We start from the raw sequence: 144,179 nt of genomic DNA, 5'->3' as shown, positions 1-144,179 counted from the left end.
TAAAGGAAAGTTATAATTCATCATGTTGCATTTACCAAGCAAGGTTGGTTAAAGACTTTACCAAGCTAGGTCGAGAGTATCAAAGATTTTGTTTCATCACTGAGTTGCAAAGCTTTACTAAGTAGAGTGACAACAGACTGGAAAGCACTATGTCATCTCATCTACCTTCGTACTGAGCATTAATGATAGTATTTCCATCAAAAGGGAAAAATTCAATTTCATTTTTTTACTGCAACTTAAGAATACTCAGAGCTAAAAGATTTTCAGTGAATCCTGAGCAAATTCCAAGTGATTTGAAGTGAATTTCCTGGGAAGAATTTTTTCAAGATTTTCTTATATTTACCGAGCGGCGATGGCATCTGCAAGCACTAGCAGCAGCAAGACAAAAAGAGGTTCAGAGATGTTAATAAAGGGTATAGAATGGAAAGCGCTCAATTTCAAGATTGTTCTGACCGTTGCTAAATCACTCGACCCAATTGGAGCTCAATCACAAATACCCCCCAAGGTACTTCTTATCAATGATATTTGTACTCATTTCAAATGTTCTATTCAAGAAATTAGAAACCTAGAAATGGATAATTCCCTAGGTGAAATTAGTGTAGATGGCTCTCTAAAATGTGAGTTCAAGCATCTTGAAACCAAAGGCTTGACACATATCTTGCATATGCCTAGAAACTTCCAAAACAAATGGATTAGGTATATCCTAAGTCAAGTTCATAATGGACAATTTTGGTTAGAGGAGCCAGTGCTAATCACTAAGAAAATGATTCAAAAAATCACGGGTCTCCCTATGCTCAGCAAAGCCAAAACCACCAAAACCCTAAGTCGGGAGGAGTTACAAAGGCAAACCCTAGCCAAATGGGATGGTAGAGGTTTAAAGGTAAACATTGTATCTGATGTCAAACTAAGATTCGGCATTCATGTAATTGCATATAAATCATACAATTCTAGTAGACTGATAGTGTACCTTGTAAAGCTATGGATTTGGCCCTCAAGGTTGTGAAGAAAAACCTTTAACTTGATCTATTTGAAGTATTGCTGAAAAAATTGAATAAAAATATGGGTAGTATAAGGACTTCCAAGAATAACCCTTGTAAATTCGGTTCTCTATTGATTTGTTTATTTTTCTATATTCAAAAATTCTTTTCGTCAAAAGGAACTGTCGTATGGAGAAAAGACATTCCAATTTTGTATCAAATAAATGAGTTTGTAGCAGAGATGAGTGAGAATTTTGATAGCATCATGGACAAATATTTTGAAGATTTCAAGGAAAGAATGAATAATAGGTTTCGGATTCCTCCTAAGCTTGTTCAGGATTATAAGGATAATGTATGCTTCATGGTTGACTATGATAAGGTGTACATCTAGGTAGTCAGACCCCGAGTTGCATGGGTAAAACCTCTTCCCTATGAGGTAAATATTGATGAAGCTAGGGACATCATAGAAGCACTGGTAAATGAGCCAGTAGACCCAAGGCAAAAAAATTTTGGAACCTATGATGAAGCAAAGGCCAGAATTGATCTTGAAATCAAGCTACCACGAGCCATAAGCAAAGGTAAGAGGAAGATAGAAAAATTGAAAACTGCATCCAGACCTCTTATGCTAATAGAAGGAAAAGGTGAGGACGAAGGAGATGATGAAGAAGGAGGAGAAGAAGAAAAAGAAGAAGAAACTGAAGAAGAACCTCTGAAGAAGAAAGGTAGGGTAATAATTACCAAACCTAAAAAGAAACCTACTACAGTATTTACTAGAAGGACCAGAAAAGGTAAGCAAGAACCTATATTGGTTAGGCCTACACCTAAATTTGAGAAAAGGCTCAAACAACTAGAAGAAGGAGTTGGCATCACAAATTTCAAAGCACTAAAATTTGAATCTAAAGCAGATACTGAGAAGATGCAGATAGAGGAGCTGGTACTAAGCAAGATGAGTAAATGGAAATACTCTCCAGACCAGCTTTCCTCCCAAATCTCAAAGGAACTATTGGAGAGATTGCAACTGAGATGGGAATTAGCAACCCAAACGGTAAAAGATATCTATGAGCAATCCTTGAAGAATCTTCAACCAAGTCTCACTGGAGCAGAAGTAAAAATAGCAATGAAAAACCATGAAGGTAAAATGATGATCAGATTCCACACATGTTTAATTTTGATCAAAGACATTGAGCATGTTGTAAATGATGCTACAAACATGTGGAAAAACATCTATCATCTACATAAGCCCAATGAAGACCCAGTGGAAATCAAAGATGATGACAACAGTGACAGTGATGATATTGATGGTACTCCATCCATCATAGTTTCACCGAGTGAGCTTCATGCATTAATGAGAGAAGAAAAGGAGGAAGAAGCTAAAGAGGAAGATAAGGAGGAAGATGATCCAGTAAAAATTACAGCAACAGTCATTGCATCCCTTCCTCACTCTCCACCTAAAATTGTCACATCATCAAGGTTGGAGTCAGATTCAACAGGTTTAATAGCATCCACATCAGATTTATCATCTGCACCTACCACATCACAGCTCCAGGTATCATCAATGGAAGTGTCTACCAGTTCATCTATCAAGTTACAGCCCTCTCCTTCATCTACCGAGCCAGCCTCCTTAGCTCCATCAACTTCAGTCGGTATAGCAGTAAGTTCCACAATTTTGTCAACTACATTAGCACCAATTTTTGCACAAGTTAGTCTTCCCATTATAAATATTCCAGCTTGTTCTACAATTTTTTCTGCATTATCTGCATCTACTTCAAATCTAGTTAGATCTGATACTGCATTACCGAGTGTATCACCATTTTTGGGAAGTACTCCAATTTTTTATCCGGTAAATACTCCTATTGGCACTCAACCCTTAAGTATACCAGTCTTCACTACTAGTCCTTCCATCTCCACTATTGTGTCTACTCCCAAGGTCAAATCAGTCATCACAAAAGCCAAACTAAAGCAACCATTAAGACTTCTACTCACTGGAAAAGAAATTCTTGAGGATATTGACCTAGACGCAGAAATAGTGATTCTAAAAATTGACTACAAAAATGCTACCATTGAAGAAATGAGGTATGCTAGTCAACTAATAGAGATGAAGGCAACGCAAAAGTAGTTAAGGTCTGAAAGGGATAAGGAGTATAGAATAATTGAGAATTCCATAAATATAATTACAGAAGCTATAGGTGTTGAAGTAGATTCTACTCAACACATTTTGATTCAATTAGAAGAGGTTGTAGATCAATTCAATGAGGACACCTCCAGTGAAGAAAAATTGATTGAAAAGGCTAAAAGAAAATTTGATAATAAGGTGCTTGAGCACATTGCTCAACAGATTGCAATAAAACAAATAGAATTGTCCACAATTCTGGTCAATCTTAAAAATTATTTTAATAATGTAACTTTACTTTTTGCCAAACTTTGTGATGTTACCAAATATACCAAGGAGATTAAAGAAAAATTAAATAAAATTGATGAGGATATGAAGGTCAGTGCCCAAAAGCTGCAACTTGACCCCAATTCAAGTTCATCCCATCATTTCAAAATCAGATTTTTATCAAAAAAGCAGGTAGAACTATTGAGAGAGGAAGCTAGGATCAAATCTACACTAATTGACATCCAAAATATGATTATACCTGTCATGGACACAATGAAAAAACATATTACCTACTCCAAAACATTGATCCATGACAACAATTTCTCAGTTGCAGATCATGTGATTGAACTTTTAGTTGAAGTTCAGATAGCACTCTCCACCTGAAAAATTTTGCAATAAAATTGGGATAAGACTTTGGCTCTTATTCTCAAGGTACATTCTGAGTTTATCTCCCATTTTGGTGTTTCTGTGTAAATATATATTGTTTAATTTGGCATTATTGTCAAAAAGGGGGAGATAGAGTACCAAAGAAGAGATAGAGACATATGTAAATAATGAAGCCATGTGTATAGATAAGAGATATTGTAAATACTATGTGCATATTGTATGGGGGAGATATATGTAAATCAGGATGTCAAATTTTGCACATAAGTTTTGGGTCATAAGTGTTTTTGTCACTAATGCCAAAGGGGAAGATTGTTGGAATTATGATATATTTGACATTAGTACAAACACTTATTCGATTCTGAATGCTTACTGAGCTCATCAATTAGTCTACAGTATATACCAAACATTCAGTGGCTACCTTATAAGTTCAGCAGGTAAACAATTCTTACCAAGTATTCCAAAGGATACCGAGTAAATGAAGAACTCAGTGTTCACCGAGTAAAGGAAAGTAAATGAAGAACTCAGTGTTCACCGAGCAAAGGAAGGTAAATGAAGAACTCAATGTTCACTGAGCAAAGCAAGGTAAATGAAGAACTTAGTGTTCACCGAGCATAGGAAGGTAAATGAAGAACTCAGTGTTCACTGAGCACAGGAAGGTAAATGAAGAACTCAGTGTTCACCGAGCACAGGAAGGTAAATGAAGAACTTAGTGTTCACCGAGCACAGCAAGGTAAACAAAGAAGTTAGCTTTTACCAAGTGACACTATATCCACCGAATCACCAATGGTTAGCGAGTTCCAAGCAGTATTGTGTGGCTAGTATGAACCGAGCCTCTACTTCTATCGACTGCATGACGATGCTGAGTAATCTAGTGGATGCCAAGTATCAGAAGGTCACTGAGTCAGCTTGAGGAACCCAAGTTTTCTACTATTTGGTTGACTCAGTAATGTTATGTTCATTTGTGTTTTGGCCGACCTTGTAGTTGTAAATATTGAAATGGTATATATGTAATGTATGATATCATTTGTAAAATGGAATGGTAAAAAAATAAAAATAAAAAATAAGGGGTAATTTTTGCATATGAAGAAGGTATTTTGAGAAATGTAAAAGCAAATCAGCAACAGAATAAAAGGGAACACAGCAAGGTCAACATAGGAGCAAAAAAGTTATACCTATCACATCAGGTGATCAATGCAACAAGGATCTTATTAGAAAACAGTTGTAAGCAGATCCACTGCTTCATCCTAACAAGTGAATCAGTTTATAAATCCTTTAACCGGCTGGACCTAACAGTCTTTTTGTAAATCTCCTAACAGAGTGCATACTTCATTGTATGTTTCTGAATCCTCAAACAAGGTGGATCTAGTAGTCCTACTTGCTCCTAACAGGGTAGATTACCAAAAGTGATGATTGTAAGCCTTAACAGGCCAACTTTATATTGTAGTATTGAAGTTTTGTGGGTATCATCCCCACCCTAGTTTTACTTTCTATTTGGAAGGTTTTTGGGTCACCAAATCTCTATGTACATGTGCAATAAATGTTCGTTCCTTCAGTTATGCAGTAGGTTAGATGAATGAATGATGAATGAGAAAAATGTTGAATTGTTTAAAAGTTTTATAAGTTACTGATTCACCCCTCCCCTCTCAGTAACCTACCTTTTCCTGAATATTTCCAACAATATTTGGAATTGGCTATTAGGAAACTTAAGAAACGAAAGGAGCAACTATCTCAATCCCTAAAAAGAAGAAAAGATTTTGCAATACAGATGAATGACAAACTCTACACTAAAGAAAGAATTGAAGATATCCATTTAGAAAGTAATTTAGATGAAGCTAATGAAGCAATTAGAGAACTATTAGAAAATAATGGTACACTTCAAGAAGAAATAAGAAAGCTAAAAAGAGAATAATAAATTCAATTAGTAAGATTGTGTGAAGTCATGGAAGAGAAAAACAAGATACAAGAAGAGATAGAAGGAAAGAAAAATAAAATTCAACATCTATCCCTTCAACAAGAAGACTTCATTAATCATCTTATTAATGCAAATGAAGAAATCATGAATCTAAGATCAGAGAATGAAAGATTGTAAAATGATCTAAACACTAAAAAGAAAACCAATGAAAGGATGATGAAATCTCAAATAGAAATGGATCAATTAAATGAGAAAATCAAATATAGATAAAACTACAAAGCAAGAATTGGATATATAGAAGAAGGTGAAACATCAAAGCAAGGAGCACAAAAGAATCAAAGACCTACTTGCAATTACTGTTGTAAGCTAGGTCATACACCAAAAAAATGTTGGAGTAATGGTAAAGCTAAATTAAATGTAAAATGCTACAATTACAATAATTATGGTCATGGAGCTAATGAATACAAAGAAAAACCCAACTTTGAAGGAAAATTTCACAAATACAAGAAGCATGGGCATAAATCTTCTAAATGTAAAACCAAGATATTGAAGATAATAGAACAGATTGTAAAAGCTATATTTGGTTGGGACTAATATACATGGTACAGATGTCATTAGTGTGGAGAATTTGGACACATTGGAATAAACTATGTGAAACATCACATGAGGACAAGAGACACCACTAAAAGATGTTCTATTTGTATAGAACTTGGACATTTTTCCAAGAACTGTATGAACACTAAAAGAATTGAAGATGAAAAGAAAGGAAAGTTTGACAACATCAGAAAGTAGATGAGATAGCAATGGATTTTGAAATCTTTTGAGAATACAAGCCCAAGCAATAAAGCACATGTCACTCAAGAATTGGGTGACTCAAGTATTTCTACTTGATCTCCCACAAGGATAACTAGAGCTGAGATTCTGAAGTAGACATCCTACACCAGTTCCAGTCAACTAGAAGGAAAGATCCATGTTAGTATTCAAGATGCAAAAGGATCACCAAATGTCTAAGGAAATTCTAGACCTCACTGAGCTAGGTCGAGTTGCAAGACCCTATCAACAAAGGTCAGGAGTAACTAGTTCATTGTGTGGACGCTGAGTCATGAATGGCTCTACTAAGAAATTAATTCAAACTAAGTGGAAGATAGTCTGTCATCAAGTAAGTGAACGTACCAAGTATTTATGGCAATTGGAAAGTGATATTTGTTAAAAAGGGTGAAATCGAATTCATTTATCACTGTGAATTTTCAAGAGCTTATACAAAGAACAATTTCTATGCATCCAAGTGATCTGTGCAATTTCTTGTTGAAGTTTTCCCTTTTTCATAAACCCTACTAAGCATGACATCCTCTAGCAGAAAAACCAAGAATGGGTCTGAGATGTTTGCTCGAGGAGTTGAGTGGAAAGCATTAGACTTCAAGTAGAGTCTGGAAATTGTGGAAATGCTTGATCCAACTAGAGCTTAGTCACAGATTCCACCAAAGGTACTACTAGTTAACAATATTTGCTCAAATTTTCACTATTCAATTCAAGACATTGGAACCCTAGAAATGGATAAAACTCTAGAAAAGTTGTGTTTGAATGGTGCATTGAAATCTGAGCATTAACACTTGGAAGCCAGGGTTTATCATGCATTCCACATATGCCCTAAGACTATCAGATAAAATTGATAAGGTTTATCCTTGGCTATGTACACAATGGGAAGCTATTGTTGGAGCATCCTATCTTGATAATAAATAAAATGCTACATCGAATCACAGGGCTCCTAATGTTGACCAAGGAAAAAACTACCAAAACGCTAAGTCGGGTAGAACTAGAAAAGAAAACTCTTACCGAATCGGATGGAAGAGGTATGAAGATTAGCTATGTAGCTGACATGGAGTTGAAGTTTGGAATTCATGTAATAGCACATAAAATATATAGCTCCAGTCATCTCAATAACATATCATATGAGATAGTAGATCTCACTTTCAAAGTGGTGAAGAACAACATGTCATGTTGATGTTGAACCAATTCAACGAAAACATGGAAGTATCAGAACTTCAAAGAATAACCCATGTAATTTTGGTTCACTTTTAACGTGTTTGTTCTTCTTTGTACAAAAGTTTTTCCCTTCAAAAGCAAAAGTTTTATATTGGAGAAAAGATGTACCTGTACTATATCAAATCAATGAGTATATAGCAGAGAAGGGTGAAAACTATGTCAGTATCATAGACAATTATTTTGATTCATTCAAAGATAAGATGAATAACATATTTAGAATTCCAAAGAAACTTGTAGAAGATTACAAGGATGATGTTCATTTTATGGTAGATTGTGACAAAGTGTACATACAAGCAATCAAACCTAGAGTGGTATGGGTTAAGCCTCTAGGCTATGAGGTTAATATTGATGACACCAAGGACATCATTGAGGCATTGTTGAATGAACCTATGGATCCCAAGGCCACATATTTTGGTACATATGATGAAGCCAAAGCCAGAATTGAACTAGAAATAAAGATTCCTCAAGTTGTCAGCAAAGGAAAGAGGAGGATAGAAAAACTGAGACAAACTAGTTCTACTGTCCTATTGACATAAGGTAAAGGAGATGATTTGATTGAAGATGATGCAGATGATGATATAGATGAAACAAAATTAGAAAGAGAAGAGCCAATCAAGAAGAAAGGTAACCTGTTATTATAACCAAACCTACCAAGTCATATACTATAGTATTCACAAGAAGAACATCTAGAAAGAAATCAAAATTGGGTGAAGAAGTAGAGGATATCGTTTTCAAATGGCCATCACCTACATTTCTAGATAAATTGAAAGAGATTGATTCTGGAGATGGCATGCAAAATTTTAAATCATTGAGGTATGAGACTAGAAATAAAGAGGAGAAGAAGCAATTTGAAGACATGATTATGACTAAGCTAGGCAAATGAAAATATTCACCTGACCAACTTGCATAGAAAATTCCCAATGAAATGATGGAAAGAATCAAGCCAAGATGGGAACATGCCAAGAAAAATTCAAAGGATATATATGAGTAGACTCTGAGGCAACTCATATCGAGATTTAATGACAAAGAAGTGAAAGAATCCATGAAGCAGAATGAAGAAAAACTCACCTTGGAATTTAACACTTACTTGATACTAATCAATGACATTGAACATGTGGTGAATAATGTCACTAATACATGCAAGAACATCTACAATCTTCATCAGAAGAGTGATTTTTTTGTTCATGTTAGTGATAAAGATGATGATGAAGATGAAAAGGAATAAAATGACAATGATGATGAAGAAGAAACAATTGATGAGAATAAAGATGATGAGGAGCAAGAATAGGAACCCACTGAGAAGAATATCCTTGAGATTCAGAGCATTGAGGAAACTGACCCTAAAAAGATTGCAGTAGTAGTTATGGCCTCATTTCCTCACTCTCCAAGTAAAGCTTTAAAGCCATCAAGCTTAAAGAAAGCTTTTGTCAAGTTAGTTGTGACAAAAATTGCAAATCCAAACACTCAACCAATCCCTGCACCTATTTAGCTTAGTACTTCATTGACTAAAGTGATCAGCACTTCATCTACCAAGCACTCAATGCTTCCTCCTTCATGAATTTTGGCTACCCAACAACAAGGTATTTATACAATCATTGGACTATCTACTTTTGTTGCTAGTCCTTCTATTTCCACTATTGCTACTATTCCAAGTATGCAAATAGTTAGTGCAAATATAGTTGAGAGCAAGCTTCAACTGAGTATTAAGGTTTCTAGAAAAGGCAAAGACAAGGAAGAAGACATCGATCTTGATGAGGATATAGTTATTCCAAATTGTGATATCTCTACTCTGAACCCTGATCAAATGCATATAGTAGGTGAGATTTTGCAAAAGAAAGCTAAGCAATAGAGGCTTAAAGATGAGAGAAACAGGTAAAATCAAGAGCTAGAAGATGCAAAGAACATTCTTGCAGATGCACTCATCACTAAGGTTGATACTTCCCAACCTATTTTGGCACAATTAGAAGAAGTAGTTCAGAAATTTAATGAAGATCTAATTGGGAAAGAAAAATTGTTGCAAAGAGCAAAGAAGAAATTTGAAAACAAAGTATTGGAGCTAGTTGCATAGAAGATTTCACTATACCAAGTAGACTTGTCTACTATTCTCAGCTCATTGGAAATCTCTACCAACAATCTCACTTCTCTATTCAAAAAACTATGTGACACATCTACCTTTACTTAGTAAATTAAAGATAAACTCTCCAAGATCGATGAAGATCTAAAGGAAAATACACACCAATTGTCACTTGACCCGAGCTATAGTTCTACTCATCACACAAAGATTAGATTTCTGACTTATATTCAAGAAGAATTGCTAAGGGAAAAGTCAAGATAAGAACCACACTTGTAGATATACAAGGCATGATTCTCCCAAACATGGATGCATTGCAAAAACACATTGCACATGTCAAAACTATCATCTATGATAACAACTTCTCCATAGTTGATCACATGATTGAGTTATCAGCAAAAGTTTAGATTACATTGCATACAAGCAAGATGTTGCAAGAAAATTGGAACAAGACAATGTCACTAATTTTAAAGGTACATCTAACTTCTTGTCACATTTTGGAATAATCGTATAGCGTACACCTTTGGCATTTATGTCAAAAAGGGGGGAAATATGTAAAAAGGGGAGAACATGTGATAAAAGGGGAGAAGATGAGAAGATGTATAACGTGTAAAGTATGTTGACTATATATGTATGGGGGAGCATCATAATATTATACATATACATGTACAGATCTTTAGATAAACATCTCTTATAAAAGCAATTTCAAAAAATATCAAAAACAAAGTATGTTACCAAGTTGAAGACACAAGATGGAGACGAAAGATTGTTTTTTAAAAAAATTAGAATTTAGTTTTGATTGATAAACTATTTTTGTTACTAATGCCAAAGGGGGAGATTATTGACATTATAGTCAATGTTTTTTATTAGTGACACACACACACTTAATCAGATGGTTAGTAGCTACCAAGCTTATCTTGCAATGTATAGTGTTAACCAAGTAATTTAGGCTCTACTAAGTTCTATAGTTGCTATTGAGTTCCAGGAACAATATTCAGTTTGCACTGAGCAATATCTACCAAGTTAGTGATTATCAATGTAAACTGAGTTTCATCATGTTTACCAAGTTTCTCAGTGTAAACTGAGTTTTCTAGTGCTTACCAAGTTCACAGCTTCAGTTATATAAATCTAATATTGACCGAGCTATGCAGTGTCAACCAAGTGATTTAGTTTATAACAAACTTGCAAAAATAGTGTTGACCAAGCTATGCATTGTCAACCAAGTGATTCAGTTTATATGTCAAGTTTCATAGTGTTCACTAAGTCACCAGTGCAAACTAAGTTCAAACAACTTGGAAGTGATTAGAATGAGCCAAGCTTTTACGTCTACCAAGTGCATGATGATGCCAAGTGTTGATAATGGTTGTCGAGTGTGAGAAGCTCACTAAATTTATCTTTAGAACCCAAGAACCTATAGTTGGCTCGACTTTGTGTATTTTGGTGAAACTTGTATTTCAGCTGATCTTGATGAATTGTAATTTGGATTGGTATATATATATATAATGTATTATATCACATCCAAAGATGAATGAATGAAAACATAGAAATAAATATATAAAAAGTAGAAGTGTGAAGTGTGAAGTAAGGAGGCTACAAGTAGTATAAGGAGCAACAAAGATTTATCTATCATAGCAAGGTGATCATTACACTCCAAAGGAATCTCATTTTTCAAATCAAAGTTGCAGATCAGAGATCAGCCACTAGTTCATCCTAACAGGTGGAACAGTTAAATCCTTTCACAAGGTAGACTTAACAATCTTTTGTAAATCTCTTTACCAAGTGCATACTTCACTGTATGTTTGTAAAATCCTTTTGCAAGGTGGACCTAATAGTCCTTATTGATCCTAACAATGTAGATCATTAGAAGTGATCATTGTAAGCCTTGACATGCCAACTTTATACTACAGTACTAAAGCTTGTGGGTATCATCCCCACCCCAGTTTTACTTTCTATTTGGATGGTTTATGGGTTACCATATTGTGTTAAAGTGTTATGAATGTTTTAATGCTTTCAATTTTTCATGCATGCAATTAGATCAGAATACATATGAAGGATTAATTGGTGAATTAAGATTAAGTATTATTGATTATTAATTCACCCCTCCCCTCTCAATAACCTAGCATATCTTGTATTTCCAACATACTCCTGGGGTGCATTGATCTCAAGTCCTCTTGATTTAAGCTCTTGCAAACTTAGGCCATGTTTCTGGATCTTGTGTTCATCCATCCATACAAACTCTTCTTTAGTACATCCCTACCATTGAACCAAACGCTTCTTGTATACATTCTTCCTAGTTTATTGATGACCTTTATATCCAAGATCTTGTCGAGCTTCTTGGTTCATGGGCTAGTATCCCTACAACATCTTCAAGCTCTTCAAGCCACACTTCTGAACATCCATTCACATCACCTTTATATGGGGGTACATCACAAATATTAAATATGGGAGAGATACCAAGATCTAAGGGTAACTCTATCTCATAAGCATTCATTTGATGCTTCTTCACTATCTAACAAGGTCCTACTTTCTTCATGAGTAGTTTGGTATGCTTTCCCTTTGGTAACCTCTCCCTTTTCAAGTATGCGCAGACTAAGTCTCCAACCTGCAACTGAACATCTCTTCTATGTTTGTCTTTTTCTTACTTATAGTTCTCTACACTCTTCTCAAGTGCCAACCTTACTGAATCATGAATCTCCTTCATACTTTTTGCAAACTCCTCTCCATGAGCACTTCACAAAACTTATTTCATCTTGAAACCCATATCTCAATCCATTTATGTACCTTACAATTTTCTCAACATCACCATCTACATATCCAAATCTAAAGTCCAATCTATAGAATTCTTTAGTATACTCCTTTACAGTCATGTCCCTTTGTCTCAAATTTTACATCTTTCTCAACAAGCTAACTTGGCAATCAATAGGAAGGAACTTGTTCTTCACCTTGTTCACCATTTTCACCCAAGTCCTAATCTTCACCTTTCCTTTCCTTTTTCTATCAATATGAAAATGATCCCACCATAATGAGGCATGGCCCTTCAATCTAGTAACTATGATTTTCACCTTCCTATTATCAGGATTGTTTTCATACTCAAAGAACTTGTCCATATCATAAATCCAATCCAACACAACATTGGTATCCAATTTCCCCTCATAAGGAACAACTTCTACAACAGGCTTTGAATTTTTCCTAGACAATACTCTCAACAATCTTGCCTCATCTTGATCTTCTTCTAGTTGAGGATTAGTGTTTAATGTTGTTGCTTCATCATCACTCGCATCATCAAGATGCACTCCTCTCCTCTTGGTTGTCTCTACAACATCTAATGTGGCTGTAGTTTTCCTCAATGTATTTAATAAGGTATTGGCATCATTTCCTCTACCTCAAACCATCTTTATAATCAGGTTCCTACAAGATCAGAAGCCTCTGCAAGTTGTAGGTCAAATCCTCAGATCTTCTACCCCACAACCAAATTAACTTAGGGTTCTACACGATTGAATCTCCACAAGGACAAACCTCAAGCTCTAATACCACTTGATGTAGGGAAAACTATGGTAACTAGGGTCAAAAGTACACCCACATACCAAAGTTACTTGCAAGAGTAAACACAGCAAAAACACAACACAACAAACAACAACCAAAGGAGATAGAAGAGAAAAACACTATATTGATTCATTAAATTATCAATATACATGCCCAATTGTAAGGCCTTCTAGGTTATGACCAACATTACAATTCAAACTTTTATCTTCAATGATGATCTTCACATTCTCACTCTTTTTCTACTCTTCCTGATCTAAAAAAATCATCCCTAAGACTCTACCCAAGACCCCTTTAAATAATTTCATAGCCACAAGTCGTCCTATTACAAATTACCAACTAAATAAACCCTTACATTAAATGCAAACCAAGCCACAAGTCAGCTCTCAACAAATATTAAATATAAATAATGAAATTAACATGCAAGGTTCACCCAAACTAGAAGCAGACACAGACAGCTCGGCCAAAGAAGGACCAAAACAAATACTAGCACTTGACAACACTCGACACATACATGAGATCAACAATACTAACACTCAGCAATGCTTGACACATACACAAACTCAGCAACTATAGAGAACTTGGCATCAACCATAAACTTAGCATCAATTGCAAACTCGACAACAACTACTAACTCAGCACATATAGAGAACTAGCAGCAATGGAGACCTTGGTAAAGACTAAGAGCTCGGTAGCAATAGAGAACTTGGCGAAGACTAAGAGCTTGGTAGCAACAAGGAGCTCATAAAAAAATAAGAAAAGAAACATGTAGGATACAAATGCAACCCAAGATGCTCTTGCATCAGACTGGCGAGTAGACAAGAGGTAACTTATTCTATCTAGACCTATTAGAAGAGACATGTATGTTTGCACAAAAAGAAGATGTTTGGTTATGGCACAAAAGATTATGTGATGTGAATTTTGACAATTTGGTGAATATCAATAAGATGAAGAAAGTAAGAGGATTTCCTAAACTAAAGAAGCCTAACAATGCTATGTGTAAATAGAATCAATTGGGAAAGATGTCCAAGTCTAGTGTTAAGAGTAAAACATATACTGCTAGTGATATTTTGGAACTGGTTCATACTGACCTATGTGGACCCATTGGTGTTTAAAGCTATAGTGGAGATTAATATTTCATTCAATTTATGGATGACTACTCTAGAATGATGTCTGTAATATTTATTAAAGTTAAATATGATGCCTTTCAGTTATTCAAGTGGTTTTTAGCCAAAGTTGAAAAAGAAATAAGGAAGAGTCTCAAGTGTTTGAGATCTAATAGAGGTGGTGAATTCATCTCACATGAGTTCAACACATTTTGCAATGACAGAGGAATCAAAAGACAGATGCCAACACCAAGGACCCCTCCTCAAAATGGGATAGTAGAAAGAACCTAAATATATCAATTATGGATTGTGTTGATGCATAAAGGTGTATCACCTAAATATTGGAGAGAAGCGGTGAGTACTGTTGTCTATACCCTAAATAGAGTTCAAGTCAAAAAAATGTACAAATGCTACATCTTATGAACTATGGTATGGTTATGCTCCCAATGTTAAATATTTTAAAATCTTTGGAAGTAAATGTTATATATTGAATGATAACAGAGATGGAAAACTTGATGCAAAAATTGATGAAGACATATTCCTAAGTTATTCCACAAAAAGAAAAGCTTATAAGTGTTTAAATTCTAACACTAACAAAGTTGTGGAAAGTGCAAATGTGAGAATTGATGAGTTTGTAAAAAAAGGTGATGCTTCATGTAATGAAGAACTTGAAGACTATAGTACATTTATCTATGTAGATGATGATGCTCCCAGCACTCAAAATGAACAGACAAATCAAGATGCAAGTTCCCATTAGACAAGAAATGATGGAGTGGAAATACAAATTTTCGAACAATAGAGAGTGGGTGCCAAGCAACAAATTCTAGATACCAAGTCACAAATAGGCAATGTTGACCATTAGACAGTGAATGTCAAGCATTTAGAACTTGAGCCAGAATTAGAACAAAGAAGAGGAAATGAACCTGAGATTATTTTTCCAAATGAACTTGAAGAAGAGCCAAGAAGAAAGCTACCTGTATTAAAAACAAATGTGAGAAGACATCATAAACCTTGTCAAATAATTATAGATGCTGAATCAAGTGTTATGAAAAGGAGAAAACTCAAAGATGACACATGCTTATTATCTAAGTTTGTGCCTAAATCAATAAAAGATTCTTTAGATAATGAAGATTGGATACATGCTATGAATGAACAAATTGACCAAATTGAGAAGAACAATATATGGACCTTAGTGCCAAGACCTAAAGACAAAAATGTCATTGGGACAAAGTGGGTTTTCAGGAACAAGGTCAATGAAAATAGTGAAGTAAAAAGAAACAAATAAATGCTAGTATGCAAGGGTTATGCACAAGAAGAAGGAATTGACTATGGAGAAACATTTTCTCTTGTGGCCAGACTTGAAAGAGTTAGAACTCGGCTTTCATACTCAACTTATAAGAACTTCAAGGTATATCATATGGACATCAAATCTGTATTTATGAATGGTATACAGGAGGAAGAAGTATACATTTAATAGCCTGAAGGATTTGTAGATCCAAACAAGAGGAACATGGTATGTAAACTAAACAAAGCTCTTTATGAAATAAAGCAAACATCAAGAGCATGGTATGAAAGGTTACATAACTATTTAGTGAAAATTGGTTTTGAGAGAACAAATGATAACAACAATCTATACTTGAAGAATGAAAAGAATAATGAAATATTGTTATTTGAAAATATTTTTTGATGATATCATATTTGGAGGAAGAGAAGTGTTATGTAAATCATTTTATGATGAAATCAAAAAGGAATTTGAAATGTCTATGTTTGATGAAATCAAATTATTTATTAGTTTACAAGTGTGCCAAATGAAGTTTGGTATTTTCATTTCACAAACCAAATACACTGAGGAGATATTGAAGACTTTTGGTATGGAAGATTTAGGACCAATTAGTATACCTATGTCTACAGGACATAAGCTATTTAAGACTGATGATTCTACTACTGTGAACCAAACCCTATACATATCCATGATAGAAGAATTGCAATATGTTGTTCACAAAAAACCAAATATTGCATTAGCAATTGGGATTGTTGCTAGATTTTCAGAAAATCCTAAAAAGAATCACATGATGGTTGTGAATTAGTCGGAAGCACATCATATGTTGTTGGAATGTGTAATATTTTGTATCAGCTTAAGCATCATTCAATTCTATGAGCAAGACTTTAATTTATAGACATAGACATCAATTTTGTAGGTATACACATGAAGACATTGCTTATTTTTAGAAAGATTTTCTCGAAATCAAGACATGCAAATTTGTACCACAAATTTTAGGAGAATCTATTTTCGTAAATAAAACTCTGATTTTGCAAACATAATGAAAATATGAACCCAAAAATAATAAACAAAAGACTTGCTCATAGAAAGACAAATATCTAACCTCTTTCTAAAATTCTTACACATTAATAAATATCAACAATATTTGTATGAAAATTAAAATGGAATATATTTATTCTCATTAATTTAAATTTAAGAAATTATTTTAATAACATCATCATCAATTGGTCTAATGATGGAAAGTGAATTCTCTCGAAAGGAGGTCACAAGTTCAAATTAAGTGTCCTGTGCAAGAAGTACAAGTAAGCTTATATTAATATAAGTCATTTATAGACCCCAAACATAGATCTCTCACTCCACTATAATAGACTATGAAAACCCCAAGAATAACATCCACTTGATATAATAAGGGAAAGGATCTCTTGGTTGAGCACATTCCAATAAAAAAAATATTATATTATATATTGATTGATCAAAAAGGAAAAGTACAAAAAGGAGGAGTGGGGAAGCGAAGTCTCAACCCACCAAGTTCACAACATAAGAACCAATTACAAAGTAGGATTGTTCATTATAGAATATAACAGTTGTTGAGAGTAAAAAACACTAAAAAGGAGCCAATAGTAATTAGTGGAAAACATCACTATAGTCTTCAACCCAGGAGGTCCACCCTTGAGCACCCTTCATCCAAACAACTTTCTTTGTTTCAAGGATATGAGCAAATAATTCTAGCTTATCAAAGTAGGGCCCTATAGTATCCTTGATTTCCTACATCATTTTTTTAAGAGCATCATCAAACACAGCCTAATCATCCATGATAGTGGCCCAATCATAAACATTCTTCATTTTGTAAATAAACATGGTAGCACAACCATCATGGAGAAATCTTTGTAGCTTCTCCTACTTAAGCCATATCACACAGCAAACTTGCAAAATAATTTTAAAATGTATGAATTTGATGCAGGAGCATCCAGAGGTATAAGGGCAATCTTGTGTCACCCAAAAAAATGTACTTAGACTTAGTTTCTGTTTCATGTCTTTACATTTTTGGATACCCATTTGGGTCAAATAAAGGTCCCAACTCTCACAGTTCAACTATCAGTGTGCTAGAAGATCTCGAAAAAATAGGAGCATGCAATTTGGCCATCATTTTGGTGACCTAGAAGGTGTGAATTGGCCAGATGAATGTAATTGTGATTTAGAGCATTCCAGAAAAAGAATCAGGTCAAAAGGCCCCACGGTTTGAAAGTTATTGCAGTTTTCCGAGTTTTGGAGACCCCCTAAGAATGCTTCGAAGTCAGGTTAGGGGCATTAAATGACCTCAAAAAGGGCCAAAAAATGAGGGATGAGCGTAGCTTGTCCATACGACTATAGAGCGCTTTGAGAGCTTTTTGAAAATGTAAATGGTTCGTCAATCGGAGCTATGGTTCAAAAGTTATGCCTCCCGGAAGTTCGGTTACCGTTTCTGGATTCTTCTAGATTTGCACTGACTTCTAACGCAGCTTCCAGAACCTTCTATTTGGTCGGTGGATGCCTACTAGCACTTTCTAGAATGTACTCCTAGTCCTTAACCCTCCGGGGTCTATTTAAGGAGATTTCTAGCATTGTAAAAGGCAATTCGGAGTGGAGTTTGAGAGGAGGTCCTAAAAGGAGAAATTATCTCCAGATTTATGCTATTGTAAGCCCTTAGGGCATGTTTTGAAGTGTATTTTCTCTGTACTATTTGTACTAGCTTATTTTCTTAGTTAATATAATTTTCCCTTTCTGTTGGTTCCATTATGTTCTTGGGTTGTGTCCCCATCAAGTGGTATCAGAGCGGGTTTTCCTGAGTGTGTAGACAGAATGCCGACTGTGAGGCAGTTTGCACCAAGACTGTGTGGTTGTGGGTTCGAGTTAGAAGATGCCTCCATGAAGAGAGCATGGTGGAAGGGCCAAAGCTATTAATCCTGAGGAGGTTAGAGCCCTCCAAAGGCAGGTGCAGGCATTGCAAGAGGAGCTTCGTAGAGGAGAAAATGTTGCTGCAGGTGACAATAGTGAGGATGACAATGAAGAAGAAGCAATGGGACCAGAAGAGGAATTTGATAGGGAAGTTCTAAATCCTGTAGAGGAAAGGCTTTTTAGGGCCATTACTAAGTTTGGGAAAAGACCTACAATTGAAGTGGGTGTATTTTCAGGAAATCTGAAACTAGATGAGTTGATCGATTGGATCAATGAACTGGAAGAATACTTTGAGTATGAGGATATCAGGGACCCAGATAGGGTTAAGTTTGCAAAGGCCAAACTGAAAGGCCATGCCAAAATCTGGTGGCAAGAGGTTCAATTGGAAAGAAATAGAAGAGGAAAGGAGAAGATCACAAGATGGGATCGCATGGTGGACGAATTGAAGAATCAGTTCATTCCTGTAGACTACGAGCTGGATCTGTTTAAGAAGATGCATGCGTTAAAGCAAGCAGGAAGATCAGTCCAAGAATATACAGAGGAGTTTTACTGACTCTTGATTAGAGCGGGGCATGCAGAAGCAAATAAGGAGAAGGTTGCTCGTTATATCAGTGGGTTGCGACCTAGCATCCAGGAGGAATTAAGTCTGGTAAGAATGACCAGCGTTGAAGAGGCATACCAGTTTGCCCTACGAGTTGAAGAGAAGATGAATAAGAGGTTTGAAGGAAGACAAAGAGGGCACGGTCAAGGAGGAAGGGGAAGTGGTAGATCATCTGGAGGCTGCAATGAAACTCAAAAGAAAAATGAAGATGAGGGTACTAGCAGGAACCAGAGGAATGAGGGTTTCAGCCGCTCCCACGATCAAGACTTTGGAAATCAGAGAGGAAGAGGTAGGGGACGTGGACAAGGAAGAGGAGGCTTCTGTGGAACCTGTTCCATTGCAATGAAGAAGGTCATCTTGCTTTTGAATGCCCTCAACGACAAGGAAGGACAGATAGGAGAGCTGAGGGCCAAGCTAGGGTTGCTCATGTGGATGAGGATGCACAATCATCACATTCAGAGGATGCAGAAAGAGGAGAGACCTTGGTAAATGAAAGAGTCCTACTAAGTGGTGAGAATGAACCAGGACAACGAAGGAGTTTGTTTCATACCAGATGCAAGTGTGAGGATAAATGTTGTGACGTGATCATTGATGGCGGTAGCACTGATAACCTGGTATCAGAAGAGATGGTCTCTAAGCTAAAGCTCAAGAGGGAGAAACATCCCCAGCCTTATCAAATTTCTTGGGTAAAAGATGATCATAAGGTCCTGGTAAGTGAACAATGTTTAGTAAAATTCAAAATTGGGAGTTACCATGATGAAGTTCTTTGTGATGTTATTTCGATGGATGTTTTCCATCTATTGTTGGGTAGACCATGGCAGTTTGATAGACATGCAATACATGATGGACATGCAAACACATACTCTTTGACAAAGGATGGAGTTCGCCACAAATTGAAGCCCATGAAAAAGGAATGTGAAAAGGTATGTATCAGTGCTAGGATTTGTCTTGTTGATGGAAGGAAGTTTTTAGATGGCATGAAACATCAGCATATGTGCTATGCTTTGATTCCTAGGAAAGATAAAGAAGGTAGTAGTGAAATACCATTTGAAGTTTCAAATTTACTAGGGGAATTTGGAGATATTATCTCTGATAATGTTCCAGATGGATTTCCACCAGTAAGGCAAATCAGTCATCAGATAGATCTGATTCCAGGAGCTAGTTTGCCTATCAAGGCTGCTCACAAGATGACTTCTACTGAAACAGAGGAGCTAAATAGATAGGTTCAGGAGCTGTTGAGGAAGGGCTTGATTCGAGAGAGCCTGAGTCCATGTGCAGTACCTGCAGTACTTGCACCAAAGAAGGATGGAGAGTGGAGGATGTGTACAGATTATCGAGCTATAAATAGGATAACCATCAAGTACCAGTTTCCTTTACCAAGGATGGATGATCTTATGGACTGCTTGAGTGGAGCTCAGTACTTCACAAAGATAGATCTGAAGAGTGGCTATCATCAGATATAGATTCGAGAAGGAGATGAGTGGAAAATAGCCTTCAAGACCAAGGAGGGTCTTTATGAGTGGTTAGTCATGCCCTTTGGATTGACGAACGCCCCAAGCACCTTCATGCGGCTCATGAATGAGGTACTTAAGAAGTTCTTGGGAAAATTTGTTATTGTCTATTTGGATGATATTTTAATTTTCAGCAAGACTTTGGAAGAACATTTATTGCATATTCATAGTGTCCTTGAAAGGCTAAGGGAAGAGAAACTATTAATTAATCTGAAGAAGTGTAACTTTGCAAAAAGGGAGTTAGTCTATTTGGGGTTTGTTATATCACCTGAAGGTCTCAAAATGGATCCGAAGAAGGTAAAAGACATCTTGGAATGGCCTACTCCAAGGTCTGCTACTGAGGTAAGATCATTTCATGGTTTGGTTAGTTTTTATAGGAAGTTTATTAAGAATTTCAGTGGCATATGTGCACCCCTAACTGATACAATAAGAGGGGATAGAAAAGAGTTCAAATGGACTGTAGCAGCTGCGAGAAGTTTTGAATTGCTGAAGAAGAAGGTGACTGAACAACCTGTATTGGCACTTCCAGATTTTAGAAAAGTGTTCCAGGTGGATTGTGATGCTAGTGGTAGCGCTATTGGGGCTGTATTAAGCCAAGAAGGTAAGCCTTTTGCATATTTTAGTGAAAAATTGAATGATGCAAAGAAGAAGTATTCTGTTTATGATCAAGAGTTCTATGCAATAGTTTAGGCCTTAAAGAAATGGAGGCATTATTTATTGCCAAAGGAATTTGTTTTGTATACTGATCATCAGGCATTACAGTACCTAAATAGCCAAGGTAAATTGAATCAGAGGCATATGATGTGGGTAGAATTCTTGCAGAGTTATACATTTGTGTTGAAGCATAGAAGTGGAAAATCTAACAGGGTTGCATATGCACTAAGTAGGAGACAGTCATTGCTTACAGTAATGCAGGTTGAAGTAGTTGAGTTTGATGAACTCAAGAATTTGTACCCTCAGGATCCTGGTTTTGCTGAAGCATGGAAAGCTTGTAAAGAACCTGTTGTTGTAGATAGAACCAAGTGGTTAGACTATTTGATTCAGGATGGCATGTTGTTCAAGGGTAGTCAATTGTGCATTCCAAGGAGTTCCATGAGGGAAATTTTGATTAAGGAGAAACACAGTGGAGGGATGGCAAGACATTTTGGTCGAGATAAGACCATTTCCATTCTTAGAGAACATTATTTTTGGCCTCAAATTTCACAGGATGTGAAGAAGTTTGTACAGAGTTGCCAGGTTTGTCAAGTTGCCAAGGGGTTTAGTCACAATACTGGCCTATATCAGCCATTGCCTATTCCATCAAGGCCATGGGATGACATAAGTATGGATTTTGTTCTTGGATTTCCAAGGACACAAAGGGGTAATGACTCAGTATTCGTGGTGGTTGATAGGTTCTCCAAAATGGCACATTTCATTCCATGCCACAAAACTCATGATGTTGTCCATATTGCAGACTTGTTTTTCAGAGAGGTGGTGAGACTACATGATCTCCCAAGGAGTATAGTTTCTGATAGAGATACTAAATTTGTGGGGTATTTCTGGAGGACATTGTGGAAGAAGTTGAGAACAGACCTAAAATTCAGTTCCATGCATCACCCACAGACTGATGGTCAAACAGAAGTGGTAAATAGAAGTTTGGGCAATTTGCTAAGATGTTTAGTTGGGGATAAGCCCAAAGGATGGGATTTGATTCTACCACAGGCAGAGTTTTCTTATAATAACTCCGTAAATAGGAGTACTGGAAAATCACCATTCCAAATTATATATGGGAGTAGCCCAAGGACTGCACCAGAGCTGAGGAAGATAGAACAAGGGGAGAGGACAAGTGCTGAAGCAGAAGAATTTGCTGAACATATCAAGCGTCTACATGAGGAGGTTCAAGCACACATTACCAAGATGAATCAAGAATATAAAGGTAGGGCTGATCAAAGGAGAAGACATAAGGAATTCCAAGTAGGGGATCTAGTCATGGTGCACTTACGAAAAGAAAGATTTCCAGATGGTACTTACAATAAACTGAAAATGAAGAAATTTGGCCCTTGCAAAATTTTGAAGAAACATGACTCAGGAAATGCATATGAAGTGGAGCTGCCAGATGGTATTCACATTTCTCCCATTTTCAACATTGCAGATTTAGCAGAGTATCATGATGATGGTGCAGATGATGAGCTGGTGTTAGAGCCATGTCCAATTCTTGCTTCTAAGAAGGAGGAGATAGAAGACATTCTAGATCATCGTGTGGGTAGGAGTACCAAAAATAGGCAGTATGAAGAGTATTTGGTCAAATGGAAAGGACGGCCGATCGAGGACTCAACTTGGATTTCAGCAGCTGAGGTTTCCCATTTGGGATTTCCTCTACCATCCATAAAGTGACAGGGTCACTTTTCAATCTACCCTGGGTGTCTGATGCAGGAGCATCCAGAGGTATAAGGGCAATCTTGTGTCACCCAAAAAAATGTACTTAGACTTAGTTTCTGTTTCATGTCTTTACATTTTTGGATACCCATTTGGATCAAATAAAGGTCCCAACTCTCACAGTTCAACTATCAGTGTGCTAGAAAATCTTGAAAAAATAGGAGCATGCAATTTGGCCATCATTTTGGTGACCTAGAAGGTGTGAATTGGCCAGATGAATGTAATTGTGATTTAGAGCATTGCAGAAACAGAATCAGGTCAAAAGGCCCCACGATTTGAAAGTTATTGCAGTTTTTCGGGTTTTGGAGACCCCCTAAGAATGCTTCGAAGTCAAGTTAGGGGCATTAAATGACCTCAAAAAGGGCCAAAAAATGGGGGACAAGCGTAGCTGGTCCATAGGGCTATAGAGCACTTCAAGAGCTTTCCGAAAATGTAAACGGTTCATCAATCGGAGCTACAGTTCAAAAGTTATGCCTCCCGGAAGTTCGGTTACTATTTCTGGATTCTTCTAGATTTGTACCGACTTCTAACGCAACTTCCAGAACCTTCTATTTGGTCGGTGGATGCCTACTAGCACTTTCTAGAATGTACTCCTAGTCCTTAACCCTCCGGGTTCTATTTAAGGAGATTTCTGGCATTGTAAAAGGCAGTTCAGAGTGGAGTTTGAGAGGAGGTCCTAAAAGGAGAAATTATCTCCAGATTTATGCTATTGTAAGCCCTTAGGGCATGTTTTGAAGTGTATTTTCTCTGTACTATTTGTACTAGCTTATTTTCTCAGTTAATATAATTTTCCCTTTCTGTTGGTTCCATTCTGTTCTTGGGTTGTGTCCCCATCAGAATTTCCTATGAAACCCAGTAAGAGATATTCCATTACCTTGAAAGATATCCTCATTTCTAGATTTCCAAATAAACCAAAGGATGTAAGAAGAGAGAATATACCAGAAAAGGTTAGCATCTTTTTCGAGACCAAGAATAGAACCAATAATGATATCAAAAGAATAAGCATGTTTTGTTAAGGAAATTCCAAATAACGACCAAATTTCTCTAGCAAAAGAATAGTCAAAGAAAATATGTCTCATACTCTCATGAATTTTACAAACAAGACATGTATCATATCCTCCTTGATGAGTCCTAATAGGTAGTCTATCCAGCATGAGTTGCGATCTGAAGCATTTAAGTTTGGGGGGGATCGGGGACTTCAAAATTTTTCCTAAGATATTTTTCCAGTCAGGGGGGTGGGGGGTAATAGTGGCAGACCATATGGAATTAAGGTGACCCAAAATTGAGGAGTCTTTAGCTTTGACCTAAGGAAGGAAAGATCCACCATCCCAACAGAAAGAGAGGAATCTATGGGAGTCCACATCGATGCTGCATAGGAGATTAAGAGGGGAACAAGAAATTTTAAGCATGTTGTAAGTTCTTTTGTGAGTATCAAGGAGATCAAAATTACTACTAAGATTTTTCCAGCTTATAAGGTTATCGTTGTCCAAGATGTCCATAAAACATTTAATCCCTTTATTATGCCAGTGTCTAGCAGAAAAACCTTGGGTTAACGCAAGGGGCTTACCACTGTGATGGAGGTTCCACCAGATAGACCATTCACCATGCAAGGAGTTGTTGTTATCAAATCTAGAGTTATAAATTTGGCCATGAATAGGTTCCCAAGCCCTTCATATAGACTTGAAAACTCAAGTACCTTAGATAATGATAGGAAAGGAACCAGCAACAAGATCTCTAAACGGGAGATTTTTCTAAGTTTTGGCCTATTTAGGAACACCAGCTTGGATATTATTTCTAGCAAGCACCTTCCAAGGCTCCTGACCATCAAGGGCCTAGAAAATCCATTTATCAGTAAGGGAGATCCCTTGCTGGTTGAGATCCTTCAACCCCAAGCCTCCAAGAGTCTTATCAATATGACACCAACTCCATTTGACAGCATGCGCTTTTCTTTTCCCTTTCGCATTAGACCATAGGAAACTCCTGACAGTCTTTTGAATTTCATAAATCTAGTAATTACTAAGCATCCATGCAGAAGAGTAATATATTTTGTATGAAGAAAAGATCTTTTGATAGACTTGGATCATTTCAGCAAGAGAAAGCACTCTGTTATCTCATGTAGTAAGCTTCTTACTAATCCTTTCCTTAATCTAAGGCCACATATCCTTAAGGGAGGGGGATATGGAGAAGGGAATACCTAAGTATCTAACAATTTTGTGGGGGCCACCCCAGGAGAAACCAATGTGGGCACCTGAACCCTTCTCAAATATAGCAAGCTTTTGGGTAAGGTTATGAATATTATGATTGGAGAGCTCAAGAAAGAGTGAGGTTTCATTAGCAAACTAGATATTAAGAAGTTCAAAATCATCAAGAAGAGTTATGCCCTAAACCTTAGGAGATAGCATGTCATCTTTGAGAAGGTAAAATAGCACCTCAGAGGCAATAACAAAGAGGGCAGGTGCAAGAGAGGTTCCCATTGAGTTTAATAAGGGTAGAGGCATCCTTGAGGAGAACCTTGATGTATCTGCAAAAAATATCGGGGAAGCCAAAAGCAATTAGCATGGTGAGGATAAAATCCTATTCAACTCTGTCGTAAGATTTTTCAAAATCAATAAGAAACATAGTAGCATGCTAGTCAAAGGAGTTGGCCCAACTCATGGCTTCCCAGCTGGTGATGAGGTTTTCCAAGATATATCACCCCTTGATGAAACCAGTTTGGGTGGAGAAGATAAACTTGGGGAGGATATTCACAAGACAGGAAACAATGATTTTAGCAAGAATTTTATAAGAGACATTAAGGAGTGTGATAGGGCACCAATTCTTAATGAGGGCCTTATCCCCATCTTTAGGGATAAGCTTAACACTACCCATATTGATGGATTTCCCAAGAGTACCTGAGTCAAAGGCTTCAGAATATAGGTCATAGAGATCTTTAGCAATCCAATCAATATTAGCCTTATAGAGTTCAGTAGGAAGGCCATCAGGGCCAGGGGCTATATTATCTTTAAACGAGGTAATGGAACTGATTATTTCTTAGAGGGAGACCCTAGAGTTGAGTAAGATGGTATTTGCATCAAAAATCCTATTAGGAATTAAACTTTTTGCATTTGTCTCTAATAACTTTAGAAGCATCATTATCCTTAGAAGTAAATAGAGTTTTATAAAAATTCTCAAAGGTAGTAGTAATATCATTAATGTTAAGAAGATTCTTATTATCAACAACAATCCTATCGATCCTTTCTCTATTTTGTTTTTGTTTCAAGATATTGAATAAGAATTTAGATCCTTTATCACCATATTGAAGCCAATGTTTACGAGCCCTAATGCAGCACCCCCTAACATGGACTTGTTGATGCTTCCTCAGACAATCTCTAGCTTGAGAAACATGTTCAGTTAGAGAAGGGCAAGAGGGAATTAGCTAGATTTCTTGTTTAGCAATTTGAAGCCAATCCTTAAGAAGGTTCTTTTGAGATCTATAATCCTTAGCCTTCTTTTGGCCTACGGTTTGAAGAACTTTTTCCCATGAGGAGACATTCATATCTCAGCAAGCAATAAGGGAGGAGAATTTCATAACCAAATTGAAGGATCTGACCATTCTGATGGCAGTAAGAGCATCCTAATCCTTCAAAAGGGAGGAGTTAAGGATAAAAAATTTATTACAAGGATTAAAAAAATCAATAGAGTTCCTAAGATTGATATTGTATATGATGGGGAGGTGATCGGAAATGATAGAGGGGGTAGCAAAGACAGGAGAATTAAAATGATTGGGGGAGAAGGAGAAATGGTTAGAGTTAACATAAAATCTATCAAGTCTAGAGTAGATTCGGTTAGGCCCTTTCTGGAAATTGCACCAGGTAAACCAGAGATTAGGATTCCCAAACTTAAGGCCTTCAAGGGGATCAAAAAGATTCAACTATTGTTTAAGACGATCCCAATGGATCTTCTCTAGGTGTTTCCATTCAAAGGGAATAACCCCACTTTTGTCATCCTAGTTTTCAACCATGTTGAAATCCCTAGCCATAATCCAAGGGATATTGGGGAGATCACATAACCAATTCCAAAGAGAACACCTTTCCTTAGAATCATTAGGGGCATATAAAGAGAAAACACCAAATGAGGAAGCTTTAAAATCAAATATAGCCTAGGCAACATGATTATAAGGAGAGATACCAGAATTATGTATATATCTTGCTCACTAGGGGCTGATAAGCAGAGCAGCTCCACCCTTCCCTTTATGATGGTTAGTGAGATTTTTAAAAGCATCTTTCCATATACAATCAAGAGAAAAATTAAGTAAGAAATCAACAACCTTTAACTCTTGCAACATGAGAAAATTAGTATTCTTATGGCACATTAAAAAAACTTTGATAGTAAACTTCCTATCAGGAGACTCAAGGCCTCAAATGTTCCAAGAAATATACTTCATGATGAAGAGTCATTAATAGAGCTAGTAGGGGGGGCAGTAACCTCTCCATTCTTCTTTTTGTTTTTAGAGCCAATATGTCTCCCCTTCTTTTTAGAGGTACTATTGCCCAAAAAAAGATCTTCATCATAGTCAATTTTATCATCTAGAATACTAGTAGATTGAGTGTTATTCCTACTAGAGTTCTAATTAACACAGGTCCCCGAAGGATCCTGACTTAAAGAACTAGGGGGGTCCATTTTGGCATAAATAACCTCTATAAAATAATTATCATCTAACTCATTGAGAACCAAAATAGGGGGGTTGGTGATGCTATCATCAAGAGGGGGGGTTGCAACAAAATTAGGGTCGGGACCTTTAGGAGTCTTTGTTTTGCTAAACTGGGTTGCAGGGAGCTCGCTCATGGTAACATCATTAGTCTGACTATTTATATCAACTTGTTGTTCCTAGTGCAAAGTCACATGGGTCAAAACATCCTCTCGCATGAGAGTGGGATTTTCTAAAGCACTAAAGCCATTAGGCTTGCAGGGTGCATCTTCAATCAGAAAAGTAGGGGAAAGCAAGGCTAAGAAGGGATTGGAATTCTAATTACCAAAATGTAACTGTTCCAAGACGAGCTGTTGAGCATTTTTCTACCTAGATTTTTTCTTATTAACAGTTTGAAACCCATCATTATTAGGGGTCTTGGCACTTTCAAATGAAACAATGGGGGCTAATGGCTTGCAGATCTTAGGGGCACTATTGTCCTTTGGAGGGATAAGAGAAAAAGTAGAGGGTTGAAGATGAGGAATTAAGGCGGAACCATTGCCACTAGTAGCATCTTCCTTACTTTTACCAAAGCAGTTAACCAAGTTTTGGTTAGGGTTAAGAGAAGAAGTGTCTGCAACTTGAGTACGAGGTTTAGTTATGGTTTCTTTAGTAATGGGTGGTTCAACATTAGGTCCTATTGGGTTTGATTTAGGTTTGTTCTTCGTTATAATAGGGAAATTCTTCCTAAGGTGCCCTTCCTTTTTGCAAAGGAAGTAGACATTTAAACCTTCAAGGATATCCACTAGGCAAGAGAAGATATCGCCATTAATATTAAAGGTTAAGACATTGAGGAATATAAATTCCAGGCTTAATCGAAACAAGTCACCTAACATCAAGATTAGAAACTAGCCTGGTGGTCTCATCAATTTGGATAATGCTTCCAAAGGGATCAAGAAGCCGAGGGAGGAAACACCATAGAAAAGGTGGGACATCCTTGATGATAGCCCATCTTGAGCTAGATAACACGAGGACCTCATCACAAACAGCTTTGAGTCCAAGCAAGCGCCCGAAATGAAGTCTTCCAATTGGGATTCATGGTTGTTTAAAAAGATAATGAATAAACCTTTCTGGATATGTTGACAGAAAGAGATTTTGAGACCTAATTTTAAATTCCAAAGATTGTGAAACCAGTCATCAAGGAAATTCCTAGGAGGGCATTTATCCAGATCCACACATGCAAAGAAGATGGCAATATCACACAGTCTAGACTTTTCTAAAGCAATCTCCTTCAACATAGATTCATTTGGAGAAATGACAACCTCATTCAAGGTAGTGGCAGAGTCCTTACCTTCTTCACCCGATCGCTCTCCTCTAACCACCAAAAGAAATCTCACATCAGAGGGGATCCCATTGTTAGAGGGGGCTATGGTTTCTGCAAAAGATTTGTTTAGGGGTGGAATAGCTATAACTAGGGGCGGTTTACCAGTTACAGAGGGCGGGTTATCAATTTTAAGCATTTGATTAACAACAACCTCAGGGATGGGGCAATTAATATCCATGCCATTGGATTCAGACTTCATTAGACAAACAAAACAAAACCCTAACAAAGAAAAATAAATGAAAATCAGGAAGAGAGAGGCAAACCGCATGGAGGAGAATAACTCCTCCACAAATCAAATGCACAGATCAGCCACGTCGTCCAGTCATAGTCACATCAATCGTCATGTTCCAATAATTGTTGTAGTGCTCGTTGGTTTAATGACTAGAATTTTTTATAATATTGTAGCAATAGTTAAGACTTTTACTTAAAAATGTTGTTGTGACTTTATAGTTGTTAGTCTTAATGACAACTACTCATGATTGAATGAAATGTATTCCCTAGATCTAAAAAGAAGCAATTATGTGATGTCACATCAATGCACCAACAAGCCATGACTTGGGGCACAAGTATGAGTCTCACTGATTTTGGGAGCCTCTTCAAACATCTTGACAAAAATCATATTGATGTGGCCTTGAAACCTTTGTTATAAAAAGAGGACTTGTCAAATAATTTACTACAGAAACAAAAGAAATGATTTGAAATTTCCACATAAAATATTCAAAAAAGCATAAAATATAACCCCTGAGTTCTCTCCTCTAATCTATAAAAGCCCAAAATCGATCACCCACTCAATATAATACAATAGACCACTGACCATATCACCTACTAGATCTAATAAAGTCTTAAAAACAATTCCATTCAATCCTCACTTATTTGAATTATTATTATTATCATCTAGTTTACTCTAGATTCATTTGTATAGGGTGTTTTGTCCCATTTGGGTAGTAAAAATTTCCAAAGTCTAGGGCGTAGTACCCATGGCCCCCAAGGAATGATTGGGGGAGGCAAAGCAAAGGGATAAGTGAGAATATGAAGGAGTGTCCCCATCGCAATTCCAAGATGCGTCCAGTGTCAACATGGTGAAATTAATAATACATTTGACTTGGATGTATTTTAGGTGAAACATGGGAGCAGAAATAGACCCAAGTGATGTGCATGACACGGAATACCCTCTACGTGGCATCATCTCATTGCTTGAGAATAAGGATAACAATACACGCACCTTTCATAGCACTATACTACTTTTCAAAGCCACCAAATATCTTAAACGAGAGGAAATAATTGAGAAGAGGAAAATTTTATAAGTATGACAATGCATTGGTGTACGACCGTTAGTACTCCCACTCCTAGATGTGCCGTGTGGATCACTCTTAACTCTTAACTCAATCAACTTTACTCCTAGTCTCATTCACACCACCTCTTATTCTTTCATCATCATCACTTTGGGGGAGAAGGTGAAACTCAAAGTGAAAGTTAACCAAGGATAAAAGAATATTAGGGAGGAGGTAAGAAAATTAATAAACTTTTATATGAGAGATATTCAATTTTTATTATTCAAGTTTATATATCAATTATTATTTATTGAATTTTATTAATTAAATGTCTATTAGATTTCCACAATTCATCTAAATTTGATATATAGTTTATGGATTTGATTAAATATTTAAATTTTTATTGGTTCTTGAAAGAAATTAATAGTTAGATAAGTCGTGCAATATTATTGGTACCAAATTCATGCACTTTTGCATAAGTACTGGATCAATTGTGCAAATGTTATGATTCTATACAATGGGGCAATATGGAATACGTTTCAAACATCACATTGGAACGACCACATTTCGACCCTTCCGTGCCTAATGGGTCCCATAGCCTTTGCCTTTCCTACTCAAGAGTCAAAACAATGGCCACCAACAATTAAGTTGTATTAAAAGACCTTAAAAAATTGTTGAAATCCAATGTATCATATTGTAACTTATAGTATAGGCTAGTAGGAACTACACACATAAATATAAGAAACCACGAATTTCAATCTTATAGACCGTATATATACCTACCCACTTCTAAGCATTCAACATCGTGGTTAGATAAATCTGTACTTTTTTGGTACCAATAGTATGCAATTATTGAGGCATCTTGGTACAAATATTTGATCAATAATACAAATGTTACTGTTGTCAAAAAGAACGGACAATAGGGCAAATATGAAATACATTTCAAATACCACTTTGAAATGACCAATTTTTTTACCATTTATGTGCCTAATGGACCCCGTGGCCCTTGTCTTTACGATTGAGGAGCCAAAACAATAACTACAAGCAACTAAGTCGCATAAAAGATCCTAAAAGATTGTTGAGATCCAATATGTCCAGTATAATAAGAACTACGCGAATAAGTAAGACTAATCTCGATCACCATAATACTACAGAACGAAATCACAAATCCCACTTCCAAGCATTCATCATCATAAAAAGACCTCAAACCTAAGAGAAAAAGAAAGGCAATCCACTCCTCTAATTCAACATGTGCTATTTAATCTACATTCAAATAAGTATAATTTTTTATATGAAGATTTAAAATCACAATGGACTATCATGATTATCCATGATAAAAATAAAGAACTAGACCCTTCCTTGGAATTCCTTGCAAGCTCTGCTAAAGATATATATTATATATAATAAAAATGGTGCTCTATACCGCATGTTTTTGTGTCACCAAGTTAGAGATGTGGATTGGTGGAGGAAGAGCAAGTGTGTCAGAGTATCGGAAGGATGTGTTGTGTCGGGGAAAGGGGCTCAAACAAAAGCCTTATAATGGACTCATCAAAAAGGAGGAGGACCAAACATTTTTTAAAAAAAATTTAATCAAAGCCAATTCAATAATAAATAAACCGTGCACCTTGTCACAGGGCTCGGAACATTAGGAAAAAATTAAAAATTTATTTTAAAAAAATCACACAAAGGGGGTTAAAAGAGAGAGAGAGAGAGAGGGGGAGTCCGCCCTTTTTCGCAATGTTTTTTAATTAATAAAGAAAAGATTAGATTAGATTAGATTATCTGGCGGTGAGATGGTCACGTCGACGGGGTGTTTTTGTCGTGGCGCGCTGCCCGCGGGCAGCGGCCGCCTAACGGGCAGGTTTGGGCACGTCACTCGAGTGAGAGCGACGTATCTTGACGCATCTGGAAATCCCGCGCACTGGTTGACCGGTACAACGGCGTGGGGCCCACCTCTGACGGGGACGACAGCGACGTGCAGCGATTTTTCCTCCTTGGGGAATTTTGCTCCTTTTCTCCAGCGGGCGGGGCCCGCCCCCACCAGAGACGAAGGGATTGCGGAATCTTTGGGGCACTCAAATCGTCCCACAGCCCGACACGTGCGCCGGACGCGCCGCGGGGACCATCATTAAATTATTGCCTTTTTATTCAAGTGGGCGGGGCCCACCTAGACCAACCCACCCGACGGGCCGGCACGTGCCCGCTACACGACACGCCCCGATTCCGCGTGGTCCCCACACATCGACAGCCGTTTGCACGTTGCCTTCTTAACCCTTTCCACACATCGGAGTTTTCAATTCTTTTTTATTTATTCGCTCGTGTTTTTACTTCTTCTTCTCCTCCTTGTAGCCGTCATGTATTTGTGTGTGCGGATATTATTATTATTATTATTATTATTATTATTCTGGGTGCATGAAGTTTCCTTTGAAGAATGTCTAGCCCCTCGATTCGTGTGAGATTGTTGTTGTTTTTTCCCCTAATATTTTATGTGGAGCTAAAGTTTTTATATTGCCCCGCGCACAAATTTCAACTCGAATCCCAACAAGACTATCTAGGTATATATATGCTGTTAAGGAATTTCTTTCGTGACAATAAATCAAATAAAATAAGAGAATCTTGAACCCACACCTTTTTCTTGTTCCATTTTCCCTAACGAGACGATGGGGGCCTCTTGGCATGGAGCTACAAGGTCTTCGTGCTACGGAACACTAGTGGGTGGACCTTGTACATTTTATCCAATCATGCCTTCTCCATTGTCTTTCCCCTTTCACTTTTATTAAAGTAGATTTATACAAAGGGAAAATCATCTTTGCTTAATCTTGAATTTTTTCACTGCTCTCTTCATATGGGTGTGTGTCTAATGCAATGATTAAGATAGTTTTATTGTAAGCATAGTGGAAATAGGACTTCTAATCTATGCATCACTGCTCTCTTCATATGGGTATAGGTGGGTCTAATTCAAGGTGTAATGATTTAGATAAGTCTCGACGCATGGATAGTTATGTTATAGTTTTTGAATCTGAACTCTATTGATAGTGGAAACAAAACTTTTTGTCTTTATGTCACTTCAGATTCCACACATTTTCTTCTTCTTCATCCTTGGACAAACTAGCATACACACATACACATTTAGTTCTAGGGTCAAGGATGTATAGCTGTACATAGATAAACACGGAAAATACATAGTTGAATCACGATAGCAATTTCACGTTTTGATTTGATGTGGAAAATCCTAGTTATCAATTCTATTGAAATTTACAGTACATGACATCTTCGTAGTATATACAAGATCTCTCTATAGTTAATAACCTTACTGAAATTTGCAATCCGTACCAAGTATTACTTTAGTCAAAACTTTTTAATATCTTTGCATTCCTAGCATTGATATGTATGTCACATGTTTACATGCTAAAATAATTTGCTTGAATAAAAAAAAAAAAAAAGCATTAATAAAATATTGCCTATCCAAATACGAATAAAATGTGTGGAATTTGCATCTAGTATAGTGGTGAGAAAAAGTGGAGATATTGATAAGACAAGGAAAAGTTATAAAATTAACCTTTTTTTCTAAGATGTGAATACATCTAAGATCTCAATTCTTGTCCTTTGATTACTAGCAAAAAATGCTTTAAAAATTTCAAATTTTGAAACAAAAGGAGTAGTTAGTAATAGGATTATAATTAATAATTCAGAAGGTTACAAATTTGAATAGATCAAGTAGCAATTTGATATGCCAACGGACTAAATTTTCAACTTCAAGATGTGCTTGTATTGTTGAAGATTATGATTGTGCATTTATTTAACATTTTAGAGTTTTGATGACTAGAATGACAATGTAAATTTATTTCTAGATTTAATTATGTATATTTTTTAGCATCAACATTTCAAACCACATTCTATAATCCATCATCAAGATGAGAGAGTGTAAGAACTAAATAGAAAATATGATATATATAAAAATGCACGATCGAATCCAAAGAAAAATTGCATTTCAAATGGATTGTGGCAGACAATGTTAACAAAATGACAAAATCAATAATCAAAAAGGTTTAAAACATCCATGCTTGAAAAAAAATACTCCTTTAGCTAGGGTGTCAAGATCAAGGCAAATAGTATGTTAACATGGACAATCTTGGAATTTCACTCGAATATATTACATAAACACCAAGAATATAACTAACACTTACATTTTGGGGTTGATTTTGTAGACCTAGAAAACATTAAGAAATAATGACAACACATGGTAGTGCTTTAAGGAAAAATCTCACAGAAAACAACATTAGACGTTGCTTATAAGAGATGACCTAGTGTATCATCACTATAACATTTGGAAATATAGATAAAAGAGAGACAAAAAATGACACTCAAATAGACACAACATATAATAATGATGCATTAGTTTTCATAGCGAATACACACAACAATATCATATTTTGATTACACAGTCCAATGCCTTCATATTTACACCCAACTAATAACAAAATACTCAAAAAATACCATTTACTTAGGTAAAAACTCCCTAGAATTGTATAATATACACATGTATAAATATTATGATTATACACAATAAATAAATGTATGCCGCATTTTTTAATTAGGCATTATTGTAAGTTGTTGAAATATCAACTTAATGACAATTTCATAACTTCTAAATGCATATGATGTGCACCCAAACAAAAATGAGTTTTCCTAAAAAAAGACCCCAACTATGAAATCAACACCCATATGCATGCCTTTAATATAATATATTCTTTTGCATACCATGATCAAGTGAAAATTGTAGAAAATTATAGAATCATGTAAGATAATGACTAGCTAGAATTACCTATAGCAATTAGTCAAAGCTCAAACCATGTACTTGCTTTAAAAATATCCAATAACCATATAGTATGATGTTAAATCTCCTCCAAGGTCAAATTGTAACCTCCTACAATAGTTCTTTGACAAAAATTCCAAATTTTTTTTTTCTCTTCTTAAACCTTCCTCTCTTTTCACCCCAAGACTTCTATCATGCCAAAAATGATATAATAATGCATTCCAAAATGGACAAACCCAAAATGATATCAGTTTTGTGTGTCTCATAACTCTCATTTCATTAGAAAAAAAAATTCGTCGTTTACATTGTGGGAGGATTTTCTCCACACAAACCTTTGTGAATTGTAGTTTCCCCATGTACTAAGGTTTTCATATAGACGTAACTTTAATTTTACCATATCTTCATTTTCTACATTTCGACTTTCTTTTAAAAAAAACTTTAAATTTCAAAGTAGCTTTTTAAATTGCTTAGATGTTAAATATTAAATTGCAATCAAATCGATATAGTCAACTTTAGGAAAATAGAAATAATATATCAATCATATGAATATTCATAAAAACATCACTAGTTATTCTTAGAAAAAAAACATATATACAGTGCATCCAATTAACAGATTAAATGCTTTAGAAGAATCTAAAATAAACTTGTATAACCAAAATGGAGTTTGAAATTCAAATAATAATTTTATTATTTCACAACCTAAAATACATCCATGTAGTATTTATCATAATCGATTACAATAAAATGGGAACTCATTCTCCAGTTACAACGAATACAAGGATAATAAACATGTAGAAATCTTCAATTAACATCTTTTGAGTTGATATACAATATAGAAGCTCTTTGATGTTTGGTGTTGTCATATACTACAAAACTCTTTTGAGTTATTCTTTATCAAAATAAAATATCTTCAAATGTAAATTGAATGCCAAAAAATATGATATGTTATGTTCACCAACATAGTGGTGTAATATTGAATTTATAAGAAAACATGTAGAAGCATGTGTATTTAATGAATCTGGTAAGATCTCTATGTTAGAACTCAATCTAGTCTTTCTTGATCATGAACCTCATTGCGATTGAGAAGCTTGTACTTCAAAGGTTGGCACAAAAATTCCAATTTTTTTCTACACATAGCTCATTAGGTCCACTTATGAAGCATGCCAAGTTACATCACATGATCTAATGATAATAAAACTAAAAAATGATGGTGTATGATGGAATATGAGAAGTCAAAGCTTTAGGAATAATATGTACTTTTGTATAGTAATATTATTTTGTTGGACTAACCACAACCGTTCCCCTTCAGAATTTGTGACATTGTTTAACCACCTCATGTGTTCTATAAGTCTAGTGGTTGTATCGGGAATTAACACATTAATCGTTTGGTACAACAACAACCCTAGCTCATAACAAGTGGCATCAAAGCTTGGTTACAAGTTTGAATCTCCTCGAGTAATGTTTTGGGGAGGGGGGGTAGGCTGCAGTGGTAGACCAGACAGATTCTGCTACAGGAACTAACAGGATTGAAGATGCTACAGGAAGTTATGTAGAAAATTAATGTCATGTTTTAAGAGTGTTTTAAATTTTAATGTTTGTAATAAAGTCTTATGGTGTAGTGGCATAAATGGAATAGTGATTCGATAAACTCTCCAAATATAGCCACTTAGGACAAAGTGTGTTTCATTTTATGTTGAGTTGGTTTTTTTTTAAGTGTGTTTTGTGTGACTTTAATAATTAAGCCAACTAAACAATCGATGGCTATAGGAAGTTGGTGACGGATTTCTGAGTTCTAATTAGTCATGATTCTAAAATGATTTTCCTTTCTTTCTTTTGGGCTGATGTTTCATATTCCCAATGGAGGAGAAGGGAAAGTATTATTAAAGAATATTTTTGTAATAAAAAATACAGAGATATAGCAAGAAGAATAGAAAGAGTTTTTTTTTTTTTTCTCCTGATTTTTGAGTTTTACATTTTGGATGTATGGTTCACTTTGTTTCCTTTGTTAAATTGACATTCAAAGTTCCAAGATTTTAAGAATTCTTTTGTTCTAGAACAACAATATATCAATTGAGTTTTGGAATCAAATTTTAATTTGGTGTTTTGAAAGTTGTTGAAGAAAACATGATTTTATGAACTATGAATGTAAACATTGTTGTTTTGAGAGTCCAATCATCTATGGGAGTTTGTTAAACTCTTTGAGATCTATTTCTGGGATCATAGAGGAGTCATGTATCATATTCTTTTTATTTCCATTTGTTTTACTATTTTATTTAACCCTCCTCATGCCCGTTCAGAAGTAGATTTTTGAATTTGGTGGATATCTTTATGTATTCGCCAATATCTTGAAGTCACATAAGTAACATGTGAGGATGGTAAAGTTTGGTTCAAAACATAGATTTACAGATTTGGAGAGTGACAAAGGATGTCATATTCGATGAGTTGTTTGTTATCAAATTTTAAATAAAGTATGAATAAAGGTGGTATGGAATTGATCACAGTTTATTGTTGCTTGATAATTTGTTTGTAGTCAGGTTGATGTTTAGTTTTCTATATTCATAGATGATCAAGTCATTGATATATTTCAATTTAAATAGGGAAGTGGTTAGTTTGTATTAAGTTGATGCAGGAAACCAAATGTGGCGATAGGAGGTCAAGACAATTCTTGTCGCATGACAGTTTATGAATTGATATGAAATAAAGTAGTTGGATAGAAATTTGAGATTGATTTAAATTCTTCCTAGAAGGTGTATGTTCCCCTTGGAGCAACTTAGTCAAGTGATTCATTTTCTCCTATGTTTTCCAAGGTTCGGTTATGCATCGGGGGGGGAGGTTATTGAACTAACCACCAGTGTTACCCTTTGGCATTCATGACATGGCTTAACCACTTCTTGTGTTATATGACTCTAGTGGTTATATCAAGAATTGATAGGTTGATCTTTTGGTACAATGTCAACCCTAGCTTGTAACATATTTCTTAGACCTTTGACGTGTTAATAAGATGATTGAAACAATAATATCATCGCTATATAAATTGAGTTTTGTGGTGGTATACCATCATGATTTTGACTTTACTAAGAAACATATAAAATAAATAAACATTAAAGGATTATTTTAGTAATGCAATATTGATCTTACACCTTGGATGATCTTGTATCAATAACACACTATTATGGGCATGTCCCCTGATGTGTCATCCAAGATCACAAACACACAAAGGTGGAGGGAGGTAGAAGGTAATGGGCCCATAGTGGTAGTGTAGGTCAAAAATTTGATGTGAAGGTAATTCTAAAAGGTAAAAATTATGCCATTAAAAAAAGTAGAGAGGGAAATATGTTACCACTTAAAAGAGTTGTGACTCCAAAAGAATGATACGTTTAGGAAAAATAGAATTATGGAAGACATGATGCCCCCAATATAAATACACAACATGCCAAGTTTAAATGGTATTGGGGAGGGCATTATGACCCTAATTTAAAGATATAACAAGGAAAGTTCAAGTGGTATGGGAAAAGGTCAAATTCCTATAATGTTATAATATTAAAAAAAATCAAATTTTACAAGGGAAGGAATGATATCTCCTACACTATTATAATAGTTCTAAAAGTATGATACAATAATCCGGATTTATTAAATAAATTAGATATAACAATGTGAGTTGAAAAGTGGCTTGTGGTAAGTACTGATTGGTGAAAGAGTAAATCCAAAGAACAATTGTATACTAAATGTCATAATATAAGCTTGATCACAAATTTGAGAACATAAATTTGTAAATGAGGTAATGTGATTAAGAACTCATGTAATTTATGGATGAACAAAACATGAATCTGTAAACCTAATAGGAAAAGGAGTATGAGGATGCATAAAGTGACATAGTAAGGTGATGATTAAGTGAAATGGAAGAATGTAAATATAGATAATTCATGTTAGACAAAGAGATGTGAATGAGCATATGAGCTAATGTGTAAAGTGAGATGAAATGGAAACCAAAATACCTCCAAGTGGAGAATGAAGAAATATTAAACATGCTTAAAGCATGAATTTGTCACATTTTCAGTCAGCGAAATAGTTTGTAACAAAATTATTTTAGTTGGAAAGGTTTTAGGTGGAAGGTGTTAGCATGAATGTTGGTGATATTCCTTTGGGGGAGTATCCTAAGAATTGCCATAGCATGTGGAGATCGGTAGCATGATTGACATGTTGCATTCATGACTGTGTTTGTCATTGATGACAACATAGTATCTTTTCTGTGAAGATTGGTAGAGTAGCAAACAGAGATCAAGGTAGTACAAACAGAGGTTTGATGTTCAAGTCAAGCACAGTTGAGAATAGATTCTACATCGTGTCCTAATGATGAGGTTAAGTGCACATGAAGTAAATCGAAGTCATACAGAAGATATTCTTGATTTACATATAGTAGTATACAAATAGAGTTCTTTAGAAGCAATTTCTGATGGTTGGATTATATATCCTAATAGAGATAGAATCTTCACGTGTGAAGTTGTATAGTGATTGTAGATGGTCTGATGGTGACATTAGTGAGTGTGCAAGGTATGGAGTTGCATGTGTGAGAAATTGTAAAGACTATGAGTTGGCAATGTTGTGTAATTATGAAATAATTAATTATATTCATGTGGTCCTATTATAATTAATTGGAAAAGCCTCAAGGCCAACTCAGGGAATTGTTTTGAGGACATGGTATAAAGGAAGGATATTTTCCTTGTTTGAAAATATAAAAAGTGTGTGAATTGTGCGAACAAGAGAAAAGTAATTGATAAATGTGTTTAAGTAATCAAAGGGATTATTGGATGCAAGGTTAGTGATTTGGTATTAAGATTAGAAGAAGAAGAATAGTCTGGTTGAAAGGACAGAGGAAGAGGAAGTACAAGTGCAGTTCATTTTTATCATTTTGCAAGGAATAATATAGAGATCATTTGGATAGTGGGTTCATTGGTCTTGCCCCTGAAGTTGTTTGGATAGTGGGTCCATCTGCCTTCTACAATTCCTAACATGGTTGGCACAACTCCTAATAGGATTGGAATCTCCTAATAGGGATTCAAAGTCTCCTAATAGGGGTTGATATGTACTGAATTTTTTTATTGATTCTTAATAGGGTCCATCCTATATCAAGGAATCTATACATTAGTACATCATCTTGTGGGCACCATCCCCATAGGAGTTTTCCCTCTGAACAAGGGTTTCCTTAGTTAACATATTTGATCTTATTGTGCATGAGTATCTTGTTGTGGTTACTGATTATATTTCACATATGGTTAAGGATTAATAAGGTTGATAATTGTTATAATAGTTGGATAACTAATTCAACCCACCCCCCCCCCCCCCCCCCCCCCCCCCCCACCCTCTCTCAGTTATATTGGTGGACTTTACATTCTAACAATTGGTATCATAGCTTCAGGTCCTTGAAGAGAAAGCTTAACATCTTTGGGAGATCAATGGAAAATCACTTTAGAAAAGAAATTCCTAAGTCAAACAGAGGTAATTTTGATATTTAGAAGATGGAGCTTCTTGGTGAGATATCATAATTGTGTACAAAATAGAGCATTGAGTTTCCAGATCCAAAATCTTTTTGTTGCATACAAAAGAATAGAAGCACAACAAAGACAAATCTAGATCTGAACAAGACAAGAAGATCAAAGAAGGTATTGATTTGTTTATGAAAAGAGAGCCAGAAGGTATGAATTTTTTTGTTTGTTGGCTATGTAAAGAGTTTGGTCATTTTTCATCCAAATTTCCTAAGAGGGTAAGGAAAACTAGAAAGAATCCACTTTTTGATGATGATGAAGAATTTTTAAACAGTATGGAAATATTCTTGAATGACTATGATGATAAAGACGTTGATCTTGAATTGATTAAGAAAGAGGAAGTAAAAGAAGAGATTGCTTCAGTAACTATTGTTGATCCAAAGGATAGCCATGAGAATATTGAGACTAATAATGATTTGCATAATGATGTACAATTTTTTGAGCAAAGAGGAGAACAAAGACCTAAACCAAGAGAGGAGATATGAGTTGAGATAAAAAAATCCTACACTGATGTAGGAGCATCATGGGTTTTCTTGGTGATTACTTTGGAGTTCTTGGAAGAGTGCTTAGTAGCTGCCTTGGAGAGTACTTGGAATTTTACTCAGCCAATGAAGAGGTTCTCGGTAGATGCTTATGGGAACTCAACATACACTAGGAGCTCAATAATTCTTGATTACAATGTTGACCAAGTAGCTTAGTCAATGAAGGGGCTCAGTTGATGGAAAACATGGCATATACTAGTTCTCGACTATGCTTGTGTTAGCTTGCTTATTGTTGGTGGATTTGTTGATACTCAAAATTGATTCTTCTGATGCTCAGTCATGACTTGGTCTTGTTTTAATTGAGTTGTCTATGATTGGTTCTAGTGTGAGCCGACCTTGGCATTTAATTTGGTTGTATGTATTTAATTTTTATTGTAAGATGACTTGTGGCTTAGATGTGCATTTAATGCAAGTGTTTATCTAATTTGTAACTTTCTAGGCTGACATGTGGCTTAGTTGGGTATAAGTAAGGGGGTCTTGTGGAATCTTAAGGGATAATCGTCTAGCTTGGAAAAGAGGATGTAGTAGAGGAGCGAACTGTGAAGAGCTAGTAGTTGAAGCTTGGGAAACAAGGAGATTTCTTGGTGGGCTTGTGAGGACAAGTTTAGATCTTCCTTGGAGGTTTCTACTAGAGTGTGGTTCTGGACTAGCTAAGAAGTATGGGGTTGGATCTTGAGGGATCTTGCAGAATTATTATTGTAATTGCTATTGTATTTGGTCATAACCCGGAAGGCCTTATATTCAAGAACTTTGTATGTAAGTAGTTATTTTATTAATAAAGTGTTGTGAATTGGTACCAAATCTTGCATTGTTGTTGTGTTTCCATTGTGTGGTTATTTGTTGGGGGCTAGAACATCTCCTCTGGGGATTATCCTACCTTTCACTATGTCAAGTGGTATCATAACACAGTTATTTCTAAGCATATAGATAGATCACCAAAGTTGAGGTAGTTTGCACCAGGACCTAGGGTGAAGATTACTTAACCGAGATTGAATCTAGTTGATCTTGTGGTGGATTGTTCTTTTTGGAGTCCTAGATATTTTTTTTGTGAGGTGGCAGATCATGGTTTTGACTTAAAATTATAAAGGACTTACAGATGGATCGGTGGATGCAAAGATGGAGGGTTGATCATGTTGGAGCATGATTGTAGAGAGTTAATGTGATGTGTATTGTAGATTCATATTCCTAGACTTGTGATTTGTTCGTAGTTGTTCGTGTTAGGTGGTAGGTTGTGATCTGACTTACAAATAATTCATGTTTGTCATAAGATGTGCAAGAAGGATTTTTTGTAGAGGGTTTGCAAAGATCTTGGAAGATGTCTCTAAGAAGATTAGACCCTAGGATGATTGTGAATCTCCATGATGTGGTGGAGAAGAAAAATTTAGAGATGTCTAATTGGTTGGAAGCTAGATTAACCGATCAAGTTAAGGAAGGGATGGTTGAGTTTTGTAGATGTTTATGGAGTTTGAGTCTACCAATCTAGAAGAGAGTTGGCTAGCCAGTTTAAGGACTTGTTTGGGAGAGAAAAGGGCATGACATGGTTGAGGTGGAAGTTGGTTTTATTAATCAATTTGAGGATTTTGATGCAAAACCTATAGAGAAACTTGTGGTTGTTATTGAGGATATTCCTAATCTTAATGATGTTGGGATGGAGATTTATTTTCACGATGAATTAGTTGTGTCTAACATAAAAATTGTGGAGCATCTTGTTATGAGCAATGAGATTGTTGGCATTAAGAGTTTGGCATGTGTTGTTGAGGAGCTACATATTGTTGTTGATGTTAAGTTTGATGTTGTTGGTGTGGATTCACTAGTTACTATCATGGTTGAAGATCTATATGTTACTAAAAATCTATATGCTCTTGATTTTGTTGACATGGATGAGGATTTACATGTGAAGCATTATCTTTAGTTTGTTCCTAGGAGTGAGCATGTTGATTGGGTTGTTGAGATTTAGGCGATTCTAGTGTTTGATAGAATGATGCAGATGTGGGTGATTTGCATATTGGTTTTCTTGTCCTTGTTGGAATGGAAGCCATTGATTAATATTAAGATTGGATTGGATCTTTCTATGGGTATCAAAGTGTGGGACACACTTTTCTATTTACCTAGGGAGTCTTCTATAGGAGCATCATGAGTTTACTCAGTAACTACTTTGGAGTTCTTGGAAGAGTGCTCAGTAGTTACCTTAGAGAGTACTTAAAGTGTTACTCAGTCAAAGAAGAGGTGCTCAGTAGATGCTTGGTTTTAGTGTTGACTGAGTAGATCGATTAATGAAGGGGCTTGGTTGATGGAAGACTCGAAACATACTGGTGCTCAACCATGCTTGTGTTAGCTTAGTTATGCTTGGTGGATTTGCTAATACTTAGAAGTGGTTCTTCCAATGCTCGATCATGTCTTGCACCTATTTTAACTGAGTTGTCTATGATTAGTTCTAGTGTGAGCCGACCTTGGCATTTAATTTGGTTGTATGTATTTAATTTATGTTGTAAGTCGACTTGTGGCATAATTGTGCATTTAATGCAAGGGTTTATTTAATTTGTAGCTTTCTAGGCTCACCTATGGCTTAGTTGGGTATAAGTAAGGGGGTCTTGTGGAGTCTTGTGGAGTCTTAAAGAGGATGTAGCATAGAAGAAAACTGTGAAGAGCTAGTAGTCGAGGCTTGGGAAATAAGGAGATTGCTTTGTGGGTTTTCCAGCAAAAGTTTAGATCTTCTTTGGAGGTTTCTACCAGAGTGTGATTCTAGACTAGCTAACGGGTTTGGGGTTGGATCTTGAGGGATCTTGTAGAATTGTTATTGTAATTGCTATTGTATTTGGTTGTAACCCGGAAAGCCTTACAGCTAAACACTTCGCATCTAAATAGTTATTTTATGAATAAAGTGTTGTAAATTGGTATCAGATCTTGCATTTTTATTGTGTTTTTGATGTGTGATTATTTTTTGGGGGCTAGTACATATCCTCTGGGGATTTTCCTACCTTGTACTATGATATACACCTAATAGGAACTTGGCAAAGAGAATCATCCCATAGAACAAATTATTGGAAGCAAAGACAAAGGAGTGATGAAAAGAAATAGAGTAAATGAGGAATTATGTTTGGTTTATCAAGTGGAACCTAAGAGTACAGATGAGCCATGCAAAGATGATCATTGGATTCAACCAATGAAGGAAGAACTTGATCAAATTGTGAAGAATGAAACATTGGAATTAGTTCCTAGACCTAAAGACAAAAATGTTGTAGGAACTAAATGGGAATTCAAAAATAAGATGAATGAACAAGGTGAAGTTGTGAGAAACAAAGCTAGACTAGTATGCAAAGGTTATTCATAGCAAGAGGGAATAGATTATTAAGAGACATGTGCCCCTATAGCCATAATGGAAGCAATGAGATTTTTTTGGCTTTTGTAGCAAGAAAGAAGTTCAAAGTGTATCAAATGGATGTCAAATCATCCTTTTTGAATGGAGAACTTGGAGAAGAAGTTTACATTGAGAAGCCTAAAGGATTTCCTATGATAGGAGAAAAAGACGTGGTATGGAGATTGAAGAAAGCACTAGTCTAAAGAGAGCACCTAGAACCTCGTATGCAAGATTGGATAAGTATTTGGCAAAACTTTGATTTGCTAAAGGTATGGCAGATGCTAACTTATATTTGAAAGAAATTGATAACGGTTTGTTGATTATTACGATATTTGTTGATGATATAATTTTTTTGAAGAGATGAAGAATGAATTTGAGATAAGCATGATTCTTGAGATGAAGTTTTTCCTAGGTTTATAGATTATACAAAACAATGATGGTATTTTCATTCACAAGCTAAGTATTTAAAAGATTTGTTTAAAATATTTGGTTTAGAAAGTTGTAAGCATTTTGGTACACTAATGGTAATTGGTCAGAAGTTATCTAGCAAAGATGAGATGCCTATAGTTGAGCAGAAGAAGTATAGATCAATGATTGGAGGTTTGCAATATCTAACTCACACAAGACCATATATATCAAATATAGTTGGAATTGTGGCTAAATTTCAAGTTGATCCTAAGGAGTATCATTATGTAGCAGTATTAAGGATATTCAAATATTTGAAGGATACACCTGATTATGGATTATGGTATGATAGATAAAGTGATTTCACTTTATGTGCTTATACTGATGCAGATTAGACAAGCAGTATGGATGATAGAAAATGCACCAATGGTGGAGCATTTTCCCTTGTAGGAAGATTGGTTTCTTAGATGAGAAAGAAACAAGATTGTATTTCACAGAGTACGATTGAAGTAGAGTACGTAGCAGCAACAAATAATTATAATCTGATCATGTGGATGAAGCAGATGCTAAAGGACATTGGGATAGAAGTTTTACTTCCTATTATCATACATTGTGATAAAAAAAGTATAGTGACTATGTCTAAGAATCATGTAGTGCATTCTAAAACTAAGTATATATCTTCATGTTTTGAGAGAGAAAGTTGCAGAGAAAGAAATCAGATTGGAGTATGTCAGTACAAAAGATCAAATTGCAGATATCTTTACAAAGCCTTTTGATGTAGTGCAAGGTAGAAGAATCCCCAAAGGAGATGTCCTAGCTCCCAAAAAATAACCACATAGCATAAACACAACAACAAAGCAAGATCAGATACCAAATCACAACTCTTTATTCATAAAATAACTAATTACATGCAATGTGTCGAATTGTTATGCCTTCTTGGTTACAACCAAATACAACATCAATTACAATAACAATCCTACAAGATCCCTCAAGACCCAATCCAAACACTAATCCCAACTACTCTAGATCCACACTCTGGTAGAAAGCTCCAAGGAAATCTTAACTTGTGCTCGCAAGCCCACCAAGCAATCTTCTAGTTTTCCAAGCCACAATTGCTAGCCTTCTCAAAACTTGCTCCTACACTTCATCCTCTTCTCTAAGCTAAATGAATCATGACCCAAAGACTCCACAAGACCCCCCTACTTATACCCAACCAAGCAACAGGTCAAACCATTTCATTACAAATTAAATTAAATCCTTACATTACATACATGGTGAGCCACAAGTCAGCCTCCAACAAGAATTAAATACCAAATACCTTAAAAGGATTACAACACAAATTAAATGCGCATAGGAGAGACAACCAAGACCCAAATAGGTCCACAAAAACTCCTTCATTGACCCACATCACAATCACACGCTACATGCATTAAATGCTTCAACTCGATCAAGAAAATCTACAAGAACTCCAGTAGGCACCAACACACTACCGAGCATCAAAAAACTCCCAAGCATTGTTGAGAACCAACACATGCCAAGCATAACAAGTGTCAAGCAGCAGAAGATGTCAAGCTCCAACAATGATTGACTCCCTTCAATGATCGAGCTCCTTGGCCAAAACTATACCCATCAGCGATCGAGCACCACTCCTTTGATGACCAAGTCCACAACTCCTAGCCAAAATCCATCCAACATGTAGGATAGCTAAAAACCCTAGGATGCTCCTACATTAGACACCCCAAGATTGAAAAGATGTTCTCAATAGCTAGAAGAACATCTTCTGGGATTCAACACATAAATCCCAAATTGGTTCTTCACATTCATATCCTCCAAGTCCTCAACTTGTACACTCTTTCCCTTTACCTTCTTCTAATTCTTCACATCCATCCTTGGTGTTCCATAGGTCTACCTTCCATGCTAATCTCTAACCCTCTCAGAATCTACCAACTCAACTTGTCTATCAATACTTAGGTTCCTTCTACCGAGCTCTTCATTCTACAAAGGAATCAGGGAATGCTTCCTGCTACCTTTTCACAATAGTAAACACATTCTTGACACAATCATGCACAACCCTACAATCATACTGCCAAGGTCTACCAAGCAATACATGACAATTGTTCATGTCCAAAATATCACACAATAATTGATCCTTATACTGCCCAATCTAAAAATTAACAAGGCATTGCTCCCTCACTTACAAAGCATGCTCACCTTGAAACCAACCAATCCTATAAGGATAAGGATGTATCATTCTCTTCAAACCAAGTTTTTAGACCATCTCCTCAACAAAAAGGTTATCAATACTACCACCATCCATAATCACCTTGCAAACTTTACCACTTGACTTACAACAAGTTCTAAACAAACTAGTCCTCTGACAAGATTCTATTATCATCTGACCAATCAGTATTCCTTGATCCAACAAACTCTCTCCTTGCTCAGGTTAACTATCTTGGACTTCAACCTCATTTACAATAATAGCTCTCCTACCATGAGGACATTCAAATGAACTATGCCCTACTTCACCACATCTATAGCAAGTAGCCCTAAACTCACTTCCATTTGTCCTTCTCTTCTAATCAACAGGTTTTAGTTCATCTTCTATACTCGATTTAGCTTTTTTTAAGCTATCCTACTTCTCCTTTCCTCTAGCATTACCTTGATTTTTCCTCTTCAACTTATCTTCTACCTTAAGGGCATACTGATAAGCATCCTCAACCAAATCAATCTTCAACATGCCAACCTCATCTTGGATATTTAATCTCAAACTATCATGTACTGAGCTACCTTTTCCTTAACAATTCCATGTGCCCAAACTGAATAGTCAACTTGTAGAACTCCTTAGTATTATTTCTCACATACATATCCTCCTACTTTAGATTCTACAACCTTTTAAATAACTCAAGTTCATAATCAACAAGAATGAACTTAGCCTTTAACTTAGTCACCATCAATCTCCAACTAGTGATCTTCATTTCACCTTTTTCTTCGAAATCTCTTTGTAGTTCTTTCCACCAAAGAGAAGCATGTCCTTTCAGCTTAGTTTGTGTCAACCTCACTCTGAGTGGATCTCTAATATCCTATAGCTCAAAGTAATCTTCCAATTTTTGAATTCAATCAATTAGGTCTTTAGGAGTTAAAGTACCTGAGAAATTAGAAATCTCCATCTTATGCTTCAACTTGAACTAAGATTCAAGTCTAGCAAACTGATCAACCCTAGTTCCAATAGGTCTCTCCACATAATCAGTTATGCCTTCACCACTCGATCCAACAATTTCAAAGTCTTTAGCAACTTCCTCATGACCATCTTCAGTACCCACATGCCTAGATACACCACCTAAAGCACTCACAATTTCAGTGATCATGTCACTCTTCATTAATGTCATCTCAAATCTAAAACTAGCTTTAACCTCCTCCATCTTAGATCTAAAATTTTCTTTAACCTGCTCTAAGATCCTCTCTTCCACAATATCACTAAGATCATCAATTTCCCTAGGGTCCAATCTTTTTGGAGGCATCTTCCAAGATTTTCACAAAACCCTCTGCAATAGATACACAAATCTAGAAGATCAATCAGCTCCACAAGATCGACCTTCTCTTCCAACCTTCACCCAAGTCCTAGTGTAAACTACCTCAACTTTAGTGATTTATCTACACACTTAGGAACACCTTCACTTTGATACCACCTGATAGAGTGCAAGGTCGAAGAATCCCCAAAGGAGATGTCTTGGCCCTTAGCAAAAATAACCACATAATGGAAACACAACAAAAAAGCAAGATCTGATACCAAATCACAAATCTTTATTTATACAATTACTGATTATATACAATGTGTTAGGTTGTAAGGCCTTCCTAGTTACAACCAAATACAACAACAATTAAAATAATAGTTCTACAAGATCCCTCAAGATCCAATCCAAACACTAATCCTAGCTAGTTTAGATCCACACCCTAGTAGACATCTCTAATGAAATATTATACCCCCTACTTATACCCAACTAATCCATAGGTCATCCTAGTTCATTAAAATTAAATTAAATCCTTACATTAAATACATGTTGAGCCACAAGGCAGACTCTAATAGGAATTAAATATCAAATGCCTTAAAAGGCTTAAAGCACAAATTAAATGCATATAGGAGAGACAACCAAGACCCAAATAGGTCCACACAAAATCTTAGATCGATCCACATCACAATCACATGCTACATGCATTAAATTCTTCATCTCGATCGAGAAAATCCACAAGAACTCTAGTTGGCACCAACACTGCCAAGTGTTAGCAAACTCCAAAGCATTGCCAAGCACCTGTTAGAAATAATAGTCCACCAAGATAATCGAGGAGGGTGAATCAATTATCCAAATAAAACATTTATCAACCTTAATTAATCTTAACCATGTAACCAAAGTAAACAACATCCATAACAAGATGCACATACATAATTACACTAGATAGGGAAACCCTTGATCAGAGGGAAAACCCTAGTGGGGATGGTACCCACAAGATTGTTGCATACAATTGATTGATTGTGTGTTCTCTTTGATGTTACACAAATGCCATATCATTATCAGTTAATATATGTTGAGCTCACTCAGGCAATGAAGACAATTTTGTGTGTCTACCAAGCATTCTTGTGTTTGCCTAGTTCAGAAGGTAGTGTCTATTGAGTTCACTCGGGCGTCAAAGGGAAATATACAAAACATGAGTGTTAACCAAGTTCACTTTGTTAATGAAGGAAAGTTGGATGGAACCAATACTAACTGAGCTCACTCAGTTGCCAAATGATTTTCATGAGTTTGCAGTGTTAACCAAGCTCCTCTTAGTTAACAAAGGAAATTGTTTCTAAGTTAGTTTCTACCAAGCTAGGTCAACTAATGAAGGATTTTCTTATTTTGGCATATTAACCTTAATTGATTTATCTATTGATTTCAGCCGACTAAAGTGATGAATATTAATTATTCTAAGTTGTATCTGATCCAACACCCAACTTGACAAAGTGGAAGATATAAATATAAGGTCAATTTGTGATTTCAAAGTGTGTGATAAAGTATAAAGATGTTATTGAAGATTTAATGATAAGAAGAGGAAAAAAATTTGAAGGATAAGAAGAATATCCTTGTGGAGCAGCAAATCTATATTCGACTAGGAAGGATCAAGTACAAGCCTGAACAGAGGTCTATAATCAGCAAATCAGTTACATTCAAATCAAGTCATCTCATTGTTACTCTCTAACCATTGTAGTAGTGATCTAAATATCTTGATAGAGTTGGCTTAACAACTATTTGCAAATCCTCTAACAAGGTGGCAGTTCTATTGAATTGTCTCAAGACCTCTAACAAGGCCACTCCTAACAGGGTGATTAAATCCTTTAATAGGGTCACACCTAACAGTGTGTTTTGTAACCTTTAACAAGGTTGGCTATTATCAGGGCTCACTTAAAAGAGTGAAAAATAGTAACAAGTTATAATTGGTGGTATTTCCCAAATTGGATTTCCACGTTAAATCCTAGTGTCAAATGTGTTCATGTTATTTTCTTTTATATGTTTGCAACATAATTAAATTAATGATAATCATAGATAACATCTAAAGTTTATATGTTAATCATTTACCAAGCTAATTTAGTCATTACTAAGTTACAACATTTTATGTGTGTTTACCAAACTTCAGTAGTATTCAGTCTATAGTTTGCATTTTTTTACTGACATCTAAGGAATATAGGATTTATTTTAGTAGTAACTGATTCACCCCTCTCCTCTCAGTTAATCCTCTTATATTTCTAACAATTGGTATCAGAGCTTTTGGTGCTTGCAGAGAAGGTTTCAAGGACCTAAGCTTAAGATCAGGATGTCCTACAAAAAAGAAATTCCCAAGTTGAATAGAGACAATTTTGCAGCATGGCAAGGACTTATGAGGTTACACCTGGCTACTATTAGTGATTCAAGTTGAAAATATCTTGACGCTGAATACAAAATTCCCACTAGAACATATCAATTGAAGATATTGCTAAAAAAAAGAATCATAATATCATGATGAATGATATTGCATCTGTTCTTAGTTATGCTGAATTTGATGAGGTAAAGGATTGCAAAACTGCTCATGCAATGTGGACCAAACTGAAAGATATCTATGGAGGAGATGACAATGTAAGAAGAGCCAAAGCAGAAAGCCTTAGAGGACAATTTGACCAAATGAGAATGAGAGAAAATGAAAACATTTCAAAATATATGGAAAGGATCAAGGCCAATGTAAGTGCAATCAAAGCATCCGGAGGAGACATTGAAGAGAAAAAAATTATAAGCAAGGTACTTAGAACTCTTCTTCCTATTTATGCAATTAGAGTATTTTCAATTCAAAAAATGAGATGTGATCCAAATAATAAAATATCTTTGAATGCTCTAGTTGGAAGATTAAAAACTTTTGAGTTAGATAACTTTAATAACTATGTTCCTAGTTCAATGGTTATTGAATTTTCTTTTAAAGCTAAACTCCCACTCAAAGAAAATGGTAAGAAATCAAACTCCAGTCAATCAGGAAGTGAAGAAGAAGGAACATCAGAATAAAGTTTAGACAATAATCTTAAAGTTTTTGAAGCCCTATTTGCAAGGAAACATTCCAAAGGAAGAGGAAAGTACAATGGTAAAGTTCCTCTGATATGCTTTTTTTGTGAAGAAGTTGGTAACATTGCTGCTAGGTGTCCAAATAAGAAAATCAAAGATGAAAAGAAGAGCAATAGGCGTAAAGGCAAGGACTCTAAGAACTACAAAAACTACAAGGACAAAGGTAAGAAATATTGTTTTATAGCTAAAGATTCTAATAACAGTGAAGATGAAATGGTATATATTGTTGTGAAAGATGAATCTAATGATGAAGGAGATAAGATGGCACTTATCTCTCATGTTAGCAAAAATGATATATGAATTATTGATAGTAGTATTTCACATCATATGACTCGAGACAAAACAAAAATTGAGCACATAGAATATTATGATGGAGGCAGTGTGAGATTTGGAAATAATGAACCTTGTAACATAAAAGGAAAAGGATGTATTCATTGACTAAAGAACTTGTATGTGACAATGCTTATTGGGTTGAAGGACTAAATTATAATCTACTGAGTGTGGCACAGTTGAATAACATTGGATTCAAGGTAGAATTCATGAATGGATAGGCCAAACTACTAGATGGAAAAGGAAATTTGGTTGGATCTGGTAAGCAAACAAAAGGTAATCAATTTTATCTTGATCTCAGTGATTGTTCATGTTTTATTGCTCAAGTAGAAGAAAGCTAGTTATGGCACAAAAGTCTATGTCATGTAAACTTTGATAATCTAGTTAAGATAAGAAAACATAGAAGAGTAAGAGGTATTCCTAGTTTAAAGAAGCCTAACATAGGTCTATGCAAGATTTCCAAATTGGTAAGATAGGAAAGACTAGCTTCAAAAGCAAAAACTATCAATTAGAAGAAGTCTAAGAAATTGTTCACACAATTTATGTGGACCTATTGGAATAGAAAGCTATAGTGGAGAAAAGTTTTTCATTCTTTTTGTTGATGACTATTCTAGAATGATGACATTAATGTATCTAAAATAAAAATCAGAAGCCTTTCAAAAATTCAAGTTGTATCTGGCAAGAGTAGAAAAGGAAACTAGAAAGAGGTTGAAATGCTTAAGATTGGATAGAGGTGGTGAATTCACCTCCAATGAATTCAATAATTTATGTATTGAGAGAGGAATCAAAAGACAAGTATCAGCCCCTGGTAAACCACAATAAAATGGTATAGCTAAAAGAAGAAATAGATCTATCATGGATTGTACAAGAACCCTGATGATTGAAAAGAAGGTTGCTCTCAAATACTAGAAGGAAGCTATCAACACTACAGTTCATACCTTGAATAGAGTATAGTTAAAGAAAGATTCAAACAAAGCACCTTATCAGCTATGGTGTGGCTACAAACCTATTGTAAGTTACTTGAAAGTATTTGGCAGCAAATGTTATATATTGAAAGAATCTAGAAAAGGACAATTTGATGCAAAAGGTGATGAAGGCATATTTCTAAGATATTCCTGTAGAAGTAAAGCATATAGATGTTTGAATTTGTCTACTTGCAAGATTATAGAAAGTGCACATGTTATAATTGATGAGTTTACAAAAAAGAGTGAAGAAGAAAGCAACAAGGAGCCAAAAGATTACATCAGATTTGTTTACTATGACCTTGATACCCTACCAAATCTATCTAAAAGAAAAGAAGCTTCATCTCCTGAGTCCCCAGAATTCTCAATAGTTACTGAGTTGCAGACAATGCAACTTGAGTTACAGTCTGATGGACCCAAGTCATAATCAAAGGCTACCAAGCTAGTTCAAACCAAGCTTGACAGACTTAAGTCACAAACAAAAGGACCTGAGCTTGAAATTGAAATTCAAGATGAAGATGGTGGAACTCATTCATAGAACAAAGAACCTGTGTTAGCAAGATATGTCAGAAGGCATCATGCACCTAATCAGATCATTAGAGACAAATCAGATGGAACAATGACAAGAGGCAAATAAAAAAGTACATGTTTACTTGCTGAATTTGAACCTAGAAATGTTAAGGATGCTCTAAAAAATCGAAGTTGGATTAAAGAAATGACTGAAGAGATAGAACAGATAGAAAAGAAAAAAACTTAGACTCTCATTCCTAGACCCAAGGATAAAAATATGGGTATTCATAAATAAGTTGAATGAAGATGGAAAAGTTTCAAGAAACAAAGCAAGATTGGTGTGCAAAGGCTATTCTCAAGAAGAAGGTATTGACTATGGTGAGACTTTTGCTCCTATGGAAAGACTAAAAGGTGTTAGAACTTTACTAGCATATGCAGCACATAGAGGATTTAAAGTATATCAAATGGATGTTAAATCTACATTATTGAATGAAATTCTTGATGAGCAAGTCTACATTGAACAACCAGAAGGTTTTGTAGATCCTGACAAAAATGACATGGTTTGCAAATTACACAAAGCATTATATGGTCTCAACCAACCTTCCAGAGCTTAGTATGAAAGACTTCATAATTACCAAGTATAGATTGGCTTCCAAAGGACAAATGATAATAGTAGTATGTATATCAAGGAAGGACTAGACAAGAAGATTGTGTTGGTAGAAATATTTATTGATGATACTCTATTTACAAGAAATGATGACTTATGCAAAGCATTTCTAGAAGAAATGAGTAAAGAATTTGAGATGTACATGTTTGGTAAGATAAAATTCTTTGTTCGATTGTAGGTACAGTAGAAAAAAAATGGTATCTACATCACTCAATCTAAATATATCAAGGAGATGCTAAAGAAATTCGGAATGGAAGACTTGAGACCAATTGGAACTCCTATGTCTACTAGACATAAACTCTCCAAAAATGATGATTCCAAAGAAGTAGATCAAACCACATACAAATCAATGATTGGAAAATTGTAGTATGTAGTACACACAAGGCCTGATATTGTCTAGCAATTGGAATAGTAGCAAGATTCTCAGCAAATCCTAAAGAAAATCACATGATGGAAACCAAAAGAATCATGCGATATCTGAAAGGTTATGAAGACTATGGTTTATGGTATAAACTTGGAGGCAATTTGGACTTGAAAGTATTTACTAATGCTGATTGGGCAGGAAGTATTGATGACAGAAAAAGCACTAGTGGTGGAGAATTCTTTCTTGGTAAAAGACTAGTGTCTTGGATAAGCAAGAAGAAAAATTGTACATCTCAATCCACAACAGAGGCAAGATATGTAGCACCAGCAGTTAATTGTTCTAACATTGTTTGGTTCAGACAATTGTTAGAAGGAATGAAGATAAAGATCAAGGATCTAATAGTCATATACTGTGATAACACTAATGCACTTAACATATCAAAGAATCTAGTTATGTATACTAAAACAAAGCACATTGCAATAATCACTTCTTAAGAGAATTGGTGCAAGAAAAAGAAGTTAGATTGGAAAATGTTAATACAAAGGAATAGATTGCAGACATATTCACCAAGCCATTACCTAAGGATGCATTTATGTATCTGATGGGTAAGCTAGGGGTCATTCCCCTATCTAAAATTCACTAAATAAAGTTTAATGATGCATCAACCAAAACTTGTTGAAGATCAATCAGTTGGTCGAGAATTGGCAAGGGCATATTGCAAATGAATTAGTACTTAAGGTACATTGGTATTTATAGAATTATTATCTTTGGCATGTGTTGTTAAAGAGGGAGAAGTTTACTGTCATATCTTTGAGAAATTTTTTAAATCAAAATAAAGTAAGGAACTAAAGAGGGAGAAGTTTTCCAAAGAAGAAGAAGTTTCTTGAAAGAGGGAGAAAGTTCTAAATGAACTCGGTAGCAGTTTTTGCAGATCGAGAAAGAATCTAGTGAAAGGAAGAGCTCATATTGACAGAGGGAGTTCTCAAAGCACCAATCCAAAATTTCATTGTGCTATGACATGTTGTGTTGCCATCAATGTTGTCTTTGATGTTACACAAATGTCATATCATTATCAGTCAGTATATGTCAAACTCACTTGGGTAGTGAAGACAGTTTTGTGTGTCTACTGAGCATTCATGTGTTTGCCTAGTTTAGAAGGCAATGTCTATCAACTTCACTTGGGCGTGAAGAGAAATATGAAAAAGATGAGTTTTAACCAAGCTCACTTGTTTAATGAAGGAAAATTGGATGGAACTAGTGCTAACTAACTCACTCGGTTGCCAAAGGATTTTCACAAGTTTGCAGTGTTAACCAAGCTCCTATTGGTTAATAAAAGAAATAATTTCTTAGTTAGTTTCTACCGAGCTGGGTCAGCTAATAAAATATTTTCTTATTTTGGCATATTAAGGTTAATTGATTTATATATTGATTCCAGCTGACTAAAGTGATGAATATTTATTATTCTAAGTTGTATATAAGCCGACTTGACAAAGTGGAAGATATAAGTATAAGGTCAAGTTGTAATTTCAAAGTGTGTGAGAAAGTATGAAGATGTTATTGAAGATTTAATGATAAGAAGAGGTAGTGAATTTGAAGGATAAGCAAAATATCCTTGTGGAGCAGTAAAGCTATATTTGATCAGGAAGGATCAAGTACAATAAAAAATAGAGATCTATAATTAGCAAACCAATTGCATTCAAATTAGGTCATCTCATTGTTGCTCTCTAACCATTGTAGCAGTGATTTAAATCTCTTGATAGAGTTGGCTTAACAACTATTTGCAAATCCTCTAACAAGGTGGCAATTCTATTGAATTGTCTCAAGACCTCTAACAAGGCCACTCCTAACAGGGTGATTAAATCCTTTAACAAGGTCACACCTAACAGTGTGTTTTTTAACCTTTAATAGGGTTGGCTCCTAATAGGGCTCACTTCAGAAGAGTGAAAAACAGTAACTAGTTGCAATTGGTGGTTTTTCCCAAATTGGGTTTCCACATTAAATCCTGGTGTCAAATGTGTTCATGTTAATTTTTTTTTTTATATGTTTGCAACTCAGTTTAAGTAATAATAAATACAAATAACATCTAAATTTTATATTTTAAGCATTTATCGAGCTAATTCAGTTAATACCGAGTTATAACAATTTATGTGTATTTATCAAACTTTAGCAGTATTTAGTCTTTAATTTGTATTTCTATACTAACATCTAAGGGATCTGGGATTTATTTTATTAGTAACTAATTCACCCCTCCCCTCTTAGTTACTCCTCTTATATTTCCAACAAAGATGATGTACTATATAAATATTCCTTCTTAGAGGATACACCTTGTTTGGAGTTTGTTACAACATTTAGTACATATGAATTTTTGTCATAAGACTTTGAATCCTTACATTAGAAGATTCCAACACTATTAGGAGTTGTTCCAACCCTATTAGGAGTTGTAGAAGGTAGAAGGACCCACTACCCAAATAGCTTCTAGGGCAAGACCACTAAACTTCACTATCCAACTAATCTCTCAACTATTCCTTGCATAATCATTGTTCGTATTGTGCTCTTTCCTCTTTCCTCTATCCTGTCAATTGGACCAATCAATGTTAGACCTTGTAGACTAGGTTACAAACCTCATATCCAAATATCAAACCTTAGATCTCAAAATAGAACCTTGGTAATGAAGTTTTCTCCAACTTCACTATACTCTGGTTATCTTTGCATATCAACCTGATTACTCAACGTTCATCTCATTTCTCCTCTCTTTTTCTCTTTGTACTTTATCAAAATCATTCATGTATAACAAAGGAAAATGCCCTTCCTTTATATCAAGCCCATAGAACAATTCCCTTGAGTTAGCTATTACACCTTTCTCAATTAATTATTAAAGGACCTCCTTAAGGACACGTTTTACTTAGTGATAACATCAATCTATCACCTTGTAAAATAAATAACTTTCCATACATGAAATATTATCATGAGCAAGATTTTCCATGTCATCTCCAACATGTCTTCTACATGCCTTTAACCTTGCTTCTTAGAATAACAAATCTGCTAAGAGATATAACAAGTTTACCAGAACATACTTTTATAAACTCTATCTCAGAATAGTTTTCACCAAAACTTGCATAACTTCTTCTAGACTTAATATCTTTTGCACTTGGGGTTAGCTACATATACTAGACACTTAATGGTATCTCACTTTAACCTCACTAATGAAAATACTCAATGATCTATCCATACCAACTTGGTCTTTATCATTGTTCTTATGTCAGATACCATAGAGAACTGCTATGTTGACATTAATGGCAAACATAGTCATGAAGGTAACATATCATCATGATAATGATCTAAGCATGTTTCTACAATACTCCCCCATAGGAATATCATCAACGTTCATGCTTCAACAATCTATCCCTTTGGCATTGATGGCAACATAGATGAAAACATCTAGTTCCAAGAATACCAACTATTAATGATTGTTATCCTTTCTTTTCAAATCCTCTTCATCAATCATACTAGCTTCTGTGTCGGCTTTTGTGTTCACATGCCTCTGCCCCATTGTGCTGGAAATATTATGAAAGGGTAAGTTACTGGGATTGGGGGGAGGGGCGAATTAGTAACCAATAAACTTAATCCTTAATTAGCAATTAATCCTTTATGAGTATTCTAATCTAATTGCATGCATGAGAAACTAAAAAAATTAAAGCATTCATAACACTTTGACACAAAATTTGGTGACCCAAAAACCTTCCAAATAGAAATTAAAACTAGGGTGGGGATGATATGCACAAGCTTTAGTGCTATAGTATAAAGTTGGCATGTTAAGGCTTACAATGATCACTTCTCATGATTTGCCCTATTAGGAGCAATAAGGACTGCTAGGTCCACCTTGCAAAAGGATTTACAAACATACAATGAAGTACGCACTCGGTAAAGAGATTTACATAAGACTGTTAAGTCTACCTTGTGAAAGGATTTGATTGATCCACCTATTAGGATGAAATAATAGCTAATCTCTGATCTGCAACTTGATTTGCTAAATGAGATTCCATTGAGTATAGTAATCACCTTGTTGTGATAGATAAATCTTTGTTGCTCCTTATACTATTGTAGCCTTTGTAATTCACTCTTCTGTTCTTTTCTACTTATTACATTACTTCCATATCATACATTGGATGTGATACAATACGTTACATATATACCAATCCAATTTACAAATTACAAAGTCAGCCACAATACAAGTTTACATGTCAGGGTAAACCCACAATAATGGGTTCCACTTTTGTGGGACAAAGGAAATCGAAAAAAATGGCAAAATTCGCATATCGGATCTATCATATGTTCACACGAACATTCTAATTATGTTCGTGCGAACATAATTACAATACATGTTCGGGTGAACATAATCCATATATATGAGGTATTTTTAGGTGAACATACCTCATTAATATGTTCACTCGAACATGTTTTTACAGCAATTTCAATTTCAAAAATGTCATTTTTTCCATTTTACTATTCATTTTTGCAGTGTGTGATTGGTTAGCCTGTTGCATCATTTTCCATCATTCTCCTCTAGATTCTCATCGTTGCGCTATTTCGTGTATGTTTATATGTTATTATTTAAATGTTTTTTATGTTTTCAAAGCACATTTTCATGTTAATTTAATATTTTTATTGTTAATTTATGTTACTTAATTCTATTAATTTAACTTTTATATTTTTTTGTATATGTTAGTTATGTATTAAAAAAATACTAATATAGCATTAGAAAACAAATTTAGAAAAAAATTAGTGTTAAATTGGATAAATATTAGAAAAATAATAGTTTAGAATATTAGAAAAACACTAGAAAATATTTTTTTAAATGTTAATCTACAATATCAAATATTAGAAAAAACACTACATAAAAAATATTAGAAAAAACATTACATTTAAATATTAGTTCGGAAAATATTAGAAAACTATGAGAAAATATTAGAAAAAATATTAGAAAATATTAGAAAAATATTAGAAAATATTTTTTTAAATGCTAGTCTTGAAAATTAGAAAATATTAGAAAAACATTATAAAATATTGAAAAAATAATACTGTAGAATATTAAAAAATAAAATTTAGAAAAATATTAGTTTTACTAGAAAAACATTAGTTTAATTAGAAACAATTTTTTTAGAAAAATATTAGTTTTATTAGCAAAACATTAGAAAAAATAGCACATTTTTAAATATTAGAAAAACTTTAGAAAATATATTTAAAAATATTAGTTTAAAAAATATTAGAAAACTATGAGAAAATACTAGAAAATATTAGAAAAATATTAGAAATTTTTTAAAAAAATTAGTCTTGAAAATTAGAAAATATTAGAACGACATTATAAAATTATTAAAAAAACAATAGTGTAGAATTATTAGGAGAACAATACAATGTGAAATATTTTAAAAACGTTAATCTACAATATTAGAAAAATAAATTAGTATTATAACATTAGGAAATATTAGTATTTAACATTAAAGAAAATAAATTAGTATATAACATTAGAAGATATTAGAAAAAACATTTAATATTAGAAAAACATTATAAAATATTTGAAAAAACCATTACAAAATATTAGAAAAAATATTAAACTTGAAATATTAGAAAAACATTAGAAAAAACAAATTAGTGTAGAAAATTAAAAAATATTAGAACAAGCTAGATCTCTATAACCCTAACACTAACTATAACCCTAAAAAAAATAGTAACCATAACCCTAACCCTAACTCTAACTCTAACCCTAACCTGAAAACTCTTTAACCCTGATCTAACCCTAGAGTTCCTTAACTAAAACGAGCTAATGTAACCCTAGGTAGAATAGTAACCCTCATCTAATCCTAACTAAATTTAACTAAAACTCTTAGATCTCTAACTCAAACACTAATCTAAATCAAATCGTAATCATGAACCCTAATCTAACTAAAAACCATAATCTAAGATCATAAGTCTAGAAATCAAATTGTAACCAAAATGTAATCTAACTCAAACCCTTTAATTTTTAAATGAAGGTTCCCTATATATCTAAATCAAACCCTAGAATCTAACTCAAACCCTAATCTGGAAGGTAACCCTAGAAATCAAACCCTAACTAAAAGGTCATAATCTAATCATAACTGAAAACTAAAACCCTTTAATCTAATCCTAAATGAAAACTCAAACCCTAATCTAAATGAAATCCTAGAATCAAACCCTAATCTAACACAAACCCTAGAATCTAACTTTAACCCTATAAATCAAACCCTAACCAAACCCTAATCATATGTATGTACCCTAATCTTTAACTCAAACCCTAATCTAGAAATCAAACCATGTAATGAAACCCTTAGATCTAATTTCCAAACTGAAAACTCAAACCCTAATATTTACTCAAGCTATAATTTCTTTTTAAATCAAACACTAACCAGACCCTAATCTTTAACTCAAACCCTTTAATCTAAATTGAAAGTTCCCTTTAAATCAAACCCTAACTCGAACCAAGTAAGTTTAATATACAACCGTAACCCTAACCAAACCCTTTCATCTTGAACTCAAACCCTAATCTAAATCAAGTTAGCCTAACTCAAACCCTAGAATGAAATCCTAATCTAACTCAAGTGAACCCTTTAAGTCAAACCTAGGTACTAATCTTTAATTCCTAAAGTTTTGAAAACTCAAGTTCCCTTCGCTAACTCTAACTCTAAGTCTCATACATATTATCATATAAATTTTATTGATATGTATGTTATAGATTATCTAGACATGTGATGTACGTGATTACATGTATCTTTTAATTTAAATAAAAAAATATGTACTAGACTTAGAGAGACATGTTTACATGTTATATGTATGTATTATATACAGTTTACAAATTTGATATAAATTAGTTCCATCATTGTACAGATATGACTTCACACGATCAACTTGCTCATCATCTTGAGGGCACTAATAAGGCTCTTGTTGTGACTCCTCATGTTGCGGCTCTTGTTGTAGCTCCTGATGTGGTTCCTGCTACAACACCTAATGTGGTTCCTGTTGCGGCACCCGATGTTGTTCCTACTGTGAACCTAATGTGGTTTCTACTTCAACTCCTTGTATAATTTTTCATGTTCCTCATGGTGGGGCTCGTGCTATGGCTTGTGGTGGGGCTCATGTTGTGGCTCATCATAGGGCTCATGGTGGGGCTCATGTTGCAGCTCCTAGTGTGGCTCCTGGTGCGGCTCTAGGTGTGTAGGTCCTAGTGTGGCTCCTAGTGTAGCTCCTATTGGAGGTCCTACACTTGCAGCGCTTGCTAGAAGTCCTACTACACCAACTCCATGCATTGATATCGATGCATTATTTGCATTTGCAGAGTAGGAGGTTGCTAGATTAAATCAATCTATATTGTCCTCCAATGATGGTCTATATAGAGACATATGTGCTACCATTTGTAAGAGTTTGCAAGATCTGACTGCTAGATTTAGAGCTCACCATTTATTTACCCCTGACATATTAGCTACCATATCTAGGGAGCTTAGAGCTGAGATTTCATGAGATGCATCTTTTGATGACATCAAGAAGGTGGCCCCCAAAGACATCATCAAACAAGATCTCTTTCCATCATATGAGGGTACCTAGGGTAGGGTGAGAGGCTATCGAGTCACACAATGTAGAGATCTTGTTATTGCTAGTATGATTTATCCTCATTTTTTAGTTGCACATGGTCATTATCCTAATAAGGACCAAATACCTCTTTATTTTGCACAGTAGTTGTACACTGAGTTCCACATGGGGCTCAATGTCAACTACACATTCAAGATTATTGTAGACAGGGGCATGGTTAGATCAAAAATCATGACCAGTATCATAGTGCACAGCGTCTGCCACCTCCAGATGTGAGACAGTTCATTGGATAGAGACTTCCTCCATGACTCTAGCACTAGCGCCTATTGCAGCTAGAGTTGTCACTTGCTAGAGGGGAGTAATTGACAGTATTGGACAGATTGCAATTGTGGTTGCTAGTATCACATCTAATTCTCTTGCTCGTTATATTCACACTTGATGGAGTCCTCCAAGTTGACCATCTTTAGAGGCATCCAATAGCACATCAAGCACCTCCTTTGATGAGGCATATAGATTTGTTGGACTACTAGTACCAAGTGATGTTTGTGCTCTTTTAGGACAATACACGCATATGGATTTAGCATTGTATTTTTTGGAGGATATGTTGCAAAGTATCAGTTATATTTTTGATACACAGGGGATGCCAATTCACTTAGTGATGGATGCCATTAGACACCATCAAAACCCCATAGTTCCATAGGCATAGGCCACACCAGTGATAATCACCACACAACATAGCTCACAACATTCTACACCAGGCTCATGACACTCTTCAGATCACTCGAGCATATGAGTTGGAGATGTTAGGATTACAACTAAGGGCCTTGATCATTTTGGTGAGTAGTTAGAAGGACCATGGGATTTTCATCATACATGGACATGTTATTCTGACCCAGCACTGATTCTACACCATTACCTAGCCAGTTACACAGTCCACTTCACTCATTATTACTAGTAGTTGGAGATTGTGGTGTTGAGGGTGGCTTAGTAGGTGTCAAACTTTTAGGAGATGATGCTAGAGTATTAGGATTCACTGAAGTTTCAGATAGTAGAGGTGCATCCGTAGATGATACAATGGAGTCTGCTGATCATCCTCCACCTCCAAAGACCCAGGTATATATATAATTTATTTTAAATTTAAATATATGAAATTAAAAAATTTGGCTTAGATAGATATTTAATTTAAGAACTATAATAAATCATGCAGGCATAGGTCACCGAGCACATGATTACATCTAGTGTTGGGTCAAGGCATGTACGTCAAAGAGATGATTCTATTGAGGCACTCAATAGTGCTCAGGTACAAGTTTTAAATAGTTTGTTAAATTATTTATGTTTCAAACTAGATACATAGCACTCGTATTTAATTATATATATTTATTTTTTATTTTATTTTTTTTGCAGGGCTTAGTTGATGCGCCTCAGCCATAAGATGTACAAGAGACTTGATTAGAGGGTCGTTCTATTCATATGCGTCTTGAGGGGTCCCTCTAGTAGTAGTAGATATATATATATTGGAGCTTTGCATATATTCTAGAGACTTACATACATGTGTATTTTAGTACCTCGATGGCATACATACATGTTTCACTATTTATTTGACTATTTAGTACTTCAGTAGTTGGATGGTCACATTATATGACTTTTTATATTTTGCTACATGTATACATGTTTATTCAAGACTTACAGTTTGCATATGTATGCATTTCAGTATCTAGATGTTAGATGTGGATGTTTATTCTTGAGACGTACATGTATGTGTATTTTTATTTTTATTTTAGTAGAACATTCTTTATCAATTAGATTATAGATTTTAAACTTTAGATTTTATTGCGATCATTATAAAATCAAATAATCAAATTTGTTAAATCAATTAGAAGGAAGTTAGAAGAATACATATTTGTTAAGTTATCAATTAGTAGGGCTAAAGATAAATATTAGTTTTATGTGGATAAAAATATGCTAATTAGGTAAGCCAATACATTATTTTAAAAAACTTTTACAAAATATAATATTTAAAAACACATTAATATACTAATAAACTAAGAGAATGACCCTACAATAAACTAACATTAATGTATAGTTTTTTAATAAACTAATGATAACTAAGAGTATGATCATACCATTTTAAAAACACATTTAATTCAAGACAAAATTCAATAGTTTGAATATAAGTTGATAGAAGAATTTAGATAACATATTAAATTATCTTTGATACATATCTATCTAATGATTGTCTAAGTTCCAACTAACTTACATAGATTGAGCCTATTTAGATCAAGTCATTATTAAATTCATCCATGGTAATTAATATTATTAATTTATATAGTTTTTTAACAAATTAATGATAACTAAGAGTATGATCGTACAATTAAAAACACATTTAATTCAAGATGAAATTCAATAATTTGAAAAGAAGTTGATAAAAGAATTTAGATAACATATTAAATTATCTTTGATACATTTCTATCTAATGATTGTGTAACTTCCAACTAACTTACATAGATCAAGCCTATTTAGATCAAGTTATTATTAAATTCATCCATTGTAACTAATATTATTAATTTATATAGTTTTTTAATAAACTAATGATAACTAAGAGTATGATTGTACAATTAAAAACACATTTAATTCAAGATAAAATTCAATATTTTTAAGGGTCAGTACAAGAAGTTGGGTCTCACTTTTGGCCAAAAAATGGAAGTGTTTTTCCTATTTTTGAAATTTTTTGTCAATTGATGTCAAAATTTGAGGTATTTAGAGATTGAATATTTAAAAACTTCAGAAATAAAATTTTTAGTGTTCGGAATCTAGTTTTTGAATATGTAATTTATTTGTGCACCCATATGATATATTATTTTTTTGGTATGGATCTTTAAAAACCACTTTTTCAAAATGCTTGTTTTAGGACCATACCATGCTCGTGTACGGACACCATAATTTGACACAAATAAATTAATTTTTGCAAATCCTTTTAAAGGGAGTTACCTAATACACCTAAGATTGATGACAATATTTTTTCTTAATTTTTTATTGAATAATTTTTTAATTATTAATTATTAATTGGCTATAAAGGTAAATTTTAAAACCTCTCGTGTACGGACCACATAATTTGATCAAAATCTCACTTTTTTCAAAAAAAAAATTTTAACATCAAAAGAATTGTATGTAGATTGATGACATATAAATTAATTTAAGAAAAATTATAAAATAAAAAAGTTATTAAAGTTTTAGTGAATGTCACTTTTTAACATTTAGGAGATAATTTTGATTAATAAATAATGAAAAAATAGAAAATAAACTAATAACACTATAAAATTTACATTTTTGAAATTAGAATAGCAAGACCTATAATGATTTTTTGTCTTGTCAAAAAATTCAATAGGAATGACTATAAAAAAAATTATGACGATACCAGAAATTGTCGATTAAATGCTTTAGAAAAAAAAAGGAGCACAAAGGCATGGCTTGGTGGGACCAAGCCTATGCCATGCCTTTCCCCAAGGCAAAACCCCATGCAAAAGTCAGGAGCCATACCAAATTCCCGCTCATGTCTCACGAATCGGGCACCCAATTTGTAATTCACAAATCGGGTGCCTGATTGCTTTGAACCGTTATATCGACTTTTTGAAAATCAGGTACTCGATTTATAAACGGGTACCCGATTTTTAAAGAATTGGGTGCCCGATTTTAAGAAATCGGGTACCCATTTCTGATGTACCCATTGGGTCCCAAAAGCTTCCCCACCAACCCAATTTCAATGATTGAAATGATTGAACAATAGTTTCGACCTGTAACACCAAATTTTGTCACGCTTATTCTATTTTCTTGTCCTCTTATACAATTTGCAGGCTACTGATTCAAATTCAAAATTGGTGCAAACATGGGATCAAAACAACGAAGAAAGAAGAAAGCAAGAGTTCTGACAGATGAGGAGATTGCAGCAAATAAAGAGAATGAAGCACAATGTCAACGAGAGAGAAGACAAAGAATTAGAGACTTGAACAATGTTTCAAAGGAGAAAGACATTGAGGATACCACGATGGATGAAGAAGTCAAAGAAGAGAACCCAATACAAGAAAATTCAGGTGCACAGTCTAATCATGCGTTCAATACAAGTGTGTCTCCAAACCCTCAAATTTTCTCTCATGATGAAATTGGTGATTTTTTAGAAGCAGGTTACAATTTAAATGATTTAGATTTTCTTCATGAGAAGCAATTGTCAAACGATCATGCACAAAACACTCCAATTGAAATGTCTGCCCCAAAAGAAATGCCAAGAAAATTTGAAAATGATATTCAAATCCCAAATAACAGTGAAAATAGTAAAGTGTCTGAAAATAAAAATTGCATGAATGTAGACATAGAAACACCAACTACTAAACAAACATGTAAGGATGATAGTAAAGTCTCTGAACATAATTTTCATATTCCTAATGATGTGTTAGATAATCTTGATGGATTGGTTTCATGGAGACAAATTAGGACACATGCTAATAGATTGTATAGGCATTTTTTTATAATAAGAAATTTGGGTTTCAATGTCAGCTAATGTTGCAACTAATTAAAATGTCTAAAATGCGAAAAGTAATGAGAAGGTTGGGAATGTATGCAAAACCCAAGAATAAAAATGAGTCTTTAAAACAAGTTGTATCCACTGTTGCTAGTGCCTTTGATGTTATCGGAAAGAGAAGTCGGTCTAAAGATAAGAATGCAGCACGACGAGCAATAACAATAGCTTTAGTTAACAAATCAACATCTAACAAAAGATTGATTACCAACATAAGTGGATATCTTAATGTGAATCATAAGACTTTAGAAAGAGCTGTAAAGAGAAGGGTTAACTTTGAATATGATCTAGCAAATATTTTATGGACTTCTAGTGGTAGACTCCCGAGATGTGATATGAAACTTACTAGTGAAATCAAAAGTTTGATAGAAAATTTTTGGCATAATAATACAAGAGTATCACCTAATTCAAGAGATGTTCTTAAATTGAGAATTGAGTCAAAAATACATGATCCACATCCTAAACGCCTTTTGGACATGACTCAAATTGAATTGTTTAAAAAATTTGTAGATGGTAAGGTATTAAATATTACCATTAGTCAAAGATCTTTTGAAAAGTGTAAACCATGGTATGTAAGGATTAATAAGGAAAGAATCACATGTTGTTGTAAAACTTATATTCAATTTCGTTACTATTATGATGTATTTCAATCTATACGTGGTACCATGCATAGTAAAAAAATGTTGCAAGAATGTGGTATAAAAATACCACCTCAAACTATAAAAGATTTCATATCAGGTTTGTTTTGTAAGCCACCTAATGATCAATACTTTCTTTTCAATGCATGTCTTTCTAGTATATGTGATATGTGCGGCAATCTTTCTTTGTTAGATGAATGTTTGCATGAAAATGCTTTGACTACTTTTGGACAACAATTAGTTGAGGTAAAAAGATTCAAAACTATTGAATATCCATTGAAGGATGGGAAGTTTGGAAGAAAGTGTGATCTAGTTACAGATAAAGTTAGTTGTCATGCATTTATGGATGAGTTTAAGAGTGTGATCATACAAAAATATGTTAAACACTCTCAATATTCTAGATGGCTTGATGGACAATTTTGCATATGTAAGAATACATTTCCAATTGGTACTATACTTTCAGTTGTTGACTTTGCAGACAACTACATGCTTGCACCACAAGAAGAGGTACAACCACAATATTACAATTTAGTGCAAGTAACAATTTATGTTCATATAGTTAATAGGCATGCACCTGATAGTACAGAGGAGGATCAAAAAATATTGAGAGAGTACCATTTTTATTTAAGTGATAATAAACTCCATTCATTTGAGTTTGTCCAATATTGTTTCAAGGCCTTTTATGATAATTTAAAAGAGAGACAAATTCAAATGACACTACATTGGATATGGTCAGATAATTGTACAGGACAATTCAAGAATGCTAGAATGTTCTATTGGTTGATTAGGACACATAAGCAAACTAACATCCAACATGTGTGGAGTTTTTTTTGAGGCTGGACATGGTAAAGGAGAACATGATGGTGTTGGTGCATGTGTGAAGAGAGCCCTTAGTAAAGAGCAATTCAAATTTGAGAAAAAAGCTAAATTCAAAAATGCACATGAGATTGTCGAATGGTGTAACAAATATTTATACACGGGATCAAGTCAAAACTCTACAATCAAACGTTTCTTCTACCTCGTTTCTTCTACCTAGTTGAAGAAAATAATATCCCTTCAAGATATGATTGTGATACAATTAGTGGTTCAACTAAATGGCATTCATTTAGAAGTTTAGATTCTAACACTTGGACTATATGGATTAGGGAGCTTGCTTGTTTTTGTCAATTTTGTCTTGCAAGCGAATGGGAAGAATATGAGAATATAGAATGGGTTGAAGATTGGCAAAAAAGATCATTAGCACCTACTGACACGCATTTTGAAGATGATATAGTAAATGAAGGCCAGAATGTTACTTTTGCATTAGAAGACTATGATCGTATTTCAAACCTCATAGAACCTGGTATGCACAATTTAATTAGATTTTTTTGCGATCTCATGCTTCAATTTATATAATTTACATATGTACACGTGTGATTAAAGTGTTTCTATACTTTATCTTATCTTGTAGGACATGTTTATGTTGTTATTGCACCTAGTGATAATGATGAACAGACTAAGTATTGGCTAGCTAGATGTGTGGAACCTAAGAAAAAAAAGACATGTCATCAAGTAGACGATGATGGTTTTGAGTATCCAATCGGGTCTGTTGTTGTAGCTGGCACTTGGCTACGTAGATACCTAACAAGAAGAAATGGTTTGCCAGCATTTGAAGACTACCAAACCGAAAAGAAGATTTTACACTATTCTCATTTGGTTGTGGCAACAAATATAAAATTAGAAAGATACAAAGGGAGACCCGCCAATAAGGTATTATGGACAATTTCAATGGACGGGCACGAGACAATCATAGATGCATTGCAAAAGAGAGAGGATGTAGATGGTACAGTGTGATGACTACATTTAAATCAAACACATGTAAGTTTTTCATTATTGTATTATTTATATATATATGTACTTATATAACTTAATTACATGTATTTTTGTGTTGTCAATACCAATTTAGAGAACTTATATACCTCTTATTCAGGTCTCAATTACAATTTATGTAAATTTAAATGTTAAAGTGGATCGAACATCAACATCTTGTGCAATTTCACATAGTAAGTACATACAAATTACACATATATATTTACATAGTTCAGATACCTTGAATATTAATTTATGTGTTTATTAACATGTGTGTTTTTGTTTTACATTTTTATTTTATAGGACCTCATTTAAAGAGATGTGTTCAACCAATTTTATGTTTCAAATGAGTTCGGTGAACTATAAATATATCATTGACATTTTCTTACATATATTGTGAAATATGTTGTACAAACTAATTCAAAAATGAGAGTTTACTTCTATTTGAAAGTTAAAGGCATCTGCACTTGATAAATTATTATAAATTAATTGTCAATTTAAGTAATGACCTCCTATTTTGTTCCATTACTTTTACATTCAAGCATGTTTAAATTAATTTTTTTTTGAAGTTTAAAATTACTATTGATTGTAATATTAAAAACAAGTCACTTGCACATGATAATTTAAAGATCACTACTCATTGTATTCATTGTATTGATTATATCTTTCATTACCAAACAACACATTGAGATCACTTATGATGTACATTGTTAGGTACGTTATCCATACATGTGTGTCTTAAGGGGACATGGGAGTCCTAATAAGTCATTATGTCTGTTATAGGTTATGATAGGTTTCATATGTTTACTACCACATAATAGGTCTTATTAGGTGATAATGAGTCTTACATTACCAAACAACACATTAAGATCACTTATGATACATTGTTAGGTACGTTATCAATACATTTTTTAATCGAGTAGGTCAATTTTATTTGTATGAATCTCAATGCATAAATTTGATGTGATATTTATCCAATAATGCTCTATAGATAGTTAAAATTATTGTTCATCTTGCATATATACTTACAAAATGTGTCATATGTTCATGAATAAAATATGTCTGAATAAAGAAAATGGTTTGAATATACTTAAAACATGGTGAAACATAGTAATATATGTACTACATACACAAGCATGATAAGAAATCTTTAAAAAATAGTACATGGTCTAACATACATCATAACATGATCTATGAAGTGAAAAAATACATGGTCTAACATACAGTTTTAACTATCCTAACACAAAGTGTACATGCATCATAAATAATATATATACATCATAAAAACACAATCTATAGGTGCCAATAAGACCTAATCTATATGATCAAATGTCCTCTTTTCTCCATGCAAAGAGAACTCAGATGGATCATCATGTGTAATATGAGTCGTCTCGTCATGTCGGACACCCTGTGAGGTAGATGTATCACCTTGTGTAACATGAGGCACATCTCATAATGTACTTGCTTAATTGAAATGGGTCTCAAAATATAGCTTGCAAATAAATTAAATATTCACTACATAATAAAATAAATTATACCACATGAGATGGGTGTCCCTCAGTAACGGGAGGAGGTCCACTGTCAAAACTACCAAATGCAGCAGTGGTGAGGTCTTGTAATTTACAATACATACATTTTTTTAATTTGATTTTAGAGCATAATGAACTATACATTATGTACATAAATCACAATACTGACCTCAAATGATGATGTAGGTACCTCCATCTGGCTAAGTCTTGTGCTCTCGGCAACACTTGTAGTGACGTAGTCCTAAAATTATGGATACATAAACATTTAGTCAAAATTAAATATACATGAATAATTACAAAGTACATAATTTGTACACTACATTTTTTATAAACTATAAATTAAACATGTATATATAATGTATATATCATACCTGAGTGGTAGCCAATGTCACAGATGTGTCTACAGGTATGCTAGCACGATAATCATAAGATGGAGTCGAAAATAGACTATACCGAGGCTTGAATGGATGAGTATGATATCCATGCTCCTGTTTGTAAAATCAAAACACATAAAATATATATACATGTGAGTCAAAATTATTCAGATTATAAGTTAATAATAATGTACATACATAAAAATAATACAAATTGTTTGTCTTCAGTCAAAAGTTCATACCGCATGTATTTGAGGTTGTGCCTCAGTGGTAACTAGAGTACAACTTGTACTAACATCAGTAAGTGTAGATGCAGAAAATCCCTACAAAATCAAATAAAAAGAATATATGAGCACATTTTATTAAATTTGAATTTGAATGTACATTTTTACAGTGTAATTCAAAGTACATACCGTATAAGGGATGCCAACATCTGTAGGTTTCGAAAAAAGACTATACTGCCTCCTAGGAGGAACAGTGTCATCCATCCTCTATTATTTGAAAAGTACAAATTAATATAGTTAATACAATTACACATGTATGTAGAAAGTAAATAATTATGTGCACTTTATATTTATATTGAAATTAAAATTTTACCTGCTGCTCTTGACTCTCTCCAGGCTCTCCTTGCTGCATGAGGTCAACAAATGATGACACGTCTATCTCGTCACTACCATCACCACGAGTAGCATATACATCATCATCAAAATCTGCACCCTTAGCATAATGGCCATCGTGTGCTGCACCAGGATCACTCTGGGGGCCTGTGCATATGCCTCCACAGCTACTACAAACATGTCCAAGTGGAGGAGCATGTACCGCCTACATCCACTGCTATACTAAATTGCCCAAAAGGGCACTCAAATGGGTAAAATCAAATGAAATTGCATGATGATGGTGAGGAGCAGGCACAACAGGCGTAGGGAGAGGTACAAGGGGCTCAGCTTGCCTGCAGTTTCTCGTTCTGTCACTCGACTTTGCCCCAGGCCTATCCTGAGGCATCCCTCTACTAACCCCCTAAAATGCTTTCATATCAAAATAGTTGGGTTTCAAACCCAACTCAAACTCAACCCATAAATTCCTAAGGAAGTACATGGGCACCTCATGGTTAGCGTGTGGTGGATGGTCAAATACCATCGACCACCACTCCCAAAAATGTGCTACTATGCATGGATGTGTACACCACCTAATGGAAATGCGAGGCTTCTTCTCACTAATTGGTTCACCCGTCTTAGGGTTTAAAAAATAATATTGAAAATTTCCTTTACCTATATGCAGGTTATAAACCTCTCTGTATGATAAGCCATCAGAGTAGAAGGCACGCATGCTTTCCCTACATGATCTAAATGAATCGATGTCTAAATCAAAATGATGAATGGAGTCAACTACGCCTTGCATGTTATCTACAAGATGTAGTATGTGACGGGGGGATGCCTCTCATGTCGGATAGCCTCTATATCACTCATGAGGTTATTTAGGTTACGCCTCATGGTCTCGCGGTGCTCATCCGCAGTGGGTGGTGGAGGTGGAGGTGGAGGTGGAGGTGGAGATGGAGGTGGGGGTATGGGAAGGGGAGGGGGTGGCGATGGGTCCATCAAATATAATTTGCATATATATTTAAACAACATAAAACATAAAACACATCAAAAATGCATCACAACATAATACATGACAAAATTACTATTTAATAAAATTTAAATCTAAAATTTATCAAGTAGATCTATATAAATGCGCATATCTTTATTAAAATCATATCAATTAAATAAATAAAGTTAAACACTTAAGTCAAATTAAACATTAAATACTAAATTTTTAAGTATGAACTCATTATGGATTATACATGTTCATGTCCCAGGATGAAACAAAGTTAAGATTATGACAAGGTTATGGTTTACAATTCTTTTATGTTAATAGCTTTCATGATGGCTAAGCTTAAGATTATTATAATGATTATGATCCTTTAATGTTAGGGAACTTACCGAGGATTATGGTTTTAGTTAAAATTATATTTACCTGTATCAGATATTTATTATGGTCCTAAGATGACAGTTAAGGTTACAATTATCTAATGAAAGCTTAGAGATAGAATTATGATTTGATTAAAAAATATTTATGATTACATAGTTTGAATCCTAACTATTATCCGCTTTTTAATGCAAAATATAAGTGTAGATCATGTCAGGTAATGAACTAATTTACATGTGAACCCTATCCCTAACCATATAATAATCCTAATTCTAATCATAATCCATAATTCATTACCTTATGAAGCTTTGGCTATCCATTTTATTGCCAAAGTAATCCCTTGGCTATCCACAAAATGGTCCTAATAGATTTATATAGAAGACCAAATTGATTTAAATAAAATGAGTAGGAAGAAGAAAAACTTACACCCAATATTCAAGGAGAGAATCTTTTAACATACTTGAATTCTACCAACCAAAGTGAGATAATTAGAGTTCCAGTTGTTGAGTTTTCCAAATATTTTCTTGTTGATATAAAGACACATTTCATTTATATGTTAGGGTTTACTACAAATGGAATCCCTAGGTACCTAACCACTTAATTATGAAATCTCCATCCAATACCATATTTACTACACAAGGTAGGGGACTCAATATTTAGCCCCAATAAGATAGATGTAGAGACATAAATCTTACTACTCGATACAAAGAAAAGAGGTCCAATTTGATCATTAAATGACTCGTGTTGCACTCTTCTAGCTTAAAAAGAATACAAATATATTATCAACAAACTATGTACATTAGATACTTATTAATTATTTGGAGAGTAGATCCTCTAACTTTTAGAGACAACTGGTTATCTCTAAGGAGATAATGTAATGAGTCAATGTTCAACAATAAAAAATAAAGAGGATGCAAGAGGACACCCTTTCATAATTGATCTAGAGAGTCCTAAAAATTATGATCTAACCCCATTAATTTCTTTACTAAAACCTTGACACCAATCATAAGAGAGGACACCATTTCACATTTAATATTGGATGGAGGGCTTGCAACATCATCATAGTGAAACTCCATTCCACCCTTTTGTAGACATTTTCATAATCAATTACTTGAGCATGCCTACACTCTATCCTAGAAATGTTTCTCAATCCAAAGTCTTCCAATAGGTTATCAAGTTCTCCAATATGCATAAATATCCTTAACAAAACACTTTTGTGTAGGGTTAATGATCTTGGGTAGGATATCTTCTAGTCTAGAGGCTAAGACCTTGGCAATAATTATTTTCTATGATACACATTTAGGAGTGTCCTGTCTCTAATTTTTAATGAGACTCTTATCTCCCCTTGGGGATCAATTGATTACTTGACCTAGGGATTTTATGAGCCCTCTGTTGATCACTTGATCAATTTTATGAGCCCTCCATTGATTACTTGACGTAGGGATTTCTCATTACTAATTTTTTGGATGGAGGAGTTGATTTATGATAGAAATGGGTTTATCTCTTGGAATAATGCATCTTCATTCTAGGAATGATGGTTCTCATTTTATCCCTATCTTCTAAATCATTTTGAACTATCATCATCTTCTAACCAAAAAAATTGATAGTAAAATTAGGAAAAAGATCTTACTATATATATCACTAGGGGGTGGGTATTTCTTTTGATAGAATAAGGCAATATTTTGTTATGTGGTCTTCCATTCTGCAAAGGTAATAAACATTTAGGCTACCCATCCAAGGGTCTAGTCCAGGCTCCTACTCGCACTGATGTGAACACCTCCACCTCTTGATGGTCAGGGAGGGTTACTTAATTAGATGCCTGATTCGTTCAAGTCTCTTCTAATTTTTTTATGATGTATCATTTTGAGACCTTGATATCAATGTTTAATTAGTTTTAGGATTAGGGTTCAATTTGGTTTGTACTATTTGATTAGGTTTACATGCTTAGGTTTCAATTAGAACAAGAGTTAATAAATTGAATTAAGTTTTAAAGTGCTAAATTTGGTTTTAGATATAGAATTATAGTTAGAGGTTTTAGATTAAAAACCAACATTAATTCAAAAAAGTTAGGTTTGAATTTTGTTTTAAAGTGTTCAATATATTATTGAGTTCTACTTTAGGGTGATTTGGTTTAGTCTTAAGGTCAACGTTTAACTTGGTTCAATCTTCTAGGGTAATGGTTCAATTTGGTTAATGGTTGGGGAAAGGATTTTTAAGGTTAAATTCAAGGTTTCTACTCTTAAGTTGGGATATATAATTAGGTTTATCATCATGGTTTAATTCAATTTGGTTTATAAGTATAATATTAATTAGTTAAGGGCCAGGGTTACCTTTCAATCTTAGGGTTTGACATTTATAAAATTAGTACTCAAGGTAAGATAGGAAAGTTATTTAATTATTTATATATTACCTGGTTTAGGTTTTAGCAAATTAAGATTAAGGTTAAGATGATAGTAAGGGCTATGATTAGAGTTAAATTCAATACAAATTGACATTATAGAACTAATCCTAAATGACGCCCAGTCAAGGGATCCAAAGAACTAATCAAAAGTTTTACTAAGCAAGCAATAGCATACATACAATAATTTACGTTTAAAAAAAACATAAGAGATTGCATTCCTTAATGAGCACATTTACATTTCATTTTTAAATAATTATAAACTACTAAAAGTAAAATAAATTACACATCCACATGAAAGTTCATATTAACTACTTCAGTTCAATCCATTTAAATAATTTATATACATTTGTTCCGAATGCCACTTGGCAAATTAATTCGGAATGCACAATCATCCACTGTACATGTCATAGGGTATGAAAGGCTGAAAGAATATACATTTATAAAATAGTTTACATCATCCATTTTTGATCCATGAAACAAAGTACAATACAATTTAAGTAAAATCATTTTAAATACTATAAGTTTTTTGTTTGGATCCCTTGGCAGGCTGTTATGTGATTAAGTATTTTATATATGTTTAGGGTTTTATTTATATGGTTAGGTCGAGATTATAGTTTAAACAATGAATTTAGGTTGAGGTTATAGTTAAAACAAGGTCGAGGTTATATTTATTTGTAAAATTACATGTTTAAACAATAAATTTACATCTAATATAATCATTCAACATTGTAATAAATACATAAATTAAATACATTTCAAAACATCTAAAATAATAATTTTTTAAATAAACATTTACAAAATTATATTTTAATTAACAAATACAAAAATTTAAACATTTAAGTTCATTAACAATATAAATTTACAATTTTACGTACATATTAAAAGTGAAAAAACAATATATTAACATACATATTAAAAGTGGAAAAAAAAATTAACATACATATTAAATTGAAAATTGAAAAAAATAAAGTAAAATAGTATAAAACATATTAAAATACCTGTGTATCGAAAACTAGCAGCAAGGGGGTAGTCAGTAGGGCTGAAAAATGGGCTCCCGTATGCGTCTCTAATCAGGCTCCCGTTTTTGAGGTCATAAAAATGACCTCAAAAACACCAAAAAAGCACTTATATACACTTTTAGAAATCGGGTACGCGATTTCTAAGCAATCGAGTACCTGATTTTTTAAAACTCGGGTACCCGATTCTTAAAAAGGCAGGCGCTCGATACTTAAGTGGCTCGAGCACCCGATCTGTTTTGAATATCAGGTACCCAATTTTTAAAATTTGGCTCGGGTGTCCGAAGCATAATTTTAGAAACGGGTACCCGATTTTTAAAAAATCGGGTACCCATTTTTGAAAAGTACAATTCCGTGGATCTGACTTCCGCGGAATTGCAACCCAACTTCTTGTGGTCACCCTTAAAAGAAATTGATATTTAAGAATTTTAACATATTAAATTATCTTTGATACATATCTATCTAATGATTGTGTAAGTTCCAACTAACTTGTATTGCCTATTTATATCAAATTCTTATTATTAAATTCATCCATGGTACAATTAATATTATTAATTTATATAGTTTTTTAATTAACTAATGATAACTAAGAGTGTGATCGTACAATTAAAAACACATTTAATTTAAGATGGAATTCAATAGTTTGAAAAGAAGTTAATATTTAAGAATTCTAACATATTAAATTATCTTTGATACATATCCATCTAATGATTGTGTAAGTTCCAACTAACTTATATTGCCTATTTATATCAAGTTGTTATTATTAAATTCATCCATGGTAATTAATATTATTAAAATGTATACATTTAAAAACACATTAATAAACTAATAAACTAAGAGTTATGACCCTATACAATAAACTAATAACCTTTAAGTTAATTCAAATTATTATAAAATAAATCTCAAAGGTCAGCTCAACCATTATGTACACTTATAACATGTAATATCTTCTCATGATCTTCACTATCTAGTCTCCACTTGTGATGTGTTTGTTTAAATTTGATTGGATCTACGCAAAGCCCGGTAGCAACGAACAAGTGGTTGTATTGTAAAACCTTGTTGTCAAGTTGATAATCAACAAAGTTTATTCCATGTTGGACTATTTTTTCTTGCTTCAAATATGTTCCCTCGATCACAAGAGAACCTATACCACAAATTTAAATATTTTAAAATTTGATAGATATAAAGTTACCTAGATATATATATTTATTCATATATTTATGTGCACACATGTATGTATAATACCTATGGGGAACAACATTCCATCACTTTCTTCAAGATCATATAACTTTTTCCTCTCTGCAATACATCACAATAAAAAATAACTGACACCTTCATGATTTCCAGGCTTAGCAATCACTACAAAGACATATCCTACATAACAAGTATACATACATGTGTACAGTATATATAAGATAGTTCAAATTGATAATTAAATAACAAGTTGAGATTAACTTTTATGATACTTACCCACTTTTACCAATCCAGAGATATGATTATAGTCATAAAAAATCAATGGAATATCACCAAAATTTTCATCATCTTTATCATATGTATCGACAACATCAAGTGGTACCGAAATCCATGCACCTATATATCCACATGTTTGATTGATGCATTCTTGATAGTCTTCATCAATGTAACTGTCACAAAAACATTAAAATTCTCTTGTCTTCAATTGCAATTATCTGTACTCATGACTGAATGTAAGGAACATGTCTTTTCTATCCTCTTGCAACAATGCATATTTTTCTATTAACACCTAAAAGTTCATTAAATTGAAACCATGCATGTTTTTCTATTAACACATAAAAGTTCATTAAATTGAAAGTATGGACAAATTAAATTTAAACTTCAATGAATTGAAAGATAAAACTTAACAATAAAATTTTATAACTTAATTGCATAAAATTTAAACAGATGTACACATCCATACCTATTATCTCCCAAAAGATGCTATATGGTACCTATTGATGATGTCCCAACCTCATTTAATGAAAAATGTGTCTTACATCATTCAACAACTTTATGTGCATCATTTACACGAACTCCTTGATAATTCATTTGATACTTGCACAGAACATGTTTGATGCAAACTCTAACACCATCATGTTCACCTTTTATATGTTCACTCTCAAAGAAATTCCATATGTGTTTTATATTCTCATTGTGATGATATCTACATAATACAAAAAATGGTCTAGATGATTTGAACTGTGCAGAACATCCATCAGACCAAACATAATGTTTATCAACATTTATGTCTCTTTCTTTCAAATAAGAAAAGAACATATTGAAGCAATGTTCTACATAGTGAATGTCATGTTCTCTATCATCACCTATATAAAAATGATATTCCTTTTTAATTACTCATGCTTAAATTGTACTCTGAACACCATCCAAATCTAACTATGCATATCTATAACAAACATGTACCATAATAGTGACCTACTTAGAAAACAAATAATCTAATTGAATTAATTTTTGATGAACAAAGGAATAGTTCTTTGCAAAATCAACAGCTAATACAATCATTCCAAGTGAGAAATTATCTCTCAAAGTTTGAAACTATTATGCTTGCCACTTTGCAAAAAATGTGTGATGAATATAAGGTTTAATCAAATTCTTAAATCTATCCATAAATGTTACAATAGGTAACTCCTCTTCAACATATTCCAACCTTTTTGTCTCTTTCCCCAACTTTGTTTCATTCTTCACATAATTGTAACTTTTGCAATTCAATTTTTTTGTTACATCAATATTTTCAATTTTGAAAGGAAATAGAGTTAGTTCACCACATGTTTCACATAATCCTTTGATGCAATTTATTTGACCAGCTGGATCATCTATTTTGTCACAAAGAATGGATGATATAAACTCACTTCTCCTACTAGGAGGAGTAGCATAGAAACCATATGTGTCTTCTACAAATTTTTGAAATACCTGATAGTGGAGATCAAACTCAACATGACGATGACAACATGTTTCAAACACTTTGTTTGACCTCACAAAGTATGGCTTCAATTTTTCAAACAAACAATGTTTGCCCAACTTTTACATTAGGAAGTTCACTACAAAATGACACATATAACTCATGTTGTGTTGTGTCCAACCAATGTTTTGTATGATGTTCATATTGACCAAATGCAATCCTATGCCTAATAACATCTCTACTATTTGATGAAGGACAAGTGTTATCATTCCAAAATGATATGACTAAATTTTTTGATAGCTCTTCAATCCTATCAGAATGAGGTGCTCTACACATGATTGCCCAATTGCCCTCCATAGTACTGTCATCCAGAATTAGTCTTCTCTTAACATATTCTCTCATTATTTTCCTACTAAAACCAATTTCAGAAGAAATTGAAGATATTTGTCTATTTTGGGTCATATTCTTATTTACAACAGACATCAACATCACTTTTCTTGCCATGGACTTATCTTTAGTTCAAGAGTATTTTCCTATGTTTCTCAAACCTTGTTTAACATTTTCAATCACATTAGTTTGCATATTACAAAATCTTTTGTTCTTTGATGTTGTGTCTACACCTAACAATTTCAATGCCTCTTGTAACTTCTTCTGTGTAAGCAAAAGTGAAAGAAACTGAGCTTGTTCGAGTGTTGTAATAGTGTTATCAAATTTACTCATAATTTCTCTTATCTTCTTATTCATTAACCTTTTTCTTATACAAACTTAAGGGTTGAATAGTAGCTACAAGTCTTCTCAATTTATCCACATCCATTTTAAGTAAATGATCTAAATTTTTATGAGAAATACCATTCTTTACAGATTGGGTAATATTTAGGAGTTTGTCCATACCAATTCCTACACCTAATCTTGACCCTTTTCTGACTTGTGTTACTAGAATTTCTACAAGGAGTGATCTTAAGCCTTCTCCAACATTTATTGTTTGAGATTCTGTAGGGAAAGATTATAACCCTTCTTTTACTTTTGTTATTTGAACCTCTATAGGGAGTGATCTTGAACCTTCTTCAACATTCATTATTTGAGATTTTGTAGGGAGTCTTCTTGAGCTTTCTCCCATATGCACTTCTTCTTTTGTTGAGCCTTCATCAACATTTCCTTCACCTTGTTGATTGTTTGCAACAAATTTATAAATAAATCAAATTAGATCAAAAAATAAGATTGAAACATAATTAAATTCAAGACCATAAAAAAAAATTAATAATAAATTATGGACCTTGTTCAATTCGATGATAACGTGCCACAGTCTTCTGAAGATTTCTTTGTTCTACTTCATTAGATCTCTTCCTTGCATATTTGTTTTGCATTCCTTTCTTGTTTCCCATTAAAAAATCATAAAAATAAAAAATTACCCTTGCCTTGATAAATTTTGTGCAATAACTATATAAAAATATCATAGTACGACTTTGTAGTATGGCTTCACTATTTAAAAATTGACCTGTCTATAGGTGATATCAGCATGTTTTTTATTTTATTTTTTGTGTTCACACAAACATCAATTATTTGACATATTCGGGCAAACATATAAAATCAAATTTTTGTTAATTAGAAAACTTAGACCCATATGTTTGAGTGAACATACGTTCGCACAAACACCTTTTGTATGTTTTCACGAACACTATGTTCATGTGAACATGCGATTTTACAAATTTTTGACCCTCTTTTCTGAAGAAAAAAAAAATTTTAAAATTGGCTCTTTTGACACCCAAAATTGAAAATAAATGATCTCCTACTATAAAATAAAAAATGCCAATTTGTGCTGCTCGGACCAAGCTTTCCAATGACTATAATTGTAATATATATTATATTCATTAAGATTTTCAAATATGAGTTTAACTCATTATAGGTTCATTACCGATTGAACATCAATTGACTTCGACAATTCGGGAAAATTAGTAATAAGGTCAAAAAAAGAAAAATATCTAAGAAATAGGTTATTGAGATAAATTTCTATTCAAAAAAAAAAAGATTTATGATAAATTGAGTTCAATTTATTTGTGTCAAAATGAACATATGTCTACATTACGATTGGTGTCACTTCAAAACTTCATAAATTATAAAATATTCAACCAAATTGAATCAAACCAAATGCATCCTCTAGATATTGATGTTGCAAATCCAATGCAAAAAGAATTACCTCATTATCTTTTCTAGAAAAAAGTTATGTTTGTCAAACAGACTATCACTCTTTAAAAATATTGAATTTTACTATGTACCACTTTTTGGAGGAGAATAAAAAAATTGACTTAAATATTTTTTAAAAAATTTTAAAATATGGTTAAAAAGTAAGAATAGAGTACTAGAAATCACTAGTTTACATCATCTTGAAATTATTCATAGTTTTAGAGATATAGTCACTTGAATCTAAGGTTTGTTTCAAAAATATTGATTTCAGTGTCAAAATGGTCAAAAAGTGGAACCCATTATTGTGGGATCACCCCACAAAAATCACAAGTCAGCCCAACTATAAGAACTCAAGTTCATAAGATTGGCTTGGTGAGGTTTTGATACTTGGCATCCACTGCCAATGTGTACCCAATAAATGTAGAAGCTTGGTCTATACTAATCACTTCCAAGTAGTCTTGAACTCGGTCTGCACTAGTGACTCAGCAAATATTGTGAAACTTAACATATAAATTGAATCACTTGACTCACATTGGATAACTCGATCAATGCTATCACTATGAGCTTGATATAAACTGAGTCACTTAGTTAACACTAAGTGGCTTGGTTAACACTATACTCACATCATATCAACTATGAACTCGGTAAGCATTACACAACTTCGTTTGCACTGATAAACTTGACATACACTAAGATGCTCAATTTATACTACTGATCAACTTCTTGGTAGTAACTTTCTCGGTGCAAACTAAATAATATCCATTGGACTCAGTAGCAATTGTAGAACTTAGTAGAAACTATAGAACTTGGTAGATATTGAAATGATTGGTTAATACTGTTAACTGTACAATGTGCTTGGTAGATACTTACAATCTAAATAAGTGTATGTCACTAATAACAAACATGACTGTAATGTCAACAATCTCCCCCTTTGGCATTAGTGACAAAAACACTTATCAGTCAAAACTAAATTCAAAATGTCAAAGAACATCTTTTATCCATCACTTTATATCTCTGACTTGGTGGAGTATATTGTTTTTGAGATTTTTTAAAATTGGTTTAATAAGAGATGTACCTATGAATATCTATTCATGAATAATATTATAATGCTCCTCATACATAATATATAGTATACTACACATCTTTTCACATATGATATCTAAATTTTCTCCTCTTTTCTTTACATCTTCTCCCCTTTACACAATATACATTTCTCTAAAATATATATGTTCTTTGCCTCTTCTCTCAGCAATTCTACCTACATATTAGTTAGGAATCTGATCTTGTTGTAATGGGTAGAGTTGTGACTCGGGTCAAGTTGCAACTATTATGTACTTGCCTTTAGGTCTTCATCAATCTTCGATAGATTATCTTTTATTTCCATAGTGAAACTTGAGATATCACAGAGTTTACTGAATAGTGAAGACACACTGCTACAAGAGGTCTCCGGTGAGCCTAGAATAGTAGATAATTCTACTTGATGGATAGTAATTTGTTGAGCAATAAGTTACAAAACTTTATTCTCAAACTACCTCTCAGCGCTCTACAACAATTTCTCTTGTCCATTCAAATCATCATTGAATTTTTGGACTACCTCTGCTAACTGGTTCAAAATTGGTTGAGAAGTATCAACCTCTGTATTTAATGCCCCTGCAAGCATATTCTTTGCATCTTCTATTATTTAGAATTCCTTATCCCTTTCTTCTCTAAGCCTCCACTGCTTGGCTTTCTTTTGAAGAATTTCTCCAAAAACATGCATCTGATTAGGATTGAGATTTCAGATGTCCCAATTTGGAATTACAATCTCCTCATCAAGATTTATGTCTTCTTCCTTCCCTTTTCCTTTACCAAAATTTTTGTACTCGGTTGAGACTTGGTTTCAAGTATCTTTGTACTTATTAATTGCATAAGAGGAATGGAAATAATTGTAGAAATAGTAGGACTAGTCATAGATACTACACTTATTGTTGAAATACCTATAGTAGAAATACCTAGATTTGCAAAAATTGATGTAGAGGGAAGTGATGGATGCTTGGTAGATGAAGTGCTTGGTACTTCAATCAATATGGTGCCGAGCTGGATAGGTACAAAGATTGATTAAGTGTTTGCACTTTCAGTGTTAGTCACAATCAATCCTGCTGAACCTTTCTCTCGGCTTGATGTTTTTAATGTTTTGATTTTAGAATGAAGAAGTGAGGCTATGACTATTGTATAAATTTTCTTTGGGTTGGTGTCCTTAGTATCTTGAACATCTATTAAATCTTCCTTAGTAGCTTCCTATCCCTATTTTCTTCCTCATCATCTATATTGTCAAAATGTGCAAATTCTTCATTATCGATCTTCATCTTTTTCTTATTCATCATCATCTTCATCTTTTTCACTAACATCAACCAAAAAATTACTCAACTTGTGAAGAAGATAAATGTTCTTCCATGCGTTTATAGCATTCTTCACTACATGTTCAATGTCTTTTAATAGTACAAGACAAGTGTTGAATCTCAAAAGTAATCTTTTCTTCATTTTTCTTCAGAGATTCCTTACCTCCTTGTCATTCAAACTCGGCATGAGTTGCCTCAAGATTTGCTCATAAATATGTCTTTTGCAGTTTTAATGACATTCTCCCATATTGGCTTGATCTTCTCCATTAGAATATTAGGAATTTGCTGAGCAAGCTAGTATGGAGAATACTTCCATTTACACATTTTAGATATTATCAAGTCCTCTATTTGCTTATGCTCCTCTATAGTCCTAGTCTCATAATTTAGTGCCTTGAAATTTTTTATGACAAATCTTGATTCTAAATCTTTCATGCTTTCCTCAAAAGTAGGTGGAGGCCTCTTGAAGATTACATCTCCTTTTTTATCCACTTTCTTCCTAGATGATCTTCTTGAAAACATAGAAGTAGATATCTTGGTAGGCTTGGTAATAAGTACCTTACCTTTTTTCTTTAATAGAACTTCATCCTTTGATTTCTATTTATCTTCTACTTCTTCATCCTTAATATTATCTCCTTTGCCTTCAGTCAATAGAAGAGTTGAACTAGTTTTCAGTTTGGCAATTCTCTTATTCCCTTTGTTGACTGCCTGAGGGAGTTTGATTTCAATTTCAATTCTAACCTTTGCCTCATCATAAGTGCCAAAGTATGCAACTTTAGGGTCAACAGGCTCATTAATCAATGCCTCAATAATGACCTTGGTTTAATCTATGTTTACCTCATAACCAAGAGGTTTTACCCATACTGTCCTTAGTCTAACTGCTTGAATATATACTTTGTTAGAATCAACCATGAAACAAACATCATCTTTTTAATCATCAACTAGTTTCTTGGGAATCCTAAATCTGTTATTCATCTTCTCTTTGAATGTATCAAAGTAGTTCTCCATAATACTTAGTTCTATCCCATTTTAGATATATACTCATTGATCTAATAAAGAATAGGTACATCTTTCCTCCACACTACTGTACCTTTAGATGGAAAAAAAAATTTGTACGTAGAAAAATAGACAAGTCAAAATTGAACCAAACTTACAAGGATTGTTCTTGGAAGTTATTATACTCTCCACGTTCTTGTTGAACTGGTTCAACATCAACTCAGCAAGGTCAAGTGATTGAATTATTCTTGACCACTTTGTATGCTAAATCTGCTACTTCACATAACACGTTGTTTAGTTTTCTTGAGCTATAAATCTTGTGAGCGATGACATGTATCCTGAACTTGAGTTCCATGTCTATGACACAACTGATCTTCATTCCCTTTCAATCCCACTTGACAAGGGTTTTCTTTTCCAATTTGACCTGACTTAGGGTTTTGGTCACTTTTACTTTTGTCAACATAGGAAGACCAGTGATCCTATGGATCATCTTCTTGGTTCTCAAAATAGGTTTTTCCAACCACAAAAGACCATTGTGCACACGACTAAGAATATATCTTATCCATTTTATTTGAAAATCTCGTGGCATATGTGAAATGTGAGTTAAACCTTTAGTTTCAAGATGTTGATGTTTCAGTTTCAACACACCATTAACACATAATTCCTTCAACAATTAATTCATCTCCAATGTTTCAATATCTTGAATAACACATTTAAAATGTGAACAGATATCATTGATCAACAGTACCTTTGGTGGAATTTGTGACTGCACTCTGCTCGGATCTAGGGTATCAGCAACTACAAGACTCAGCTTAAAATATGGTGTCTTCCATTCCACGCCTTGATCTAACATGTCTAAATATTTCTTAGATTTGTTGCTAGTGGATGCCATCTTTCCTTGATAGGGTTTGAGAGAAATCAAAAGTTTTTAATAACAATTCACTCAAATCACTTGAATGCTCTAAAGATCACCTTGCACATATAGCTCTCAAAAATTCATGGTGAGAAATGACTTTAATTTCTCCCTTTTTCATCAATTTTTTCCATAAATGCCTGGTATGATTGTTCACTCAAATGATAAACTGTCTTCCACTTTCTTGCATTGAATGCTCGATAGAGTCTTCCATGACTAGGTAACCACACAAAAAATATAGTAGCTCCTGACCTTGCTCGACAAGGTTTTACAACCTAAACTCAGTTGGTAAGGTCTGCAACCTAATCATACTCAGTAATTATTTTCATCTTTTACTTGGGGATCCCTTTGCATCTTGAATACTGATTTGGATCTTTCATTCTACTAACTAGAACTTTTTGAAAATAATCAAGACTAGCTAGGTTACTAAGAGGGGAGGGGTGAATCGGTAACCTTAAAACTTTTGACAAATTCAACACTTAATAACTTAATCCAAATATCATCAATAGATCTAATCTACTACATGCATGAGAAACTAAAATCACAAAACACTTTGAACATAATATTTGGTGACCTACAAACCTTCGAAATAGAAAGTAAAATTAGGGTGGGGATGATACCCACAAAACTTCAATACTGCAGTATAAAGTTGGCCTGTTAAGGCTTACAATGATCACTTCTGATGATCTGCCTTGTTAAAAGCAATTAGGACTGCTAGGTCCACCTTGTTAGAGGTTTTTAAAACATACAATGAAGTATGCACTCTGTAAAGAGATTTAAGAAAAGACTATTAAGTCTACCCTATTAAAGGATTTGAAGCTGATTCACCTGTTAGGATGAAGTAGTAGATCTAACTTACAATTGAATTTCTAATTAAGATCCTTGAAGTATTGATCACCTATTTGTGATAGATGTAAATTGAGTGCTCCTGATTTGACCTTGCTATACACTTTGCCTTGCTACTAATTCACATACGCATTCTAATGCATCAAAAAATTTACTTCATCTTACTTGGGTATGATACAATACATTACATATATACCAACCCAATTCTCATAATTACAAGGTCGGCTAATTCACAAGTTAACACCAATATTACTCAGTTGGCCCAAATGTAGAAACTCTAGTTCTGAAAGCTAACTTGGTGAATCTCTGATAGATGGTATCCACTGCATTACTCAGCATCACCATGCATTCGGTAGAAGTAGAGGCTTGGTCCATACTAATCACTCAATTTAGTTTCAAACTTGGTATACACTGGAGACTCGGTAGATATTGTGTCACTCGGTAGAAACTAAAATCCATGTGTACCATGCTTGCACTCAATAAACACTACTCATCCCATCACTTGGTTAACACTAGCTTCACATCACAAGAACTGATGACTCAGTAGACATTGTGAAACTTGGTAACCACTAAACTGCTCGGTAAGAACTATTGGACTTCACTCTGCTTATATTCACTTGGTAACCACTAGAATGCTTGGTATGAATTGTGAAAATTGGTAACTACTGAATTGCTTGGCAAACACTGGAGACTAATGAAGAGCTTGGTAACCATACACAATCTAAATAAGTGTTGTCACTAATGACAGACATTACTTAATTCCAACAATCTCCCCCTTTGGCAGTAGTGACAAAAAACACTTATTTGCCAAAACTTATGTACAGTGTCATGCTGATTTTGATTTATTTTATTTTTTCCAAAAAAATTCTTTGTAACTTTGTTGTATATACATTTGCACATATCTCTCCCATACAATGTACATATCATATCAGGCATAATATCATAATGAGTGTATATAAAAATATCATGTCTCTCCCTCTCTTTTTGACAATAATGCCAAATATTTAAAATTTACTTATATAGAGACACCAAAATGTGAGAGAAACTTAGAATTTACCTTAAGAATAAGAGTTAAGGTCTTGTCCCAATTTTCTTGAAAAATTTTGCAAGTCTAAAGTGCAACTTGGACTTCTCTAGAGAGTTCAATCATATGATTTACAATTGAAAAATTATTGTCATGGATCAATGTTTTAGAATAAGCAATGTGCTTCTGCATTGTATCCATGATAGGAAGGATCATGTTTTGGATGTCTATAAGTGTAGATTGGATCCCTACTTCCTCTCTTAATAACTCTACCTACATATCTTATAGGAATTTGACTCTCGTGTGGTGTGAAGATCTTGAACTGGGGTTAAGTTGTAACTTCTGGGCACTAGCCTTTAGATCCTCATTTATCTTATTCAATTTTCCCTTTATTTCTTTTGTATACTCGGTAACATCACATAACTTAGGAAAAAGTGATAATACATTTGTATAAGAAATTTTAAGATTTTCCAAAATTGAAGAAAGTTCTACTTGATGGATAGCTATCTACTGAGCAATGTGCTCAAGCACTTTATTGTCAAACTTCTTCTTTGCTTTCTCTATTAGCTTTTCATGGCCACTGGAATCCTCATTGAATTTATTAACTACCTCTTCTAATTGTAACAAAATGTGTTGAGAAGAATCAACATCAACACCTAAAGCCTCTATCAAAATTTTCTTACCACTCTTAATGATCCTAAATTCTCTATCTCTCTCTTCTCTTAGCTGCTTCTATTTAGCCTTCTCTTCAAGTAGCTGATTGACTAGTCTCATTTGCTCTACAGTAGCATTGTCAAAATCCAACTTGGGAAACTTAATCTCCTTGTCTAGATCTATATCTTCCTCAATTTCTTTTCCACTAATTAGAAGTTTTAGTTGTGTCTTTGGTTCAACTTTTGACATTAATACTTTAGATTTTGAAATAGAAACAATAGTGGAAACAGTAGGGCTTGTAGTAAAACTTGTATAGTGCCTACTTATGGAATGTTTATTGGAGCATTAAAAGAATCCAAAACTGTTGTGCTAGAAAAACTTCCCAAAATTGATGTATTTACAGGTGGAATATTGACAGAAGTATTTACAATTGAAGAACTTACTGGAATATGTACACCTAAAGTAGTCAAAACTATAGAACTAGAAGTTGCACTTACTATTAATGATCTTGACTTAGGAGTTGAAGAAGAGGAGGGATGCAGCTCAATAGATGGAGTGGTAAACACTTCCATTAGTTATACCTTGAGCTGAGAGGGAGCAAAGAGTGATTGGACATTTGATGCATCTGTTGTAGTCGTAATCAAACTTGCTAAAGTTGTCTCTATGCTTGATGATATTGCAGTTATTACTAGAGAGTGAGGAAGGGAGGTTATGACAGCCACAACTATCCTAACTAGATCACTTTCTTCTTCTTCTTCATGCCTAGCTTCCTCCTTAGCTTTATCCTCTTTCTCTTCTTCACCATCCTTCATCAATTCTTGATATTCCTCAGCATCAATAGTGACACAAAGAGTATTGTCTTCTTCATTTTCTTCATCCTTGTCACTGTCATCATCATCATCATTGATCTCAACTGGATTCTCACTTGGTTTGTGCAGATGATAAATATTTTTCCACATAGATGTAGCATCCTTGACTACATACTCTATGTCTTTTACCAAAATTAAACAAGTATGAAATTTGATGGTCATCTTGTCTTCATTTTTCTTCATGGCTTCCTTTACCTCAACATTGGTAATGCTTGGTAACAACTATCTCAAAGATTGTTCATATATGTCCTTTTTTGTTTGCATGGCTGATTCCCATCTTGGCTTTAACCTTATTAATAGCTCATTATAAATTTGAGGTGCAATTTAGTCAGGGGAATATTTCCATTTTCCCATCTTTGCCAGTACCAACTCCTCAATCTACATCTTTTCAACATCTGTTCTAGTTTGATACTTTAATGCTTTGAAATTTTTTATACCAACACCTTCTTCCAATTGTTTCAACCTTTCCTGGAAGGTGAGAGGGGTCTTACTAAACACAACTTCACTGCCGCCTTTCTTCTTGGATCTCCTTGAGAATACTACTGTGGAGGGCTTAGGTGGCTTGGTTAAAATTCCCTTGCCTTTCTTTCTTGCAGGCTCTTCTTCCTTTTTTGATTCCTCTTCTTTCTTATATTATTCTTCATCTTCACCTTTTCCCTTGGTAATCATAAGAGGGGCATTTTCTATTTTTAGTTTTGATATCCTCCTCTTTCCTTTATTCACTACCTATGGAAGCTTGATCTTGAGTTCTATTCTTGCTTTGGCTTCATCATAGGTTCCAAAGAGAGGTGCCTTTGGATCTATAGGCTCATTAACCAGGGCTTCAATTATTTCCTTTGTCTCATCAATATTAACCTCATAAGGAAGAGGTTTCACCCACACTATTCTAGGCCTTACTACATAGATGTATACCCTGTCACTATCAACCATAAACAGACATCATCCTTATAGTCATCAACCAATTTTTGTGGAATCCAAAACCTATTATTCATATTTTCTTTGAAGGATTCAAAATAATTGTCCATGATGCTATCAAAATTTTCACCCATTTTAGCTATGAACTCATTTATCTAATACAAGACTGGTGTGTCCTTTTTCCATACCACTGTGCCTTTAGAAGGGAAAAACTTTTGAACATAAAAGAACAAACATGTCAACAAAGAACCAAACTTGCATGGATTATTTTTCAGTTTTCTAATGCTTTCCATATTCTTATTCAGTTGTTTCAACATTAAATCTGCTAGGTCATATTCCAAATTCTTCTTAACGACCTTATAAGCTAGGTCCACTGCCTCACATGGCACACTATTGAGTCGACTTGAGCTATAAATCTTATGAGCTATGATATGAATGCCAAATTTGAGTTCCACATCAGATACATTGCTAATTTTCATTCCTCTGTCATCCCACTTGGCTAGGGTTTTCTTCTAAAGCTCATCCTGACCTAGGGTTTTTGTGACTTTGACCTTGGTAAGCATAGGTAGACTGGTAATGCGATGAATCATTTTCTTTTTAATCAACATTGGTTTTTCTAACCACAATTGACCATTATGGACTCGGCTTAAGATATACCTAATCCATTTAATTTGAAAGTTTCATGGTAGGTAAGGAATATGGGTTAAGCCTTTCTCTTCTAGGTGTTTATGCTCAAGCTTAAGATTTCCATCCACATAGAGTTCACCTAGGGTACTATCCATTTCTAGGGTTCCTATCTCCTAAATTGCACATTTGAAATGAGTTTGAATATCATTAATAAGAAGTACCTTTGGTGGAATCTTTGACTGAGCTCCATTCAGGTCGAGGGATTTTGTAATTGCTCGCACCAATTTGAAATTTGGAGCTTTCCACTCAACACCTCGAACCAACATTTCAAATCCTTTCTTTACCTTTTTGTTATTGCCACTGGATGCCATCATCACTAAGTAGGCTAAGAAAATCCTTTAGAAAACTTTTGCTGCAGATTATGCTCAAGATCATTGGAATGCTCTACAAGTCACTCTACTCTGAATATGTTGAAATCACAGTAGAAATGAAGTCAAGTTCCTGCCTTTTGATAAAAATTTCCCATTAATGCTCGATATGATGAGAGCCATAATGACATAGTGTGTGACAGCCTATCATCCACTATCTGCATAGATTGCTTGGTAGAAGCTTGTAACTTGGAAACCAAACAAAACTTTGTTACTCTCGACCTCGCTCTATATTAACCAACCTTACTCGATGATTACTGATGCTGAACTTTTGTGATCCCTGTGTATCTGGAATACTAATTTATATCTTTTCTTCCTTTCAATTGGAACTGTTTAAGATATGACCTTGAAAATATAGTTCCAGTTCTTCCTTAGGAACTTAATTGGAAATGGTGGAGTCACCCACTTCTTGAGTAACATGACCATCATCACTTGAACTAGCCTGCTCGATAGATTTAGGAATCCACTATTGTCTCATCTACTTCTTGGTGTTATCATCTTTTTCTTTCTTTTTATCTTCAACTCCACCTATATTCATGCAATTCTTAGCTATATGACCAAGCTCAGTACATGTGTAACATCTTATTGTAGTATCCTTTCTTCTCATGTGATGTCTAACACAATTTATGCCAATATGTCCATATTCTCCATAGTAATGATATCTACACCTAGTATTGTAGTCCCAAAAAAATATTGCCTTTACAAATTTTTCAATTGGATTGAATGGTTTAGATCTCCATTCAGATGCCTTCTGACCTTGTTTCTTGCATTTGTGACATTTTCTTTCAAACTTTGGTTTCTCCTTACATTCATTAGCTTTATGACCATGTTTGCTGCAATTGTAGCATTTTCCATTGAATTTTTCCTTTCCATTACTCTAACATTTGTTTGACGTATGACCTATCTTACCACAGTAATTGCAAGTAGGTCTTTGATTCCTTTGAGTACCTTGTTTGGAGGATTCACCTTCTTCTTTGTATCCAAGTCCTACTTTGCCCTTTTTCCTATAAAGGTTCTTCTCATTTTGTTGATTCAATTGATCCATGTTTGCTTGGGATTTCATTATTCTTTCATTGGGTTGCTTTTCAGAATTTCGATCAACTTTCAACCTTTCATTGATTTGCCTTTCAGTGTTTAAGTCATTCCTTAACCTTTGATTTTCAGATCATAGACTCGTGATTTCTTCATTTGCATTGGAGAGCTGATTGATAAGACTTTCTTGCTGAAGGGATTGATTTTGAGTTTCAATGTTCCTTGCCTCCAAGTCTTCTTTTGTCTTATTTCTTTGTTCTGAGATTTCACACAATCTTATTGACTAGATTTCTTGTTCTCTTTTCAGTTTCCTTACTTCTTCTTACAGGGAGCCATTCTTTTCTAGGAGTTCTTTGATTGCATCATTTGCTTCATCTAAACTGCTTGAGGGGAAAAAGTCTTCAATCTTCTCTTCAACATACTGGTGGTCATTCATCTATTTTGCAAGTTGCTTTCTTCTTTTTAGGGATTGGGAAAGATGCTCTTTTGCTTCCTTGAGTTGAGCTATGGCCATTTCCAAATCAAGCTTTTCATTGTCACTAGCTTTGTCAAGTTTGAATATCTCCATTGTCCTTGATCTTTGCTCAAGCTATCAAACTTTATCCTGAGAACCACATAGCTCTGATACCAATTGTTGGAAATAATCAAGACTAGCTAGGTTACTAAGAGGGGAGGGGTGAATCAATAACCTCAAAACTTTTGACAAATTTAGCACTTAATAACTTAATCCAAATATCATCAATAGATCTAATCTATTGTATGCATGAAAAACTAAAAGCACAAAACACTTTGAACATAATATTTGGTGACCCAAAAACCTTTCAAATAGAAAATAAAACTGGGGTGGGGATGATACCCACAAAACTTCAATATTGCAGTATAAAGTTGGCATGTTAAGGCTTACAATGATCACTTCTGATGATCTACCTTGTTAGGAGCAATTAGGACTGCTAGGTCTACATTATTAGAGGTTTTACAAACATACAATGAAGTATGTACTAGGTAAAGAGATTTAAGAAAAGACTGTTAAGTCTACCCTATTAAGGATTTGAAGCTGATTCACTTGTTATGATGAAACAGTAGATCTGACTTACAACTAAATTGTTGATTAAGATCCTTGAAGTACTGATCACCTCTTTGTGATAGATGTAACTTGAGTGCTCCTAATTTGACCTTGCTATACACTTTTCCCTACTGCTAATTCTCATGCATCAAAAACATTACATATATACCAACCCAATTCTCATAATTACAAGGTTGGCTAATTCACAAGTTAACATCAATATTACTGAGTCGACCCAAATGTAGAAACTCGGGTTCTAAAAGCTAACTTGGTGAATCTTTGATACACAACATCCACTGCATTACTTGGTGTCGCCATGCATTTAGTAGAAGTAGAGGCTTGGTCCATACTAATCACTCAACATAGTTTTGAACTCGATATACACTGGAGACTTGGTAGATATTGTGTCACTTAGTAGAAATTGAATTCCATGTTTACCATGCTTGCACTTGGTAAACACTACCGATCCCATCACTTAGTTAACACTAGCTTCAAATCACAAGAACTGATGACTCGATAAACACTATGAAGCTCGATAACCATTGAACTATTGGGTAAGAACTGTTGGACTTCACTTTTCCTATATTCACTTGGTAACCACTAGAATGCTCAGTATGAACTGTGAAACTTGGTAACCACTGAATAGATCGGCAAACAATGGAAACTAAATGAAGAGCTCAATAACCATACACAATCTAAATAAGTGTTGCCACTAATAACAAACATGACTTAATTCCAACAAAACTGATGTGAGATATCTTCAGAATCCTAGTTTTAGTTCTCCTATGAGATATAAAGTGGAAATGGTGGAGTCACCCAATTCTGAAGTGACATTATCATCATTGCTCGAACTTGTATTCTTAGAAGATTTTGGAAACCATTTTTATCTCTTCTACTTTTGATGTTATCAGCTTTTGCCTTCTTTTCATCTTCAATTCTTTAAGTATTTATACAATTCTTGGCAAGATGACCAAGTTCTGTACAAATGAAACATCTTTTGGTAGTGTCTCTTATCCTCATGTGATGTGTTACACAATTCATTCCAATGTGTCCAAATTCTCCACAGTAATAACATCTTCACCAAGTGTTATACTCCCAACCAAATATAGCTTTCACAATCAATTTTGTTGGGTTCAATATCTTAGTTTTGCATTCTGAGGATTTGTGCCCATGCTTCTTACATTTATGACATTTGCCTTCAAACTTAAGTTTTTCTTTGCATTCATTTGCCCTATGACCATGCTAATTGCAATTGTAGTACTTTCCATTGAATTTACCTTTTCCATTGCTCCAACATTTATTTGATGTATTTCTTATCTTACCACAGTGACTGCAAGTAGGTGTTTGATTCTTTTGAGCTCCTTGCTTAGTTAATTTACCTTTTTTTGTATATCCAATTCTTACTTTTCCCTTTTTTCTATAATGTCTTTGATCATTCAATTGATTCATGTCAGCTTGAGATTTCATCATCCTCTCATTGGTTTTCCTTTTAATGTTTAGATCATTCTATAATCTTTCATTCTCTAATCTTAGATTCATGATTTCTTCATTTGCATTGGTGAGCTAATCAACGAAGTCTTTCTATTGAAGGGATAGGTGTTGAATTTCTTCTTTCTTTCTATCTCTTCTTTTATCTTGTTTTTGTCTTCCATGACTTTACACAATCTTACTAACTAAATTTCTTTCTCTCTTCTTAGTTTTCTATCTAAATTTCTTTCTCTCTTCTTAGTTTTCTTACTTCTTCTTGAAGAGTACTATTCTTTTCAAATAGTTCTTTGATTGCTTCATAAGCTTCATCTAAATTGCTTGAATGGATGTCTTCAATTATTTTTTCAATATAGAGTTGGTCATTCATCTAGATTGCAAGATCTTTTCTTCTTTTCAGGAATTGAAAGAGTTGCTCTTTTGCTTTCTTGAGTTGTTCAATATCCAATTCCAAAACTAGCTTCTCATTTTTAATAGCCTTGTCAAGTCTAAAAAACTCCATAGCCTTTGATCTTTGCTTAAGTTGTTAAACTTCTTTCTTACAAACCACAAAGCTCTAATACCAATTTTTAGAAATATTATGATAGACTAAGTTACTAAGAGGGGAACACTGAATTAGTAACCAATAAAACTTAATCCTTAATTAGCAATTAATCCTTTATGAGTAGTCTGATCTAATTGCATACATGAGAAACTAAAAAAATTAAAGAATTCATAACACTTTGACACACAATTTGGTGACCCAGAAACCTTCCAAATAGAAAGTAAAATTGGGGTGGCAATGTTACCCACAAGCTTTAGTATTGTAGTATAAAGTTGGTATGTTAAGGCTTACAATGATCACTTCTAATGATCTTCCCTATTAGGAGAAATAAGGACTACTAGGTCCACCTTGCAAAAGGATTTACAAACATACAATGAAGTATGCACTCGGTAAAGAGATTTACATAAGACTGTTAAGTCTACCTTGTGAAAGGATTTGAATGATCCACCTATTAGGATGAAATAGTAGTTGATCTCTAATCTACAACTTAGTTTGCTAAATGTGATTCCTTTGAGTATAATAATCACCTTGCTGTGATAGATAAATCTTTGTTGCTCTTGTACTGTTGTAGCCTTTGTAATTCACTCTTCTGCTCTTTTATGCTTATTACATTACTTCCATATCATACATTGGATGTGATATAATACATTAAATATATACCAATCCAACTTACAAATTATAAAGTTGGCCACAACACAAGTTTACACGAAAACCACAAAGTCAGCCCAAATACACGAACTCAGGTTCAGAAGACTAGCTCAGTGAGGTTCTAATACTCAGCATCCACTTTCAATGCTTGGCATCATCATGTACTCAGTAGATGTAGAAGCTTAGTCTATACTGATCACTTCCAAGTAGTCTTGAACTTAGTCTATACTAGTTACTTGGTAAATACTGTGAAACTCAGCATATAAACTAAATCACTTTATTCATACTACATAGCTTGGTCAATGCTATCACTATGAGCTTGGTATAAACTAAGTCATTTGGTTAACACTAAGTGGCTCGGTTAACACTAGACTCACATCATATCAACTAAAAACTCGGTAAGCACTCCGCAACTCAGTTTGCACTGATAAACTCGGCATACATTGAGATGCTCAGTTTATACTACTAATCAACACCTTGGTAGTAACTTTCTTGATGCAAACTGAATACTGTCCCTTGGAATCAGTAGCAACTATAGAACTTGGTAGATACTAATATGCTTGGTTAACACTATTAACTATACAATGCACTCAGTGGATACTTACAATCTGAATAATTGTATGTCACTAATAACAAATATGGCTATAACATCAACACATTGATATACCTCAATGTGCTCTATATCAAAATATTTTTCATGTTGTAATCTCTCCCCCATTGACATCCATGTGAAAGGTTTCAACAACCATCTATCATTACATCCTGTCAATCTTTAAAACAATTGTCTCTAACCTGTTCAAGTGTCTAAAGACACTATTCAAAACAACATCTATCAAGAGTCCTAGATGACTCTGTCCATCACAAATACTCACCTATATAGAAAGCATCAGCATTTACTCCAGACAAAGAAATAATGCTCTATACCACTAGACTAATGCACTCTTGCATCATCTACTCTGATGTAGGTAGGGGCATAACCCCTAGCATACCTTGCAAATATGAAAAAGTCTCTTTGGGAAGAGGCATAGTAAGAATATCTACAATCTTCTCTTTGGTTCTTACATACTCCAATTTGATTTCCTTTTCTACAACTTTCTCTCTCAACATGTGATATTTGATAGAAATGTGCTTAGTCTTAGAATGCAACACTAGATTCTTAAACATATTCATTTTTCTTGAGTTATCACAATGTATGACAACAGGTTCATTGAATTCTATTCTTATATCCTTTAGCATCTATTTTATCCAAACAACTTGATTTTAATTGTTTGCTACTACAACATATTCTACCTCTGTTGTACTCTATGAGATACAATCCTGCTTCTTGCTTAACCAAGAAACCAATCTTCCTTCAAGAAAGAATTCTCCACCACTAGTTCTCTTTCTATCATCCATATTACATGCCCAATTAGCATCAGTATAAGCATATAAAGTGAAATCATTAGGTTTGTCATACCACAATCCAAACTCTAGTGTTCCCTTTAGATATCTAAATATCCTTTTAACTACTACATAATGTGCTTCTCTGGGATCATCTTGAAATCTTGCAACAATTCCAACTGCATTTGCTATATTTGGCCTTATGTGAGTCAGAGATAGCAATCCTCCAATCATAGATCTACACTTCTTTTGCTCAATAGTAGGTGGCTCATCCTTTGTAGATAACTTGTGTCTAGTTATCATAGGTGTTCCAATTGGTTTACATGTTTCTAAACCAAACCTTTTCAATAGATCTTTCAAATACTTAGTCTAAGAAATAAAAATTCCTTCTTTATACTATACAATCTACAATCCTAGAAAGTATTTCATTTCCCCTATCATACTCATTTCAAATTGCTTCTTCATTTCTTCTACAAACTTGTCACTTTCACTATCATCTCCTTCAAATATGATATCATCAAAAAATATTATCAAAATCATCAATCCATCATATATTTCTTTCAAGTGTAGATTATTGTCTGCCATACCTTTGCTAAATCCAAGTTTTTTCAAATGATTGTCCAACCTTGCATACTAGGCTTTGGGTGCTTGTTTTAAGCCATACAATGCTTTCTTCAATCTACATACCAGGTCCTTGTAATTTTTTAAAGGAAAACATTTAGGTTGTTCTATGTATAACTCTTCTTCAAGTTCTCCATTTAGAAATATTAACTTGACATCCATCTGATACACTTTAAATTTCTTATGTGATGCATAGGCTAAGAATAACCTTACTACTTCAATTCTTACCACAGGAGCATAGGTTTCATCATAGTCTATTCCTTCTTGTTGAGAGTAACCTTTACATACCAATATTTCTTTGTTTCTTACAACTTCACCTTGTTCATTCATCTTGTTCCTAAATACCCATTTTGTTCCTATTATATTATTGTCTGCTGGTCTAGGGACCAATTCCCATGTCTCATTCTTCACTATCTGGTCTAATTCTTCTTTCATAGCTTACTTCCAGTAGTCATCTTTGCATGCCTCATCTATGTTCTTTGGTTCTACTTGAGATATCAAACATATTTCTTCATTGATTTTGCTTCTTTTCATCACACCTTTATCTATGCTGCCAATGATCTGCACTGGTAGATGATTCTTTGTCATATTCTTACCAGGAGTAGGAGTTGTTATCTTAACTCTTGGCTCTATGTTAGGTTCTAAACTTTGTTCCTACCTTTTCTCACCTTCATTTTGAAAATCATTGTTAGTATCAAAGATTACTTCATCATTCCTTGGTTTACTAACAACAACATTCTCATCATTAGAATTATAGTCAACTATTCTTTCTTATATCCTAAATTTCTCATCAACTCTTACACTTTTACTTTCAACAATAGTCTTAGTTCTCAGATTATAACATCTATAAGCTCTACTTTTCAACAAATAACCAAGAAACATACCTTCAACACTTCTAGCATCAAAATTACCAACATCATCATCTCCTTTGATATAACATTTGCTGCCAAAAATTCTGAAATACTTAACTATAGGTGAGTGACCAAACCATAGTTCATAAGGGGTCTTGTTTCTTTCTTTCTTGACCTACACTTTGTTCATACTGTAAACTATTGTATTAACATCTTCTCTCCAAAATATCTTGGATACATGATTCTCAGCTAACATAGCTCTTATTGCTTCTGTTACTAACATGTTTTGTCTCTCTACAATACCATTTTGTTGAGGGATTCTAGGAGCTCAAAGTTGTCTTTTGATTCCATTAGTTTCATGAAATGTGTTAAACTCATTTGAAGTAAAATCTTCTCCTCTATCTAATCTTAAACATTTAATCTCCATACCTAATTCATAGACAACTCTATTCTTGAATATCTTAAACTTGTCAAATGCCTCAAATTTTTCTTTCAAAAATGTAACCCACATCATTCTAGAAAAGTCATCAACAATAATCATAAAGTAATTTTAACCATAGAATACTTTAGTCTTTGTAGGACCTCTAAGATCTATGTGTACAATTTCCAACTTTGCTATAGTAGTAAACTTCTTGCTAGGAAAAGAAGTTCTAGTGTGCTTTGCCAATACACACTCCTTGCAAATTGTGTTAGTAGGTTTTACAATCTTAGGAAAATCTCTAACTGCAAACATATTAACGGTTTTCACAATGTTGTCAAAGTTGATATGAAAAAATTTCTTATGCCATAACCAATTTTCATCTACCTTTGCAACCAAACATGCCATTTCAGTGGGATTCTGCTGAAATACATGACCTCTAGATCTAATTCCTATTCCAATTACCTTTCCATCTTTTTCTTTGATCATGCATGTCTTCTCTATAAACTGCAACTAATAACCTTTATTCACTAGTTGTCAAACACTCAAAGGATTGTGTTTTAAACCATAAACAAAATATACATCCTCAATGTTAGTATCAAGAGTTATAGTTCCAATACATTTAAAATGGCAAGCTGTATTGTTTCCAACTCTGACAATAGATCCATCATAATTTTTGAAATCAATGAACTTGTTCATATCACCAGTCATATGATGTGAACAACCACTATTAATTATCCAATCAGATTTCTTTTCAACCTATGATATCAAAGCCATTTTCTCTGGACTTTCTTCTTTAATAGCCACAAATCCCATGTCATCATCATTGGCACTTAGTGCTTGTTCATTAAATCCATCTTCTCATTGGCATACAAACAATCTCTACCTCTTCTAGGTTTGAACTTTTCTCTATACATTTTCTCTCTTTTAGGACACTTAGATGCATGATTACCAAACTCATTACAAATCCAACATTTAAATATTTTCTTACCATCTTTTTCTCTTCTTACAAGAATTGATGCTCCTTCTTCTATCTTTTTGTTCTCATCAGGTCTACAACTATTGGAAAAATATCCTCTAACACTTGTGCTCTTTGATAGATTAGGTCAAATTTTTAGGGCACTAAAAGTTGTCTCTATTCTAGACAATTCTCCAAACTATGTAAGCTCATTCTCAACTACTTCAAGTCTCTCAAGTAATGTTTTCTTGTAAAAATCTTTGGCATAAGGGATTAACAACTGTATCATTTGAGTTACATGATTAAATGATGGTGCTAAACTCTTTGATATATTCTAGATCACTTCATCATCTTCCTTGGTTCCTCCTTGAGATATGATACCTGTAGAAATTTATGATATTCTTCCTACATGTCTTCTTATAGATTAATCTTCCATCATTTTAGCATCTTGAAATGCACAAATCATATTGTGTAGCCTCACTTTCTTAGAATGTACATCACCCTAAAAACTATTTTCCAAAGTTTTCCAAATCTTATGAGAAGCATTAAGTGTTTTTACCTAGTTGTACTCAGCTTCAGGAAGTGCACACAATAGTGCTTCTCTAGCTCTCATGTTGCACATGAAAAGTTCTCTCTCATTCTTGGTACAAGTTTCTAGCTCACTTTCAACAATAATTGTCTTTTTTTATTTTGTCAAGATCTAATATCCTAGATCCATACACAGAAGATGTGTCTTCATCTTTTCCTTCCAACTGTCATAATTTTTTCCATCAAACTTTGTACTCTCCTTTTTTAATATGTTAGTCATGGATCTCCAAAAGTTGTTAAACTTTATCTTCAAGGACCTACTACTCTAATAAAAATTGTGAGAAATAATAGTCCACCAAGAAAACTAAGAGGGTGGGGGGAGAATCAGTTATCCAACTAAAACATTTATCAACCTTAATTATTCTTAACCATGTAACCAAAGTAAAAAACAACCATAACAAGATGCACATACACAATTACACCAATTTTTTTAACTAGGGAAACCTTTGATCAGAGGGAAAGCCCTGGTGGGGATGGTAAACAGATGATGATGTACTAATATAAATATTCCTTGTTACAAGATAGACCTTGTTAGGAGTCTATTACAACATTTAGTACATATGAGTCCCTATTAGGAGACTTTAAATCCTTGTTAGAATATTCCAATCCTGTTAGGAGTTGTGTCAACCCTATTAGGAGTTGTAGAAGGAAAAAGGACCCACTGTCCAAACAACTTCTGAGGCAAGACCATTGAATTTCACTATCCAGTTGATCTCTCAACTATTCCTTGTTGAATAATTGTTTGTACTATGCTTTATCCTCTTTCCTCTATCATGTCAACCAAACCAATCACTGTTAGACCTTGTAGACAAGGTCATAAAGCTTGGATCCAAATATCAAACCTCGGATCTCAAAATAAAACCTCAACAATGAAGTTTTCTCCAACTTCACTCTACTCTGCTTATCTTCACATATCAACCTGATTACTCAGTATTCATCTCTTTTCTACTCTTTTTCACTCTTTGTATTTTATCAAAATCATTCATGTATAACAAAGGAAATTTTTGTTCCTTTATATTAAGTAAATGAAACAATTCCCTTGAATCATCTATTACATCTTCTTAATTAATTATTATAAGAACTCATTAAGAACACATTTTACTTAGCAATAACATCAATTTGTCACCTTGTAACTTGAATAACTTTTCATACGTGTAATATTATGATGAGTCATCTTAGCCACATCATCTCCAACATGTCTGCTACATTTTTTTAACCTTGCTTCTTAGAATAACAACTCTTCTAAGAGATATAACAAGTTTACCATAACATGCTTCTATAAACTCTATCTTAGAAGAATCTTCACCAAAACTTGCATAACTTCTTCTAGACTTAATCTCTTTGACACCCAAGGCTAGCTACATATACTAGATACTCAGTAGTATCTCCCTTTAACCTCACTAGTGAAAACACTCAAAAATCTATCCGTACCAACTGATCTTTACTGTTGTTCTTCTATCAGATACCATAGAAAATTTCTATGTTCACATCAATGAAAAACACAGTTATAAGTGTAACATATCATCATGATAATGATATAATCATGTTTCAACAATATTTCCCCATTGGAATATTATCAGCATTCATGCTTCCAAAACACCAACACATGTGGAGCAATAGACAATTTCGAGCTCCAACAATGACTAAGCCCCTTCAATGACTAAGCTCCTTGGCCAAAACTATATCCATCAGTGACTGAGCACCACTGCTTTAGTGATCGAGTCCACAACTCCTCGCTGAATTCCCTCCAACATGCAGGTTTTCAAACAACCCTAAGATGCTCCTGCATCACATTTTCCTAAAGATACCTTTAAGCACTTGAGAGGTATGCTTGGGGTTATGCCCCAACCTACTTTTGAGTAGATGATGCAGAGATTGCATCAGCCTAGTGGTACAAAGCACTATTTTTTGGTTGGACTAAATTTTGATGCTTCATGTATGTGGGAGTATCTGACATGAGCATATTCATCGACTTACACTAGACAACTAACATAATGAAGTCTTTGCCATTGATGTCAATGGGGAAGAGTATGCATTAAAAAAATCTCCTAAGTATGAATGGGGGAGAGATTGAAGTCTCCTATATATAAGGTTTCAATGGGAGATACATTGAATGTGGGAGAAGCTAAGAGTTGTTTAGTGTGTGAACAACTAATGCGAGTCTATCAATGTGTGGACAATTGATCTCGATCCTAAAGAAAGAGATGCAGAATGGAGTAGTTGAACATTTATTGCTGTAGTAATTTTTGTGGGTATCATCCCCACCCCAATTTTACCTTCTTATTCCTAGAGGGTTTCTAGTAACCAATTCTCTCATGTCATGTGTTGATGCATGCTTTCATTTCATGTTTGCTTATATGTTTACATGCATGTACTTTACTTTCAGTGATGTGTTAATGAGGCTTTAAGAGGATAAAAACTAGGTACATTTGATTCAACACCCCCCCCCCCCCTCTCAGAAGTACTCTTCCCATTTTGAAAATTCCAACAATTGGTATCAAAGCGTAGGTTCTCACAAGGAAAAGCCTAATAGATTAGAGAAAAAGGTCAGAAGATGGAAGTCCTCAAACTTGGGAAGATTATTGACAATCAAGTGATTGATGTGCATCTTGCTCTGCACAAGGTAGAGGAAGGAAGAGAGGAACTAAGAAAATCCCTAAAAAGAAGAAATGAGATAGCCATAGCTGAAAATGACATACACTACAAGAAGATTGATACCACACAAGTGTTTTCCAATGGAGATCCCAAGGAATTTGATGAAGCAATAATAGAACTAATGGAGAAAAATAGAGCACAAGCTAAAGAAATCAAATTGCTTAAGCTTGAACAAGAATCACAAGCGATAATGCTTTGTGAAGTGATTAAACAAAAGAAGAGAGCCATTGAAGATAAGGCCATGATAGAAGATGACAAAAGAAATCTCACCAATAAATTGAAGGAGAAGACAATTGAGTTTGAAAAGATTTCAAGCATGCAACTAGACACTTTAAGTTAGATGATGAATGCTTATCATGAGCTAGACATGAAGGACATTGAAATCTCCACCTTGAAGATGCAGAATGAACAATTGTAAAATGAATTAAAGAGAGAAAAGGAGATAGTGGAAAGCTACACCAAACCTAATGAGGCTATCAAGTACTTTGAACAATTATTGAAATCACCAAGGGGTAGTAATAACACTTTAGGACTTTGTTACACCAGTACTGAACAATAAGAATCATCCAAGACTACAATAGAAAGGACCAACAAAGGTAAGAATACTAAACCTACTTGTCATTTATGTGGTAAAAAGGGGCATACCTCTAATGTGTGCAAGAGCAAGAACAGTCATCAGCATAATAAGCCCACCAATGCAAGCTTTTGTCATAAGTGCAAAAAGCAGGGACATCAACCACATGAATGCAAAACAAAGATTATGAGGACACCAAGATTTGAAGGTCACTGCTACAACTACCAAAAATATGGACATAGAGCATTTGAATGCAGATCAAAGCCTATATAGACACCTAATCAACCTGCAAGAGGAACCAATCATGCACATCACTACAACTAGGATTACAACACTAGGTATAGCTATCATTATTGTTAGGAGTATGGATACATCCCTTAGAACTACATAAGAACACACTTCAAGGGAAATTATAGTAGATGGTTAAGCCAAACCACATGTTTTAATTGCTTGAAGATAGGACATGTCAGTAGGAATTTCCCAACAAAGGCCAAGGCACCCAAGTCAAAAGTCAACAAGGGTAAAGAAATAGTTGAAGTGGAACACATCAAGATAGAAATGAAAAAGACATGGAAAAGAAGAGATGGATCAAGTACATCTAATGGAGAGATCACTTCACCCAAAAGGTCAAGAGATCACACTTCATCCAACTAAGAAAAAATAGATGTATGTGACTGATATACAAAGTTGAAACATACATCAATTCCAAAGAAAAAAGGATTACTATAGGGAAGAAATTAGCATAAGAAAAGATGTCAAGCAAAATTTTGAAGAAGCTACCAATTTACCCTTAGATGCCGAGTGAAGCTCCAATGGATGCAGAGTTTCCAATAGCTGCAGAGCTGATAATTGAAGCCGAGTGAAGTAGAAGTCTAGTGAAAGCTGAGTAAATGAACTACAATGGAAGCTAAGTCATATTGAATCCTTCAAATGTCGAGTTTTATAGCTGTAACCATGAAGCATTTAATGCTAGGTCTTTGATAGGTATAAGGTCAAATTTTCTTCATTTTCACGTCATTCAAATGTAGAGCAAAGATGAGAAGAGTGAAGAGGAAATCAAGTAGCTACCTTACAATTATTTGCATCGATTTCAATAGAGATTTAGCACGAACTCATCAATGCAAAGGTGTTTATCAAGTGTCAAGCTACACAGAATTACAATTTTTAATACATTTTAAAGCCCTAGTTTGGTAAAATGGCCTCTAGCTCTAAAAACCCTAAGGCTAAGGAAGGTCATGAGATTCAACTAGTTAACAATGAAGTCAAATAGCCCAAATTCAGGCCAATCCCTGAAGTTGCCTATAAAAATGACCTAGCTGGTGCATTATTTGTTATTCCACCCAAAGTTGTCATGGTCCAAGATGTAAGAAACTGCTACAATTGCAAAATTAGTGCCCTAGGTGATTTAGAAATCTTCAATGCTTATGATAAGTTGTGTGACATTGGAATATTGAAGGACGAGTTTCAAATTGATAGGAAGAAGGGTCTAACCAAAACCCTAGTTTTCCTATAGTGTTCAAAACAGAATGGATTCGAATTGTTTTGAGCTGAATTCATGATGGATATCTTTGTTGGATAAAATTGTGCAATTGTGTGTTGTCATTGATGTTACACAAATGTCATATCAGTTATCAATTAGAGTCTACCGAGCTCAGTTGGTTAGCAAGACAAAAGATAGTGTCTATTGAGCTCAGAAGGTTTGCAAGAAGGTTTACAGTGTCTACCGAGCATTCTCAGACTTTTCCTCATGCAGACAATTGTTACCGAACTTTCAAAGTTAACAAAGGAAATTTAGTGTCTACTAAGCTTGCTCGGTCATCAAGGGAAATATGGTAGAGAACAGTTCTTACTAAGCTCTCATGGACAAAGAAGGAAATACAATTCTTACCAAGTTCACTCGGTAGCCAAAAGATTTTGCAAAATTTTTTGTGTTAACCGAGTTGAGATAATTAACTCAGGAAATTGTTTCTGGAGCAATGTTTACTGAGATGGGTTGGCCAATGAAGGATTTCATTATTTTGTGAAATAAAGTTTATTTGTTTAATGTAATACTTGTAGCCGACTGATGTATGGTTTATTGGTAAATGTAACTTGTGAATGAGCTAACTTAATAATCTAAATGGAATATATAAGATGTCAAGTTGTGAATTCTATGTGTGATAGATTTGATGTGATGTGAATGTGAAGGAGGACTAAATATTGTAAGAGAGAACTTTGAAGGATGACCAGAGATCATTGAGGAGCAACAAAGCTATATTTAATCAAGGAGGATCTATTGGTGTAGAATAGAGATCTGTAATTAGCAAATTCAGTTGCATCTTATTCAGGTCAATTCATTGTTACTTTTTAACCATTGTAGTAGTGATTCCAAAATCTCTTAATAGAGTTGGTTTAATAGCCATTTTTAAATCCTCTAACAAGGTGACAGTTCATTTGAATTGTTCTAAAGACCTCTAGCAAGGCCACTCTTAACGGGATGATTAAATCCTCTAACAGGGTCACACCTAACAGTTTGGTTTGTAACCTTTAACAAGGTTGGCTCCTAACAGGGCTCACTTCAAAAGAGTGAAAATTGGTAGCTAGTTACTTGGTGATTTTTCCCATATTGGGTTTCCACATTAAATCTAGTGTCTCTTGTGTTCATGTTATTTACTTTTGCATGCATGTTAATAATTATGAATGCTTAAAGACCAGTAACAACTTAATGTAACAAGTTACAACATTTTTGTGAAGTGTTTACCGAGTATCAACAATAACTTGTTATTTAAGAAATCTAAGGGATGTGGATTTGTTTTTGTGTTAACTAATTCACCCCCCTCCCCCCCCCCTCTTAGTTACTTCATCTATAATTCTTGCAATTGGTATCAGAGCTTTTCATGCTTGCAGGGAAAGATTTCAAGGATCTAAGCTAAAGATCAGGATGTCTTACAAGAGGGAAATTCCAATACTTAACAGGGACAAATTCTCAGCATGGCATGGATTGATGAAACTTCATCTTGCTTCTATTGGTGATACAGGGCTGAAGTACCTTGATGAAAAATATGTAGAACCTACTGGCACATTATCTATCAATGATATTGCTGAAAAGAAGACTCATAACAACATGATGATAGATATTGCATCTGCCCTAAGTTATGAAGAATTTCATGACATCAAGGATTGCAAAATTTCCTTTGAAATGTGGAACAAGCTAAAAGAGATCTATGGAGGTGATGATAATGTGAGAAGATCCAAAGCAAAAAGTTTGAGAGGTCAATTTGATCAAATGAAGATGAGAGAAGATGAAAACATTGCAAAATATGTTGAAAGACTTAAAGCAAGTGCTAGTGCAATCAAAGCATCTAGAGGAGATATCAAGGAGGAAATAGTTATAAGTAAAGTTCTTAGAATACTACTTCCCATTTATGCAATTAGAGTTTCTGCAATTCAAGAAAGAAGATGTGAAGCAAATCTTGAGATAAATTTAGAAGCCATAGTTGGAAGATTGACTGCATTCAAGCTAGATAACTATGATAATTATGTTCCAGCTACTAAGAACATTGAATCAGTATTTGAAGCCAAGCTTTCACTCAAGGAGAAAGGCAAGAAGATAAAGGATTCTTAGTCAAACAGTGACGAAGAATCAGAACAGAGTTCAAATAGTGATCTTGAGGTGGTTGAAGCTCTGCTAGCAAGGAAATATTTGAGAGGCAAAGGGAAAGATAGAGGTAAGGTTCCTCTAATCTATTTTTCTTGTGAAGAAATTGGACATATTGCTACTAGGTGCCCAAATAAGCAGAACAAGGATAAGAAGAAATGTCACAAGTGCAATGGCAAGAAAGATTACAAATCATTCAAGGAAAAAGTTAAGAAAACATGTTTCATGGCTAAGGATTCTAATGATTCTGATGATGAAGAAGAAGATGAAATTGTTTACATTGTTGTAAAGGAAGAGTCTGATAATGATGATGAAATGGCACTTATTTCTCATGTGAGAAAAAATGATACATGGATTATAGATAGTGGTTGTTCTCATCACATGATTGGTGATAAAACTAAGTTTGAACATTTTGAAGACTATGATGGTGGCAGTGTGAGGTTTGGTAATAATGAACCTTATTGCATAAAAGGAAAAGGAAGAATCTCACTAACCAAAGAACTTGTATGTAATAATGCATATTGGGTAGAAGGACTAAAACACAATCTGTTAAGTGTGGCACAACTACACAATAATGGATTCAAAGTGGAATTCATGCATGGAAAAACAAGACTATTGGATGGCAAAGGAAAGTTGATTGGATCAGGCACCCAAACAAAAGGTAACTTGTTTTATCTTGAACTTTGTGAATGTTCATGCTTTATTTCTCAAGTTGAAGAAAGTTGGTTATGAAATAAGAGATTGTGTCATGTGAATTTGATAACTTGGTGAAAATAAGTAAATTTAGAAAAGTAAGAGGCATTCCTAACAGTAAGAAACCTGAGGTTGGTTTATGCAAGAATTGTCAAATTGGCAAGATGGGAAAGACTAGCTTTAAAAGTAAAAACTATCAGTCTAAAGAAGTTTTAGAAATTGTGCATACTGATTCGTGTAGACCTATTGGAATTGAAAGTTATACTAGTGAAAAGTTCTTCATTCTTTTTGTTGATGATTACTCAAGAATGATGACTGTCATGTACCTAAGAGAGAAATCAAAAGCATTTGAGAAGTTCAAATGGTATTTGGCCAGAGTAGAGAAGGAAATAGGCAAAAGATTGAAATGCTTGAGGTCAGACAAAGGTGGTAAATTCATTTCACATGAGTTCAATAACATTTTCATTGAAAGCGGAATCAAAAGGCAAGTTTTAGCACCTGGAACTCCTGAACAAAATGGAATAGTTGAAAGAAGGAATAGATCTATCATGGACTATGCAAGAACCTTAATGATTAAAAAGAGCATTGCTATCAAATACTGGAAGGAAGCTATTAGCACTGCAATTCATACCTTGAATCGAGTACCGCTGAAAAAGGACTCCTTCAAAACACCCTATGAGTTATGGTATGGCTACAAACACAATGTAAGTTACCTAAAACTATTTAGAAGCAAATGTTACATTTTGAAAGAATCTAAAAAAGGTAAATTTGATGTGAAGGGTGATGAAGGAATATTTTTGGGATATTCTTACAAGAGTAAAGCATGTAGATGTTTGAATTTGTCTACTCACAAAGTCATAGAAAGTGTACATGTGAAAATTGATGAGTTTGTAGAAAGAACTAAAGAAGAAAGCAAAAGGGAACCAGAAGAATATAGGAGATTTGTTTTCATTGAACTTGATATAGTACCAGGTACACCTGTCAATCAAAAATCTTCTACTCCAAAATCTTTTGTAACCGAGTTGCAAGAAGTTCAAACCAAGCTAATGCCTACCGAGTTGGAAGGACTCAAGTTGCAAACAGAAACGATCGAATCAATAGCTACCGAGCCCAAGCAACCAAAATTAGAAATTGAAACACAAGAAGATAAAAATGCAAGTCATTCAAAAGTCAAGGAGCCTGTGCTAGCCAAGTATGTTAGGAGGCATCATGCACCATATTAGATCATTGGAGACAAATTTGAAGGAACTATGACAAGAAGTAAGTTGAAAGACACTTGTTTACTTGCTGATTTTGAACCTAGAAATGTCAAAGATGTATTAGAAAATGAAAGTTGGATTGAAGCTATGAATGAAGACATAGAGCAGATAGAGAAAAAAAAAACATGGACTTGTGTATCTAGGCCTAAAGACAAAAATGTGATTGGAACTAAGTGGGTATTTAGAAACAAGTTAAATGAAGATGGCAAGGTGTCAAGGAACAAAGCTAGATTAGTATGCAAAGGATACTCTCAAGAAAAAAGTGTATAATATGGAGAGACTTTTGCTCATGTTGCAAGATTGGAAGGTGTTAGAACCTTACTTGCATATGTTGCCTACAAAGGATTCAAAGTTTATCAGATGGATGTCAAGTCAACATTTCTCAATGGTATACTAGATGAAGAGGTTTACATTGAACAAGCTAAAGGTTTTGTTGATCTAGATAAGAAGGATATGGTCTGCAAATTACATAAAGAATTGTATGGTCTAAAGAAAACCCCTAGAGCATGTATGAAAGACTACACAACTATCTTATTCAGATTGGTTTTGAAAGAACTAATGATAATAGTAGCTTGTATATCAAGGAAGGACCAGATAATAAGATTGTTTTGGCAGAAATATTTTTAGGTGATACTTTGTTCACAGGAAATGATGATCTTTGCAAAGAAATTTTAGAACAAATGAATGAGGAATTTGAAATGTCAATATTTGGTGAGATCAAATTCTTTGTTGGTCATCAAATTTAGCAGAATAAGAATGGCATCTACATCACTCAATCTAAATACATCAAGGAGATACTGAAAAAGTCTGGTATGGAAGACTGCAAACCAATTGGGACTCCTATGTGTACTGGATTGAAACTTACCAAGGATGATGAATCAAAGGAAGTGGATCAAACATTGTATAGATCTATGATTGGAAAGTTGCAGTATGTAGTGCATACAAGACCAAATATTGCTCTTGCAGTTGGTATTGTGGCAAGATTTTTAGCAAAAATAAAAGAAAATCACATGATGGCAATCAAAAGGATCCTAAGATATTTGAAAGGAACTGAAGAGTATGGATTATGGTATAAACTTGGAAGAAATCTAGATTTAAAAGTGTTTACTGATGCAGATTGGGCAGGAAACGTTGATGATAGAAAGAGTACAAGTGGAGGAGCTTTCTTTCTTGGAAAGAGGTTAGTTTTTTGGACAAGTAAAAAGTAAAATTGTACATCTCAGTCCAGAGTAGAGGTTGAATATGTTGCAGTAGTAGTAAACTGTTCAAACATTGTTTGGTTCAAATAGTTATTGGAAGGTATGAAGGAAGAAATCAAAGAACTTGTCGTTATGTTTTGTGACAATACAAGTGCAATTAACATATCCAAGAATCCAATGATGCATTCAAAAACCAAGCATATCCCTATAAAGTATCACTTTTTCAAAGAATTGGTGCAAGATAAGGAGATCAGATTAGAATATGTTCATACAAATGAATAAATTACTGACATATTCAAAAAGCCTCTACCTAATCACGCATTCTTGTATCTAAGAGGTAAGTTAGGGGTCATTCCCCTATCTGAAGCTCACTAAAATATAGTTTTAGTGATGCATCAATAGGAACAGAGTTGAAGATCTATTAGTTGATGTAGCAAAGTAATGAAGACATTGCATATGAATCAGTACTTAAGGTACATTGAATTTTATTTGAGTTGTATTGTCTTTGGCATGTGTTGTCAAAGATGGAGAGACTTGTTGTCAAAGAGGGAGAGTTTACTGTCATATCTTTCTAAAATTTGCAAGAAAAAGAGAATTTATGTAAGAGGGAGAGATTTCTATGAAAGAGGGAGATTATTGTATTTAAAGAGTTTTGTGGAATGAAATGTAAGAGGGAGAAGCATTCTATGAAGAAAAGACTTATTTTCAAATTTCATTCTACTATGACATGTTGTGTTGACATCAATGCCAAAGAGGGAGATTGTTGGATATAATTATCCAATTGTGTGTTGTCTTTGATGTTACACAAATGTCATATCAGTTATCAATCAGAGTCTACCGAGATCAGTTGGTCAGCAAGGCAAACAATAGAGTCTACCAAGCTCAAAAGGTTTGCAAGAAGGTTTACAGTGTCTACTAAGCATTCTTAGACTTTACCTTGTGCAGATAGTTGTAACCGAGCTTTCAAGGTTAACAAAGGAAATTTAGTGTCTACCGAGCTTACTCAGTCATCAAAGGAAATATGGAAGAGAACAATTCTTATCAAGCTCTCATGGATAGTGAAGGAAATACAGTTCTTATCAACTTCACTCAGTAGCCAAAGGGTTTCGCAAAATTTGCAGTGTTAACTGAGTTGAAATGGTTAACTTAGGAAATTATTTTTGGAGTAGTGTTTACCAAGCTAGATTGGCCAATGAAGGATTTCATTGTTTTGTGAAATAAATTTTATTTGTTTAATTCAATACTTGTAGCCAACTGATGTATGGTTTATTAGTAAATGTAACTTGTGAATGAGCTGACTTCATAATCTAAATGGTATATATAAGAGGTCAAGTTGCAAATTCTAAGTGTGATGGATTTGATGTGATGTGAATGTGAAGGAGGATTGAATATTGTAAGAGTGAATTTTGAAGGATGACTAGAGATCATTGAGGAGTAGCAAAGCTATATTTAATCAAGGAGGATCTATTGGTGTAGAATAGAGATCTATAATCAACAAATTTAGTTGCATCTTATTCAAGTCAATTCATTGTTACTTTCTAACCATTGTAGCAGTGATTCTAAAATCTCTTAATAGAGTTGGTTTAATAACCATTTTGTAAATCCTCTAACAAGGTGATAGTTCAGTTGAAATGTTCTAAAGACCTCTAGCAAGGCCACTCTTAATAGGATCATTAAATCTTCTAACAGTGTCACACCTAACAATGTGTTTTGTAACCTTTAATAGGGTTGGCTCCTAACAGGGCTCACTTCAGAAGAGTGAAAATTGGTAGCTAGTTACTTGGTAGTTTTTTTCATATTGGGTTTCCATGTTAAATCTGGTGTCTCTTGTGTTTGTGTTATTTACTTGTGCATGCATGTTAATAATTATGAATGCTTAAAGACCAGTAACAAGTTAATCTACCGAGTTACAACATTTTTGTGAAGTGTTTATCGAGTATCAGCAGTAACTAGTTATTTAAGACATCTAAGGGATCTGGATTTGTTTTTGTGGTAACTGATTCATCTCCCCCTCTCAATTACTTCATCTATAATTCCAACAATCTTTGGCTAGAGATAGGACCTATCAAGATTACAAAGAGGATTGTTCATAGGGTTACTAGTCTCCCAACCCTAGATTGGCCAAAGACTTTGAGAAGCAACAGAAAGGAGGTAATTAAGAAGAATACAAGTGCAAAATGGAACAATAAGGGAATGACTATTGACACTGTGACTAAACCCCTATTTGAATTTTTTGGGAGGATAATTTCACATAAATTCTATCAATCCAATAGACTGAATAGTGTACCCTGCATAGCTGTTGATGTGGCATATAAGTTGGTAAAGAAAGATCACACCTATGATCTAGCAGAGCTCATGTTGCAGCAAATCAATGAGAACCTAGGAGCTATAAGAATATCAAAAGGTTCTGAATGAAAATTTGGCTCAATTCTTATGTGCATATTCTTGTATGTGATGGAATAATTCCCTTCAATTGGGAAGGTGAACTGGAATTCTAACAAATCTATAGTCACCCAAATCAATGAGTTCATTGATCCGATGGGAGACAATTTTGAAGCCTAGATGACTAGTTATTTTTAAGACTTTAAGAAGCCTATGAAGTAAAGAATGAGAATACCAATTTCATTAGTTGAGAAACATGTCAATTATATATGTTTTTTGGTTGATATTGATTTCACCTACATACAAGCAACAATACCGAGGGTAAGATGGCTAAGGCCATTAGGATATGAACTCAATGTTGATGAAGCCTCAGCAAAAATCATAGCATTGCTAGCAGAAGAAATTGATAAGAAGGCTCCTCACTTTGGGACATATGACGTTGTCAAGTCTAAAGTTGAGACTGAGTTGAAAATTTCTTCAATCATCAAGAAGAAAGATAAAATGGTAAGGAAAATAAAGAAGACATTTGGAGAAAACATTGAAGGAGAAGTAGGAGAAGAAGAAATAGAAGAAGTAGAAGGAGACAATGAGGAAGAAGAAGAGCAAGGGCAAGGGCCAGTTGAGCTAGCACAAGGCCAAGGAGAAGACAAAGAGGAAGGTGTCGAGGGAGAAGAAGCTAAGGAAGCACCTACACCTACCAAGTAGAAGAAGAGAAAGGCAAAAACACAACCTACAGCTTAGCCTAAGCCTAAGAAGGTCACCAAACAAACTCTATTCAAACTAGCTCTAGCTAAGCTAGTAGCAACAAGGACCACTACAAGGGCATCTACCCAAAAGGTTAAAGAGGCATCAAAGGAAAGGAAGAAAGCCACTGCCCAGCCTACTAAAGACCCTAAGAAGAGAAGAAGATATGTGGCTCAACTAGACACAGAAGATGAAGAGAGGACAGAGTTAGAGGACATAAGCCACTTTAAAATGGTAAGCCATCCTCCTAAATCTACAATTGACAAACTTTGTAATAAGATTAAAAATGCAGATTTAAATGATTTAAAGTCTCTCAATTTTAATAAGCTTAGTAGGGAAGAGAAAAATAAAATAGAGGAATTTGTGTATGCCATTGATGAGCCTAAAAAATGTCATATCTATATCCATTTGTTATAACACTTTAACCCATAGTTTCAATATATATCCAAGCCATTTCCACATATTAACTTGGTTTATGAAGCATTAACTATGATAAATGATGTATTGATTAACAATTGCATGTATAGCTAGTTGATGCTAGAAATGATGATTTATTGTGAAAAATGGTTAACATTAAATAATAATATTCTTAAGGTGGTTAACATGTTGTATGTGAGTTATTTGGGTCATTCATGCAGGTGGAAAGAAGGAAAAGAGAGTTGACACTTATCAATATTTAGCAAGTGCAGGAAATAAAGAAAAAGTTAAAAGCTAGTTCCAAAAAAATAGGCATATCTTGCTCAATTCTTAATGAAATTAAGAATGGCTTATGGTTTTGGAAAGTTAGGAAGAAGGAACATAAACCCTTTTGAGCATTTGATTTGGTTCGAAGCAGTTAATGAGCAACACGAATCAGAATTTGGTTGAGGAAAAAGTGACATGTTTTCAAGCAGCATAAAACCACTTTCAGAAAAATGACCATAACTTCCACATTACTTAATGAAATTAAGATTTTCAAAATGATTTGGAAATTTTAAAAGGAGGAGAATAACATGGTAAAGTGATTTAGTATAATTCAAAATAATGAAGGAGATTCATGTGTTTGAGTGGACTGCTGAAAATGTGGAACTGAAATTCAGCACTTTGTCATTACTTTTGTAATAAGATTCTTCCTTATTTAAAAGGATGATGGGGAAACTTGTTAAGTGGTTAGAGGGTTGTTATAGGTAGAAGTAGAGGTAGAGAGGTAGAGAGATGCAAACATACATAGAGATGTAAACAGTTTAGATAATATAGAGTTCCTGCAACAACTACTGTGCAATTTCATGCAGCCATTACTGTGTATTTAGTTTGTTTCCAGTATTGTTATTTTGAAATGATAGAATAACTTAGAGAGTTTCATGGTGCATATACTTTGAAGACTTGTTTCAAGTATATGTCCTTGGGTTGACAATTTAAATGAACCTTCTCTATTAGAAAGATAACTACTCATTTTGGATGTCTAATCTGTGAGTTGTGTTTCTGAAACCAAGTTATTGATCTAATTGGGACGCTAACAGCCATGATGGCAGAATTTAAAAACACACTTCTAGAGCTTGATAACACTATGCCAAAGGAACTATATGAGATAGTTGAGAATAAATGGCATTATTGTTTGAAGATGGAAAGGGAGATTAGAGAATCTACCCTAGCACAAGTGAAGCTTGATATGCCAAAGGCTCAAATAACCAAAGCAAACAAGAAACATAGTGGGAAATTGCACCCAAATACAGAACCTTTTGCATTCTTCAAAACAAAGTTGAAGATGTTATAAATAAATCTACACAGATATGGAAAACAATATATAAGATAACTGATGACAAGGTGGAAGAAACAAATAAGGTAGAATCTAGTACCTAAGAAAAGGTGGAAGAAAATAAAGCAGAAGAAAAAAAAGGAGAGGAGAAAGCAAAGGAAGAAGAAAAGAAAGAAGAGGAAAAGAAAGGTGAGGAAGAGAAAGGAGAAGAGGAGAATAAGGAGAAAGAAGAGGAGGAATCAGCAATGCAAGAAGAAACTATGGCAACAGTAGACCAGCAGCAAGAAGATGAACAAAGTTTGCAAGACACACAATTGCCACCTCCTAGTCCACCTCGTGTAAACACTAAACCTACAGAGACAGTAATCATGAAGGATGTTACTGACAAGATAGCTCAGAACATCAATCCACTTACTACAAAGGATCTCTCAAAGATCCTTCACCAATCTACTCTACAGGAACAGCTATGTACAAGCCCTATATTGGTGAGTGTAGATGAATTACAAAAGGCAGTAGCAACACCACAAAGGGAAAAGATGAAAACACAAGAACCACCTTTCACTTACAGAGCTACTAGGACTAAAGTTTTCATTCTTCCACCAACACCTCCACCAAGTGCAACAAATGACAATGATCAGATGCCAAGTGCAAAAGAGAGGAAATCAGATGAAAAAGAAGATGCAGCAAAAGAAAAGGAGCAGGCTACCATTCAGACATTGGTAGAATTACCAAAGACTGGCACTCCTACTAAGACCATTCAAAAGCCAAGCACTAATGCTACCCCCTTGCAATTTTCAACTCCAGGTTTGAGTTCAATAAGAGTGCCCAAGGTACTTCACTATGGAGATCCTGAATTAGATAAAGAGATTGTGATACCCTCCTATGATTCCAAAACTATTACAATAGCACAAATGACTAAAATGAAAAAAGAATTGGATAGAAGGATGAGGCAGGAAATATTGAGGAAAGAGTTTAAACACAAGAAATCCCTTCATGACATCAAGGACATCTTCATGGATGCCTTCAGCTTGCATTCGCCAAATGAAGGAAAGCCAATAAATGAGCAACTATTAGACATAGTTGACCAAGTGATGAATGAAGACCAGGACATCAATGTTAAACTCATGGAATGGTCAAAAATAAAATTTCAAGGAAAGGTGAATGAGAAGGTATCAAGTGGAATTGCACTTGAATAGGTAGAGTTGGCCAAGACAATAGATAAGGCCAAAATTGTCCTTGAAAACATTTTTTCATTATATAGGAAGTTGTGTGACTTTTCAAATTTCACACAAGAAACTAATCAAAGAATAATGAGCTTGGAAAGGAACTTGAAAATCTCTAGCATGCAATTACCTAGAGATCTAGCTCAGAGTGCGAAGCATTTTGCACAATCGCTTCACACAAAAAGGGAGTTAGCTGTACAAATAGTAGAGGAAGCAAATATTAAGGCTAAATTGATGTAGATTCAGTCCTCCATAACCCCTCATTTAGAAGTCCTCCATAAGGAACAGTTTATGCTGAGACAATATTAAAGAAAGATCCAAATCTTTCTACCCTTGATGGACTTGTACACCTTGATGCAGAGACTGCCATCTAACACAAGTCACTTGACATAGCTTTGGAGAATTGGGATGCAACTTTGAAAACAATAATGGAGGTAAATAGTACTTTTTTGGCTAAGTATGGTATTACTCCTTAGAGCCCTTTGAAATAAGTGTCAAAAAGGGGGAGATATATTTTTTGGGGGAGATAAAAAATTGTAATCATATGGAAAGTTGCTCTGATGTAGATGTAGAAATTTTATAAGCTCTGATAAACTAGATATAGAGACACAGGTACATAATTTTGATTTCAAGAATGACAAGGCATAATCAGCCCAGGGGGAGTTAAGGTATTTTGATATGATTTCAAGAATGACAAGGCACAATCAACTCTAGGGGAGTTAAGGTATTTTGATATAATTTTGAATAATTTTTTGAAACTTTGTGGATAAGGTACTCATAAGTATAGATTGGCAATGTCTAATTAAGTGTTTTTGACACTCATGTCAAAGGGGGAGATTATTAGTCCTTAGATAGTTTTGACATTTGAGTGTCAACACATTTAATCACTTTTTGTATTGAAGTTGAGTACACTATGTAGGTCAAGCCACAATGTGTGTTGAGTTAGTATTTCAACAGGTACCAAGTGACTTCAAGTGTCGAGTAGTATATAAGTGTTGAGTGACATATAGGTGTCGAGTCATGGTTGATGTCGAGTAAGCCAGAATGTAGTATATGCCTAGTGATCTAGAATCATATATGTGTCGAGAAATCCAGGATAGTATGTGCCATGCACTAGCAGTCCAGTATGTGCTGGGTAACACAGAATCAAAATATGAGTTTGTGCCCTTAGAAACTCAAATGTAAACCATTTTTGGAGCCGACATAGAGAAAATTCAAAAAGGAAAAAGGATAAGGATGAATCATTTACATTCCCTATGCGATCTACATGTAGCTAATTAGAACAATGGAGGAGGCATGCAACCAATGAGAAAAATGCAAGGTGTGAGCAAGAATTTGAGATTCAATATGGATCGTAGATCCATATCTAACCCTAAGTCTTCACAATCTTTAAAACGAGATTGAATACTCAATTAGGTGAGTGGATGAGAATAGTATATTGGGATAATATAGCAAGATTTTAGTGTGAAGAAGGTAAGACTTAGAGGAACAGAGCAGCAATTTCATATTCAGTTGATCAAAATAGCAAAAGGGACAAGGAACATAATCAGATATCAGATCTCAGAGGATCAAGGTCAAAAGGAGCAGAACAAGTGCCTAAAATCAACAATTGAGGATTGTATGCAATCATGTCAAAGATTCCTAATACTTTCTTGTCATTGTATTAGATGTTGAAATCCTATATTGATAGGTTAGCTTAACAGCTAGGTAGGAGAACCTTTTGGAGAAGGTAATTGAAAATCCTATATATTAGGTGGGTTTAATAGCCTATTGTAAATCCTTTAACAGGGTGACACTTCTTGTAAAGTGTTTGTAAATCCTCTAACCAAGTCACTATTGACACAGTGTAAAGCCTTTAATAGGGCCGCCCATCAGAAGTGGTTGAACATTTATTGCTGTAGTAATTTTTGTGGGTATCATCCCCAGCCTAGTTTTACCTTCTTATTCCTGGAGGGTTTCTGGGTCACCAATTCTCTTGTGTCATGTGTTGATGCATGCTTTCATTTCATGTTTTCTTATATGTTTACATGCATGTACTTTACTTTTAGTTATGTGTTAATGAGGGTTTAAGAGGATTAAAACTAGGTACTTCTGATTCACCACACCCCCCCCCCCCCCAGAGAAGTACTCTTCCCATTTTGAACATTCCAACAATAGATAGTCTAATAATGACACCAGTGAGTGTGCTTGAGGTCTAGAGTCAAATGTGTGATAAATTGTGAAGACTATAAGCCGAAAGTGTTGTATAATTGGAAAATAATTAATTATCTTAATGTGGTTCTATTATAATTAATTGGGAAATCCTCAAGGCTGACTCAAGGATTTTTTTGTGGACATGGTATAAATGAATGATATTTTCCTTATTTGAAAATACAAAATATGTGAATTGTGTGAGCAAGAGCAAAGTATTTGGTAAATGTGTGTAAGCAATCCAAGAGATTATTGGATGTGAAGTTGGTGATCTGGTATCAAGAATAGAAGAAGAAGAACAGTCTGGTTGACATGAAAAAGGAAGAGGAAGTACAAGTGTAGTTCATTTCTATTATTCTACAAGGAATAATACAAAGATCATTGCGATAGTGGATTCATTGGTCTTGCCCCTGAAGCTATTTGGATACTAGGTCCATATTCCTTCTACAACTCCTAACAAGGTTGGAATCTCCTAACAGGGATTCAAAGTCTCCTAACAAGGACTGATATGTACTAAATGTTTTTATTGACTCTTAATAGGGTCCATCCTCTAACAAGGAATTTATATATTAGTACATCATCTTGTGGGTACCATCCCCACTGGGGTTTTCCCTCTAATCAAGGGTTTCCATAGTTAACACAGTTGGTGTTATTGTGCATGAGTATCTTGTTGTGATTACTAATTATACTACTCATATTGTTAAGGATTAATAAGGTTGATAATTTTTATAATAGTTGGATAACTAATTCACGCATCCCCCCCCCCCCCCCCCCCCCGGTCAAATATATTGGTGGGCATTACATTCTAACAAAAGGTTTCCCTAAAACAACACTATGTGTATATAAAATTGTTGTCCCCCAAAACCATAAAAGAAAACTTTAAAAATTTGAGTGAAAAGGTTTAGGTTAAAACCCTTTTTGGAGTAAACTCAAGAAAACTTCAACTTTAACTTTAAATTACTCCAACTAGGGGAACTTTCTAGTTGACTCCTTCTAAAGACTTGTGCCTTTTACATGATCAACAATCCTGCCAACAATATAATAGAGGGCCACCACAACCTCCTAAAAGGCCTCCCACTCGCATAACCAACACCACTACTTTGTTTCTATGGCCAACAACTCTCACTAAGATGACATAGAAGACATAGACAATGAACAATCATTCTTTTATGACCATGAAACAAAAAATGTTTTTAGTGAAGTTTAAGTAGCTTTCACCTATACCATCCAACAATCTATATTATTTATTCTATTTGAATTAGTTATAATATAATTTCAAAAATATTTTAAGTTGGTTTTTATAATTAAATGAGATTGATTATAAACTAGCAAAATATATGATACTTTATAGGAGAAAATTATCTCCAAAAGCATATAAATTATTTTTAGAAATGATAAAAAAATATAAAAGTATTCTCTTATTGTAGCATCAACTCAACCTCACTTGTTTTGGACTTTTTTCAATAATTCTCATTTTACATTATAACCTACAAATTTTTTTATTTTTTTTTAAAACACAACAATAAACCCCACCAAGAGTTTTAAATTTCATTAGTATGCATCATTTAAGAATTCAAAACACAAAGACTACTCTTATGGAGTTTGAAGTTAAAATATTTTATTTGTGTTAGAAGATTCTTTTATAAAAGTGTGACATAATTTTGTGCATTTACCCAACAAAATGTCATAGTTTAAAACAAGTGTAAATTTTTTTTTTAAAAGTGTACATGAAATGTGAAATTAAGAAAGATAAAACTTCCATAATCAATATAATAGGAGAGATGTCGATGCAAGAGCATCCTTGGGTCCTTGGTAGTCTTGCATCAGCCAAAAATATTTTCTTTAGTTTGTCTATTTCCTATTTCGAGTAGATAATTTCTTGTGTTCTAGGTAGAGGTTATTCTAGTTGGATCATTATATTATGTGATCCTTATGGTATGATATAGACATCATGGAGATCCTACGTCTAGATTCACATCTCAATCTAATGTTTCAAGATGAAGATATTTTATGACCAATTTGGTCCAACTATACATGTTTTCTTATTCTAACACTTAGGGTGGTGAGATTCAGTTCGCACTAGAGATTCACAATATATGATTCTAATTGATGCATAATGTAAATTTGGTCAACCCTCTTGTGTGTTCATGCATCATAATGTATCTACTTGGGGTTGTTCTTATGGATCTGGGTCCTAAACTATATTATTGTGATACATTTCTTTATCTTAGAGATTGTTGATCCAATAAGATGACGGGTAGCTGGTGTTGGATTTACAAGTGGGAAGAGAGTAAACTTCTAAGAGGGGGGTGGGGGGGGGAGTGTGGGGGTGAATTAGGAGTTTAAACTTGGATCCATAAAACTTTCACCATTCACCATTCATGTATCACATGCATTAATAAATTGAAACAACATGTAAAACATATGCATCAATCATGCAGACATGTAATCAAACACACACACAACACCAAATATGATTACCAAGAAACCCTCTAAGTGAGAAAGTAAAATTGGGATGGGGATGACACCCACAAATCTTCACTATTGTAGCAATAAAGTGTATCTAATTAAGGTTACAATGGTTTGACCATGAATCATGATCTGGCCTATGAAAGGCTTGCCCTATTAAAGGCTTACAAAGACTGTTAAGTCCCACCTTATTAGAGGATTTCAACACCCTTTAGAAGTGTGCTCAGTTAGAGGACTTCAACTTACAATTAAGTAAGCACCCTGTTAAAGGATTTCATATAGCATGTGTAGGACTACTCTGTTAAGAAATTTAACTGAAATCACCTGTCAAAATGTCTCAGCATAGATCTTGCAGTTGGCACTTGTTTGCCTAATAATAGATCACCTCTATCCAATCTCTGATTGATCCTTCATGATCTGATGTATCAATGTTGTATCCTTCTCTATCCTCTATTCTTCATTTAACTGATTTTGCAATTCACTCTTACTGCTAAGTCACCTTGAATGCTCTGCAAACTATCTTGTTCGCTCTTCCAATTTGATCACTCACCCCGTGTATCTTGTTCTTGTCATCATTAAAAGTTTGGGGCTCTATCCTCCTTAAGAAGACTCTGGTGGCTTATGGTTAGGTATGAATGTGCAACTAAGATTCATCCATTTTGCCACTTAAACCTTCCCATTTTATGATTGGTTGCATGTAATTGCACAGGGAATCTGCATATAGATTTGTCCTTATCTCCAAAAGATTGAAATCTATCCTTAAGTCGGCTAAAAAATGGTTTACATAGTTGTTTGTGCCATTACAAACAAATATGTCCAAACTATCTCAATTGACATATGAAGTCTTCGATGCTCGACATACATTGTATTTCTACTTTTAACTCAGCACCTGAACTGCTTGGCATCTACTATTTACTTAGCACTTGAATTCAATTAGCATGGTCTATCTGCTCGGCACTTGAGTGACTCGGCACTTATTGCAACTCGATATGGTCTAATATTTTCATGTTGCACTTAGCATGCATTACTAGTTTAGCATAAACTAAGTAAATAATTTAAGTGTGTTGATACTCACTTGTCAAACCCAATCTAAGATAAAAAATCTCCCCCTCTGACATGAGTGTCAAAAATGCTTAAATATACAATGTTCTACTTAACTTCTCAAGCATAAAATATCCATGGCTCGGCTTATATATAGAAAACTTCAAAAAAATTCAAAATTCTCCAATAACTTATGTACCTCAGAATTCATAACTCCCCCTGAGTTAATGTATCTATTTTGTATCCATAATTTGTGCTTCTCTCTTACTTCAATGCACTATTTCTAATACTCTTTCATCTGATCTGATATGTTCTATCATGGTTGATACCTGTATTTATTTATTGCTTTTGTTTTAAAAAATGAATCTCTAAATATCTCAAAAATGTATATCACCCCAATGATATAACTTTATTTCTAGGCTCCCCCTTTCTTATTTCTTTCTTGCTTTTATTCTTTGTTTTATTCTCTGCTCCCCCTTTCTTTATTCTCTTCTTCTTGCTTTATCTCTCCCCCATGGTTTATCTCTCCAAATGTCTACTATTTTTTATTCTCCCCCTTTTCTTTATATCTCTCCCTTTTTGACACTTATGTCAAATGGGCTATACATGTATAGTGTGTTTTTCCAAAAATGATTTATGTACGTCCATTTTGATTGTATCCCAGTTGTCACATGCAACATCCAATGACTTTCTATGGATAACAAGCTCGGCAGCAAGGTGTACTAGGCCATCTAGAGTAGAAAGATTGGGGTCTTTCTTTAGTAGAGTTTCTACATAACCTAGTTCCTTGTGTAGTATTTTCATGTGTGGGGTGAGGGATGCCTGAATAAATGTCAATTTGGCTCTTATATTAGCCTCTTCTATTGTTTACACAACTAATTGACTTTTTTTTTGAAGAAATGTATGAAAATGTTTCTCACTCTGAGTAGGGTTTTGAGGTAGCCTTGTACCTAATATGTTTAGATTTCTCTCTAGGCTTAGAATATGATGTCTGATCTCTTGGGTGAAGAATGTAGGGTCACAAAATTTGGTGTACAATGAGAATGTATTCTTAAGTACTTTCTTCACATCCTCAACCTTTTTTGCCAATACAATATGAGTAAGTGTTATATCACCAGATATATTTTCATTTACCTTGCTTTCAAATTTCTTTTCAGACTACTCTAAAAGTTTAGCATTAGTATCAATGTCTTCATTATTGACCTTTTCCACTATATCTAATAGTTATTCTAGTGATGGCTTGGTCTCTTCGGGAGTTGGTAGGCTAAATGTATCCAGAAAGATGTCTTTAATGTCTTGAAGTGCTTGCCTCTTCCTATGTTCTCTCCTAAGCATTTCTTGATGCTTTTTCTTCTCTAAAGCTTGTTGCAAAATGCTTCATTGTATCATAATCAAGAGTAATATCTCCATAGTGAATTACCTTTTCAAATTTTGAAGAGCTTGAGCTTGGCACTAAGATTTTCAATCATATAGCTTCTGTGTCCGACTTCTGAAGAACTTTTGTAGGAGAAGTTCCAAATGTAGGTAGAGTTACCAATGCCTAGATGGCTTCTTACTCCTTTACCTTAGGTGTTTGCTCACTTTCCTCATATTTTCTCTTGTCTACCATAATGACATGAACAACACCTTGTCCTTGTGCTTCAAGTATAGAAGAATCTATCTGACCTACTTCTTGTTGTCTAGTAGTATTATCTTTTTCTTCTTCAATCTGCCTATGCTCAATTGTGTCAACTTTAACAGATGTAACAACCTTGGTAGATGTATCTTCTATTGTTTGGGTCAAAGGTTGTACTTGAGTAATTGAAGGGATGGTAGAAGGTGGTTCTTGTGGATTCACCTTGTCCCTTGTGGCATCAATTACTACCTTTTGGTACTCATCTATACTAACCAAAATTGGATTATCACGTAACTTAGCATGCAGTGTTGATTGGTCTAGTATCTTCTATAGGTCTTCTACAATCAATGGATTTATGTTCTAAGCTGAAAGATTAGAGACATCTTTTATAACAATGGTTTTAGTAGTCTTGATTGTGTCATGTGGGGGACTGACACACAGAACTTGTGTGTCCTGCACACTCTATTCAATTTATTGTTGTTCAGCTGCAGCCTTGTCATCAATCAGCTTTTCAGTTTCTTGCCCCACTGTATCATCTTCCTTGTCATCCTTTTCCTTGTCATCATCATCATTTTCATCCTCTTTGTCATCAAGTTTACCTTCAAAGGGATCAAGTTCTCCTTATTTAATAGCAGTCAACCCATAGATAAGTTTCCATATTTGGGTAGATTTCTTGACCACATCTTCAATATTGTTTTGAAGTATGCCGAAGGCTCTAGACTCAGGTGTAAACCTAACTCCATATTTCTTAGTAGCCTTAAAAATATACCCTTTTGTTAGTTCTAGCATTACTTGGGCTAAAGTGGTTTCCCTTATTTGTTTTTCTAAATTTAAACAATATTGTCATTTTTGCTCAACTAAGTCATATAGCTTCTTGGGTACTGAGTTGGAAAATTCTAATGGTGAAGTCTTAAATTTAAAAATCATTGTATACAGGGCTTCTTCCAATAGAATATTTTCTTCTTTCTCAAGTTTCTTAAAATAAATATGCTTCAAACTAGATAAATTTGCATTATTCTTGACATTTTCACACAAATTTTCAATATCAGAAAGTAGTTTGTGACTTACCACTTTGAATTGGCTTATGTCTTCTGACTCAGTCCTTTCTTCATCTAAATCCAGTTGTGCAACATATTTTCTTCTTTGTTTCTCTTTGCACTTGGCCTCCTTGCTTTGCTTATTTGGATTTCTCCTTTGCCTTCTATGTTGTGGCTCGTGTGCTAGCTCTGATGGTAGGTGCACTCGGCTTGGCTTGGCTAGGTATAGCAATTTTCTTTACCATAGCCATTAGCTATGTTTTAGCCTTTCTTTTCTTTGGCTCGACATGTGTGGGTGCTTCCTTGGCTTCTTTTTTCTCGACACCTTCTATTTCCTCCTCTTTATCCTCTCTCATGCCTTGAGCCAATGCAAGAGTTCCTTGTGTTTGTTCTTTCTCTTCCTGTTTATCCTCTTCATCTTCTTCCTCTTCTTCCTCGCCTGCACCTTCACCAAATCTAGCCTTTAGATTCTTTACTAGCTTATCTTTCTTCTTAAGGGTAGAGGCAGTTTTTAATTCCATTTCAATCTTTGATTTCATCACATCATAATTCCCAAAGATTTTAGCAGTCTTGTCAATTTCCTCTACTAGGAATACAATTATTGTTGTTGATGCTTCATCAATATTAATCTCATTTCCAAGTGGCCTTAACCATCTGACTCTTGGTGTGGCAACCTGTACAAAGGTGTAATCAACGTCAACGATAAAACATATATCATTGTAATGTTGCTCAACAGGTATCCTCATTCTTTGCTTCATTGACTTCTTAAAATCTTCAAAATAACTTCTCATTAATGATTCAAAATTTTCTCCCATTTTTTCAATAAATTCATTGATCTTCACTGCTATTGATCTGTTTATTTTCTAGCTTATTGTACCAAAGGCGGGAAATGTATTTTGTACATAGAAAAATATACAGACAAGTATTGCACCAAATTTGCATTGAGCACTCTTGCTTTTTCTGATTGCTCCAAGATTTTCCATCAATTGTTGGAGTTGAAGCTCAGCCAGATCATAAGTATGATCTTTCTTCACAATCTTGTAGCCAACATCCACTACAATATAGGGTACACTATTCAATCTGCTAGATTGATAGAATTTGTGAGAGATTGCCTAATAGCAAAATTTAACAATGGATCTGTAATATTATCTATTGTCATGCCTCTTTTGTTCCATTTTGCCCCTGTATTTTTCTCTATCACTTCCTTAGATCACTCCTTAGAGTCTTGGGCCGGTCTAAGGTTGGGTATCCAATAAACCTATGAATTATCCTCTTGGTGATCTTAATTGGTCCACCCTCCAGCCATAAGGATCCATCATGTATTCAACTCAACATAATTTTAATCCATTCAATTTTGAATACACTGGGAAAATCTAGGGCATGCATTAAACCCTTCTTTTCAACGATTTCATATTCTTCCTCTAGAATAACATTTTCACATAATCTATCATATGATTCTCTTATTTCTAAGTCCCCAATGCTACCAATTTTGTAATTATAATATCTCCTTACATCTTGTACCATTATGATATTCGGTGGGATCATAAATAAGGCACCATAAGGATCTTGTTTGTATGCTATGTCAGGAATGGCCTTGAATATAAGGTTTTAAATTTCATTACTGACAAGCTAAACATTTAAAACCTCTTTTCTTTCTATATTCTTTGAATTAGATTCCATTTGTCAAACTAGGGTTTATGCAAATTAAAACTACGTAGCTCAGCTTGTGATAAATACCTTGTAAAATTTGGAGAACTAGTGTAAGATCATTGCCAAATTATTTGCAAATGTTGTGAACAAGTTTTTGAATCACCTTTCACTCTGTTCCCTCTTTCTCTAATTCAAAATGATGAATAATGAGTGAAAAATGACCATATATCCTTTAAAACCCTTGTATTTAATGCTTAGTGCTTGTACAATTGTTAACTCAGCATCAACTCAATTTCAAAATCACTTGACATCCATTAATATTACCATCAATTGGCAGCTACTATAGACTTAGCATCAACTAGGTAGTCTAACAATTTAGCATCTACTAGTATTACATTCAGCATACACAGGAGACATTTCATGCTTGGCAACAACATGAAAACTTTAAAGATTTAACCTTGAATTTACAACAACATCTTGCATCTTCTTTCATGCAAATGTAGTCCTTTTAGTACTATCTCCTTTTGGAACTGATGTATGATATTACACTTGAATATTGGTCCCACATACCTCTTGATTGTCTAGTTTGATGAGGTGTGATCACTTGACCCATTGGGTGAAGTGATCCCTTCTACATTTGATGTGTTGCAAGCATCTTTCTTTTTCCATGTCTTGTTCATCTCATCTTTGTTGTGTTCAACATCTGCCTTGCCTTTTCCTTTATCAAATTCACAACTTGGTGCCTTTGACCTAGTTGGACAATGCTTGCTGATGTGACCAATTTTCAGATAGCTAAAACATGTAGTTTGACTCAACAATCTTTTTTAATTACCACTGAAGCATGTTGTAATACAATTCTCAGGAATATGTCTATATTCTTTACAGTAGTGACAACTATATCTTGTATTGCAATCCTAGTTATAAGAGTTTGCATAGCTTCTTACCTTTGTTGGCTTGTTTAATGACCACATGGATTTGGATCTGCATTAAAAGGCTCTATGTCCATACTTTTGACAGTTCTAGCAATATCCTTCAAATATTTGTTTTTACATGGTCCTGGTTTTGCATTAATGTGCCTGATGGCCTTGTTTATTGCACTTATGACAATGAGTCATGTTCTTGGGTTTGACATTCTAGTTTACATTATTGCTCCTACACACATTAGTAGTATGTCCTTTTTTTTTACAATTATGAGAAGTGGGTTTGGAGTTCTTACCCTTGATGTTCCTTTCTTCAGCAACTTTAGATGATTCTCCTTCTTCAATGCTTGTGTAGCCCAATCCTGATGTATCTTTGTTGGATCTAAGGGATCTTAGTAATTGCTCAAAGTATTTAATGGCTTCATTTGGCTTGTTGAAACTTTCATCAAATTACTTTTCTCTTTTCAGGTCATTTTGCAATTGTTCATTCTACAACATCAATATGGTTATCTCAATGTCCTTGACATTTAGTTCATAGTTGGCATTCATCATTTGACTTAGAGTATCTAATTGCATGTTGGAGATCTTGGTTAGCTCTATTGATTTTTCTTCCAATCTGTTTGCCAGAATTCTTTTGCCTTCTTCAATCATGGCTTTGTCTTCCATGGCTTTCTTCTTTTGCTCAATCACTTCACATAGCAATATAGCTTGTGATTCTTGCTCCAACTTTAGATCTTTGATTTCCTCAGCTTGGATTATGTTCCTTTCCATTAGATTTGCAACTGTTGCATAAAATTTATTGGAGTTACCATCTACAAATAGCTTGGTGGTGTCTATCTCTTTGTATAGTGTGTCATTTTCTACAATAGCAATCTCTTTCCTTTTCTTCGAGGATTTCTTTAGTTCCTATCTTGCCTCATTTAGTTGATGTAGTATGAGATGTATTTCAATCTCTTGGTTCTCAATAGTCTTTCCCAACTTGTAGACTTCCATTTCAAGATCTTTCTTGTAACATGCAAAGCTTCTCTTTCAAAGAACTAGGCTCTGATACCAATTTTTGGATTTACAAGTGGGAAGAGAGTAAAATTTTAAGAGGGGGTGGGGGAGGTTGAATTAGGAGTTTAAACATGGACCCATAAAACTTTCACCATTCATGTATGGCATGCATTAATAAACTGAAACAACATGTAAAACATATGCATCAATCATGTACACATGTAATCAAACACACACATAACACCACATATGATTACCCAAAAAAATTGGGTTGGGGATGACACCCACAAATCTTCACTACTACAAAAATAAAGTCTATCCAATTAAGATTACAATGGTTTGACCATGAATCATGATCTACCCTATTAAAGGCTCACAAAGATTGTTAAGTGCCACCTTGTTAGAGGATTTCAAGACCCTGTTAGAAGTGTGCCTAGTTAGAGGATTTCAACTTAAAATTAAGTAAGCACCTTGTTAAAGGATTTCATATAGCTTGTTAGGACTACTCTATTAAGAAATTTAACTAAAATCACCTGTCAAAATGTCTCAGCATAGATCCTGCAGTTGGTACTTGTTTGCCTAATAATAGATCACCTCTATCCAATCTTTGATTGATCATTCAATATCTAATGTATCAATGATGTATCCTTCTCTATCCTCTATTCTTCACTTAACTAATTTTTCAATTCACTCTTACTGCTAAGTCACCTTAAATGCTCTGTAAACTATCTTGTTCGCTATTCCAATTCAATCATTCACCCCTTGTATCTTGTTCTCATCATCGTTACAAATTTAGGGCTTTGTCCTCCTTAAGAAGACTTTGGTGGCTTAGGTTTAGGTATGAATCTACGACTAAGATTCATCCATTTTTTTGCTTAAACCTTTCCATTTTTTGATTGGCTACATGCAACTGCATAGGAAATCTGCATATATAGATTTGTCCTTATCTCTAAAGGATCAAAATCTATCCTTAAGTCTACTAAAAAATAATTTACAAATTTGTTTGTGCCATTACAAAAAAATATGTACAAACTGTCTCACTCAGCATATGAAGTCTCGGATGCTTAGCACACATTGTATTTCTACTTCTAACTCGGCACCTGAACTACTTAGCATATACTATTTAATCAACACTTGAATTCACTCAGCATGGTCTATCTGCTCGACACTTGAGTGACTTGGCACATGAGTGACTTGGCACTCATTGCAACTTGACATGGTCTAATATTTGCATGTTGTGTTTGGCATGTATTACTAGTTTAGTATAAACTGAGTAAATGATTTAAGTGTGTTGACACTCACTTGTCAAATCGAATCTGAGATCAACAACTGGTGATCGTGTAAATAAGTAGGGTGGTAGTTCTTGTTTGGAAGTAGTAATTGGGTTAATAGCTTTTAAGTAGGAAGATTAGCCAAGACATTTGGTTGTGACGATCATAAATAAGGCTTATGTCCTAAATATATAATTTGCATTTGTAGGCCAACTTGATGATAATTAAAGTTTGATTTATGTATATTTTTGGTTTTTTTTTTGTCATTTCCATTGTGAAATTTATAAATACAAGGTTGGATGTTTCCTTAGATACTTCTCCTCCCTTGGTACTACTCTAGGTGGTATCAGAGTTGGTTATGGTCTTGTGATTGAATATTTGAGTTCGTGATCTTGTAGAGTTGTGGATGTTTTTATTTTTGAGGTTGCAAAATTAAGGATCTAACCTACATCAATAAAATATTGACATGAGGGATTAAAAATAAAAATTTCTCCTAACTAACATGGTAGAGAGAGTTACAAAAATAAGGATGGATCAAATCGATTCATGGAGATTGTGAACCCTAGATATCTTGGTTTTAGGGTGGATAAAGGAAGTTTTTATCTACAATTGCTAAGGATTACACAAAGGAAGAGTTGGTTGAGGGTAAGTTCATGATTCCTAGGATGGAGCAACTAGATTGTGCTAAGGAAGATTGTTGGTGTTGGAATATTTCTTGAGTGGGTTAGGGAAATCAACACTTGTGATTACATAACTGAACTTAGGGAGATTGGGAACTTTAAGATTCATTGAGTTTGAAAGGATACCACCAAGAAGAATGAATCCTATAAAGCTAGAGAAAATAATGAAGGAATTTAGAAATGAGATAACTATTGAGATCTAAAATGATTTGACTAGGGTTACGATTTGAAGAAGCTATTGAATATTTTGAAATAATTGAAGTTGCATTCCGTATAGAAGAAGAAAGATTATTGAGAGCTATGGAACAAATAGGTAAGATCCATAGAATGGATGTTCCTTTTTTTGTTGGCTCATTACATCCAAATGAATTGATATATTGGATTAATGAATTAGAGGATTACTTTGAAATTGAAGACATGAGGATCTATAGAAGGTAAGGTGAACACATACTAGGTTGAAGGGTCATGTTGCCTTATGGTGGAAAAAAATGCAAAATGATAGAGAAGATTTTGGTGAACCTTAGATCACTAGGTGCAGAATTATGGTTTCCAGAGTTAAGGCTAAGTTCATACTCAAGGATTATGAATTGGAAGTATTTAAGAAATAGCAAAATCTAAAGCAAAAAGATTTGATAGTTAAGTTGTATACCAAGAGTTCTATAAGATGGTAATCTAATACATACACCAAGAATCATCCAAAGATAAGGTGGCTAGGTATGTTGATGGTTCGAGACTTAACATTCAAGATGAGTTAATTATGTTGAGGATTGGTACAATTAAATATGCTTAGCAGTAATACCCTTAAGGAAGAAGATAAAGTTAAAAAGAAGACAAGTTAGACCTAAGGTAAGGGATAAATTAGTTAGTGCTAAGAGCAAGGATAAAATTATGATGGAAGATGAGCCTAATAAGAAGATTCAAGGAAGAGGCAATAAAAATAGAGAGTTCAAGGGTACTTGTTTCAAGTGTGAGAATGTTGGACATAGAGATTTCCAATGTTTGATTGGATCTATCAAAATAAAACAAGACCTAGTGGCACATGACGAATGTGTAGATGGTAAACTTGTTGAAAGATAGGTTATACCTAAGATGGGAGAATCTTTAATATTTAGGAGATTTATATTAAGTAAGAAGGAAATAGAGGCTATATAGAGAAGGCAATTGTTTTGAACTATTTTCAAGTTAGGAGGAAAATGTTGCAAGATGATAATGGATAGTGGAAGAATTGATAACCTTGTTGTTGGAGTTGATGAAATCCAACTCCGAAGATGCCCAAGATCGCCTACATGCAAAAACCTATCAAAGAGAAGCCAAGGAAGGAAGAGTGTAGAGCAAGGGAAAAACCCTAAACAGACATGAGAGAGAAGATATGCAAAACAATGAAATTGTATTTACAATGAGAATGTGATGTGAAATACAATGAGGGAGCTCGAATATAAAGAGCTCAAGAAATCTCCTAGAACAAGCTAGAAGACACTAGGAGATAAGTGTGACAACTAAGCATACATCCACATGAGGTGGAAAATCCTCGAACAAGGTGAGAGGATAAGTATGACTTAGGAGAGAACAAACTCTCGTATTGTCAACAACTTATAACAAACTCCTAGACTACAACTAATAAATGAAATGCATTTACCTAAGTAAGCTTAAGTAAATAGAATAAATAATTAATTATTAATTATTTATTCTAACACCCCCCCTTAAGTGCAACTTAGGGAAATGCCTTAAGCTCACAAAACTAAGAAATGCAAAAATGTAGAATGGGTCCCAAAAATAAGGCCATGTTAGGTACCCATGTATAATGCAAAAGATGCAACCTTTGAAAACGAGGAAAGAGAGAAAATCACTTGGGAAAAACCCTCCCCCAAAAAGAGGTAAACCTAGTAAAGAACTGAAGAAGCCTCTAACTAGGGGAATGTCCCCTAAAACAAGAATAAGGAGTGATCATGAAGAGCATCACTGAAGCATGAAGAAGCTAGAAAAACTTCCACCAGAAAGAAAAGTGTTGATTTGAAGAACCTCCGTGGAAGAAGAAGGCACGAATCGAGTGTGTCTATATGGTAGATGATCCATCTCACCAAAATTCATAGGTAGCCAGCCATTGCAATCGCCTCGTATATAGGATCAACCATTGAATACATAGCTCGCACTATCAAACCATCAAACCACAAATGCATTAGAACAACAACATAACCCCCCCTTAATGCAAACGGGGTGAGATGACAGGCAACTGAGAAGGTGGGCCAAAGTCTCCTGCAGACGAACCAAGAATGATGAGAGAGGAAGAGATACAGACACCTATAAAGACACAATCACAATGAGGTTGCATGGGGCTAATGTCATGGAAGGGAAACTCACTTGACAAAGGGAGAAGGCCTAAAACAACAAACAACTATCCCCCCATGGTGCTTTATAAAAATAGTGCATGTACAACTGACTCAAAAACAATGTTCATGAACCCCAAATGCAAAAGTGACACTTTATCTCAGTGTGTATACAATAGTGCTTACAAATGATGTCTACAATGATCAGAATAGGAAAAAAGCTAACACAAAAGATAAGACAGCCCAAAACAAAAGAAACCATGCCAGGAAAACAATCCTCAAACCTAAAACACCCAAGATATCCACCATAGAGAAAAAATGCCAAAAATATGATAGAAAGAGCATGGGCCAAAATCTAAGAAAAAGGACTACATTTATGCAAAGATGACAAAACCAACTTTCCAAAAATATAACGTTTTCAAAAAACTGACATAGGACATAAAAGATATGCATGTCAAAGTCAAAAACACAACTACGGACTTTAACTAAAAAAATAGGCAATAAAAATGCATCAAAACCTAAAAATACCTACACCAATGTCTCCATCTTGGAACTATCTTTTTGACACTTCTTTTGGATTGGAAAAATACCTCTGTATGCTCAAGTTATGGCCAAAAAACCAAGAGTAGGTCCAAAATGACCTCTTATGGATTATATTCTATTTGACTAGGGTGTTTAATGCAAAAAGATCCTTGGGTCCTTGGCACTTTTGTATCATGCAAAAATATTTCCTTTAGTTTGTTTGTTTCTAGTTCTAGTGGGATAGTTTCTTGTGTTCTAGGTGGTAATCATTCTAGTTGGCTCATTATCTTATGTGATCCTTATGGTGTGATCTAAACACCATAGATGTCATATGTCTATCTTTAAAACTCAATCTTGTCATTTACATATGAAGATATCTTATGATCAATTTGATCCTATATTTTATTTCCTCTTCTAATGACTAAGGTGGTGAGCTTCAATTTGGAATCAAGATTGATGACATGGGATTCTAATGGGTGCATTGTTCTAAGTTTTTATGCATATGTTTGACCCTCTTGTGTGTTTCCACATTATTTCATGTTTATGGTGAAATAGATGCAATTAATTTAGTGATGTTAAAGTGATGAGATGAATTCATTAACTATCCACTTTCACACTAAGCCATTCAATACAAGATAAAAGGGGCTTCCAAACATAACTCTAAATATAATTCAAATTAGATTAGAAATATAAGGGGATAAAGGGATTCCAATGCCAAACTTAAATCACATCAAGGAAGTATGCAAGTAAGTCCTCTTTCATGCAATGCAAATTTGATTAAATATATTTACATGTAAAAGTGCAATTGGTTAAATGTGAAGTGTAAGATAGGTTTACATGATAAATGTAAGTGATCAATCCAACTAAGATATAAAACTATGTATACACCAAAAGATGAAATTAATGATGACTTAATCACTTTGAAATGTGTATAGGAATATGCTTTCTCTAAAAATAATGGATCTCGAATAACTTCAGGAACTTCTTTCTATAAATTTGCAGTCACAGCTAAAAACCCCCAAAGTATTCTTTTTTAGGGCTCCGTGATCAAGTAGAAAATTTCATTGTGTTCTTGAAGAAGGTGAAAATTTCACCATGTTCCTAAGGCTTCATAGCAACTTTGACCCAACTCCTTTAGAAATACCTTGACAATTATTTTCCATATTTGTAATAGCAATCTTGTTAAGCTTCTCCTATGCAAAAAAAAAAAAATATTGTTGTTATTTTAAGGTGGATGAGGGATTGCCTTGATCAAGCCCTAGATTGAGGAATCAACCTTGAAATTTAAATGCAAATATGTAAATGAAAGTAATACAAACATAAATATTCACCTTGCACATGTAAACCCTTGTGAATAAGGATTTGAATGTTGTAGATGTTGAATTTGTAATAAGGAATGTTGGATATCTCCACACATGTAATGGATCTACCAAAGCCACATCATGGAGCCATGGATGTAAATGTTCACTACTGAAGAAGATAATGAACACCTCAATGTAGATATCCTCCTTTGATGGTCAACAAAAAGCTAGATCTTGAAGAGGAAATAATCACAAAGGATCCTTGAATCTTCAAACACCTTATATCTTGTGATATCTTGGATTGTGAAAATGAGGTGCCCAGGATTCCTTTTATACTAATTTTTGGTCATAAGAATTAAGCAAGCTGATATGAACACCTAATAATTAAATTTAACACCCCACAACAAAATTGGCCATGGGATTTAAAGTCTCTAAGGAACATGTTAACTTGGTTTATTTGTTTTGGAATAGGTCAACTTGGAAAGTCAACCTATTCTAGAAGAGGTTGACTTTGTCACCCTATTCCAAGGTTGGCCCATAGGGAGCCATCCCTAAGATCTCAGAGGTCATATTGATGAAACTAGGAAATAAGGGATAGAAAAGAAGAAAAAGGTGATTGTGCATGAATCTATCCACAGTATGTAAGGTCGGTAAAAGATGGTAGATAAAAGGTCTTAAATAACAAGTGCTTCCATTTTAAGATGGTATATTTAACCTCCACTTTAGCAGGAGTATGAGTTACCTCAAACTAATTATAAAGTAGATCAAAAGAAAGAGTTGATATTATCTTGACTAAGGAGACAAGGATACCATCAATCCCCCAAGAAACTTGAGTCTCCATCACATCTAGAGGCAAAGTAAGAGAGATGTAACTAATAAGAAAGTATAGCCACTTGCCTTATACAGTTTGTGGTCCTTATTGTGAACTAAACACAAAAAAAGGAGTGTGTTGCAAAAAAAAGTGGCATTGAATGATCTAGCAAGTGTGTACGGTACACTAGTCAACCCATCAAGGATGAATTGAATTCTATAGAAAGTGTGTGTGACATACTAGTCACTCCAAAAAAATGATACATCCTCTAGGGAACTCCATGTATCAAGAGGAAGATTAAAAAAGATGACCCAATCATAAGGATGTATGTGTTCTTAAGGGATGAAAATGTGATCAGGCTTCCCAGATTGTCAATAGTCAAAAGACTAATCAAACATTGATTCGGCCTCCTAGACTAATGTAGGCGCATTGAACTTGGATTTTGTGAACCCTATGTTTAACATGGTTAAGGTTATGTTCAAGGAATATTAGTGGACCTTGTCCTATATGATATAAAGATGAGACCAATTGGATTGGAGTTAGAGCTCTTTTGGTTGTCGTTGGTAACATGTTCCTTATTTCCTGGGAAAACTTTGGAGATTATTTATGTGAGATTTGATCTGTGGGAGTTAACTTGTGCAATATCAAATTTAGATCATTAGATGGTGTGTGGTCCTATATCTAAGGTTATGTACTCTTATCTTAGCTTATGAGTTAGCTATGGTTGTTAACTTGGGACTTATCCTAAGTGTTATTTAATCTACCAGGCTAACTTGTGGCTTGAGTGTTTATTTAATATAACTTTCCAAGCATAGTTGTGGCTTGGTTTGGTATAAGTAGGGGGGTTGTGATGTCTAGAGTCATTCAATAGGACATGGAGTAGCTAGAAGCATCTTGAGGGATGGTAGCTTGGAGGAAGATCTTCACATATGAGAATTGAATTGTATTCTTGTTTGTAATGGTTATAACCTAGAAGGCCTTACAACCAGGCATGTTGGATGTAAACCTTATGATTACATTATGAGAATATACATTATTTTGGATAAGAATATCTATATTATTATTATATTTCTGTTATTTGGTTATTTTATGGGGGCTAGATCACCTCCAAGTGGGGTACACTTGGTCTTGCACTACATCAAGTGGTATCAGAGCAGATTTCAATTTTGTGATAATTTGTGTGGTGGATTGATTATTTGTAGAGCCCTAGATCTCTTTACTCTAAGGTGGCAGAACATAATTTTGAATCATAATTGTAGAGGACTCACAAATGAATCATTTTGGTTGTGAAACCTTGTTGTGTGAGATAAAGATTTCCTTGAGTGAATAGGTCACCGAATTGATGGAGGCTGTGAAGATGGAAAGTAGATTTTCGAGTGTGAGGTAGCTAGAGTCTCTCAATCAGATCATTGATGGGAGGTAGTTACACTTTGAGAAGAACCTTATGGCTAAAATAGATCAGTTTTGGGCTAAATTCAATCCAAGGATTAAAGAGATGATGAAGCTTGCTTGAGTTGGCATCTACCAATTAGAAGGGGAGCTATTTAACTGATTAGAAGGATTGTTCAAAGAAGAAGGCACTTTTCTATTGAGGAATGGGCAAAGGTTAACTTTGTTGAAGCTAATGAGGTATCTTTTGGTTTTCATGAGCAGACGGATGGATCTAACATGAAAATTATAGAGCGTTTTATTGTGAGTAATGAGATTGTTAATCATGAGATTTGTATTTGTGGTAATGAGGATTTACATATGGATAAGGATTTGCATATGGTTGTTGATATGGATTTGAATTCATATGTTCTTGTTAAAATGGTTGACGATGTACAAGTTACCAATGATACAATAGATTTAGATTTCCATGTTGTTGCTAATGTGGATATAGTTTTGGATTCACACATTGTTGCTTATATGGTTGGAGATTCTATTATTGATGATATGTATAATATTATGACATGGATTTGGATTTACATGTTGCTGATGTAGATTCACTCATTGATGTGGTTAAGGATTTACATTTTGCTATTGTTCTTGAATTCAATTTACATGGCATTGCTGATTTAGTTTTGGAGTTTCATGATGTTTCTTACATGGATTTCATATTTAAGGGTGTTACTATTTCTGGTTGTGATAAGTTGTAGAAATTATTTGTGAAGCATTATGATGTTCAATTTATTCTTGGGAGTGAGCATGCTGATTAGATTGTTGAGATTCATATAATTCTGATGTTTGAATGGATGAAGCAAAGATGTTGGATTCGCATATTTTTTATCTTGTCCTTTATGGATTGGAATCCTTTGGTGAAGATGAAGTTAAGTGCATATATTTCTTTTGGCATCAAAGTGTGGGATACATTTTTCTATTTGCCTCAAGAGTTTGATGTAAGAGCGTTGAGCTTGGATTTTGTGGACTCTATGATTTGCGTGGTTAAGGTTATGTTCAAGGCATATTGGTGGACCTTTTCCTATGTACACATAATGATTGGATTGATCATATTGGAGTTAGATCTCTTTTGGTGGTTGTTGGTAACATGTTCCTTATTCCTTGGGTGAACTTTGGAGATTGTTTTAGCGAGCTTTGATCCACGGTGGTTAACTTGTACAATCTTAGATATGGATTGTTTGATGGAGTGCAGTCATATGTCTAAGACCACACACTCTTATCTTATCTTATGAGTTAGTTATATTGTTAACCTAGGGCTTATCCTAAGTGTTATTTAATATTTTAGGCTGACTTATGGATTGAGTATTTATTTAAATCCACAAGTTGACCTAGTAGGTTAAGAAACACTTAAGATAGGCCCCAACTTTACAAACATAACTAACTCATAAGATAAAATAATATTATAAGGCCTTAGTCATAGAACACACCACCCATGAAATGAAGAACATGTTACTAGCAGCCACCGAAAGAGCTCTAACTTCAATAAGATCAACCCAATCATTATGTACACATAATATAAGGTCCAAAGGTATGCCTTGAACATAAACCTAACCATGCAAAACATAGGGTCCCCAAAATCCATGCTTGATGCTCCTGCATCAGATTCCCAAGGTAAATAGAAAAATATATCCCATACTTTGATGCCAAAAGAAATATCTACACTCCACTTCATCTTCACCAAAGGTTTCTAATACATAAAGGACAAGAGAAAATATATCTAAATCCAAAAACTCTATTTCATCCATTTAAACAATAGAATCATATGAATCTCAACAACCCAATCAACATGCTCACTTTTAGGAATAAGTTGAACATAATGCTTCACCAACAATTCCTGCATCTAATCACAGCCAACAACTGTAACATCCTCAAACATGAAATCCATGTTAGAAACATCATGTAAACCCAAATCAACATCAGTAGTAACATGTAAGTCTACAGCCATATCAACCACAAGCAAATCCACATTAGTAACATGTAGATCCTCAACCACATCAGCAACAAGTAAATCCAAAACCATATTCACATCTGTTGCAATATGGAAATCAAAACCAATCATATCATAAGTAACTTGTACATCCTCAATCATCTTAGTAGCAACATATAAATTCAGATCCATATCTAGAACCATATGAAAATCCTCATTTGAATGTAAATCCTTATTACCACAAATGCAAATCTCATAATCAATGATCTCATTGCTCACAATAAGATGCTCTACAATTTCCATGTTAGATCAATCCATCTACTTATGAAAATAAACACATACCTAATCATCTTCAAGGAAGTCAACCTTTTACCTTTTCCTCAACAAAAAAGTGTTTTCTCCTCTAAACTATCCTTCTAACTAGCCAAAAAGTTCTCCTTCTAATCGGTAGATTCCAAATCAAACAAGACTTCATCTTCTCTTCAATCCTCTGATTGAATTTAACCCAAAACTAATCCAACTTATCCATCAAGTTCCTCTAAAAGTGAAACTACCTCATGTCAATGATATGATTGCAAGATTCCAATTGCCTCCCACTTGGCAATATGCTTTCCATTTTCACAACTTTCTTCAACTTGAAGATCTATTCACTCAAGGAAAAATCCATCATCTCACAACAAGGTTTAATAACCAAAATAATCCATCTATGAGTCCTCTACAATTGTATGCTAGAACTGTGATCTGCTACCTCACAAAAAAGAGACCTAGGGCTCTACAAATAATTAATCCACCAAACAATATTCACAAGATCAAAAGCATGTTGGATGTAAACATTATGATTATATTATGAGAATGTATGTTGTTTTGGATCAAAATAGTTGTGTTATTGTTTTATTTCCATTATGTAGTTATTTTTTGGGGGCTAGGGCATCTCCAAGTGGGGTGTGTCTGACCTTGCACTACATCACAAACTATTAGTAGTCCAAACATGGAGCAAGAGAAAGGATCAAGCTTCTTGGACTGTCAATAGTCCAAAGTAAGATCCAAAGAACAAAAAACAAGCTCTCATGCACTATTAGTAGCTCAAAAGAGGAAACAAAACTACCAATGTGAGTGTGTGCAAAAAAGTGAGCAAAGTTTATGGCCCCACTTTAAAGAGATTTTAAATTCCTTAATGGGAGAAAACACTTTAACATTAAGTGTACATGCATCCATTGTGAAATTCCATAGGAGGGAATAATTCAACGAAATTAAATACATGACAAAAGAGAGAACATGAAGGGATCTACTAAATTTGAGGTAAGAATGATCATATGAAAATATGTAATATTATATCAAATATTAAATTTCATCATTCCCCAAAGGAAGTAGAACTCCAATACAATGGAAGAAAGGGCACATAAGATGTATAAAGAAGAGTCTTTTTGGGTCAACAACAAGTAGATATAAAAAAATTGGTGTTACCATGTTGCAAGAATCCAAGAAGACTATACAAGGGCACATGATCATATGAAAATATGTAATATTATATCAAGTATGAAATGTCATCATTCCCCAAAGGAAGTAGAACTACAACACAATGGAGGAAAGGGCACATTAGATGTACAAAGAAGAGTCTTTTTGGGTTGACAACATATAGACATAAAAAAATTGGTGCTACCATGTTGTAAGAATCCAAGAAGACTATACAAGGGGACATGATATACAAAAAGTATCATATATACAACATAACATGTAACGACATATAGAAGAAGAGAGGTACAAACAAAATAATGTATAATGTTTTCTATTACTTTATCATCTTCTATCAATGAAATAACAAGAGTTGTTTAAAGAAATCTAGAAAAAATTATATAATAAAGGGGAAAATATGGGGGAAACACAACATAGACATACAAAGACTACCATGCTAGAGAAGTCCACATCAAGCATGTTGCATGCCCCCTATTTTTATGTAGAGCCTAATCAGACTTGGAGGTTGGTTTTTCCCCACTTTGTTCGATGTAAATTCCCTATGGATTTTTTCTACAGGGTTTGGGGGAAGCATCCCCATGATGGGGGCTGCCCCTTGCAAGGTCCTAGGGAAAGGCAAGGGCAAGGGACAATGCCCTACGAGGCCAAAAATGACTTATAAAAGGCATCAAGAGTTATTTTTCTATTAGATGACATATTCTAGCCCTAATGTTGTAAGTAGCATAAGTCTTGTATAAAATTACATAGGGTAGGGATTTTGTGATATATGATGATTTAGTAGCTTCTTGTGGTGGTATTGAGCAGCAAGGGATTACATATTGTAATTACATTGAAATCATTAGATAATAATATTGGACTTGGAGTTTGGTGGATGTAACCTGAGGATTGGATGAACCACATTAAACATTTGTGCCTTCTATTCTTTTATGTGTGCTTTATTCCTTTGTGATATCGATTATATTTGAGTGTAATTATTATTTCTATCTCGCTAATTATAATAACAAACACACCCCCATCTTGGTCTATAGATTTAGGGAAAGGTGGGAGACTTGTAAAAGGAACAACGTCTAACAAAGTAAGAACCACTACCATATCCAAGCAATGAATCTGGTGGGAGTCATTGTGTTGTTCACTAGAACTAAGTGTTAGATGCATAGAAAACATGTTAGGCAAATCATAATCCATATCAATATTTTCATATTTGTTGTGGTGTCCACAACACACGCCCCATTCTTCACTAGGAATGGGGACCCCCTGCCCTTTTCAACTCCCAGACGACTAATTCGACAGTCAAGAGAATAATTTTTGTTTAAAAGTTGAGTCCAAAAATCACAAAAAAAATTTAAGAAATTTTAAAAATAACAAAAAAAAAAAAAAAAATTTAAAATTTTAAAAAAATTTGCCACGCCTCTCATGGAGAGCACGACATGCACATCTCCATGGAAGGCGGCACGCCTCTAGTGAAGGTGCACACGCACACATCCTCCATGGAGGCGTCGTGCATGCCTCTCATGGAAGGGTGTGTGTGTGTCCTCCATGGAGGCACCGCGCGCACCTCTCGTGGAGAGGCAAGCGCATGTCCTCCATGTGCCTCTGGTGGAGGTGCGCGTGTGCATCTCCATGGAGGCTCTGCGCATGCACGTCCTTCATGAACATATGTTGCGTGTGCATCCTAGCACACGTGTCCAGATAGTAGCCATAAAAGGGGTCTGTGCATCCTAGTGCATGTGTCCAGATAGTAGCCATAAAAGGCATTTAAAATACATCATTTAAGTATAAGAAAATTCTTTATACTTAAGATATATCTTAATATATGCGACGAATCTTTTGAGATAGGTTTCAGACCTCCCCGAGATAAGGTAAAGGTTCTAGGAAATTTTAGGGCTTCAGAAATCCAAACTTAGCAAAATGTCAGGGCTTCAAGATTTTAGACTCAACCAAATTTCAGGATTCACCTCCATTTTTGTTTAAGTAGCTAGTGTGTCTTTACTATGCATTGTTAACTCTACAGACTAATGTTTTCTTCTTTTGTAGGTAAAAATGGCATCCTCAACTTGTCGAGATCATAATTGTTGACACAGGCCTCAAAATTCAGAACCGCTTACACCGTTGGAAAGAAGAACCGAAGATCTAATTTCAATCCCTAAAACAGTGAGCCTTTGGTTGCCCAATTTTAGGGACCAACAAAGTTTTCGACTTGAAATTTTGGGCAAAAGACCTCTAAAAAGGTCATTTAAAAAATGCCTAAAAAAATTGCGAAAAAATATGAAAAAGTTGCAAAGATTTGATCGTCTTGGATAATCTGAATCACTTGGTTTCTTGTTGGGAAGGATTGGACAGGTGGAGAGAAGACAAAGGTCAAAGATATAGAGGTTTGACACATAAAGCAAATCAAGTTTCTCATCTTATGTAGCTATTGGGGAAAAGATTCAATGCAGATGCCTTGAGATTTTCGATTGAAGAAGCAGAGGGAGTGCAAGTTTATGAAAGTAATTGGCTATAAATAGGGTGTAAAACATCAGAAAGGGGCATGGAGCATATGTAAAAGGTGATCTAAAACCTCATTTGATCAAAACCCAGCAACCGTTTTCAAAATTGAGAACTTTGATTTTTTGGAGAATTGAGCTCCGTAGCTCCGCAAATACATAGCTCTACATTTTCATGTAGGTCCGTAATTCAGAGGTGCACCGACAATTGACTACCAGTTCCAAAAATAACACTTTCCATGCATTGGGAGCGCATTTTGATGGCAAGTTAACTCCAACACACATCAAGTGAAGGGTCAGTTTCCATTTTTGAAGCCTCCAAGCACTTCCACTTTGACTGATGGCTTCCTCCTACTTTCTCTCTCATTTTTTCTCTATTTCGATATGTAAAGGGCTCATGCATCCAATTAATGAATAAAATATGGATGGAGTCCCTCTAAGCACCAGTTAGATTATCAGTTTGTATATATTTAGTTTGTTTAAATGTTTTAAAAGCATTTTATTGTGTCAAGATATCTCTCACTCTCAACACAAATTGAGGAGATGATTTCTTATAAATACCTCATTGTAAAATGTAACAAGGGTCTCCGTTATTATGCAATAAAGTTATGCTTTTGGTGCTAGCATTTGGAGTGTAGTTATTCTTGCCTGAATGTGTCATTGTTTTGTGGATTTTATTCATGAGATTGTGATTGAGCCAAAGGTTTATTACGTTGTTTTTGGTTGTGCAATGTTTTAGCTCTAGTTTTTGCTATAGATATATGAATTCCATTGACATAATGAGCTTGAGAAGAGATCACCCGATTTGTGTCTACATAGCTTTTTGTCTCGCATGAATGCACTTTCTGTGGCCTTGCGATTTGATGAAGAGTGAAATATCATTCAATTTGTTAAAGATTCTCACCAACGATTGCATTAGTGGATTCTATGAAGCACTGCTCCTGTTTTCATTGGTTTCCTACCGATTTCTTCGAAGGTTTAAATCGTAGTGTGTTGTGTTCTGTAGCCTATGTCCATTTAGGAATTTCAATTTCAAGTCATTTGAT

This window comes from Cupressus sempervirens, chromosome 11 (assembly GCF_028749045.1).
Source record: "Cupressus sempervirens isolate cs-2001-9-10 chromosome 11, ASM2874904v1, whole genome shotgun sequence".
NCBI classification, from domain to species: Eukaryota; Viridiplantae; Streptophyta; class Pinopsida; order Cupressales; family Cupressaceae; genus Cupressus; species Cupressus sempervirens.
The sequence above is the reverse complement of the archived record's forward strand: the minus strand, read 5'-3'. Positions refer to the sequence as shown.